The sequence below is a fragment of the Uranotaenia lowii genome, chromosome 3 (assembly GCF_029784155.1).
Source record: "Uranotaenia lowii strain MFRU-FL chromosome 3, ASM2978415v1, whole genome shotgun sequence".
Taxonomy (NCBI): Eukaryota; Metazoa; Arthropoda; class Insecta; order Diptera; family Culicidae; genus Uranotaenia; species Uranotaenia lowii.
In genome coordinates this window covers 50,201,543-50,345,721 of record NC_073693.1, presented here as the reverse complement: position 1 = coordinate 50,345,721, position 144,179 = coordinate 50,201,543, and the positions used below count along the sequence as shown (strand labels likewise).

At 33.3% G+C, this 144,179-nt stretch overlaps 1 protein-coding gene across 1 annotated transcript; it reads left to right on the top strand.

Moving 5' to 3' along the window:
- Positions 1–34,546: 34,546 nt before the first annotated feature.
- On the top strand, positions 34,547–141,923 carry LOC129752168 (mucin-2-like). Its single transcript, XM_055747959.1, has 2 exons — positions 34,547–35,084; positions 139,987–141,923. The coding sequence occupies exons 1-2, from the start codon at positions 34,547–34,549 to the stop codon at positions 141,921–141,923; spliced, it is 2,475 nt and encodes an 824-aa protein (XP_055603934.1).
- The last annotated feature ends 2,256 nt before the right edge of the window (positions 141,924–144,179 follow it).

Genomic DNA, 144,179 nt, shown 5'->3' with positions numbered 1-144,179 from the left:
CCACAGTGTAGACATGTTTAGCTGAAACTGAAGGTACCCCTCGCCAAGCAGCGCAAACAGTATCAACACACAAGCTAGTTTTTCGCCAGAGTGTGAAAAAGAGAAAAAGTGACGTGTCAGGTCTGGAAGTGCCGTTCCTACACAGCGGACCTAAAAGTGCACGTGTTTAGCGACGAAACATCCAGCTTTGGAAAACCGTGACGGAACCACGGCTAAAAAAGAAGGTCGCGGATACTTGGGCCCTAGACCGAATTAATACCTTCGCCCACAGCTGCTGGTGAGTAGGCATTCCAAGCGGAATGAAATTTTCATTGGCATTTTATGATCATGTCAGAAAGCTCATGTTAATCATGAAATAACCATTGGCAGGTCAATCCATCGGAGCCGGAGGCACGATTGCCGTCAATATAATCACGACGGGGTGCAAGCAAACCAGCATGTTAGCTGACTAAGCTACTCAGTTTTTACGCCACCCCCAAGATTGATCGGTAAGTTAACCTCAAAGGACCAATCGGCAAGGAGCTGACGTCTATCTCTCTCCCACAGGCTGATTTACACACGACAAACTTCCACGTGTTAAATGCCAGAAAAAGCAGCCCCTTCCTTTGGGTAAGACCGAAAAACTAAAATACCATAAATTAGATGAAACTAATTGGGCATCGCCAACAGGGCTTTTTTCTACGGCTTATCTTCTACCAGCAGTTGCAGTTCGAGGACTTGGTCGCACACGAAACACGTCACTGGCAGGGGTCCTTCCCACGAGGGAAAAGCAGTCTGTTTTCCCACGAACGAGACCATCTCAATCCGGACTTCCAGAGCCCGAACACTTGCCGGGTCTATTCCGGGTCGATACCACACATCCGCGGAAGACGGAACTCAGGTGCACGGAAACTCTTTGGACTGGATACAATTGCATGTCAGCAGCACTTTGCCGAACGTGTTGGTGAATCGCCACCGCGAGACTCTTCGTGTCAACGAAGCCTGCTGGGCTCCTGCACAGGTCACTAACGAGCACGTCACCGGCAGGATCCGGAAGTCCGGTGCCCGATCCTGTTAGGTTCGCCAAGGCAATCGGCGCACAGAAGGAGAATGTCATCGGAGGAATTGCATGCGACGAGTTGAAATCATAGGATGACACGTGAGCCAAAATTATACTAATAATGTTTGTGTTAGGAATATATGCAAGATGAAATCTATCAATATTTGTCTTTCAAGTTGATGGCGTTGTAGCTTAAGTTAAAGTGCGTTTTGGACCATTGCCTCGCACAAATCAAAGAAAAGCTATTTTACTTTTTTTTATCTATGAAACAATATTTAAAAAATACATGTGCTCAATTTACAAATGGTTAAAGAAAAATCTATAATCTTTCATGCTCTTATTTTTTCCTTTTCTTCAATCCCAGGTTTCCTTTTTGTTGCTCTTCGTTCATGTTTTCAGCCCGTTGATATCGGAATTGTAGATTCTGAAACTTTTTCTTCAGAATCAGGATAACCAGTGAACGCAAGCTTCAAATTTTTAATATCTCGAGGTGTAATCCTCTGGGATTATAAATCTTCTGTTTCGGATCTTGTCAAAATTTTTTTAAATTTGAACTTCTACTGAATTTGAAAAGGAAAACAAGAAACATCGAATAAAACAAAAAAAGTATTTTTTAATTACCAAATACAAAAACGAATAGGTTAAACTTTTTTTTTTCTCTATTCGCTTACTTTTTTCTTCAGAGATTTGAATTGATTCCAGTATTTAATTGATTGATTTGATCAAAACCTTAATAAATTCCGTTAGAAGATCATGATTTTTTTATTTCTCGATTAACGAGCTATCCATGTTGATTCGAATTTTTAAATTCATGCATACAATAATCATAAAAAACATGTTACTGATTTCATTTAAAATCTTAGCTTCTAAATCTCCACTTTTTTTTTTAACGAACGAACACACACATAGGATCTCAGTGAAACTTCATGTTTCTTTTAAGAGATCTAATTTACTTAACTCTAAGGCGTACATCTTTCCATGACATTATGGCCAGCATCTTACAAATGCTAAAACCACCAGACCACAGAAAGAGTACTATGTGTGCCGTGATCGGGATTCGATCTCATGGACTCTGGCTTAGAAGACTGGAACGCTATCCTCTAGGCCACGGCCACCGGCTTTTCAATTTCGTGTTTCAAATTTCCAACAGTCAATTCCGATTTTGGAATTGCGATTGCTTTAAAATATTACGTTTTCCAATTTGAATTTTAATTTTTCTTTCAAATTTTCCTTTTTAAAATTTTGGATTGTTAATAATTGTGTTTCATTATTTTCTGATACTTATTTCTTTTCGATTTTATTTTCAATTTCTTAACTTCCTTTTTGAAATAACTATTAGTAAATTTTGATTTATTCTATTTGGATTGAAAAAAGTTTTTCTATTTCACAAATCTTAATTCAAATTTTGGATTGACAGTTAAAATTCTATTATACATTGAAATATTTCAAATTTTTTATACTTGGTGGATAAAGTCTTTCATTGCTCGATTATAATTTTAGAATTTTGAATACTCTTTTATCATTCTCTGTATCCTATTTCAATTTCCCATTTTGTGATTTCTCGTGTAAAAGTTGTAGTATGTAATATTTATTTATTTATTAATTATTTTAATTCAATTCATCGAATATCAATATATTTCAGTTTCACTAAATAAGTTTTCTTTTTCATGATTTACAATTTGGAATTGTGTACAACCAATTGACTTTCCAGATTACATGTTTTAATAAACCTTATTTAATGATTACTACCTAAGATTCACTTTTTTATTGAAAGATATCCGTTTTACAATTTCCCGTTTCAATTTTCCAATAAAAAAAATCGGTATAATATTTCAGTTTTTCATTTTTTTATATATGAAGAATTTCTCATGTTGATTAAACATTTGATTTAAATGATAAAGAAAAATCCTTCACCGATTAACAAGCTTCTAAATTTTCAGCTCTTCCAAAACTACTAATTTCGTACTTCCGGTTGGAAAATTCGTTTAGAACATTTTAAATGAATTTTTCTTTGTCCGAACTTTTTAGAAAAAAATACCTTATGCTCAAGTGCTTTTGATTAAAAATATTTCGATTTTTTAAAAACACCAGTAATAACCGAAGCATGAGTCATTACAATGCAGCTTTTCAAAAAGTTAATAATAAATAATAATAATAATAATAATAATAATATTTTCTTTAATAATTTCTTGGTTTCAAAGAATTTCAAATTTTTTTTTCAATTTTTGAATTCTCGTTTAGCATTTAAACGTTTCAAATTTGTAATTACAATGTTTTCCCTTCACAATTCCAAATTGAAATTTCGCGTTTTCGATACCAAGCCATTTTTCTTTTCAAATTTTCTATAACTAATTCCGATTCCACATTTCAAAGTTCAATTTTTTTTTTAATATAGGAAGTTTGAACAAAGCTTCAATTTATAATTCTGTGTTTTCATTTATGAAAATTCATCATTTTCTGTTTATTTCAGAACCATTAATGGTTAATTTCCATTGACCGTTTCCAATTGTTTTCACTTTACCAGTTTACTAAAAACCTTATTTTATGGTTTCATGTTTCTCATTTTTCTAAGTCCAACTTATTTTTTATTGAAAGATATCCGATTTGCAATTCCCTGCATCAATTGCCATATAACAAATTTCAATTTAATATTTCAGCTATCCACTTTTCTCATGAAGAAGTTCTCACGTTTATAAAACATCCTATTTAAATGTTGAAGAAAGATCTTTTCCCGATTAACGGACTTCCAAATTTTCCAAGTATAAATTTCTTATTTCCGAATAAAAATTTCATTCTTAACATTTCATCTTAATTTTTCTTAGACGGAACTTTTCAGAACAAATAATGTTTATGTGCTTCCGATTTAAAATATTTCGATTTTTCTAAACTTCAATAATAATCAAGGCATGGATCATTATAATACAGTTGTTCAAAACTAATTATTTTATATCTTTAGTAAATTTCAATTTTTAGGTTTTTCTGATTCAAAATAGAGATGACTTTTCTTTGTTTCAAGTTGTTAATTATATTTACACTTTTTTTTAATTTCAAAATTTTTCAATTTCTGAATTCTCATTTTGCAATTCAACGTTTCAAATTTATGTTTACATATTTCTTGCTTCGATTTTACATTTGATGTTTTCTTTTTTTTATATTGTTCGAAAAAAAATTCCCTCACGAATCAAAATTCAAATTGTACATTTTCGATTCAAACATATCCGATTTGCCATTTTTCTATTCAAACTTTCCATAACAAATTCCAGTTCCCCATTTAAAGTTTTTCATTTTTTTAAATAAAGTTGAACAAAGTTTTCCATTTGACAATTTCAATATACAATTTTGTATTTCTATTTATAAAAAAATCAACATTTTCAGTTTATTACTCAAATTTCAAATATTCCGTTCCAAAATTCTCGATTCCAGATTTTAGTAACTAATCCCGACTCTGCTTTTTAAAGTTTTTGATTTAACGATTTTCGAATTGCAATTTTGTTTGCAATTTTAAAATTCTTCCATTTCTCAATATTTTTTAGTTTCAAATTTCACAGTTAAAATTTTTCCCTTTTTTATTTAGCAATAGCTAATTCAGATTTCGTATTTCAAATTCAAAGGAATATATTATAAATTTCCAGTTTTTTTTAATTTGTCTGCAATCAGATTTATGATTTCCAATTTACAACTTTGTGTCTTTAATTTTCACATTCTACTTTTGATGCTCTAAAAAAAACTTGTTTTTACCAATTAAAAAGTTTCATCATGTTCCCACTTCAAATTTCACTTATTAGGTTTTATACATTCTTTCTAAACTTTGCTTTAAAATCACTTTTCAGAAAAATAATATTCATAAACTCTCTAAAAATTCTATCTTTTTCAAATAGCTATAATCACCAATTATCACAATGGTTGTTTCAAAAAGTTCTTTGTTCTTGGAAACAAATAATGTTTTCTACTATTTTCTTTTTTTTATATTTTTTTTTCAATTTTTTCGTACAGCTTAACATATTTGTTCAAATTCTTATTGGGTTTTCAACCTTAATTTCAAAAATTCAAATTTTATATCTTTTATCTCTCTTTAAAATTTCTCGGTTTTCTAAAATCGTCGTTAATACAGTTTTATTTTCTTTTGTGTTTTTTTCTTCAGTAAATAAAATCGAGCTTATTTGAATAAAAACTCCTGTTTAAAATCTCAACATCAATTGAAATTGAATTTAAAATTGTTTATCTAAGTCTGGTCAATTCCGTTTTCCTTTGACAATTTTTCGCTTTCTACAAACAATTTAAAGTGCATTTTTCGTTTGTAAATTTTGTAGCGCAATTATACAAATCAAAATCTAATATTGAATTTCGTTTGAATTCTCGTTGAATTCCCAATATCTGTAGTAAAATCTCAAAATACGCTCATCGCTTCTCTTGTGGTAATTTTTCGGTTTAAAAAGATCATGAAATTTTTTTTTTATAAAATCTCGCTTCAGTTTTTCAACATAATTCAATACAAGCTTAAATTTCGTTTGAATTCTCGATGAATTTCCAATTCCTTTTAAAATCTCAAATCTTTTTTGGTAATTTCTCGTTTTCAAATGAAAAATTTTCTTCTTTCGCTTTAAAATTGTGTACTGCAAAATAATCTTACATCTCTCAATGTTTTCCTTGATAATTTCTCGGTTTCAATCAAAAATCCTTTCCAAAAATTAATATTTTCCGATTTCTAATTGCGTACTACAATCATATTAATAATAATCTAAGATTAAAATTTCCTGCATCAATTGCAAAAAAAAATTCAAATTCAGTCATTCCTGTTTGGATGCCGCCATCTTTCACTTATCTTTCCAAAGCCTATCTAAAACAAATTTCCGTTTTTTTTTATAATTTCAGCACTTTCAACACAAACCACATTTTGTCACGAAAACTGAACCATTTCCAGAAAAACTCACAATTCGGAAGCGTACGATGCGCCAATGTAGTGGCCGAAACTTTCTTCGTCAGAAGACGCCATGTTTTCAGGCCCGCTTCCTTCCGTTTTCGGAGCTACGAAAATCGTCAACTGCTCTCGTCAAATCTGTTTCCTTAACTGAAGTTCTTCCTGCTCGGCATAACGCATGGCACGAGATTATGTCAAAGTGTAACGACGCATAACGCTTACGCTTATTCTTTTTAGGACATTTTTCAATTGTGTTCAACCTACATCAACTATGGGCTCATATTATTTTTCGATTCATAATCTGTCCTGATCCCTACAACTTCCTTTAAATAGTAAGCACTTGTCTTTCAAAAATCTTCGAAGTAAATAGAAATCAAATTAAACATACTTTCAAACACAATACAAATTCATACACCTATCAAAAATCATTCAAAAGATGATGCACCACCTTCTAGATATATTCAAGGAATCATTTCCGGTGTCATAAAGAAATGTTCAGGTTTATGAACAACGAGAAAAAAAATTGATAAACGAAACACTTGACGCAGGGCACTTGTTTCAAAACTATTGCACTATTTCACAGTGCAGGGCAACAGCTAACAGCAGCAGCAGCAACATCAATAACATCAACAGGAGCTATGTTTTACCTCAACCGGTGCCAAGGTGAGGCACGGAAAGCTTGAAGAAACAGTGATAAAAGCTTGAAGTACTTCAAAATCAAATATCTAGAAATCTGTTCAAAGTCAACAAAACCCAAACTACTAAAAATAGTTGCATTCAACATATTTCCAGAACAACTCAAGCACATTTGTAAATGAATACCTATTTTTTTATTAAATGCTAAATATATTGAGAGAATTCACTCCTGATCAAAAGTAAGGGATCACCCTTTTGAAACCATGAAAATATTGTAAGGCACTATCTCAGCCAACTTGTCAAAAATGTGAAAAATGTAAAAAGCGTCAAAAATGTCTAAAAATGTCAAAAATGTCAAAAATGTCAAAAATGTCAAAAATGATAAAAAAGACAAAAATGACAAAAATGCCAAAAATGCCAAAAATGACAAAAATGACAAAAATGACAAAAATGACAAAAATGACAAAAATAACAAAAATGACAAAAATGACAAAAATGACAAAAATGACAAAAATGACAAAAATGACAAAAATGACAAAAATGACAAAAATGACAAAAATGACAAAAATGACAAAAATGACAAAAATGACAAAAATGACAAAAATGACAAAAATGACAAAAATGACAAAAATGACAAAAATGACAAAAATGACAAAAATGACAAAAATGACAAAAATTACAAAAATGACAAAAATAACAAAAATGACAAAAATGACAAAAATGACAAAAATAACAAAAATGACAAAAATGACAAAAATGACAAAAATGACAAAAATGACAAAAATGACAAAAATGACAAAAATGACAAAAATGACAAAAATGACAAAAATGACAAAAATGACAAAAATGACAAAAATGACAAAAATGACAAAAATGACAAAAATGACAAAAATGACAAAAATGACAAAAATGACAAAAATGACAAAAATGACAAAAATGACAAAAATGACAAAAATGACAAAAATGACAAAAATGACAAAAATGACAAAAATGACAAAAATGACAAAAATGACAAAAATGACAAAAATGACAAAAATGACAAAAATGACAAAAATGACAAAAATGACAAAAATGACAAAAATGACAAAAATGACAAAAATGACAAAAATGACAAAAATGACAAAAATGACAAAAATGACAAAAATGACAAAAATGACAAAAATGACAAAAATGACAAAAATGACAAAAATGACAAAAATGACAAAAATGACAAAAATGACAAAAATGACAAAAATGACAAAAATGACAAAAATGACAAAAATGACAAAAATGACAAAAATGACAAAAATGACAAAAATGACAAAAATGACAAAAATGACAAAAATGACAAAAATGACAAAAATGACAAAAATGACAAAAATGACAAAAATGACAAAAATGACAAAAATGACAAAAATGACAAAAATGACAAAAATGACAAAAATGACAAAAATGACAAAAATGACAAAAATGACAAAAATGACAAAAATGACAAAAATGACAAAAATGACAAAAATGACAAAAATGACAAAAATGACAAAAATGACAAAAATGACAAAAATGACAAAAATGACAAAAATGACAAAAATGACAAAAATGACAAAAATGACAAAAATGACAAAAATGACAAAAATGACAAAAATGACAAAAATGACAAAAATGACAAAAATGACAAAAATGACAAAAATGACAAAAATGACAAAAATGACAAAAATGACAAAAATGACAAAAATGACAAAAATGACAAAAATGACAAAAATGACAAAAATGACAAAAATGACAAAAATGACAAAAATGACAAAAATGACAAAAATGACAAAAATGACAAAAATGACAAAAATGACAAAAATGACAAAAATGACAAAAATGACAAAAATGACAAAAATGACAAAAATGACAAAAATGACAAAAATGACAAAAATGACAAAAATGACAAAAATGACAAAAATGACAAAAATGACAAAAATGTCAAAAATGTCAAAAATGTCAAAAATGTCAAAAATGTCAAAAATGTCAAAAATGTCAAAAATGTCAAAAATGTCAAAAATGTCAAAAATGTCAAAAATGTCAAAAATGTCAAAAATGTCAAAAATGTCAAAAATGTCAAAAATGTCAAAAATGTCAAAAATGTCAAAAATGTCAAAAATGTCAAAAATGTCAAAAATGTCAAAAATGTCAAAAATGTCAAAAATGTCAAAAATGTCAAAAATGTCAAAAATGTCAAAAATGTCAAAAATGTCAAAAATGTCAAAAATGTCAAAAATGTCAAAAATGTCAAAAACGTCAAAAATGTCAAAAATGTCAAAATTGTCAAAAATGTCAAAAATGTCAAAAATGTCAAAAATGTCAAAAATGTCAAAAATGTCAAAAATGTCAAAAATGTCAAAAATGTCAAAAATGTCAAAAATGTCAAAAATGTCAAAAATGTCAAAAATGTCAAAAATGTCAAAAATGTCAAAAATGTCAAAAATGTCAAAAATGTCAGAAATGTCAAAAATGTCAAAAATGTCAAAAATGTCAAAAATGTCAAAAATGTCAAGAATGTCAAAAATGACAAAATTGTCAAAAATGTCAAAAATGTCAAAAATGTCAAAAATGTCAAAAATGTCAAAAATGTCAAAAATGTCAAAAATGTCAAAAATGTCAAAAATGTCAAAAATGTCAAAAATTTCAAAAATTTCAAAAATTTTAAAAATTTCAAAAATTTCAAAAATTTTAAAAATTTTAAAAATTTCAAAAATTTCAATAAATTTAAAAATTTCAAAAATTTCAGAAATTTCAAAAATGTCAAAAATTTAATAAATTTAAAAAATTTCAAAAATTTCAAAAATTTCAAAAATTTCAAAAATTTCAAAAATTTCAAAAAATTTTAAAATTTCAAAAATTTCTAAAATGTTAAAAATATCAAAAGTGCACCAATGTCATAAAATTCAAAAATGTCAAAAATGTCAAAAATGCCAAAAATGTCAAAAATATCCAAAATGTCAAAAATGTCAAAAATTAAAATTTTAAATTGTCCCGAGCTTCAAACTTCCAGTGTTTATACTAACAACAAGCTCGCACATTTTACGAACAGTTCCGTTTCCCAGCAGCGCTCCAGGAGGAAGGACGATTCGATGTTGTTGCTGCTACAGCTAGCTTTCACCTTCAAGGCTGTCTCGCAAACCAAGGAAGAAACAGCAGTGTGAAAAAATACCTAAATATATTATGCTTCAAGCACGTTGCAACATATGAAAAAGACTGCTGCTTCCACTGTAAGAACCTGGGACTGAAAAAAAAACTTCCAAGTGCAAAGAAACTGCTTCCCGGGTCCAAAAATGGGGGGAAAGGGGAGCCTGCTGAAATGGATCCCAGCGAATGTGTGGAGTCGTAAAGAACGTACTTTTCAACAGCAGCAGCATTCGTACGACACACTAAGTAAGAGAGAAGCAGCAAGTGGCGTTTCACTTGGCCGACTAAAGAGGCCATCCCGGACTTTGCCGGTACGATATATTTTGAGTTGAGTGTCTGACGGGGTTTGGGGTACCTACTGCTTATTTGTGAGACAGTGATTCCAAGTCAAAAATCCAACTGAGGATGGGTTATAAGATTTTGAATTATGTACTGGCGCCATTTTGGGAAACACTGACCCGAGATAGAACCACAAAAAAGGTGAGGAACCATTCCCAGGGCATTATCCTGAAGTGTGGAGCTTTAAATGCACACGGAAATTAAAATTTATGTAGCTAGTTAAGATATGTAGGCTGGCTCTCTTCTTTTCATTTTTCCATGCAACTGGAACTGGTTGCTGCCGGTTTTGTAGTTGAACCCGAAAGAAAGTGTCCCCCGTACTGCTCCAATATGAAAAAGCTCCCCCGGATTAAGGAAGCATAACGATGGAACATTTGAAGCACTGCATGTTGCATTGAGTTTTTTCTTTTTCTCTACATGATGTCATTTAAGAACCATGCCCACTAAAATAATACAGAAATATTCATAAAAAAAACACCAACGTGTTCTATTCTGAACTGGTTGGCTTCGGAAAAAGGGAAACGAAAACCAGTGCAAGGAATGAAGTTATTTCTTTTAAATACTGCCACAAATCCTGAAGGGGGAACCTTTTTCTGAGCTGGTAGCTGCTCTGTGGGAGTTCTTTCGGTTCAGTTCAGAGTCTTCCAGTTCGATGCATTTCCACTAGGTTCTCAGGGGGAGGCCGTACAGCTTTGGGTGGATTTTTGGGGGAAAACCAGGCGGATGTCAACAGTAGTTTATATCTATTATGATAAATTATGGTACCCTTGTCTTGGACAAAGGATTGTTAGTTACCTACCAAAAATACATTCGGTGTAGAAGGAATGAATACTGATGCGACAAAATGTTAGGCGACAAACATAAGAAATGGCCGAGACACGTCAACACTTGTGATAAGATGTTAGTTTAAAATCAGAGGTTTAAGGATATTTTATACCCAAAAAAATACTTCAAGGAGTGGAGAGTAGTAAGCGTTGTCTTGCATAGACGTCAATATTTTCGCATCGGTGAATAAGAATTTTGCAAATGTAAGAAAAAAGTAGGAATAGATTAATCGAATATCGAATCTAACGATTAGTTGTAGCTAAAGGGGACATCCTTTGAATATTTCATACTCCGCAAATATGTGGGTGGTTACTAATGCAATATGTTCCAGCCCTTCTCTGGCCAATTGAAATCACACGGTGTCGAATCTGTGAAAAATGTATCTCTCCGATTACAACTGGTGAGATCCAACCTTTGAACAGTTGAAGGCTTTAACATTGCATTATTTTTATAACAACTTATATGAAGCGTTTGGTAGGGAACTCCACGCTTTATTCTTTCCCTTATTTCAGTATCTCTTGCAGAATTCACCACATGGTTGGCCATGCCGTAGTAAGTTCTGCAATGTATGTTTAGAGCAAGTTCACTGGTGTTCACTGGGAAAAAGTGGTAGAAATTTGACATTCTGAAAATTTTACCATACAAAAATGTTTTCAAGATCTTTGGGCGTTGTATTTTTTTGCAGCACTGTTTCTATTACAGCCGTATGTGATAGAATTATTGCTATTGTTATTAAAAAACTTGAATGCCACAGATCTTGAAAATGTTTTTGCATGGCAAAATATTCAAAATGTGCTTAAAATGACAAAATTTCTATCACTTTTTCCCAACACCAGTGAACTTGCTCTTACATGCAACAGAGATTACGTTGAAAAGAATAATGAAGGGGCCAAAATAAGCCAACGGAATCAAGCATTCGACGGCATTTTTTCTAAATTATTTTTATATTAGAAGTTAAGAAGTTCTACCAATCATTGAATGTTGCTTTTTACAGCCTGATATGAGCACTAGGGTGGCAATGGAGGTAAGGGGAAAAAACATTATTTAATTTTGAAATCCAACTATATGCATTCTGTAGATTGGCCTAAAAACTAACCTATGCAAAAATTCGGCTCAATCAGACCTAATTAGGGGTGCCTTAAATCGCTCCAGAAAGTCGATTTATTGTTTGAGTTAACACCAAATCTAGAAGTTTCATGCATTTTGAAGTTATGTGGCATAAAAATTAAAATTGAGTTTTTCGGGATTTCCTTTGGTCCCGACGTACTCGAATTTTAAAATTCTCGAGTCGATTTTTGACAAAAAAATTCGAAATATTTGAAACCAGATTTAGACGTTTTATGCATTTTGAAGTCATTAGGCAACCAAATAAAAAAAAAGATTAAAGTCATTTGGCATCAAATTAAAAACTTTGATTTTTCCGAATTCCGTTAGTTCCCATTTGGTAATTTTTTAGGGTAAAAAAACGACACTTTGAGCACTTTGAGGCACCTCTAAATTAAGTCCGATCGAGATGAAATTTTGCCCAGATCAGTTATTTGGGCCCATCTTCAAAGAGTATATGGTTGGTTTGCAAAATTCGACATAACCCAATTGGCGGCCACCAAACCACACCGCTGCAAAAAATACTGTTCACTTCCATATGTTTTGCCTTTCTTACAGAAAGGTATAGTTATCGGTCGATTTGGGAGATCATTAATTATGGGTCTTAGATATACCTTTATAGGTACCTATTTAATCAGCTCGACGAGTTCTGATGATGTCTGTGTATTTGTGTGAATTTTTGTAAACTTTGTTCTCGACGTTTTTGTGAAACTGAGCAGTACAATAAAAATGATTTTTATCTTGAAAAATTTGTTTTTTTTTCTTCTTCAACCTATAAAAGAAAGAAAAAAATACAAAATAGTTTGAAAAAATTTTTTTCATAGTAAATATCAAAAATCATTGCTCCAAAAAACGTGTCAATTTGGCTTGCTAGCCACAACCAGCAATCACTAAAATCAAGATTATCGTATATATGACGTCAAATTATATGTGACGTCATAGATACGCGCTTGCTATCTAAAAGTATGGATCTGTCGATGTGTGGAAGGGAGAACAGACAGGCTTCACTCCCACTCAGATTCGATGTCATCATGACAGAAACCGTGTGAGAGGAAGACGACAACCTAAATTTTCCCGGCCAATCGTTAAATTTTTTCATTTTAATGGTTCAGTTTGCAACCGAATCATTCCAAAAATTTCGGAACCGGAGTTCCGAAGTATTATAGGTAAAAATGGTTTTCACCAAGGGGTACGACCCCGAAAATAATAAAGTCGTTGATGAGTACGTCATGCCCACACTGCATGGTACGAAAGCGATAGTAACTTCGCCCAACATTACATTCAGGCACAGATTGCTCTGAGAAGGGGAAAACAACACGGGTACGCGGACGATGTATGCACATCCTCTCATCTTCTCACGTGCCGTTCGTGCTTACGAAGCTTTTTCTTAAGCAGCAACGACAGGAGAGTATTTCGCCCGTGGAAGCAAATTGAATCCAATAAGACAAATGCTACTGAATCCTCTCGAGCTTTAAGCTTCGGGCTTGTTTTTTTGTTCCCTTTTCTCTTCCTCTCTTCAGATCTAACGTTGCGTTGTTGTTGTTGGGGTTGGTGTCTTGCAAAAACGATGACTGCTTGGAGCAGTGATTGAATTTTGCTGAGCATGAATTGATCAACCTTCTCTCGCTCACTGCTTTACTCGGAAGCAAAGGTTGCTTTGAGGCAGCGAAAACGACAAAACCGATGATGCATACGCTCTCAATATGGCCCGCCTTCAAGAAGCAGTATACATTCGAGGCAGCGAATCCAAAAAACCAAACGAATGGCTCTCTCTCATCTCCTGTTACAAGCTTGAGGGAAGCAAATTCAAAAGGCAGAGCGAACCCGAGTCTCTTCGTTTGTGCCTGGATCGAATGCGTGAGGTTTTTCTGCTATTGCTATTATTGCACAGCAACCGCACGCAGGCAGCTAGTTTTTTCGTTTCTTTTTCCTCCCCCCTCTTTGCACTATACGTTGCGGGCCAAGCAGCGCAATAAGTTCGGTTGTTTTTGTTGTTGCCTCAACCATTGCGGCGAGATTGAAGATGTTCTCCTCAACGACAGCTATCGGCTGGAGTTATTCAAATTCAAGAACGTAAATGAGTATGTGTGCCTCGTCTTCTTCATGCATCATGTAGCAACCGAACGTTGAGAGAGTTCGTTCGGGGCAGCAAACGAATAGTGTCTCTCAGAGCAGATCCTCCTCATGGGGGGAGGTTTGAATGAATGTATATGTATCGTCTCCTGTATAGCTATGCGAGGCCTCAAAGTGTGTATTTTGAATGCCTCTGATGAGAAAATCGGTGAGGATTTCAATCACTGGCTTGGAGGTCGATCTGAACTTTCACTTGCTGAAGCCAATGGAAGATGACAACCAAACAGTAGCGCCACCAAGCCCTCCATAGTAGAGTTTGAAGCATTTGGGATTTTTTTTGGAACATGCATATAAAGCTAAAAAGCTAATAATCATTATTGATAAAGTTGAAGAAACAGAAAAAAACATTTTCGCCAGGTTGACCAAATACAAAAATGACAAAATCGACAAAATTGACAAAACTGAAAAAAAATTGACTAAATAGACCAATTTCACTAAATTGACGAAATTGACAAACTTGACATAATTCATTGATTTGACAAAATTCACTTAGTAGCTGAATATCAGCTTAGTAGTTGAAAAAATCATAAAATTGATAAAATTTATAAAATTGACAATATCGAGAAAATTGGCAGAATTGACGATGACAAAATGGACAAAATTCACTGAATTGACAAAATTGACAAGATTGATAAAACTGACAAAATTAACAAAATTGACAAAATTGACAAAAATAACAAAATTGACAAAAGAGATGACAAAACCGACAACATTGACAAGATTGATAAAACTGACAAAATCGACTAAATTGAAAAAATGGCTAAATTAACGATGACAAAATCGACAAAATTCACTAAATTGACAAAATTGACAAGATTGATAAAACTGACAAAAATCGACAAAATTGACAAAATTGGCTTAATTCATTGATTTGACAAAATTCACTTAGCTGAAAAGCATAAAAATTGATAATATTTATAACTATGACAAAATCGACGAAATTCACTGAATTGACAAAATTGACAAGATTTATGAAACTGACAAAATTGAAAAAAAAATACTAAATTAACGATGACAAAATCGACAAAATTCACTAAATTGACAAAATTGACAAGATTTATAAAACTAACAAAAATCGACAAAATTAACCAAATTGACCAAAATGACCAAATTGTCAAAATTCACAAAATTGACAAAGACAAAATCGACAAAATTCACTATATTTACAAAATAGACAAAATTGAAAAGATTTACAAAATTGACTGGCGAAAGTTACAAAATTGACCCAATTGACTAAATTTACCAAATTTACAAGATTGACAAATTGACAAAATTGACAAACCAGACAGAATCGAGGAAAATTGACAAAATTGAGAAAATTGGCCAAATTGACAATGACAAAATCGACGAAATGCACTTAATTGACAAAATTGGCAAAGCTGTCAAAACTGACAACATTGACATAATTGACAAAATTGACTTATTTGATAAAACTGACAAAATTGACAAAATTAACAAAACTGACCAAATTGACAAATTTGACAAAATTGACAAATTTGACAAAATTGACAGAATTTTCAAATTTGAAAAAGTTGACAAAATCATGAAAATTGTTAAAATCGACAAATTAACAAAATCTAGAAAATTGGTTAAATTGACAAAATTTACTGAACTAACAATGCTGACAAAATCATGAACATTGATAAAATTGACATTATTGACAAAATTTAAAAATGACCAAATTAACAAAATGAACGAAATAGACAAAATCAACAAAACAGAATAAAAATCTCAAAATAACAAAATTAAAAATACTACGCTTTCAAAATATTCAATATTTTTAATTTTCAAAATCTATTGTACCGATTTTATACATTTTGGTATCGTATTTTACTCTAGCATTTGAAATTTTATCCAATAATTTTATCTATGTATTTGTTTCCTCTACTTGAGAAGTTGAATTATTTGAAATACATGGTCAGGCATCTTTTTTCAAATTGTATTCTTAATTTTTATACCCCTTCCATTTTGAAGATATCATATGCTGTAACTCCAAAAGGAGTAAATTGAGTGAGATAATAATATCATAGAAACGGAATCATACATGATATTCCAGAATCTAGTCATTCAAAAAGGTTAATTTATATGAAAATTATGATTAAAAAAAATCCTTTTATCCTAATAAAAACTTTGAATCTTTATTTCCTAAATTCATTTTGGATTTATTGCGTATGAAATTCATTAATCATAATTCATAGTTCATTTTGTTTTATATGTACCCAAATATAATTTACAGGCTGTAAGAAAGGCTACAATCCACTGTAAAGTGTATTAAATCGGGTTTTTTTTGTTTGTATCGATTATAGTCGTTTTACCATCTTTATGACATTCGCGACTTTATCAACGTTACAGTTGGCGGATCGTTATTGAAAAACTTATCCGGTACAACTGTGTTCGATGTTTACTCTTGGGCTTGAACTCGCGGACATCTGCTCATGAGACAACAGACTTGCCAACTGAGCTATATCACAAGCCCCTTCCATATGTTTATTGATTTGTCTTTGGATGAATTACAAATGTTTATCCGATGTCTTTTAGGTCACCAAACATCAGTGTGAAATTTGAGATGGTTTGGATGATTCCTGAATAAGCGCAACGCGTTTTAATTTTGGAAGGAAATTTTAATGGAAGAAAAAATTTTTGCGTATTTAATCACCTAGATAATTCATATAAGCTTGAAATGAAGGTTGTTTTTAAATATTGGTTCTCCCTTTTCATAAGCTTCTGTTTTTGCTAATATAAGAAGAAGCTTAGTGTTACATGAAAAAAGTTATACCCGGTTCAAAATTTAAAAACAAACTAAATGCAATGAAAATTATTTAAACATGGCAGGTTTCCACAAATTCAAAGAAATGTTTTTTTTTTTTTTTTTTTTTTTTTTTTTTGTAGCGGCCCACCACACTCCCCCACACCAAAAAGCTCATTAGAGCCCCCTGGTAATGGACGCTACTGTTCTCAGCATGTCTGGCAGCAACAAAAAATAATAAAAAACGCGGGCAAAATTTTACTCATGCTGAGAACTGAAATGTTTAAATTTAGTGCGAGGAAATGTAATGATAATACTAAATTAAAATACTACATGGATCTCAATGGAAAACAGATTTCCTTTAAAGAGATCCACTATTTGATATTAATACTACTAAGCAAACATTTAATCAAATTAGACATTATAATTTAAATAATTAATAAAAAAAAAAAAAAAGAAGAACACACAAAGAAACTAAATTGCTACAAAAATTCACAAAAAAATTAATTATAAAAGAAGAAAACTGGTCACTGATCGAACGGTTTTTAACGACTCAATTTTTCTTTTAATAGCTGTATTACTTTGATTTTGAACGTGGAACGGTTGTTGATGGTTTTTATTTCATTAGGCAAGGCATTGTACTTAGTTGGACCAATAAATGATATTCTTTTTTGACCTAAGGATGTCACGGATCGGCTTCGTTGTAAAAAATCTGACTGGCGAGTGTTATGAGTACGCAATCCCGTTGTAAAATGGATGTTTTGATTACTGAAACTTGTGTGTAAATTGTCGTAGACATATATTACAGTTTGTAAATCGCAAAGATCTTTTAATGGAAGAATGTTATGGGCTCTTAAGGTGTAGAGCTGTTGGGTAGGAAAGAGCAACGGTAGTCTATAAATATTTTTTAAGCATCTATTCTGGAGAGTTTGAAGTTTTTGTAAATTTGACAAGGAAGCTCTTCCCCATATCATAATAAGATAGTTAATATGAGAGTGAATAAACGCAAAGTAAAATTTCAATAAAACATGTTGAGGCACAAAATTTCTAAAATTTCTCAATTTCCATAGGATACCACAAAGAGGAGAAACTTTTTTCTCTAGATATTCTGTGTGACGACTCCAACAAAGAGTTTCATCTAGGTAGATTCCTAAATATTTAAAGCATTCTACCCTCTCAATAACATTTCCATTTATCGTTGGGTCAATATTCGGAGGTAATCTTTTATGTGAAGAATGAAATAACATGTATTTGGTTTTCGTATAGTTGAGTGAGAGCAAGTTGGTATTAAAATATTTAGATAACAATTTCAAGTCATTTTCAATTTGTTGAATGATAATATCAGTAGATGATGCTGAGTAGAAGATTGCTGTATCATCAGCGAATAAGCGTGCTGTGCCTTTTAATGGTAAGTTACAGAGATCATTAACATACAACAAAAAAAGTAACGGACCTATATTGCTACCTTGTGGTACACCAATATCAATATTTCTTACCACGCTTTTGGTATTTTCAATCACTACAAATTGCTTCCGCCCCTCTAAGTAACTGCGAAGGATATTATTAGCTGTTCCTCTTATTCCATATTTGTCTAGTTTGGATAGTAATATTTCGTGATTCAATGTATCGAAAGCTTTTTTAAGGTCCAAAAACAATGCTCCCACAATATTTTTGGAATCAATTTTAGATATAATGGAGTCGACTAGTTCTGAGATGGCAATTAGTGTGCTCGAGCCGGATCTGAAACCATATTGCAGCTTATAAAGTATGTCATGCTGGTTCAGGAAATTTACAATTCTGGTCACAAGAAGTTTTTCAAACACTTTACTAAAAACACTTAAGGTAGATATTGGACGGTAGTTGTTTATATCATGGGGATCGCCAGCCTTAAAAACAGGAATAACTTTTGCGATTTTGAGGCATTCAGGATAAATTCCAGTCTCTAAAATGTAATTAAAATATTCCTTAAGTATGATAGAGAATTTGTCATGGTAATTTTTCAAGACACTTACTGGGAAATTATCAGGTCCACAGCCCTTCTTATTTTTAAGGGATAGAATGACTACCCTTACCTCATTCACAGTAGCTGGATGTAGAAATATTGTATTTTGTACATGTTCAATACGGGATAAATGGTCAGAGCCAGGGTCAATTTGAATTTCCTCAGCTAACCTTTTGCCAATTGTGGAAAAGTGCCTGTTTAATTTTTCACAAACTTCTAAATTGTTGGTAGTGCTGCCTTCTTCATCAGACAGGTTGATTGATGTGGTTGGTATGTTTTTACCCATGAGGGTGTTTATATTTCTCCAAAGCTTCGAATGTGGTGTGTTGTTCAGTAAACGTTCATAATATAACTTTTTGCATTCCTGTTTTTTTAAATACAATTTTTTATTTATATGACTCAACATTTGCTTTAGTTGGACATCATCGGGGTGCCTTTTAGAACGTTTTAAATAGTTATTTTTAATTTTTATGAGTGTCCAAAGATCTAGTGACATCCATGGACAGTAGTTGCCTTTCAATTTTACATTTTTTTTTATTGTCCTAGTAGACATTGATCGAAAATGGCTGTAAGATGTTGTGATATCTTGCAAACCAACATTCACGTTATCTGGTAGTTGAACATTATTCAAATAATTCAAAAATAAATTGTTCAGTTTACAATGATCAGTAATTTCTTTCGTTAAAGTTGCCGTTTGTTTATTACTTGATAATTTAAAGGATGTAATAACCTGTAAATGGTCGCTCACATCAGTAAAAATAGTGTCATTTTTCAGTCGGCCTAGATCAATCTGCTTAGAAATGACGTGGTCTAGAATATTATTAGTTTTTGGTCTAGTGGGGAAGGAGTTTGTGCAAACATAACCAAAGGATTCCAAAATCGACTTATATTTCGTAACTGTATTTAAATTGGTTAAATTTATAGGGACACTAGCTGACCCGTTGTGCTTTGCTACACCTTCCGGAAAAAATGTAATTTGTAAAAATTTGCAGCATTTTTTTAAATCAAACCTCAGCGTACTTCAGAACCAACAACTTTGAAATTAGAGCTGCAGCTGCAGTTCTGAATAGCAATTCAAAGATTGTTTATATTATTTACTGAAATCTGATCTCTAAACTCGTTTTTCAAGATCTGAAATTTGTACTCTGTACCCAAAAAAACCTTTTTAAATATGGTCCCTTCTTTGAAAAGCTCTTTATTTTAAATTTACATGGGAGCTCTCCCATCTTTTTCAATTTTGTCCCCCACTTCTTGAAGAAGGTAGGCAAATTTAACCGGCTCGATACCCAAACAGCACTTATCATGGTAATGAAAAATATATTAAATTAGTTATGTATTAAATACAGTGCAAATTTCTTTTTTTTTAAATAAAATTACTACGGTAAACATATAAATATTTAAAAAATATCAGTTGCATCACTAAATATGTTCTCAGCGTTTTCTTTTATTTTCTCTTTGAAAGTCAAATATTCAAAAATGTAGGAAAAAACAATTTCTAAGTTTACATTTGTACCGTATATTGGGACAAATGTCAATGCAAAGCTTATTTACAGATGCGTCAGAGTAATGGCTTTAAAATGGATTTAATACGAATTCCTGTTTTTTGTTCTATCAAGTTTCACTGATATATCTGCAGTATTCCTGCAATATAAATTTATGTTTGTTACTCTACTTTTAACGAATGCTGTTCAAAGGGAATGACCTTCGTTTACAAAGACATCTAAGAATTTTCAATATCCGCTGCAGTTTCAACATTCGGAATACCCCTTCTGGTCTTTCCAACATATTGAATCATTTTGAAGATGAATTTCTTAAAAAATCGACGTTTGCCCTCGCCCCACCGTGTAAGTTGACAGAAGGGAATATTGTATTTAACACTTTAAGGGTAAACTAAAAATTTCTCTTAAAAATTTTGCGTCCAGTTGAATATCAGTTCTAAAGTCTCGCTTTTCAAAAACGAAGCGGATCAAAAGTCTCTTTTATGCAGCCATGTAACACAAAAACACTTTTCATGTTAAGTACGTACTTGAATTGGTATGTAAGCAAAAAGTACGATGGTTTTTTCAGAGTTTTTTAAAATAAAAAGCTCCCATTTTCATTTCTAAATTCGTTTCAGTTGTGTATTTGGGCCGAAGTAACAATTTCTAGAAGAAAACATAATTTTTATTTTTTTTAACAAAAAAAGTTGAACGTTTGAACATGTTCTAATGTTCCTTGAATGAAAAGTCGAATGCTACCTACATTAACACGAACTAAATATGGAAGTATTTTTGCAAATCTTTCAATTGGTTTTGATTCGATTGATAAAATACAAATCCGTGTCACATCTAGGCGTCATTTATTACCACGTGCTGTGTACAAATCAAATAAGCAAGAAAAAAAAACACATCTAGGTTGCATATCGCCCCACGTGTTTGAGAAACAGGCGCCTTATTGATAAATTTTCCAGCAATCAATGAACAGTGTGCTTTGGTTACTATCCTTTTGCGACGACGTTTGATCGCCCATGGAGACGAAAAACAAACCCCAGGTTGAGAAATACGCGCCAAAATATTCCTACTGATCAGTATGCTATGTCTGGGTTACTTTCCTTTTGCGTCGTTGGCTGGCGACGCCTCGACCATAGAGACGAAAAACAAACCGCCCAAAGGAAAAAAAAATCTCAATAAAATGGATGTCATGACTTTAATTTGTTTCGAAAAATCACAAATTTTGTATGGAAGCCTCTCCTTCCTTAAGTCGGATGGAGTTTTGACTATTACAGAAACCATCCCCGGCCTTAAAAACCCTCAGATGCCAGTTTTGACGGTGATCGGTTCAGTAGTTTCCGAGTCTATAGGGAACAGACAGACAGACAAACATTCATTTTTATATATATAGATTAAAATCACCTACAATAAGACAAGAATGGTTATCGGCAACAGACGCTAACAAGGATTCAATTTGATCGCAAAATGAGTTAAATGGAAATGCGGGTGGTCTATAGATGCCATGAACACTAAAAACTTGACCACTCAAAGATATTTGAATGCTTATCCTATGGAAACCTTCAATGACCTTATTTTCAGTAATTTTGAACTTTAAATTTGTTTTAATATACATAGCTAGACCTCCATATGACTGGTCACGGCAAGAAAAGATCGAGGTGTATCCTGGAATGTTATAAATATTACAATTATGCTTCGCAACCCAAGTTTCACAAATAACAATTACATCAATACAGACATTTAAATGTTCAATAGTCTGCAACACACAGTCAAACTTATTTAAACTATTCATACTACATATATTCCATTGCAAAACTCTTAAATTTCCTAAATTGTTATCACAAGTTCTTAAATTAAAATCATCGACATTGTCATGGTATACATTAATTAGATTATCCATTAAATTATTTATATAAAAAGTAATCACAAGACCTTTTACAAATAAGATTTATTTTAATTCTGAATCATTATTCCTTTTGCGTTTAGGAGATGGGGTTTCCTTGGGAATTGATGAAACGCTTTTTCCTTGAGTGATGTGCTTGCTCATAAAATGGTTCATTTCAAGTTTTGTTTTAATAACATCTGGTTTAGAAGTATCTGTTTGTTTTACAAGGATAGCACCGCCTCTACCAGGCCAGACATATTTTACTCCTAGTAAGTCCTGATATTCACGTAACTCGTTCAGAATTTCCATTGATAAAGGTGTAAGCTCGTCCCTAATTGTGATGTTGAATGGTTTTCCGTTTAACACAAATGTCGGGTCAACTAAAGAGGAAGCGAGTTTCCCAAAGCTTCGTTTTTTATTGAATATCTCTTCTTTAACAAAAGTGTCTTTAAGAAATACTTTAATTGGTGGTAGCTTTTCGTTGGGTTTATTCGAAGAAAGTAGTCTTACTGCATTTTCTATGTATTCAAGTTTTAAATCGTAACTAAAAGTCCCACATATTTTACGAACTAGTTCTAGAGTATTCTCGCCATTTTGAAACGGCACTCCAAAAATCATTAAATTTTTAGAAATAGCCTCTCTATTGAATCTATCAAGGTTCGTTTCTAGCTTTTGTACTTGATTTGAAAGTTTGGAATGTTTGGATTTGAGACCAGATACTTCTTCTTCAAGAGCATCATTCCGGGATTTTAAATCTTTGAAATCCGTCTGAATTTCTTCAAATTTCGAAGATAAAAATTCCTGTGACGCCTCTATCGCAGAAGTAACTGATCTCATATCCGTTTTTACCGAAGTCAACTCTTTAGAAACAACGTTATAAACTGTTTCCTCAATTCTCATGTTGATATTTTCTATAATTGTCTCATGATCTTTACGTAGAGTTATAATTTTAGAATAAATAGATGCACAATTTGGGTCACAAAAATATTGCTGTGCTTTCATTTTGCGTGCAGCACTGCCAATTAGATTTTTACAACGTAGATGGACACTTTTAAAACAATACGCACAAGTAATAACTTTCTCAAGGTTGTTTTCCACGTTTTTACATTCAGTACACATTACTTCATTATCACATTCCATGTTCAGATCAAAATAAGATACAACTAAAAAGATTAAAAAAGAATCAAACTTGTTAAAAATACTCACAATAAAAATTAAACAAAAGGGGACTAAATGAGATATGAGGTAAATGTAAATTATGATGAGTACGGAGATGAAACTATGAGCTAAGACTGTGATGATATTAATAAGCAGCGTAATAATAATAATAATGAAAAAGGAAAAATGTTCAAGTCTACAATAAGCAAGGACAACACGTAAAAACTTATGTTCAAAAAGAAAAAAAATTGATTAAAATTTTAAAGTTAACTAATAATATCAAGGTAACAAAGTAGTAAATTAAAAACTAACTAAATATTACTTATAATTACAAACTAATAAAGCAATTGCCAAGAATATTGCAAAAATTTAACTCTGGAAATGAGAAAAAAAAATCTGTTGAGAATAATCGCTTTTCAGAACAAACAACTTTCAACTTTATGTTGCACTGTGTACGGCTTCCAAAAAAAATACTTATACTAGTGACAAGTCACCAGCGAATCAGCACAAGCTAGTTATAACGATGTGTGCTACTGACGGAAGCAACAATACTTTCGTTCTACTCATGTGTGCTGGCTGCCTTCGCTTAATCTTCACCGCTAGCAATCGAGATTCACTAACAAGCTAGCAAGTGCAAGAAACACAACCCTTTGAAGTGCGCTAACAACAGAGACACACACTTTCGCACTACACGCAAGTGCTCCGAGGTTCGCCAAATACTACACCGCTCAGCGACGAGATTGACTAACAGCTGAGCAAGTGATAGAACCACAATCGTTTGCCCACGGGGCCGTTTTTTTTTTCTTTCTTTGGTTGACCGACAAGCGATGATCGTAGTAGATGCGGTCGGAGTATCAACTTCGTCAACGACTTGTTTCAGTTGCAAATTAATATCGAAAGAGTTAGTTGTGAAGAAAAATGGAGAAATCTCACTTAGGGGAAAGGTTTCCTAAATGGGCCTATCGGGTTAAATGACCCTACGGCTGTTTGATGAAATGGCTGACTAGACAGCTTACCTGACCACTGCATTTTGAGGGTGATACGCTTAGAACATAAGGCAAGAAAGAATTATATGAATTCACATACTCAAAAAAATTAAAAAAAATCATACAAGGTTTTGATAAATTTTGATGTAATATTTCGACTTTTAAAAATTATACGTAAAGAAGCTTAAAACAAAAACTAGGATGGTTTTTGTTTCTTACTCAAATGAACTTAAGAAATAAAACATATTTCAGCTTTTGTGGAGGTTTAATAATGATTTATAGTGATATAATAGAGTGTTTTTGTATGCCCCCATCATGTTTGTAAAATGCCTCCATTCTTAAATAACAGGTTAAATAGAATAAATAAATGATTTTTATCATTGAACCTTCAAATCTAAGCTCTGAATAACATCTTTAGAGAGAATTGAAGATCTCAAAACAGATTTGATAAAGTTTTTCTCATGGATGAACTGCCTCCATAGTATGGCAACCCTAACTTTTGTTTTCTTCCATAAAATTATAATATACATAGATTTTTATAAAACTTCAGCTTTGTCGTACGGAAATTATTACTTTCTAGCAGTTTCAATGAAATTATACGGAAATATTGCTCGAAAAACAGAAATTTTGTTCAAAACATAAATAGGCGCATTTAGCCCGCACGGTTTTAGGTTCGGCATTTTAGACAACACTTATAATAAAATCGTTTTCTCGGAAACAGAAGAAAATTTTAACATAAAAATTACTCCATTGTATAGAAAACAGATGCCTGCACACGTGTATCTAGTTTTTGTACACATATTTGATGTGGTATTTGATTAAATCAGTGTTTTGCTTAATAGGCGCATATAGCCCGCTCCTCCCCTACTCACCAACCGAAGGAAGTGACACTCGATCAACAGCTCACCTTACAATGAATGATGGGTTGTTTTTTGGCACAAAAGAAAACTCTATTCAAACACATAAATACGGTCAAAAACACATAAATTTAGTACGGCCGAGCAAATTGAACACTTAGTAACGCCACTTTGGTTGATCACAGAATTTAGAGTAAATATTTCCGAAAGAAAATCAAAACTTAATTGCGAGCTTCACCACAAGACGATCGATCAAGAAACCAGCGCTGCCAGAAAAAAAAAATATCAAGGCTAAATAAATAAACTATGCAAACCAGTTTTTTTACGATTTTTTATTTCCAACCTACTGTTAAACAGCTTTAAAATGAACAGCCAAAAACAATAAAATTAAAGAAATATATTTTGATATTTTTTTTGCATAACATTGAATATCATTTCTGGGGTTAAAATACGATTTATGGTTTGTTAACATGAAATTTTCTGCCAGAATTAAGGAATTTTTAAAATTCAACAATAGGTATATTTTAAGAACTTCTCTGGGGGTTTATTGAATGAAAATTTTTGCTGTCCCATACAAATTTCGAAACAAAATTAAAACTCGTTGCGCTAATTTAAGACTCAATGAATCGCTTCCTAAATTTTCATTGCTATTTGTGGTAATATAAATCAGTAAAAAAAGGTATGGAAGGTTTAAAAAATTTATGAATTTTTGATGCCTATGTTTCAACAACTGATTTTGGACAATTTTGGCGTCTTGAATTTAAAGCATTTGTCTTATATTGTCTATCAGTTCTGGTGATAAGGAAAGCGGAAATTTTAGTAAAATAGATCTTTGATAAGCTATAAAATAATGATGAAACATGCATATCAAAAGCTATTCCTCATTCTACCAAAGATTCAAACGTTGCCTGGATATTCTTGTCTCTGAGATACAACGCTTTTAAAAAAGAAATTTACAATTAAAAAAGTTACATTTTCGTATGTGATGGAAAGAATTAGAGAAACATGAGGTATCAAAGAACGAAACAACATAATTTACGGCTTATCATGAAATTTTCGAAAAAAATACAACGGCTCACCAGCAGGACTGCAATCTCCGCTGGTTCAAGTCCTGCCGGTGAGCCGTTGTATCTTTTTCGAAAAATTCATGATATTTACGGCTTATGTTCTTTCGTTCTTTGATAGCTCATGTTTCTCTTATTCTTTCCATCACCTACGAAAATGTGATTATTTTCAGGTACAAAGATGTGCCAAGCGATTTCATAACATCAGTATTGAAAAAAAAAATGACTTTTTTTCTGATATCATCACAGAAAGTCAGTGAGTATATGAATAAAAAGATTTTAACTCATTAAACAACTTTGTTGAAGACTGCGAATCGATTTGACTTGTAGCTTGAAGAACATCAAATGTTCAATTTAGTTTTAATTTTCATTGGAATTTCATCAAATTCCCTTTATTGTAGATTAAGAAAAAGACAGCTAAAGAAAATCTCCAATAACTTTTTTCTTCGAAGTCAATATTACTCGCGGTTTTGGGGAAAGCTGGTTATTGAGTTAAAACAAATATTTTCGAAATGTTTATTACGTTCTACAGCTTTTTGGAAAAAGTGCACAAAATTGTTAAGTGAATTTCTACCTATTTCCAAAATTTATCATGAAAAACTAGAGCTGGTAGGAATAATTCAAAAGCATCTCTTATTTTCTCAAATCGTTAAGTACATTTTTGTGGAAAAGCTTCTTTACCATTATTAGTTATATTGTATAAAAAATATAAAAAAATTGGAAGAATTTTTTCTGCAAACTGATTAAATATTCATTTGTCATAACCTAGGTTTTAATAAAAACCGTTTTTAAAAGAAACCGGCCAAAGGAGACCAAATTTATTAATTAAAAACTGATCCCTCATGTTTCTCTCGAACAAAATGTCTCAAAATCCCATAAAAACATCAGGCTCGTCGAGTAACGCCTTCCCGTGATGCCTTCTGGGCCAAATTTGGCATGAGTTCTTGTACTAGTTCTGGGATCAATCTGAGCCTGCATCCTAAAAACCGTCAAGGTAAATATTCGGCTCACACAGTATTCGACAGAATAGGTCGAATAGACCGATTATTATTATAAAAAATTATCCAATATTAGATTGTTTATTCTCGAATTTTTCAAGACTTGCCCATAAATACAATTAAAAATTTGAAATAAGTTCAGGATGATTAAAACTTCCCGAATATTGCCTGGGTTTATTCACATAATTTAATTTACTTTTTCCGAAGTGCAAAGAATTGAGGAGAATTGATTTGAATCAATTTGGTTCCTCCTCCAATCCAAAAATACAATTAGTTTTTTTATTCTACCAACTTTTGGTTTTTTTTAATTAACTCTTGAAAAAACGTAAAAAGCATTCAATAAATTTCGGCCCTTTTTGACAAAACTGCGGAACATAAGAAAAATTTTGGAAGAAAGTTTTAAAACAAAGATCAACTTTTCTGAAGATCGCGAATAATTTTGACTTTGCAAAAAAAGCTATAGAATTTTTTTATTCACATTTCCACATCCTGTCAAATACGGGAGCTTAACGAATTTTCAAAGAAGTCAAAAACCTAATTAAATTGAAGACAAATAAAAAACAAAACTTGCCTGAATAATTTTTAAACTTATAATCGCCATATCACAAAACTAGAGGTGAAAGACAAATTCTAACAAAAAAACAAAAAAAAACATTGGCACCACAGATGCTGGTCTCTTGAGTTATCAATAAAATTTAATAAAAAGGTTTTTCAAATGGTAAGGCATTTTTATTCTTGAAAAAATCGTATTTTTTAATTTTTTATTAATTAGTTTGTCTTTATTTTCCAATTTTTAATTTATGTGTTATGAAAACATAAATCTAAATTTTTAATGAGAAAAACATTGATGGTACCTTTTACCCTTTCCAGGTTCCGATATTTCAATGTATGGTGTCAAAATATTCAGAAGTAATTTTAAACTATAAAACCTGTGCTTGAAAAATTTTATACGCTCCACATATTAAATTATTTTAAATCATGGTTTTTGAATCAATCATAATTTTCAATGAATTAAAATTCAAAAAATAATTTTATTAAATGTTCGAAAAATGATTCGAGTAAGTAATTTTAGTAAGTAAGTAATAAAGTAAATCTGAATTTTAATGAGCAATGTAGATTAATTTTATATTTTCTATATGCTTTCAATATTTTCAACAAAATCTTTAAATTCCTATTTTTATTTTTATCAAAGTTGAATTGAACATGTTGTTGTATAAATCTAAACAGTTTTTTTTTTATTGTGGACATAATAAATATTTTTTAAGCATTTTATGTTGATAACTAAAAGGATTTGAATATGATTTTATACCTCAGACTTTGATCACTGGCTGTCTTAAAAATAAAATGAAATATTCTCCTCTGTTTATCAAATTAAATTCCATCGCCCACTACTGTGTTTTGATTTGATTAAATTCTCTATTTTTGTTAATTTTCAAATTAAAGATAATAACTCAAAAAAACAATATTCAAAAAAAACTTTATGAGTTAAATGCCGTAATAAAACTACCTGTAAATAAAAAAAAATACCTCTAAAATTTTCGATCAACAAAAAAAAGAAAAGAAATGGTTATAATAACAATTTATAATTGACAATTATTATAATTTTCCAAAAAAAAATTAATCATGGTTAACTTCTGACCAGATTTAAAAATTACTGAATTAAGATTTCATTTGTTTTAAATTTGGTGTTTTACTTTATGTAAATACAGACCTCGTTTGATTTAAGCAACATGCCTAAACATTTTGTGTTGCTAAAAACGAATGTTGCCAAACTCGAACAGTTTTTTCTTAACCTTTTTCAGATATTACAAAAAAAACTAATATGATTGTTATTAACGTAACTTTTAGTTAACTGTACACACTTTTTTGGCAATTTTCAAATTTTTTATCTTGCTTTTGATGCATTTAGCACTTTTCTTGTTTTGTTTATAATGCCAGTTTTTATTTGTCATCTTTGCTATTTTTATCATTCAGTTTTAAGTCTCAACTTTTGACCAAAATTATGTTTCTACCAAGGCACTCTCGGAAACACTATTTTACAAAATTAAAAAAAAAATCGTGAACTTGAATGACAGACCCCAATTTTTAATGTTAAATCGGGAGCAGAGTACACTTTGTGCATTGCGACAATTTGGTTGAAAATATTTCTGAATTTGGGCTTAAAAAACTATTCATAAGAACAATCAGCTAGTGAACGAAAATATTATTACTAATGAATAACCAGCATTTTCTGCTTCTCCATAGTAAAATATCTTAAAATTCCAGGTCTCAGGTCTCAGGCCTCAGGTCTCATGTCTCATGTCTGATGTCTCATGTCTCAGGTCTTAGGTCTCAGGTCTCAGGTCTCTGGCCTCAGGTCGCAGGTCTCATGTCTCTTGTCTGTTGTCTCAGGTATAAGGTCTATGGCTAGAGATTGCAGTGGAGAGGGATTTTTTTGTATTTGGAATGGTAATAATCAAAATTCCACAACTGCTTAACAAATTGCAACAATTTTCAACAATTACCACATTTTCACTCTCTCTGAGCACCGGTTTCTCTAATTTTAACTTAAACCTTCTAATTCTCTCTAACAAATTGCAACAAATTACATACCACAAATTCAATCATTTGCTGCAAAATGTGTTTGATCATTGACGATGATTCTCCGTTTATCTCAGTTCCCTGGTCTGTGGTCTCAGGTTTTATGTCTCTTGTCTCATGTCTCATGTCTCAAGTCCCACGTCGCAGGTTTCAAGTATCAGATCTCAGGTCTCAATTGCCAGGTCTCAAGTCTCAGGTACGAGTTCGCAGGTCACAGATCTCAGGTCCCATGTCTTAAGTCTGAAGTCTCAAGTCTCAGGTCTCAGTTCGCAGGTCGCAGGTTCAAGTTACATGTCTTATTATTTCAAGTTTCAGAGCTGCAGAATTTGAATGGTCTTTTTTACACGACTTTTGGGAATTTGATCACGGTTGTTTTACACGGTTTTCGGGAAAATCAGTGTAAAAAAACCTTGTTGTACTGTATTTCTTGTTGTTTGATGTGGTAACCATACTGTAAACCAATGTAGAACATATAGTGGTGATGTGGGAGGTCCCACGCAAACGTAGTGATGATGTTTTCCTGTTAACATAGTTACCATGACAATGGTTACTATGCGACCATTGATGAACTCTTGCACGATACACACACAAATAAAATCTAAAATAAACTCTATAGTTAAACTTCTTTTAATTGTAAAGCTGTGCAGTTCTCGCTGTTAATTTATGATGGAAAATGCTAATTGTCTTTTACTATCCAAAACAAAAATAGACCCAGCCCAACGAGTGCGCCCATTCCGGCTCCTAAATAAATTCCTTCTCGAAAATATTAGGCAGCTTAACAATCGCCTAATGAGATGAATGCGCTTTCCACAGTAGCCTAGATGGGCTGGAGAAGGGGGTGAGTGTTCACATTAGAAACACAACAAAACAGTCTGCCCCAGTGTCGTTGTCGAAGGGGTGGGTTGGTGGTGGGTTACTCACAACGATGACGCTTTTCTTCGTGGTTCTAATCTAAAACCTCTAAAACTTACCCCCCTAGCTAGCAGGAAGAGAAACAGAATAACCAAACGAAGTAAAAAAAAGAGTGCCAATCGGAAGGGTGGTGGTTTCGGTATGGGTGGAAGGCTCATGCGCCCTTCGCTTGCCAGTAGAAAGTTTTTCGAGTTACCCCTCACTCGGGTGCCGCTGCTCGAGTTTGTTTGAGGGTTGCTGCTGTAGTTTAGATCGCAACCTGTTTGTTCGAATCCAACGAAAGCAAGCAGCAGCAGCTGCTGCTGGGTGACCACTTGTTTGAGTTCTCTCTCGCCCTACTTGGTTGGTTTTCTTCTGTAGTTTCGAAGGACTTTCCACGTTGGGCTCTCGTTAGTCGGTTAGGGAGTGGTAACTGCTCGAATCTCGGGAAGTTCGGGTGAGCTACCGATTCCTGTTTGCTGACAGAGAGTTGTCCCTTTTTGGCGGCTGGAAAAAGGATTTGTGTGGAAGAACTCTTGCATCACTGTTGCGCCGAGAGCAACTCGTTTTCCCGGAGTCGAGTGGACTCGAGCGTTCTTCTGCTGCTGGTGTGTTCTGTGATGTTTCTTTCCTCTGTGTGAGCGCTGTGTGCTTCCTTTGCTCCTCTACGTGTTCTCGGTTCCCGGACCGTTTTTTACGTTCTTTCCTACCGTGGTGTTGTCGGGGCCTACTTTGATCGTTTCCGGAACGCGTGCGGTCGACGATCGATTGACAAGTTGTTGTAAATTTGCTTCCATCATCGATTAGCTCCGGGAGAAAAAGTGATTTTTGTCAATTTCGGGAATTCGGGCTCCTCGGTTCGGGTTCGAGGAAAAATCGAGCTGCTGGAAAAATGGAACAACAGTGGTGTGTGTGCAAGTTGTGCTGGTGTGTCGTTGGATAGAGTTTGTGTTATTGTGGAAACCTGTTCGAGTGGCAGCAACTTGTTAGACGAAGGCTGACAACCAGAGAAAGGGAGAGAGCGTGTTACTCTTTGTGTTTTGAGTATCTCGGGTTCAGATTCGAGCAGTTTTTTTTCGCTTCCGGGTATGTATTGGTGAGTGCTACTGCGGGAAAACCAGGGTTGCCAGGTGTTTTTTAGTGAAGTCTGGAAGTTGGCATCAAAAAAGTCTTGATTTGTCTGAATAGTTAAAAATAAAAATAAATTTAATTCTTTTTACATGACGGTTGACAACTAGCAATATGGTTACATTGTAATTACTTCCGATTATACACTGCGACATTGTACCAGTGATTGTACTTAGATTTAATAGTAGCAGAAATATTCACCAGTCCATTATCCTTAGAGTTAAGCTCAACATAGTTTTTAGTAGCCAATATTCCATGCATGGTCGAAACGTTCAATCTATTCCTTGATTTGGTTTTATTTATATTATACTCAGAAAACAAGCGCTCGACAGAAGCTAATAAGTGAGGTTAAGCTAGAAGGCTTGAAATAAACTTCCTCAGATACGGGAAAGCCATCTAGTACATCCAGTCGTGGTCAAGATCTTGTTCCAAAATAGAACCACACTGGTTCTTTCGTCTGAAGAGTAATCTGAAAAGTCGATGTTCCGCAGCTTTCTAAATTCCTGATCAATTTCTTGAACGATGTCACGACTGATAAGGTTTGGGAAACATTCGGTGAGTGGCAGAATCGATAGGTGTTTCCTGTTAATAACATTTACTGGGTCCAAGATAGTCAAATTTTTCATGACAGAGGCATTGAAGTTGGTGCTTCATCTTCATTCATCTAGCTATTGGATTTCAATAGCATTTTTTTTTTATCAAAACGTTGAGCTTATAGAAATTTCTGGACAAATCTGGATAATTTATGAAAAGTCTGGACCAGACAACATGAGGTCTGTATTTCTGGATGACATATAAAAATCTGGAAGATTCCAGAAAAATCTGGGAGGTTGGCAACGCTGGGGAAAACTTTGAAGCCAGGCGCAGCTTGGGGTGGTGTGAGTGTGTCTGCTGCTAAGGGTTGTGAAAAGTTCTGTCGATTGTTCCGAGTTTCCAAGCATGGCCGCCGGGCCCGGTTCAGTGTTCGGGTGATTTTGGTGAAAAATTCCGTAAAAACTTGGTGCAACCGGGTCGATTGGACCGGTTAATTGATTGATTGGATGCAGGAAGACCTCGTCTCTTGGAGTAAAGTGAAGGTTGTCGGAATGCGCCCAGAATCGTCCGATTGTGATTAATTCTGTCAGTGAGTACTTTCTAGTCCGAAGAGGGGTAGCAGCAGTGTTGTGTAATTTGTTGTACTTTCTTGAAGCCGTGCCGATTATGAGATGGGTCTTTTGGCACACCTGCTAGATCCGCACCTGTTGGATTGAGCCCGAACTTGGATGGAATACTCGGACAAAGGCCACACAGTTAATTAAAAAAAAACGCACAGTGCTTTAAATTTTAGGCTCTTGTTGCATCGAAGTAAAATTATACATCGTTATTAAGAAAAATCTATAACATCAAATCTTTATCGAACACTAATTGTGCAACATAAGCAATTCTCTAAAACAACGAAAGCAATACTCATCCTGTGAGGAACAAATTTCCCAACAAAGTTTGTGAATAAATTAAGCAACTATTTCCGGAATATGATTCCAGCTCTAGTCCACGTTAAGAGGCAAGAAACTAAGAGTATTTATTGTGTTTTCTACTGAGTAACTTTCGAGAACGATAACCGATAAAAATAAATCAATACCGGTGTGCAACCAAATCGAGTGAAAAGCAATTTAGTTATTCGAAGAAAAAAAACACAAAATCAAGAACCGAGAAACATCATCGAAAGAAGTTGAATCTACTCCCTCATAGAACAAACACCCAGCAGCGGCTGCCAAACGGAAGTAAGGAACTCGAACGACGTCGAAAACTACCCATAACAACAAGTGTTTTACGATTGTTTTCCCTAACGTCATAAATACACACATTGATTTCGAGAGCGCCAGAACCCAAATTGTGAACTCGCCCGCCACCCTCCGAGAATCGAAAAGAAAAAAAAACCCACAACCAAAGAACAAACAATCCTGGCGCTGCTATACTTATATTAATTTCGAGCAGCCTTACACACGCACACACAGATTCCCCCAAATAACCAACAAGCAAACCCAACGGATATACATCGGAGAATACAAACATTAAAGCAGCAGAAAATCAACAAGGAGCGAAGAAAAAAAAAGTTGTAAAACCCAAAAAGGGAAAACAACCGGCCAGCAACCTGTCAAAAGGAGTCGGAAAAGCGGAACGGTGGATCAGGCGGGCAGACAGGAAGGTCATCCGGTCTCGCTCTGGTGCACATGTGACTCACCAACACACACTCGGCCATTGCGCCCGATCAACGAAATCTACAACCCCCAAAAAGGGCGACCCCGAAACGCTCGCTCGCTCCAGAGGAACGAAAGAGAACGAGCCATTAAACATATTTCATAAATCCAACAAGTGTGTTGTTTTCCAACGACGAAAACGGGAAAACGCGTGCTAAACAGCACGACGATTCTTTCCTCCCTCTAAGGTCCACCCCGGCTCCAGTCGCGCGAACGGGGCATCTTTTATTCCTATCGATTTATTAGCCCTATCCTTCCAAGAATAACAATTCACTCGCACCCTTACCCCCCGAAAAGAAACCCGAGGGAGGAAAAGAAGGAAAATAAATAGCATTATTAGCTACAATAACAACAACGTCAGCCATCCAATCACCCAAGGAATCATGCCTCGTTGCTACATCGTCAAGAAGCATACCCTACCGCAGCACCATCATCCTCATCTTCATCAGCAGCAACAACAAACAACAGCGGTGCCCAATGGAGCGGCAGCAACGTTAATTCCCTACGGGCGTTTTACCCCCGCAACGGTGGGCACCCCAGCCGCCGTTACAATCATTGGTGGCGGGGGTGGTGGAAACGGAATTAGCCGTCCCGCTATCGGTACTATTGGGACCTCGGTGATCTGTGCAAATCCGGCATCGAATATCATTGGAATTGGAGGGAACGGTGGAGGCGCCACTACTCCTACCGTTGGTGGTAATGTGATTATACTAAATAGTGTCAGTGTGATTAGTAATGGTGCCGTCGGTGGCACCGGTCCTGGGGGAGTTCTTGGAGGAGTGATACAGCGGCTACCGGAGGATGCTACTGGCACAAGTACCGTTGGTACGTTGGGGGTTGCGACTGTTGCTGGACCAACCAGCCCAACGGAGGCTTGCGTTGCGCCGATCTACTACACCAGCCTGGCCGATAATCAAAATGGTAAGTTATGATTAAGATAAACAACATTCAGATTTATTTATACCAATCCTTATTAAAAAAAAGTTTTAAAAAACGAAAGCTTCCATCAAAACTGTTTTAAAAGGAACTTTACAGCTAATCGATAATTATGAAGGATGTGTCACATTAAATTGTATCATGGAAAAAACGAAGAAATTTAATTTTTAGGAATTATATCTTCAACTTTTGCTTATATCTGATAAGAGTGTAAAGATCACGTTGGCCATGCTTCACTGTAAATTTTTCGCAAATTTGGAAAAATGTCATGAAGTCACTCATTTCGAGAATCTGGAGTTGTCACATCGGGATATCGGTAAGATGCTGAGAATCGTCCAATCCACGGTCAACAGAGTACTAAAACGATACTTCGAGAACCTAACCATCAACCGGAAGATGAAGAACGGCAAAAACGGATGCTACGTCAGTGAAAAAGATTACAAGCGCGTAGTTGAGCAGTTTAGACGTGATCCGAGAAGTTCGGTTCGGGATGTCGCCAAAAAGCTGAATATGTCAGGTTAATTTGTCCAGCGGACCAAGTAGCGGGAGGGCCTGTGTACATACAAGTTTCAGAAGGCTCCTAGTCGCGACGAAAGGCAAAACATGGTGGGGAAGACGGAAGCTGTACACCGAAATGCTGACGAAGCCGCATTGCCTGGTAATGGACGACGAAACCTACGTCAAAGCGGACTTTCGTCAGCTGCCGGGCTTGTTGTTCTTTACCGCAGAGGACAAATTCAGCGTTCCGGAGGAGATTTGCAAGCAGAAACTATCCAAGTTTGCCAAAAAGTACATGGTGTGGCAAGTAATCTGCTCTTGCGGGAAGCGAAGCGTCCCCTTCGTGACGACCGGCACGGTAAACGGGCAGGTTTACCTTAAGGAGTGCCTACAGAAGCGCTTACTACCACTATTGAAGCAGCACGAGGGCTCGATCATCTTCTGGCTGGATCTCGCTTCGTGTCACTATTCAAAGGACGTGTTGCAAGGTACGAAGGTGATCCCGTTGGCTTCGTACCTTGCAACCCACCCGACAAGCCGGAGCTTCGCCCAGTAGAGAAATATTGGGCAATTATAAAGCAGGTCCTCCAGAAGAACCCAAAAGTTGGCGGACTTCAAGAGAAAAAGGATTTCTGTTAAAAAAAAAACTACAACCTGACGTTGTACAGAACCTTATTGACGGAGTAAAGAGGAAGGTGCGAGCATACGGGCTTGGGCTCGAAGTATGAATAAGAAGAAAATGTCCAAAGTTGTTTAATAGTTTTTATTATACTGTCTAAAATTTTCAAAAGGATCGGTCTACTGGGCGAATTTCTACAGCGTTTTTCCGTGATGTAATTTGATGTGACACATCCTTTATATAACGATAAAAGAGACATTTCCCATGTACGGAGACACGCTAGAGTAGGGATACCATACGTACTCTTTTAAGAGTAGCTACATGAACTCTTTTTCGATCGAAAAAACGGTGTACTCTTCTTTTTGTGAAATTTTACCAAATGTACTATTTCTTTGTTGAAAGACATTTGATCAGAAAAACCAACGTATTTCTTCCTTTTTATGAAGTTGTTGCACATCTTATGCAGAAACTACGAAAGGAATTCAGCTTGCAACAAATTACTTTAAAATTTAGTTTTAATAAACATGCATTTTAAATCGTCATAAACAGTGAGCGTGATAAGTGCTTTGAGTATGCAAACAATAATCAATATGCACACAATTTAGGTTAGTACATTAGTATTCAAAAGTAAATTTATTATTCTCATGTAAGTCACATTATCTTCAAGACTTTAACAGTATCTGATTAAATTAAAATATCTCGGTGCCACCTCAGATAGCACAAAATATGCACAGTACAGAAAAATCTATAATTTTTCAAAGTTTTGGGCAAATATTCATCACATAATCTGTGTCACAGAACACAGAATTTCCGAAGTATTTAAAGATTTCACAGAATTTTAAAATAACATATGTTTTTCCCAAATTGATTTTCTTACGTCAATATAAATTTTGGATTTTTAATATGAACATGATAAGATTAGTAAGGTTGATTGATTTTTCTGAAGTAAAATGTAAAAAAGACGCCATTTTACATTACTTTTTAATAAAATTGTTGAAAAACCATTACAGAATTTTTGAGTAAAATCACAGAAAGTCAACTTGTTTTCGTCAAAACACAGAAATTTTTTCGGCAACTCTGTCTCCGCGTTATCCGAGCCACCATTTTTATCCAAAATCCTTGGAAAAATGTGTTCTATCAACGCGGTATAGTTAAGCTATTAAATCAACATCTCTGGCTAGTTAAAAATCTAAACTAACTAGAAACGTCGATAAAATAGAAAAATAAGAACCGAGCTATGCGCCTGGATGATATGCAATATCAGAGCTTAAGGGTTAGTAAATGTTTTTCGTTTAATAGGAGGTTCCACTTACCCAGTGGTTTTTTTAGTTCATTTCCCGCTTTGCTACTAAATAAATCCGAGGCGCAACTGCCCAGCCAGAAAAAAAATCATTTCCGTTCATTATTCCGCCTCCAAATGAATAAATGGGTGATTTTTCGAAGAAAGAAAGATTGAGTTTGAGTTTCCGAACTTAGAGTATTTTCGGCCCATTTTGTGTTGAGATGACACTCTTTTGTTCGATTTCGAATTAATATACCTTTTTTAATCAATAACTTTTTTCTTCCAATAATCCCTACTGCAAATATCAACACTGCCTTGAGCTAAACTCGGACTAGTGTTTTCGTTTCATTTATTTGCGCCTTGGGTTAACCCTAACTGCAAATAATAGCACTGCCTTGGGCCCAACCCGTACTGTTGTTTTCATTTGTTTCTTTCATAACACTGCAACACATGTGAATTACCGCACATTGCATGCCACATTTTGAGCACCTTGTGCACAGATCTCTCACTGTTTATACCGAGCGCCTCTAACATCGCAACCTCTATCATATTGCAGCACCCCTCTCACTCTTTGCAGCTTCGGCAGCTGTCTTTCGTAGCTCTTGCTGCGCTTCTCACAGCGCCTCTCGAACTTCTCGCAGCGCCTCTCGAGTCTCTCCAACTACCGGCTTTAAACACTATCCCTTACCTACAGCAAATCAAGTCAAAACTCTTTTTTCTTCGAGGGGGTATTATCCCCTGCGTCCGTTTTTTATTAGTTGATCGCCCAGATGGTAAATCCTTTTCGCCAATTTATTTCTGAATCACCTCCAGCATTTATACCCTGCCTCTTATTACGATTCGAGACTAATGACCTCTCCTCTAACGACTTGAATCTTAACTCGTAACTCGAGGGTCGCCTGTCTACTACACCTATCGTGTGTTCCGCCTCTATTCTTTCCGTATGCCGAATCGAGAGAAGTTTATCCTAGACTCACGCTTGTCACAAAACTCACAACACGCGTCCGGGATTTTACGGCACTACTCGGATGACTCCCGGCGAAGATGTCATCCTACACCGACTCGGAAGACTCATCCGCTGTCAACATGAAGTCACTCTACTCGAGAGTATTCCGCGGCGTGAATGCTATTCTCCCTACGAGTTCGACTGCGAAGAAGGTATTGTCTGTCGCGTTCTACTCGGATACTCCACGGTAGTAGAGGTATCCTACACAGTGTCCGTGACGTACCTAGCACCTCGACAAACGTCGAATAAAGAGTCTTACCCAAGTAACACTGTTTGACGTATAAGACTCTTGAGGCCTCTTATAAAACTTAATCTTGATCTCGTAGTCGGTTATAAATCCTGAAATGTTGCTTGGGTTAGCTTTGTATACAGTTGCGTTCAAAAAAGAATGAAATCGCGTGAAGCTGCGCATCCACTCCCAACTTTGACAAGCTGCCATTTCTCTCTCGGTTTATATTTTTTCGTGAAAATTTCACACAATTTAGTTCAACATTTCAACTAACATTCCACAAAATTTGAAGTCTTTACAATGACGGGAAACAAAGATACACCTATTCCCGTAAAAAAAGGGAAATTTGGAACTGCTTCGCAAAATTTGCTGTATCTTTGACCATTTTCATTGAAAAATCTTGAAATTTGGTCCAAAGATGTAAAAATGTTTGATCTAATATCAGGCCAAGTTTCGTCAAAATCGATGAACGTGATCAAAAATGGTGTCGGATTGAAAATGAGGTTCATTATCGCCCAGCAGTTGATTTCATTCTATTTTGGACGGATGTTTGTATGGAAAACATCGTAATCTATGTATTCTTGGTTTTTCTTTCACAAAACCAACATTTATTACAAATTTTGTGGAATGTTAGTTGGATAGTTGAACTAGATTGTGTGAAATTTTCATGAAAAAATATAAACCGAGAGAGAAATGGCAGCTTGTCAAAGTTGGAAGTGGGTGCGCAGCTTCACGCGATTTCATTCTTTTTTGAACGCAACTGTATTAGAAGGTTGGACGCATTTGATTCGAAAGCCCCAAAAAGGCATTCTACTCCGACCGTGTTGTTGAGTCTTCCTCCTTCCTTTAGCTGGCAACTTTTGTGCTGGCAACCCTAAGCATTTTGCCCAGCGTTTGTGAATCGGGAGCAGCTTGTCCTAAGCTCACGCTTTCACAGTTCACGTACGGAACCTAGCAGAAATATGACCTTCGATTCCTATTGGTAAATCGTAACTGCATTGGATTCTTCCTTTAAAGAGGTTTATTTAGAGTTTAGAGGTTTAGAAAGGCCGCAAATGACTTTTTTGACATTCATGCTCGAAGCTGTCTTTCTCAACACATTTGAACGACCTGTGCCACTACTCTATGTGCCCGTAGCTCCTAACTAAGTGCAGGTGCTATCCATCACTTTCTCAATTAAAATTCGATCCACGGACACCTTTTAGCGCTTACGCCAAATGGTAACTGCATAAACGCTGTGTCTTTAAGCCTATTAAAGGCTTTATGAGCGGGGATTGACTGACACTATGCGCTTTGTTGAAATTCGTTTTCTTGCGATTAGGAGCCAAGTCTAAAATCCTGGTTATAAGAAGTCGGACCTCGAGTCTCCAGAAGTGCGTTCAACCCGAGCCTTTATGATCAGAAGTCGGATCTCGAGACACAAGCGGAGAGATCAGGTCTCGAGTCAACAAGAGCAGAAGTATGTGTGTCATCCTCGAGTCGTTAAGACGAGAGGTAAAATTTCGAATCATGAAGAGGTGAGATACGTGTACTTTAACCTTCAGTCTTTACAAGGAAGAGTCGGATATCGAGTCATTATAGGAAAGATCAGGCCTCGAGTCGCCAAGGCGGGAGGTTGAAGCCTCGAGTAATTATTAGGAGATGTCGGTTCTCGTGTCGTTAGATGATTATTCTGAAAGGTATTGAGAAAGGTATTGCTGAAAGCGAATTTGTCAATGAGAATGCCGTAGAGTACACTAGCCCAAGTATGAGCTCGGAGTATAGTATGACCCATACAAAATGTGAAAAACTCAAACAGTCTGTTTTGTACGTTTTTGATGATTTTGAGGCTTTGTTTTGTGTGTGTATAAGTTCTTACCTTCATCTATCATTTGATGTGAATAATTCAGTAGTACTTACTTACTTAACTTAATGTTCCAGCGCCAATTCTCAGGCGCATGGGGCCGTGGTAAAAGACCTCCATTATTGATGATCCAGTCAGGACTCTCGTCGACAGTTCGTATTTCGGCGGCTAGGCTTCGCCGTCAAGAGTTTCTGGATCTGCCTCTCCTTCGATGTCCTTCTAGATTTCATTCAAACGCCTCTCTGCAAATATCGATTTCATCTCTTCACAGCGTGTGCCCAATCCATCTAGCGCCCTTTGATGGTACCGACGATGCAGTTCCTAATTTGAGATCCAATTTCCAGGCCACCAAGCGCGGATGATATTCCGCAGGCAGCCGTATACAAATACTTGTAGTTTTCACGTCGTCACCGCATATGTGCACCTAGTTTCACACCCGTACAGTGATACGGATTTGACGTTTGAGTTAAAGATTCGAATCTTCGTTCGTAGAGAGATCTGACGTGAGCGCCAGATGTTCCGGAGACTCGCAAATGCAAATCGGGCTTTTCTGATCGGGGTTTCGTTGTCTTTCTTGGTACCACCATTGGGCGTTATCTGCCTACCAAGATACTGGAAGCACTCCACTTTCTTGACTTGTTGCCCAGCTACCTTGAAACTGACATTGACATTGACTTTGAGACCTGCTGCTTTGGGGCTTTCGGTGAGGTCGTCGAGTTTGGTCTGCATGTCTTGTTGTCTTTTGGCAAGCAAAACAATATCGTCTGCCAGGTCAAAGTCGTTTAGCTGCTCCATTGTCGAAGGATTCCACGGCAATCATCGGTTTGGTCTACAGTCAATCCACTGACCATAGTCATCCGATCCAGTCATGATCTCATTCACACATCCATCCACGTTGTCCACACATGATCGTCCGGATCGGAATCCAGCTTGTTGCCGTCGGAGGGTAGCGTCGATTTTCTCCTGGAACCTGTTCAGAATCACTTTGCAGAGTACTTTGAGGGTTGTATAGATCAACGATATCGCTCGCCAGTTACCACACACTGTCTGGTCTCCTTTCTTTGGGACCTTTGTGAGAATACCTTGCATCCAGTCGGCCGGGAATGTTGCAGTATCCCAAATGTCAGCGAAAAGACGGAGTAACATTTGTGCTGACAAGGCAGAGTCGGCTTTCAACATTTCAGCAGGGATGCAATTGATCCCAGGCGCTTTGTTCGATTTCATGGCTTTTATTGCCGCTTCTATTTCAGCCAGCGAGGGCGCTTCCGAGTTGACGCCATTAATGCGACTTACTGTACTGTACTATAAGGTTGGTCGATAACTGACCTGCTCGGTTTTTAGTGGCATTCTTTCATTAGTCCTTGCACCACTGAGCCGGCTCGAGAAATGTCATGAAGTAATCGGATATCTGAAAAAGGCATTCTTGATTCTACACAATTGTTCTTCGACTGTTCCGTCTGTCGGCAATTCCGAGGCACGGGATTCTAGCTGTTCAACATATGCCATTTCACCTCTGAATTCTCCAATCGGCAGACGTCGTATCGACACCCGACTTTCTCATCTCGCCGCTGGACACGCGCGACTCTCAGTAGTATCTCACCAAGGAAGAGGTGATGGTCAGATGCAATGTCTGCGCTTTGTTTGATGAGGACATTAAGAAGGCTCCTCCTTCATTTTCGGCTGATGCAGATGTGGTCAATTTGATTTTCTGATTGTTGTTGTTGCCACAAAATTCTACAAACAGCTCTCCGTTTTCGCTCATCTGTTCTAGGCCATGGCGCCCCATGCGCTCAAGGTCCTGATTATCGGAGCCAATCTTTGCGTTGAAGTCGGATTTGAATGTCGCCATTTGAAATTTTCTCTACCTTTTCAGTTGACTATAAAACTGATCTATCCCCTGCAAGTCGGCAACGGTAGTTGGTGCATAACACTGGACCATTGTAAGGTTTCTAACCCGTATTCTAAATCTGGCTACGATTATTCTTTCGTTTATCGGTTCCCATCTAATGAGGGCCGCGTAGGCCTGCGGACTTAACAGGAAACCAACTCCTCGTTCCCGAGTAGCATGTTCTCTTCTTATGCCAGAGTAAAGCAGGACTTGCCCGGACTGTGTCTTGTGTTCTCCAGTATTAGGCCAACGGACTTCGCTTAGTCCCAGAATTTCAAGCTTGAGGCGGCTAGCCTCTCTAGCAAGTTGTTCCAGTTTGCCTTGTTGGGCAAGGGTTAAAACGTTCCAAGTTCCAATCCGTGTCCGAATTTTCATGCTAAAAGTCGTCGCCAAAGTTCCAGGTCGGTAATTTCTTTCGGATTCCGTAACAATTTTATAAATCGAAAGCAGTAGGTTGTTAGCCTAAAGTCCCTATCCCGCGATGGGGCTGCCATCTTGGACTTAGCTGGCGGCATCCGCGTTTCATAAATTCAGCCGCTCGCTGCGAGACAGACGCTGTTTGAGCCACCTTCTCAGACTGCATGCGACCAAAGCATCCACCGGGGCTGGGTACCCGATCTCCGCTTAGGTTATTCACATCCCAGCCGGTACAAAATAAATGCAGGAAAATACAAATCAAAAACAACTGTAAAATATAGTTGAACGCTTTAAATCAATCATGGAAGTATAATTGATTCAACAATATTTTCAGTTAAATCAACCATAGCTGTATAGCTGAATCAACAGTATATTTAGTTGCATTCCCAACATCAATCAGTATATACAGTTGAATTTATTATATTTTTGGTTGAATCAATCATACAATTATAGTTCAAGCTATCATATTTATAGATAAGTTTATAAAAACAACCATACAAATTTAGTTGAATATTTAATAAATATATTATCAGGAGTAAAAGTTAAAACTGAAATCTGTATGGACATTTTGGAAAATCAGGTGCTTCCATGGATTCGGACAAACCCGAGAATGCTGTTTCTCAACAAGATCGAATCCCACACCATAACTCGAAACGGACCCTAAGGCCTGTGGGTTCTCTCATCCAAGTGTGGATTCTTTGAAGACTTCCCTCTCGGAGGTGTGGTGTTCAATGTCAAAGGCCTCTATTGCGAAAGTATGCTCCCGTTTCAGATCTCGCCTGAAGAAAGTTATTCAGAACGGAGATGGATACATCGAGTGACTGTTTCTTAATATGTTTATCTCATGCTTGAATGAATAAAATGGTTTTTAAATCATGTAAAAATCTAGGTACGCGTTTTTGAATCTTGAAGACAGTTTTTCGCATTTTTTATGGGTCATACTGTTAATATGGCAGCTTCCTTTAATCAATCAGTACAACAAGGATATTTTGGGACCAAAAATTATTGTTGCATCTACTGGTTTTTTAATCGTATATCATATTATAGATGATAATTGAATTTCAAACTTCAAATCGAGTATGTTTGTCAATTATCATAAAATACATGTTTAAATAGTTGAAAATAGGGCCATTAAAATATTTAAAAATCATTCGTTTAGTAGCACTCGTGCAACACAGTCGTGTTTTCAAGCGCTCCGTAAAAAAGTTGCAACGTTTGTTATCTTCGGTCATTATTTTCGGTTTTTGAGTTCCGTTGGGCCGATTGCCCGTGTGATTCCGGATAGTTTGTGCCGTATACGGGTAGTAAGAATTGTTTTAAAATCGCGCTTGCACTCTCGGTGAAGAAAAACGTGTTCAATCTGAGCTCATCGAAGGTCTATTGTTCTCGGTTGTCGATGACCTTGAGTCGATAATAAAGGAGGCCGCTGTATTCCAGAAGTTGAATCGCAGAGAAAGTTAAGTTCAACATTGAATAAAAGTTTTCGAATAAAGATTTATTGTCCTAAAGATGAGTCACGAAAGTGGGGGATCCCCACTTTCTGATTTCATAGATACCCAGAATAAAGCAATGGCTGAAAGTTCTCCTAACACTCGTGATAACATTGATCTAACCTCTACTCCACGATCACGTGTTAAGTTCAATAGTTGTATACCTTCATCATTATCTAATGTACTTCTGCCACGTGCTCTGCCACCGATCACCAATCCCATTCCTCCTCCTAATCAAGACGTTCAATATTCTCAAGCATTGCCTACGGAAAGTTTATCACTTGCAGCGTCTGCTGAGCAACCTGGTACCTCAGATGTTATTATGCAATCACATATTCAATCAGAAACTACAAAGCCTGAAATTAATGATCGTATAAAACAATATTCCGAAAATAGCCCTGGCCCTTATCAAGTTTATTTCAGACCAAAGGTTAAGCCGTTAAACATTATAACAATCTCGAAAGAGTTGCATAAAAAATATTCGTCCGTCGTGGAAATCAAGAAAACTGCGCACAATCGGCTCCGCGTTATTGTTGAAAAAAGAAAACATGCAAATGCGATAGTTTGTGATCCTCTCTTTACTCTTGAATACTCAGTATACGTGCCGAGTTTGATGGTTGAAATTGAAGGTGTTATCTCAGATAAATATATAAATATATCGGATGTTCTATACGGAGGTTGTGGCCGTTGGAGAAACGGTGCAATTTCTCCTGTTCGAATTTTAGATTGTCGTCGGTTGCACGATGTTTCTTACGTGGATAATAAAAAAGTTTACTCTGACTCAGCGCAAGTTAAAGTTATATTTGAAGGTACAGTGTTGCCAGATTATGTTGAAATAGAGAAGGTTTTGTTTCCTGTTAGAGCGTACATTCCAAAACTTATGTATTGCGAAAAGTGTAGGCAGCTCAATCATGCGGAGAAATATTGTTCTAATAAGACCAAATGTGGGAAATGTGGGAAAAATCACGTTACATCAGAGTGTTCAATTGTGGATGCTTTATGTTTTCATTGCAATGCATCACATCAGAATATTGTAGACTGTCCCATGTATCGCAAAGCAAAAGGTGAATGGAAAAAAACCATTAAAGAGTCAAATAAACTTACGTATGCTGAAATGTTGAAACGATCGACTGCATCTGAGGGTTTTGTTTCAAGTAATCGTTTTGATGTTCTTTCTGAAAATTCAGATTTAGAAAACAATTTGGATGCTCAAGTTGATGAGGGAAATAATTCCAGGAAACGAAAACAACTCTCACGCCCGAAGATTTTGAAAAAAGAACCAAAAAGAATCTCCCCAGTTGATCCAATTCCCAGTTGCTCTTACCCTATTTTGAAACCTCAAAAACCCCATCAGGATCCACCAGGGTTTATTAACTCAAATAGTAAACAAAGTTCAGATTCATCATCAGAAAATCCAAAAGTTGATAGTGTATCGAAAGAAAATGTCGAATTGTTTTCAATTGACGGTTTATTTAAAATGTTGTTTGATGCTTTAGATGCTCCTGAATCTCTTAGATCAATAGTTTTCTTATGTATGCCCCTCATTAAAAAAGTTCTCAAAGCATTTAGTGTTAAATGGCCCCTCTTGTCTACATTATTTGATCATGATGTCTAAAAACCTTGAATTATTACAATGGAATGCAAGAAGTATTGTACCCAAAAAGGAATCATTCATGATTCTGTTGAATGATTATGATATTGATATTTTCTGTGTTTGTGGTTAGTTTTCGGAGTGGGCCTGCAAATTCCTGGATACACGATTTTAAGAGAAGATCGTGATACGCCTTATGGAGGTGTTCTTTTAGGAATTAAAAGAGGTATAGAATTCGAAAAATTAAATATTCCGAAATTTGATAAAATAGAAGAAGTGTCAGTATCCTGCAAAATAGGTAATTTTCGTTTTTCAGTTTCTTCGTTATACATTCCACCAACTCCGTTTAATTTGAATAGGTTGCAAATAAAAACACTTGTGAATTCCATTCCTGAACCAAAGATGTTGTTGGGTGATTTTAATTCTCATGGTTGTGGTTGGGGAGAAAATTTCGATGATTCCAGAGCTTTAACACTGTATGAACTTTGTGATGAAGAAAATCTTAGCATACTAAATGATGGACGGGCCACAAGAATAGGAGCGCCTAGTTCAAGAGATTCAGCAATTGATTTAACACTTAGCTCAAATTCTTTAGCTCTTGTTAGTTCCTGGAATGTGTTAGATGATTTGAATGGTAGTGATCATCTTCCGATAGTTGTTGAGATGAATATTAAAAGTAATTGGGATGAAATTACTTTCATTTACGACTTAACGAAAAATATAGATTGGACAGTTTACCAAAATTCATTATCAGAAAAAGTCTATGAATATGAAATGTATCATCATTCGTCCAATTTATTAGAAGAATACAATTTTTTGAGTAAAGCAATTATGGATTGTGCCAAAGAAGCACAAAATAAGCCTTTTAAGTCAAGTTTAGGTTCTAGAAGAAAAGGCCAGCCGTGGTGGGATCAAGAATGCTCTCAAAAATACTTAGAAAAGAAAAATGCTTTTAGAAAATTTAGAAAATTAGGAAAAATAAATGATTTTAAAACTTATCAACAGTTAGAGTATGAATGTAGAAAACTTTTTCAAAGCAAGAAAAAGTATTACTGGAAAACCCGTATTGCTTCATTTACAAGAACAACAGCATTATCCACTTTGTGGAAAACTGCCAGAAATTTGAGAAATGTTGAAACTGTTTGTTCAGAAAAATATTCAGAAGATTGGGTTGAAGAATTTGCACAAAAAATTTGTCCTGATTTCGTCAATAAGTTTTTTGATGATTTTAGAACTTACAATTGTAATGAAGATTTGGCATCTTTGATAAGTATGACAGAATTTTCTACAGCTCTTCTATCAAGTTCAAACACTGCTGCAGGATTAGACGGAATAAAGTTCAAACTTTTACAGAACATGCCTGTATGTTCTAAACAAATGTTGTTAAATTTATATAATAAATTTATAAATGAAAATGTTGTGCCAGACGAATGGAGGGTTGTTAAAGTGGTTCCTATATTGAAACCAGGTAAAGATTCTTGCGACCATCGATCCTATCGTCCTATAAGTTTGTTGCCTTGCCCCAGAAAAACTTTAGAGAGAGTATTATTAAATAGATTGGAAAACTGGGCTGAAAAAAATAAATGTATGTCTATAACGCAATATGGATTTAGAAAAACAAAAAGTACTTCTGATTGTTTGGCTGAATTAACCGTGGATATAGAAATAGGCTTTGCAAAAAATGAATCAATACCTGCTGTTTTATTGGATATATCTGGAGCATATGATTCAGTTAATATTGAAATACTTTGCGAAAAGTTAACCAAACATGGAATTCCATCAAAAATAACTAGGTTTCTTTACAATTTGCTTCATAAAAAAGAGATGCGTTTTTATGTGAACAATAGGTTTAAATGTCAGAGAACTAGTTATATAGGACTTCCTCAAGGATCAACGTTGAGTCCATATCTTTATAATTTTTATGTTAAAGATATTGATTGTTGCATAGTTGATGGAGTATCCATTTTACAATTTGCTGATGATATTGTCGTTTATAAATCGGGAAAAAATATCACAGAATCACAAGAAAAACTACAATTAACCTTAAATAATTTGAGTCAATGGGCTATAAGCTTAGGGTTAGAATTTTCGACTGAAAAATCAGAAATGATTGTTTTCACCAAAAAAACCAAGCCTGTGATGATTACATTATCAATGAAAGGAAATCAACTTAAAAGGTCACTGTCGGTCAAATATCTAGGCGTTTGGTTTGATACTAAGCTTTTGTGGCGCACACATATTGAATTTTTAGTAAAAAAGTGTACCAAACGAATCAATTTTTTAAAAACTATAACAGGATCTTGGTGGGGTGCGCATCCACAGGATTTAATAATTTTGTACAGAACGACGATTCTTTCGGTTCTTCAATATGGGTGTTTTTGTTTTCATAATGTTGCAAACTGTCATTTCATTAAATTAGCGCGAATTCAATTTCGTTGCTTGAGAATAGCATTAGGAAGTTTTATTTCTACTCACACTATGTCAATGGAAGTAATTGCGGGGGTGATGCCTCTTGAGTTGAATTTCTTTGAATTGATACTTAGACAGCTATTCAGATTTCAGGCTAGACATAGTTCAATAATTGAAAAACTAGATAGCTTATTTGAATTAAAACCAAATCTTAGGTTTTTGAGTGTATATAGGAGCTTTTTATCCATTGAAACTTACGCTAATCCATCTGAGAGTATGTTTGACTTTAAGATTGATGAGATTCAGTATAGACCTATTGTAAATTTTCAATTTAAGAGAGAAGTTAACAAGATACCGATCAACTTTAGAAGACAGATGATAAATAGTGTTTTCAGAAATACTTTTCATGAATTTGATTCTAAAAACTTTATTTTTACAGATGGTTCATTAATCAATTCTGAAGCTGGTTTTGGTGTTTATCATTCAGGGTCAGCTTATTTTCACAAATTGATGAGTCCATGTTCAATTTTCGTGGCTGAATTAGTGGCAATTTTTTTCTCGTGCGAACTTATTAAAAGTTTACCAGTTGCAAGGTACTTCATATTTTCAGATAGTATGAGTTCTTTGAAAGCATTAACATCAAGTGAATTATCTTCAAATATAAACATATTTGTTTTGAAGATCAAACAGGTTTTGATGGATCTAGAAAAATTAGGATATACTGTAACATTGTATTGGATTCCTTCGCATAGCGGAATTGTTGGTAACGAAAAGGCAGACCAGCTTGCCAAACAGGGTGCTGCAAGTGATAATATCTATTTTAGAGGATACCAACCCCAAGAATTATATCCTAAAGCTTAGTTCTTTTAGAAATGGGACACTTTCATTTGCTAATAGCTCGTTAACTAGTTATTGGATTTTAAAAATTTTAACAACATTTTGTTGCCTGTAAAAAGTACTATTTGACCAATTTTTTCCAAAATTTAAAATTTATGCGTTTTTGAGATATGTACGATGCAAGAGAAAAAGAAAAAAATAATTTTGCACAGTTTCCTTTAAAATTCGTCATTATCAAATTGATAGCTGACAAAACCGTTGATTATTCAAAGAATTACTGAGTTTTTGTGGTGGATAAGTATGCAAACACTGTCAATAATGTCCACAAAGTTCAAATCAAGCAATGGAGTGAAGCAGATGATCGGCAACAACGGTTAAGGATCATCAAGGAATGCAAGTCTCATACCAGCATTTTTAATTTTCAATAAACGAAAAACCAAGGGTAGATCGCTGATATGTCCAAAACAATTTTCTCCGATAAGCTGAAAGTGTTGCCTAGTGATGACTCATTAAAATCCAACCTCAAACAACCATTTTTTGATAGTTCCAAAGCTCTTAAGCTGTAAAACCGGTACCGAAAAAAAAACGTTCAAAAATGTGGTCAAAAATAATCAAATTTGTTCATTTCGAAACAACTGTATCCACTAAAATGCTTCCAGTTTCCAGTTTCCAGAGAAGTATTGGACCAAAAAGTATCAGAAATTGAAGAAGGAAGGTGAAGCCACCTAAAATATAGATTTTACGAAGTGTAAGTTGGAGAAACTGATCAATACCATGACTAAACAAAGTGTGCGCCGGCCAATGAGAGATACCAAGAATAAAGTAGAAATTTCTTTAACAAAAAACGGTAAATATTTTTTTCCAAATTTTTTCATGAAAGATCATAACATTGCCTTCTTTTTCTTCATAGAAAGTATTTCGTTCAAACGAATGGTTTTTGAGATACAGGCATTCGTAACTGTCCCATTTCTAAAAGAACTAAGCTTTATTGCACATACAATTTCCATGTCTATGTGGCAGAGCAAGTGGTTTAATAGTGAATTTGGTAGGTTTTGTTTTTCCGTTTTGCCTGAAGTAAATAAAAAACCGTGGTTTTATAACAAACTCCTAGGGCGAAATTTTATTAAAACTTTCTCCAGATTAATTTCTAATCATTACAACCTTGCAAGTCATTTGTTTAGAGTAAATCTATCAAATACAAATATTTGTGACTGTGAGAATGGATATGAAGATATTGATCATGTGATATGGTACTGTACAAAGTATTCTGTTGAACGAGATGTTTTGAGAAGCTCTCAATCGTTTGGGACACCATTGCGTGATATTCTGGGTCAGAAGGACATGGTATCAATGAAACTCATATTCGAATTCATAAAAAATGTTGGCTTACTACTCTGAATATCCAGAGGAGAATTCATACCCCAGAGGATAAAACGACACCGATTGGATTGGAGGAAATGCAAGAAAAAGTGATCTATAAATTTAAGACATTGCTGAACCAATCGAAAACAAATACAGAAGAAAATAATTTTAGTTTTATATCATGTATAAATACTATTAATTATGAATCAAAAAAGCGGTCGGCTCAAAATGATATAATATCAAGAGCCTTAGTTTAAGTATTTTAGTATTAATAAAGGAAAAAAAAAAAAAAATATTTAAAAATTTGATAAAATGTTGAACAATTTTCAAAGTTGGTAAGTCTCGTAACGAAAACACTACTCGAGTACAATGTGGATCACATCATTGGTAGATATTTTCGAAAATTCATCAATCCAATTTCTCGGTCCCGATTCTCGAACGCGCCTCCACCGATTAGCTAGACAAATGTTTGTCCGATTATCTGACAGGACCGGTTCCGGGAAATCAAAATTCGCCGAAACGTTTAACTGTCACTCCACTGTAATAAGAAATTTTCGGGATACCCACCCAACTATAGCATTCAGCCTTTCTACAACATTGACACGGGTATACGTACATATTTCGGGGCTTGCATATTAATGGCATATTTACGGTTGCTGCTGGACTGGACCAGAGAGAGAGCGTAACGCCGCGACATGCCGGCCAGACTGGAAATAATCTAAAATTCATACACACAGTTTGTTCGACTTCAGGCTGCTGCTCGGTCGTACATCGAAAGGATTCAGGTTCCAAACTCCGGAACATCGGGAACGGGACGCATCGAGGGAACGAAAACTCATGCATAGATGCAACCGTACTGAGTGTGGATCTACTTATTTGGGCATGAGAAGAGGCTGGACTGTTTTCGTTTGGCCCATTTGAGGCCTGCCTTTGCCTGCCGGGTGTTGGCCAAAATTGGCATTATGCTCTGAGGTCGTTTTGGGGTGGCGCACGATGTTTTTCCCTCCCTGAGCTGCAAAATGGTAGAAGGTTTCCTTTGACTCAACCAATCTATAGCCACATTTCAATGTGTGGGAAGGCAGCTTTCGGGAGGGCTTTGCACGTTTCGTACAGCTGTCGGAATTTGCGGTGAGTCGGTTAAAGGTGGCCATAATTTCAAGGATCAGACAGCATGTGCTTAACTTTGGGAGTGATAGAGTCGGGTGCGAGTGCTGGAAAAATTAATCCTTGAGATTTCCGAGATTGCTTTGAATATTGCCACGATTTTTTTTTTCAAACCATTTAAATACTGTTTGAACAAAAAAAGGAGATAAACTTAAAATAATTTGAATGGTTTGAATACGAAAACAAGCAATCGAGAAAAAAAATCACAGAAATGATTCGAGTGAAAACTAAAAATGATTAAAAATACATAATTTACGAAAAAAAATCTTCTGAAATTTTGTCTCATTTGCAATAAAGCGAATTATTTTTGTGTTACTTGTAATTTTCATCATTTTTGTCATTTTTGTCATTTTTGTCATTTTTGTCATTTTTGTCATTTTTGTCATTTTTGTCATTTTTGTCATTTTTGTCATTTTTGTCATTTTTGTCATTTTTGTCATTTTTGTCATTTTTGTCATTTTTGTCATTTTTGTCATTTTTGTCATTTTTGTCATTTTTGTCATTTTTGTCATTTTTGTCATTTTTGTCATTTTTGTCATTTTTGTCATTTTTGTCATTTTTGTCATTTTTGTCATTTTTGTCATTTTTGTCATTTTTGTCATTTTTGTCATTTTTGTCATTTTTGTCATTTTTGTCATTTTTGTCATTTTTGTCATTTTTGTCATTTTTGTCATTTTTGTCATTTTTGTCATTTTTGTCATTTTTGTCATTTTTGTCATTTTTGTCATTTTTGTCATTTTTGTCATTTTTGTCATTTTTGTCATTTTTGTCATTTTTGTCATTTTTTGTCATTCTTGTCATTCTTGTCATTTTTGTCATTTTTGTCATTTTTTGTCATTTTTTGTCATTTTTGTCATTTTTGTCATTTTTGTCATTTTTGTCATTTTTGTCATTTTTGTCATTTTTGTCATTTTTGTCATTTTTGTCATTTTTGTCATTTTTGTCATTTTTGTCATTTTTGTCATTTTTGTCATTTTTGTCATTTTTGTCATTTTTGTCATTTTTGTCATTTTTGTCATTTTTGTCATTTTTGTCATTTTTGTCATTTTTGTCATTTTTGTCATTTTTGTCATTTTTGTCATTTTTGTCATTTTTATCATTTTTGTCATTTTTGTCATTTTTGTCATTTTTGTCATTTTTGTCATTTTTGTCATTTTTGTCATTTTTGTCATTTTTGTCATTTTTGTCATTTTTGTCATTTTTGTCATTTTTGTCATTTTTGTCATTTTTGTCATTTTTGTCATTTTTGTCATTTTTGTCATTTTTGTCATTTTTGTCATTTTTGTCATTTTTGTCATTTTTGTCATTTTTGTCATTTTTGTCATTTTTGTCATTTTTGTCATTTTTGTCATTTTTGTCATTTTTGTCATTTTTGTCATTTTTGTCATTTTTGTCATTTTTGTCATTTTTGTCATTTTTGTCATTTTTGTCATTTTTGTCATTTTTGTCATTTTTGTCATTTTTGTCATTTTTGTCATTTTTGTCATTTTTGTCATTTTTGTCATTTTTGTCATTTTTGTCATTTTTGTCATTTTTGTCATTTTTGTCATTTTTGTCATTTTTGTCATTTTTGTCATTTTTGTCATTTTTGTCATTTTTGTCATTTTTGTCATTTTTGTCATTTTTGTCATTTTTGTCATTTTTGTCATTTTTGTCATTTTTGTCATTTTTGTCATTTTTGTCATTTTTGTCATTTTTGTCATTTTTGTCATTTTTGTCATTTTTGTCATTTTTGTCATTTTTGTCATTTTTGTCATTTTTGTCATTTTTGTCATTTTTGTCATTTTTGTCATTTTTGTCATTTTTGTCATTTTTGTCATTTTTGTCATTTTTGTCATTTTTGTCATTTTTGTCATTTTTGTCATTTTTGTCATTTTTGTCATTTTTGTCATTTTTGTCATTTTTGTCATTTTTGTCATTTTTGTCATTTTTGTCATTTTTGTCATTTTTGTCATTTTTGTCATTTTTGTCATTTTTGTCATTTTTGTCATTTTTGTCATTTTTGTCATTTTTGTCATTTTTGTCATTTTTGTCATTTTTGTCATTTTTGTCATTTTTGTCATTTTTGTCATTTTTGTCATTTTTGTCATTTTTGTCATTTTTGTCATTTTTGTCATTTTTGTCATTTTTGTCATTTTTGTCATTTTTGTCATTTTTGTCATTTTTGTCATTTTTGTCATTTTTGTCATTTTTGTCATTTTTGTCATTTTTGTCATTTTTGTCATTTTTGTCATTTTTGTCATTTTTGTCATTTTTGTCATTTTTGTCATTTTTGTCATTTTTGTCATTTTTGTCATTTTTGTCATTTTTGTCATTTTTGTCATTTTTGTCATTTTTGTCATTTTTGTCATTTTTGTCATTTTTGTCATTTTTGTCATTTTTGTCATTTTTGTCATTTTTGTCATTTTTGTCATTTTTGTCATTTTTGTCATTTTTGTCATTTTTGTCATTTTTGTCATTTTTGTCATTTTTGTCATTTTTGTCATTTTTGTCATTTTTGTCATTTTTGTCATTTTTGTCATTTTTGTCATTTTTGTCATTTTTGTCATTTTTGTCATTTTTGTCATTTTTGTCATTTTTGTCATTTTTGTCATTTTTGTCATTTTTGTCATTTTTGTCATTTTTGTCATTTTTGTCATTTTTGTCATTTTTGTCATTTTTGTCATTTTTGTCATTTTTGTCATTTTTGTCATTTTTGTCATTTTTGTCATTTTTGTCATTTTTGTCATTTTTGTCATTTTTGTCATTTTTGTCATTTTTGTCATTTTTGTCATTTTTGTCATTTTTGTCATTTTTGTCATTTTTGTCATTTTTGTCATTTTTGTCATTTTTGTCATTTTTGTCATTTTTGTCATTTTTGTCATTTTTGTCATTTTTGTCATTTTTGTCATTTTTGTCATTTTTGTCATTTTTGTCATTTTTGTCATTTTTGTCATTTTTGTCATTTTTGTCATTTTTGTCATTTTTGTCATTTTTGTCATTTTTGTCATTTTTGTCATTTTTGTCATTTTTGTCATTTTTGTCATTTTTGTCATTTTTGTCATTTTTGTCATTTTTGTCATTTTTGTCATTTTTGTCATTTTTGTCATTTTTGTCATTTTTGTCATTTTTGTCATTTTTGTCATTTTTGTCATTTTTGTCATTTTTGTCATTTTTGTCATTTTTGTCATTTTTGTCATTTTTGTCATTTTTGTCATTTTTGTCATTTTTGTCATTTTTGTCATTTTTGTCATTTTTGTCATTTTTGTCATTTTTGTCATTTTTGTCATTTTTGTCATTTTTGTCATTTTTGTCATTTTTGTCATTTTTGTCATTTTTGTCATTTTTGTCATTTTTGTCATTTTTGTCATTTTTGTCATTTTTGTCATTTTTGTCATTTTTGTCATTTTTGTCATTTTTGTCATTTTTGTCATTTTTGTCATTTTTGTCATTTTTGTCATTTTTGTCATTTTTGTCATTTTTGTCATTTTTGTCATTTTTGTCATTTTTGTCATTTTTGTCATTTTTGTCATTTTTGTCATTTTTGTCATTTTTGTCATTTTTGTCATTTTTGTCATTTTTGTCATTTTTGTCATTTTTGTCATTTTTGTCATTTTTGTCATTTTTGTCATTTTTGTCATTTTTGTCATTTTTGTCATTTTTGTCATTTTTGTCATTTTTGTCATTTTTGTCATTTTTGTCATTTTTGTCATTTTTGTCATTTTTGTCATTTTTGTCATTTTTGTCATTTTTGTCATTTTTGTCATTTTTGTCATTTTTGTCATTTTTGTCATTTTTGTCATTTTTGTCATTTTTGTCATTTTTGTCATTTTTGTCATTTTTGTCATTTTTGTCATTTTTGTCATTTTTGTCATTTTTGTCATTTTTGTCATTTTTGTCATTTTTGTCATTTTTGTCATTTTTGTCATTTTTGTCATTTTTGTCATTTTTGTCATTTTTGTCATTTTTGTCATTTTTGTCATTTTTGTCATTTTTGTCATTTTTGTCATTTTTGTCATTTTTGTCATTTTTGTCATTTTTGTCATTTTTGTCATTTTTGTCATTTTTGTCATTTTTGTCATTTTTGTCATTTTTGTCATTTTTGTCATTTTTGTCATTTTTGTCATTTTTGTCATTTTTGTCATTTTTGTCATTTTTGTCATTTTTGTCATTTTTGTCATTTTTGTCATTTTTGTCATTTTTGTCATTTTTGTCATTTTTGTCATTTTTGTCATTTTTGTCATTTTTGTCATTTTTGTCATTTTTGTCATTTTTGTCATTTTTGTCATTTTTGTCATTTTTGTCATTTTTGTCATTTTTGTCATTTTTGTCATTTTTGTCATTTTTGTCATTTTTGTCATTTTTGTCATTTTTGTCATTTTTGTCATTTTTGTCATTTTTGTCATTTTTGTCATTTTTGTCATTTTTGTCATTTTTGTCATTTTTGTCATTTTTGTCATTTTTGTCATTTTTGTCATTTTTGTCATTTTTGTCATTTTTGTCATTTTTGTCATTTTTGTCATTTTTGTCATTTTTGTCATTTTTGTCATTTTTGTCATTTTTGTCATTTTTGTCATTTTTGTCATTTTTGTCATTTTTGTCATTTTTGTCATTTTTGTCATTTTTGTCATTTTTGTCATTTTTGTCATTTTTGTCATTTTTGTCATTTTTGTCATTTTTGTCATTTTTGTCATTTTTGTCATTTTTGTCATTTTTGTCATTTTTGTCATTTTTGTCATTTTTGTCATTTTTGTCATTTTTGTCATTTTTGTCATTTTTGTCATTTTTGTCATTTTTGTCATTTTTGTCATTTTTGTCATTTTTGTCATTTTTGTCATTTTTGTCATTTTTGTCATTTTTGTCATTTTTGTCATTTTTGTCATTTTTGTCATTTTTGTCATTTTTGTCATTTTTGTCATTTTTGTCATTTTTGTCATTTTTGTCATTTTTGTCATTTTTGTCATTTTTGTCATTTTTGTCATTTTTGTCATTTTTGTCATTTTTGTCATTTTTGTCATTTTTGTCATTTTTGTCATTTTTGTCATTTTTGTCATTTTTGTCATTTTTGTCATTTTTGTCATTTTTGTCATTTTTGTCATTTTTGTCATTTTTGTCATTTTTGTCATTTTTGTCATTTTTGTCATTTTTGTCATTTTTGTCATTTTTGTCATTTTTGTCATTTTTGTCATTTTTGTTATTTTTGTTATTTTTGTCATTTTTGTCATTTTTGTCATTTTTGTCATTTTTGTCATTTTTGTCATTTTTGTCATTTTTGTCATTTTTGTCATTTTTGTCATTTTTGTCATTTTTGTCATTTTTGTCATTTTTGTCATTTTTGTCATTTTTGTCATTTTTGTCATTTTTGTCATTTTTGTCATTTTTGTCATTTTTGTCATTTTTGTCATTTTTGTCATTTTTGTCATTTTTGTCATTTTTGTCATTTTTGTCATTTTTGTCATTTTTGGCATTTTTGGCATTTCTGGCATTTCTGGCTTTCATGGCATTTTTGTTATGTTTTTCATCGCTCAAAAAATCGCTTAAAAAAATCGCAAAATCAGCCGGAACCCAAAAACGATGCACAGTCATTTCACACTGTTCATGAACTCGTCTTGTTGAAAATTTTAATAAAAAAAAAGATACTTCATAATCTTCTTACTTTTTATCCTTTCATCTGTTGTGCCTGAGCGAAAAAAATCTAAATCCGCAGAATCAAAACCTCATTTGAACCTTTTTTTTCTTCCTTAATTCGTCCGCCGTCGTCCTCAGGACCATTCTGACTCTCGATTAAAGATTAGGACGCGGAAAGATTGTGGGTGTCTGTGGTACCGGAACGGATGCAGTTGGCGGTGGTTTAAGCTTCCACCGAAAAATCTTCATTATCGAGGCGGAAATGATTTTGACCGGAGGGCAGACAGTATGGGAGTTGTATAATCAAAAAAATCCGGAGCTCTGCTGCTCAGTTTTGGGCGAAATGTTTCATGGATGTTGACTTTTTACACCGTTTGTGTCCTTTTTCTGTTGCCCAAATAAGGGGGCCATTTTTTCCGAGAGCCCGATGGCAGTCTTTTTGCAATGAGAAAAAAATCAGTAATACAGATGTTAAACTGAAGTTATTTTGGGTGAGTGTCGTTATACTTTTTTTTTTGACGTCAAAGCCATGTCGTCCTTCAATCAATTGACAGAAGTTCAAAATTCATTCAAATTTTACAATAAACCATGAGTAAAGTTTATTTAGTGATAACTTAAAAATAAAACAAAAACAATATTTTCACATCCATTCTTTAGCCTCCAAAACGCAAAAAAAATGTCGAAAAAATTCCAAACTTCGATATTCTTGTAGGGTATTCCAGTAAACCAGTAAAGATTTTTATTATTTAAGTCATGTAACTAGCCCAAGTATGCCTGCCTGCTAACCTTAATAAACCGGTAACCACTAATCGGGCACCTAGATCATTACAACTATCTAACTTTCCCCACCCTCGCCCCCTAAGGAGTGGGTGGCCAAGATAAGTGACAATAATGACCCCAACTACACCGATAAGGGCCAGTAGAATGTTTTAATTCAATCAGCATAACTTGTGGCATTCTCTGGTGTGCGTCCACCCCCACTTCAGTCCTGCCCTCCTCCTAATAGTAACGTTAGTTAGTTATCGTCCGGACCGTTATCAAATTAATCTACGTTCATGAAACTTCTTCCCAACGCTTGACTAAGCTCCCTCACTTGGTCCTGACAACCACAGCAGAACTCTGGCTCGGTCAAAAATGATTGAGGACAAAAGTGGAAGTGGTAGAAGGAAGGAAGTCAACAAAGAAAAAAAATGTCTCCATTTTATTATCGTCTTTGGGGGCGAAAGGTCGGTTTGCTGCTGGTCACCCACGCCGGTATTCCGATAGGATCCACCGCCATTGAGGAGTCGTAAAAGTTCAACTAGTAGTGCCGGGTTTGGGGGAGTAAACCTGTACTTATGAAGGTGTCCACCCCATTCCATATCGAAACGGCGCACCGGCAAACGTATAAAGGCAACAGGACAAACCTGCGGTCAAAACCAGCAGAAGTAGCCGGCCGATAGTGAAAGTTTTGTAGCTTTTCTGACCTCCTCCCAATTTCGTATTCTTTCGACCGCTTTCTCTTGTCCTTTTTCTCGACGTTGCATTGGTTGAGTTGCCTTATGTTTGGCTTTTACCAATCGGCTTCACAACACGCACATTGATATCGGCCGAGAAAATTGTTGCTCTCGGTTTGAGGGGTCGGAGTTTGTGGAAGGAAAAAAAATAAAGAAATTTAAAAAAGGAAAAAAAATCGTAGTAAAATAATTTATTAAAACAGCCGATACGTCTAACAAAATTAGATTTCAAATGTTCGAAATAAATGTTCTATGTGAAGTAAAATTTTAATTTCACACTTGTATACTTTCTTGTCCGCTCTATGCTATGCTATGGCTGAATGGGAGGTGCTCATCCATCCTCACTCAAGATCGTAAGTAGATTGACGAGACGACGTCTTACGACACGACACGACAGCTTAGCCGTCGTTTATGTGTACGTGTCTAGAGTACGATGAAGGGAGATAACCGACTCGGAAAGGCCCATCAACCGCGAACGTATCGCTCTCGCAACTATCGGATACACATCTCCCCTCCACACAAAAAATAATGAAAACTAACTTAAACTAACATGAAACTTGCTGTAAAGCATTTAAAAATAAAAGAATCATAGCAGTCAATTTTCAATTTTCCTTTCAAACCAATTAAACAAATCTCATCGCAATCAAACTTAAGTCGGAACTCCCATCGCCACTGGCAGTCTTTTGAATCGAGTTCCCATGGCAATCAAATTTTAGTCGGAACTCCCATCACGACTGACAATCTCAAGTTTTGATTGGAATTCCTTTCGCAATCAAACTCAGTCGGAACTCCCATCGTGACTGGCAAGCTCAAACTTTCGATTGGAACTTCCATCGCAATCAAACTTCAATAGGAACTTCCATCGCGGCTGTCAAGCTCAAGCTTTTGATTTGAATTCCCATCGCAATCAAACTTAAGTCGGTACTCCCATAGCAACTGTAAAACTTAAGTTTTGATTGAAATTCCCATCGCAATCAAGCTTCAGTTGGAACTCCCATCGTGACTGGTAAACTCAAGCTTTTGATTGGAACGCCTATCGCAATCAAACTTCAGTCGGAACTCCCATCGCGACTGGCAATCTTAAGTTTTGATTGGTTCTTCCATCGCAATCAAACTTAAGTCGGAACTCCCATCACGATCTCCCATCGCGACTGGCAAGCTCAAACTTTCGATTGGAACTCCAATCGCAATCAAACTTCAGGCGGAACTCCCATCGTGACTGGCAATCTAAAGTTTTGATTGGGACTTCCATCGCAATCAAACTTCAGTCGGAGCTCTCATCACGACTGGCAATCTTAATTTTTGATTGAAACTCCCACAGCAATCAAACTTCAGACGGAACTCCCATCGCAACTGGCAATCTTAAGTTTTCGATTAGAACTCCAATCGCAATCTAACTTCAGTAGGAACTCCCATCGCAACTAGCAAGCTCAAGTTTTTATTGGAACTCCAATCGCAATCAAACTTAAGTCGGAACTCCCATCACGATCTCAAATTGCGACTGGCAAGCTCAAGCTTTTATTGGAACGCCTATCGTAATCAAACTTCAGTCGGAACTCCCATCGCGACTGGCAATCTTAAGTTTTGATTGAGACTTCCATCGCAATCAAACTTAAGTCGGAACTCTCATCACGATCTCACATCGCGACTGGCAAGCTCAAACTTTCGATTGGAACTCCAATCGCAATCAAACTTTAGGCGGAACTCCCATCGGGACTAGCAAGCTCAAGCTTTTTATTGGAACCCCAATCGCAATCAAACTTAAGTCGGAACTCCCGTCACAATCTCAAATTGCGACTGGCAAGCTTTTTATTGGAACTCAAATCGCAATCAAACTTCAGGCGGAACTCCCATCTCGGCTGGCAATCTTAAGTTTTGATTGGGACTTCCATCGCAATCAAACTTCAGTCGGAGCTCTCATCACGACTGGCATTCTTAAGTTTTGACTGGAACTCCCACAGCAATCAAACTTCAGACGGAACTCCCATCGCGACTGGCAATCTTAAGTTTTCGATTAGAACTCCAATCGCAATCAAACTTCAGTAGGAACTCCCATCGCAACTAGCAAGCTCAAGCTTTTTATAGGAACTCCAATCGCAATCAAACTTCAGACGGAACTCCCATCGCGACTGGTAAACTCAAGTTTTTGGTTGGATCTCCCATCGCAATCAAATTTCAGTTGGAACTCCCATCGTGAATTGCAAACTCAAGTTTTTTATTGGAACGCCAATCGCAATCAAACTTAAGTCGAAACTCCTATCGCGACTGGAAATCTTATGTTTTGATTGGAGCTCCAATCGCAATCCAACTTGAATCGGAGCTCCCATCGCGGCTGGCAAGCTCAAGCTTTCGATGGGAACTCCTATCGCTATCAAACTTTAATCGGAACTCCCAACGCTGGCAAGTTCAAGCTTTTTAGACATTAAATCTCAACCGAACTTCGGCTCGATATTCCGATAGACCACTAATCCTTGAAACACCATTTCGAAAAGAATATTTTTCATATTTATTTAAGACATTTACGGTTTTTATGTTTGATAATTTTATTATTTGTATGAACATTGTATAATAATTTGTATCTGGTAACACTTATAAGCTAAGGCAAATCTGTCCCACCTGAAAATTCATGTTTTTTCATAAATAATCAGTCAATCGTTTGTTTTGGTAATTTTCTGGCCTTATGTTTGATACCGGCTCACAAAGGCAAAGTTGGAACGAAACTTCAAAAATTTTGTTTTAACTCAAAAAATAATTCGAACTATCGTGTAGCTCTTAACAATATCTAATTTTCTTTTTCGATTATTACTCATTTCAAAACAACATTCTTATCGAAAATTTTAAAAACGCTTCTCGTATGAGAGTTTGAGTGTTTTTCTACTCGATGCGATATAATTAAACCAGGGGGAAGGAAGCAAGAGCACGAAATTTCTATACAACAGTCTATCGCAAGAATGATCTCTCAAAATACCTCACAATAAACCAAACTATGCTAACTGAAAGAGCCGTGGACTGTAATTTTGCTCGAATTTGGGGACCGTTCGAAAAGTCCGAAGACACAATTTACCGGATGTTGAATGGAGAAATTTTCACTAGTAAAAAGGCACTTATTGTTCTCTATTTACATATATTTACACTATGTACATTTACTTAACTTATTAGGAGGAAACATGACTTAATGGAGGAAGGAAAACTTAACTCGAAGGAACAACTTAACTCATAGGAAGGAATCTTAATGGATGGAGGAAACAACTTCTAGATTGGAGGAACACTTGACTTGACTTAAATTCGACGTCTTCACTTGTCGACGGATGGAATGGATCTCAATGGATTGGCGAACACAACGGTTGCTTGAATGATTGCTTCATTCACACGCACACAAACATCTGTGTGCGCAATGGAACTTTCCACTGCTCGCTGACTGAAGTAACAGCATGCAATTGTTGTTGTACGCCGGCCGGCGTTTACCGGCGTTTCCTATGTACACATATGAATGCATGTCCTTGAATGGACAAACAACACACAAAAGTAGCAGGCGGTGATCGGTGATGACTTTTTTCGTTGGTGGCGCAATTGCGACGTTGCCAATTCTTCGAGTTTGGCTCGAACACTAACAATGTTGTTAACCGGGCCGACAATTTTTGTTGTTTCACTCATTTCACTCAAAAAGCACTCATTGTCGCTTGCTAAATGTGATATCAGTTTTCAACCGTTTTTAGAAACTTCCATACTTTTTAAAAAAGTGCCTTTTTGTTATTTTCATTGTATAATTCCATCATGCATAAAAAAGATAAGTTTGGCCGATAAAGCATCTATCGAAATGACAAAGTTACGTTCCTAAGGAGTGTATTCGTAAAAAATGCAATACTCTGTATCGTGAATAACTTTTGGATGCTTGAATGAAAATTGTTGAGTTTTCAAGTGAAGCTACCTGGAAATGTAATGTGTACGAGAACGAAATATGGTGACAATCTGTCAAGGGATTTTTGAGATAGCGTCCATGGGCAGAATCGAGAAAAATCCCAAAAACAGCTAGAAATCAACTATTTGTCCAAATGGTAAATTATTCAAGAAGTCTTAGAGGATCCAACAGTCGGCTTAGTTTAAATAAAAGTGAAAATGATTGATTCCATGAAGTGAGGGGAATGTAAGAGGTTTTTTCAATCGCAAATCTGAAAATTTGAATAGAAGAAATGATGAAAGAAGGCCTATTTTACTAACTGGTTTGTCTATCTAACTTATAAATAGGCTTGACTTCATTTCTACAAGGTAGAAAATCTACCCACCGATAAAATAAACAAAAAACGGTGGTCAAATCGTGCGGAAAATATTTAGACTTCTTGTGGGGAGATATTTTGAAAAATTTTGTAATGAACACAAACACGAACTCTTAAGCGGTCACCTGGCAAGTTTCCAATCAGAAACTTTTCGTTGACAAGTCTCGCCTGTATTTTCCGGAGATAAACAAGAATAGAAAATTGTAAAATATAATTTCTAGTACTTGAGGTGGCCAACGATCTGCGGAAACAGCAAATTACTCATTCTTTCACAACGATTGGCAGGATGAATGGCTAAAAATAAAAAGAAGCCTTTGCCTCCAAATGCGCCCGTTTTTCTGTATATTTAGCTCTTCAATAGGTCGAACAAAGTTTATACTCTGTTAAATAAAAAAAACTCTGTTAAATTTGTTGGGGCTTGTGAAATAGCTCAGTTGGCAAGTCTGCTGTCTCCTGAGCCGATGTCAGCGAGTTCGAGTTGTACCGGATAAGTTTTTAAATAACGTGGCTTTATCAACTGCAACGTTGAAAAAGTCGCGAATGCCATTAAGATGGAAAAAACGACTATAATCGAAGCAAATTTTTAATACTCTGTTAAAGTTGAATCTGGAATCGTGCCATAAGCAAAAAAAAAGCGGTGGAGTGATAAAAAGTCAAATATGTTGTTTTTATGCCCAAGGAAGACAATCGGCTAAATTTGTCATAACTTCGACCAAATTCAAAATTTTTAGTTATTTTGAAGTCCAAGGTTTCGGAAACACCACACGTAATCAAAATTTGCATAGATTAAAAAAAGTGTTCATAATTGGCGCACGTGTTGCCCGAAAATTATGGTCAAAAATTTTTTTCATCGGACGATTCTCAAAAACCACTTGACAGAATATTACAAAAAAAATGCATATTTGAACACTATATTACCAGGTAACATTGCTGAAAATTTCATGAAATTCCATCTATGTCCATTCAAAAGCTATTTTCAAAACAAAGTGTAGCATTTCTTTCGAATACACTCCTTATTTCTATCATTTATTAAAAAGAGAAAATTTGGCCGATAAAGTAAATATCGAACTGACAAAGTTACGTTCCAAGTCAGTTCTAAGTTCTATGCTTTTCAATCAAAACATTCAGTCTTTTTAAAACAGCTGGCAACTGTTACCGAAAGTCACTCAAAAACCATACCATTTTGTACAATTTGTACAAAGCAGATCCATTTTGTTCTAAGCTTGCCACGGAATTCTCCCTTGTTCTCCCTTACTTTCTTTTCTTCAACTATTATTTAATGTTAAACCTCTAAGCCTCAATTTTTATCGTTAAAAAAGTCAAAGAAGTTAAGTCTTATGATTAAATACCACGTTAGTTCTACGATTAATGTTATCGTTTAGGGAACAATTGTTACTTTTTTTTTTCTTGAAAAATTGCATAGCCACATGGGCTATATAACTTAATTTCAATACCTACTTTTTAGGTTGAAACCATTTAACATATTCCAGTTTTCTCATGTAAAATTTTCTTAGATGTAGTTTTTGACAACTGCTTGTCAAACAGTTGCCATTAGTATGGATTTTGAGATTTACATATTTTAAATCATTCAAATCAATTAAAAATATATAGGCTTGACTTCAATGTCAATTGTAGTAAACTCCGTCAAGCGGGTTGTAGACGGTTTATAATCTTTTTTTAATAAAGTAAAAATTTGAAAATGGACATGTACAACATAGAAAGGCAACATGGCAACGTTTCCTATATAACATGATTTAAAATTTAAAAACTTTGAAATAAAGGTTATCGATTGGTTTTTTTTGTCATTACCTCTAAAAAAATTTCAATTCTAATAACTTTGATGCTTTTTTAATTGCAAGTTCTCATTTTGACAGAAAGCATAAAAAAGACAATTAAAGTAGCTAAATAATTTCAATTAAGAAAATGCATTTAAATTTCGGAATCACACAAAAGTTTTAAAGTTGTTCACAACACAAAAGTCTTAGCTCACATTTTGCACTAACTCTTCGATTTCTTTCGACCTTACGTTTTCATCTCAGTCTAAGACCCATTCCACGGTAATGTCACCCATTTTTTGAGTGTTTTTTTTTCCAGAAAACGTATAAAAAAGTTATTCGGAATATCGTATCAAACCAAATGGTACATCAATTGAATCAGAATTTAAAGAATTACATTTTGACATCAAAAGTTTATTTCTCGATAAAATAGTTGATGAAGTCGTGACGTCACAACACACCCACTTTTTAATTTTTTGTTTTAAAAATTTCCATTTTATGATTAAAAGAGAACATCGAGAAATTACTTTTAAAATAGTTTAATTTTTTTTTAAATGCAGAAACGTCGAGTGATCGCCTGGAATGAGTCCTAACTACGATTGTTCGATCTTTAGGAAAAGATCGGTCTTCAGGATTGACTCAGCATAATGGTTGAAGGATCAATCCAATTTAAAATCAAAACTTGAGGATCGATCTCTGATAGATCGATATTACCCATTTCTAACAAGAAAAAGATAATTTTGTCATAAACAGGACAAAAAAGAACACGAATTTTCATAGATGCGTCAAACTTCTATCTTTGGTTGAAAAAAACTGCATATAAACGCTTTAATTGAGGTACTTAACATATTGAAAAGAATCAGAAATTATTTCCAAAAGAGCCAATCCAATTATTAGATAACTATCCAAAAAAGAAATCGAGTAAATGCCCAAAAAATGGCACTCTTTGACATTGAAATGGTTATTAAAATTTTGAACTTAATAAATCGGCTCAGCGAGAAAAAGAATCCAAAAGATTAATTTTTTTCCTGCCTAAGTATCGATCCCAAAAATCGAAAATCTGAGTTGAAGAGTTTCATCGATCGATCCTAAATTAACCTTACAATTTTAGTTTGAATTTCATAATTTTCTGAAATGCCAAAAATTAAATAAGAAAATATGAAAGAAATAACCATCTTTACAAAAATTCACTCGAATGAATTAAAAATAATCTTAAATCGACAACTGATAAAAGATAAATCGGTGAACGTTCAATGTTTTTTGGATAAAATGTTTATTTTGTATATATGGAATGATTGAGGATAACAGCTTCGTTTGCCCCTGCAGGCAATTGCTCTGATGTACCTTACATATATTTTGAACTAACCAAATCAAACAACTAAAAAAATTATCAATTTTGTTAATTTTTATCGTAAGTTGCCTTTCAGGTTTAATGTTGTTCTAAATATTTTCAAGATCGAAGGAAACTCATGAACCCAAAATAAAAATCAAAATATTGTAACAAAGCTTTGATTTCAATGTAACAGTGAGTATATGAATTTGAAAAAACAATAGGATTCTGATTTCAGTATCATAACTCAGATTTTGAATTCATCATCAGCCATAATTGAAAAATGAGTTATTAAGCTTAAAAATGAGTAATGCCATGAAATTTATATGTGTGTTTTCATTTTAAATTCAAATATTATAATGTAATTTGATATGATTTAACAACCATATTTATAATTTTGCTTCCAAACTCGGCTGAGTTTCAAGATCCACAACAATCATATCGTAAATATGGTTTACAGATTATTCACACAATGATAATTTAAATAAAAAATTATAATCCACTTTCAGATTTGACAAAAAAGTTGAAAATTTCAATTGTGATTGATTAAGACTCTACATTAAAGGAAATTATGAACTACATACGCAAGGGAACAGCTATTTCGGTTAATATGTTTAATAACTGATTCGAAATATTTTGGCGAATATTGTGTCAAATTTAGTCAATCATCTCTAGCTTTGGTTTTATGGTTCGTAGAATTCCAAAATAAAGCAACTTTCACTGAATTGCAGCAGAATGAAATTATTAACCTTCACATAAACTAAAAACTGATATTAAACATATATCCTTTATTTACTGAAGGATCAAGATTTTCGAATTTTAGAGATACATTGCTTGGGTTGGATAAAAATGAAATTTTTCAATTTTTACGAAATTCAATTAATAATGATAAAACTACCGTAAAATGGGGTAACTTTGATCACCGGGTTAACTTTGACCATCAATAAATTTTTCCGCATTATCATCAATAGCTTAGTTTATAGTTTGAATTTTTGAAAACTTTTTCTGCGTTTGAAAGCCTATTAATTGAGTATCAAATAGACAAAATTTGGTTTGTATTTGAAATTGTTTTCTGTTAGTAAAAGTGCAATTTCAAAATCTTAAAATATCTATTTTTTCCAAAGCTTACCAACAAACAGCTCTCCTGATAATATCATAAAGTATTTAGAAGCAAACGGGTGGTTGAATGTGAAAGAACAACTTTTATTCTATGTACACTGCCGGCCAAAAGTTTGGGATCACCCACTTAAAAACATGCAAATTTTGATCGTTCATATCACAGCCGTCTTAGGACATATTGCAAATCTTCTGATTTCATTTGAAAGATAATGAGCAATAGCTGTTTCGGAGGTATTTTGTTCATAAATAATTTTTTAGTTTTGCACCTAAAACTTAACCTAAAGTTAGAACATTTTCAAAAAATCGCACTCAATATTCAAAGCTGATCATCTCGCGATAGGGTGAACCAAATTTCAAAATTTGAGTTGCATTAGAATCCTTATTCTATACTTCTCAAAATACAATCAAAAAATTGTGTGCAAAAATTTAAGAATGTACTTTTAATTAATAAAATAGACACTTAAGTTATCGTCCAAAAGTTTGGAATCACCCCTCAGTATGGTGTATCGGCCAAAAACATGCAAATTTATCTCATTCATATCTTTCTCATCTAACATCGTATTGCAGATCTGAAGGGTGCATTTGAAAGCTTAGGAATTGTTGTTTTTCCATAAATTCATACAAAAATTATATTTTAAAGTGATAACCATAAACAATTTACTTGAAATTAATTTTGTTTTGATCATTCACACTTATGATTGTGAATTTTTTATGGTTATAGATTTAAAATATAATTTTTTAATGAATTTATGAAAAAACAACAATTCCTAAGCTTTCAAATGCACCCTTAATATCTGCAATACGATGTTAGATGAGAAAGATATGAATGAGATAAATTTGCATGTTTTTGAAAAAATGATCCCAAACTTTTGGTCGATACACCATACTAGGGGTGATCCCAAACTTTTGGACGATAACTTAAGTGTCTATTTTATTAATCAGTAGTACATTCTTAAATTTTTGCACAAAATTTTTTGATTGTGTTTTGAGAAGTATAGAATAAGGATTCTAATGCAACTCAAATTTGGAAATTTGGTCCACCCTATCGCGAGATGATCGGCTTTGAATATTGAGTGCGTTTTTTTGAAAATGCTCTAACTTTAGGTTAAGTTTTAGGTGCAAAACTAAAACATTATTTCTGGGCAAAATACCTCCGAAATAGCTATTGCTCATTATCTTTCAAATGAAATCAGAAGATTTGCAATATGTCCCAAGACGGCTGAGATATGAACGATCAAAATTTGCATGTTTTTTAGCGGGTGATCCCAAACTTTTGGCCGGCAGTGTATATGCTATTTTTATAGTCATTTAATGATAAATCCTACCAAATGATTAACTTTGAAGAAAAAATTATAATATAAATAGTGGGAGGGCATAAGGAAATTTGTGAAGATAAAATTTCATTTGTATTTTGAAGCTAAAACTATTTTACAATTATAATAATTTTTGCCCCTTGATGTATGCAGCATCATTGTTTTTATTTCTATTATAAATGTTTTTAGAGGAAAACGTTTAAAAGCAAGGTAAAATTGATAAATTAGAATTTGTGAACAATTATGGAAGTGTTTTGTATCCTTTATGATCAAGAAAACTTGTTAAAACCGTAAAAATGGAGACTGATCAATGTTACCCCAAAGTATCAATTCCTAAACAGCGAAGAAATCGATTTTTAAATCAAATTCAAAGTAGTCCAATAAATTTCTGCAACCATATTTTACGTTCATAGGAGTCCAGTACTGGTTTTAAAAATATGAAACATGCCATATTCCCCTTAATAGGAAAAATAATCGAAAAATATTGAAAAAAGTTATCAATATTACCCCTGATTACAATACTTTTATTCTGCCACAAAAGTTCATTTAAATTTTTTAATATTAATGATTTAAATTTATTTAACATCCATGTAGAAGACTGCAAAACGTTTTGTTTTCAAAAATATCTGAGATTTATTTTGGTTTAAAATTTCTATGAAATTTGGTCATATTCCTGTATTACCGTGGAACTATGAAGAAATCAAAGAGAAAACTTTTGTAACTTTTTCTCAGAAGTCAAAATTACTCGCAGTTTTATAAAATTAATTTGCGGCTTTATCGGTGAGGGTTAAAGAGTTGAAATGAAAGTCGGATAGAAGATCAGAAGAAAAATCGAAAAACGTATTGCCTCCTCTGTTGGGTACTACTTCTTCAATACAGTTAATTGGTGCAGGACAAAGAATTTAGTATGTGGTCAAGCTTAAGCAAAATTTTTCAGCGGATCGTTAACTGTTGAATATAGATTTTTTTAAATTTTTTCAATACTTAAATTAAGATTAAAGTTTCTATTCCAGATCTCATAACAATATGCGTTATCACAAAAAAAGTTATAGCGGTTCCTAGTATTGACTGATTTTCTTAATCATTGAGTTTTTTTTATTTTTATATAAAATACCTACAATCTGAAAATCTAAAGATGGATTTGTATTCATATATGGATTCAAATTATTCCAGATGATTCTAATAATTTCAGATAATTTTACCCTCTCAGACTGCTGACAAGATTCGCCACAGCTGATTTTTAAATTTTTGGATTGAAAGATATCTTTTATGCAATTTCTTGATTTAAATTGATCTGCTAATAGCTAGTTTGAAATAATTTTGAAAATGTTTTCAAAATTTTTGATGAGATTGTTGAGCTTCCAGTTCAATTTAAAAATATTGGAAGCAAAAACTTAAAGAATTAGCTCCTCTGAAATTCTAAAATACTTGAAATATTTATTTTTATGAAGATTTGAAATAGAAAATCTGAAAAAAAATTGGTTGAAGCGCCACCGACTAAATATTTCAATTTTTGGTAGTAATGAACCGGGAAAAACTCTCTTTCTGTCCATGCAAAATTTAGCATTACTGTTTTTTTTTTTCATTGAATCCCTCTACAAAACCCATCGTGAAATTTTTATGCAAAAATACCGGAGTTTTGTAATCATTTGAATATATTATGTATGGGAAAGTGGGGAACCATGGACCACTTTTTTTCGTTGTTCCATAACTTCTTCATTATAAAAGATAAAATGAAAATAAAAAATGGTATGGTTTTCTACATTTTCAAGGTATCAAAAGTTTTTTTTTAATTTTTAATAAGTTATTTTCCCCAAAATCTGACTGTTTGAAAAAAAAGCAATATTTTTTGGATTTTGAAAAATGGTGGGGAATCGTGGGCCACCAAATCCAAATTGACCAAAAAACATGCAAAGTTTATGAGTTGACCCAAAACTGTGATTTCTCAATTCATTTCGTTATTTTAAAGCAATTTCAGACGATGAAATAAAAAAGAAAGCTGTGTACGATCGCATAGATTCCTAAATCTAGCTCGCGAACGTTTTGGGAAAATTTCTTATATAGGATGGACAAAATATTTTTCATATCTCTTCATTTGGCATAGTAAAACTTTACAGATAGGGAAAACGTATTTTAAGTTCTGAATGTGCAAAAAAACACCAAAATATAGGTGGTTCAAGATGTGTGGCCCACGGTTCCCCACAAGCTATGATTTGCAAATTGGTTGCGTTTGTGTGACTCATTGATGTTTCATCAAAAATTCCTTTTCCACTTGAAAGATCATGACAAAACTAAGATCATAAGCGTATGAGCATATTTTTGTTATGCACTTTAGGTTCCTCATCGATGAAATTAGCGAGTGTTTATTGAATTATATAAGTAAATTTTTCTAATTTTTTTGGCTTGATAAATAAAAGAAGCGTTTGATGCGTATTTCAGTCAACAACATATAGAAATATATGCTCACGCAAAGCGACGACGATGACAGTTGGTTTGAGAATTTTATCTCAACATACATCTGAGATATTAAAAGTGGCCCACGTTTCCCCATGGCCCACGATACCTCACCCTCCTCTATATATTAGAAAACATGGAAGCTGTAAATATTATAGGAATAAAAGAAAAAGTGCCTTTAGCAAGGTGGAATAACAAATTCACCCTTCATATTGTTGGACTATGGAGTGGATTTCTGTTTGGTTTAATATCTGAAAATATCTTGGAACACTCTATTCATGAAATAATGTTTAACTAGAGTAAAAAACTTTATTTTCATTTATTCGAAAAGTCTTGTGAAAGTTCAAAACTTCCAAAGTTTAGGATTTTCTTTTTCTTTATAGTCAAGGAATATGACATCAGACTGAGTCGATTTAGGGTCATTTTTGAATTTTCCAAACCCTGGGGTCTAAAAAGCTTCGTTTTGGTTCAAAACTCATCCATGATTTATTCAGAATATTTGAGTAACGTTTACATGAGAAAATTTGAAATTTTAGGTTTGTATGGGAAAATTGAATATTTTTTACTGGAAAATCAACATTATTTTTGTTTCTCCTGTGGAACCGAACTTGCTTATAGCTTTTGCTTCAAACTATAAATTACCCAAAGGAAATTTTCCGTTGAACAACTTTGTCGAAGACCGTTACTTCGTTTCTTATCAGGCAAAAAAGTTCATTTGGCATTTGATTGAATCAATTCAGTTGACAGCACTGCTAGTGCCTTGCGTAGTATTGCTTGAAAAGTAGTCATGCAATACCTCGCTAGGCACAAGCAGTGATGTCAGTTGAATTGATTGTTTTTCAATGCCAAAAGACATACCCCTATTCAACAGCTAACAACTTTCTTGCCTGATGAGATTCGAAGTTACGGTCTTCGACAAAGATTTTCAGCAGATAATTTCCTTTGAAACTGTTTTTAAATTGGCACAAAAACCATTGGCATGCTCCATACAAGAAACAAAACTTATGTTGATTTTACTGATAAAAAAATTAAATTTTTCCATACAAATCTAAAAGTTCAAATTTACTAATGCAAATGTTACTTAAAATTCTACGAAAAATCATCGATTAATGTTGAACTCAAAAGAAGGTTTAAAGGCTCCAGTGTTTGAGAAAATTAAAAATGACCCCAAATCGATTAAGTCTAGTGGAACACCCTTTATATGTATTGTTGGAATTTTAAGTGGCTTTCTGTATTGGTTTCATATCTGAAAATATTTCTGAAAATTTTATTCCTGAAATAATTTTCACTTAAGAAAAAAGTTCATTTTCTCCTACTCAAAAAGTCTTGCGAAAGTTTTAAATTTTCGAAGTTTTAGACTTTTCTTTTTTTATAGCAAAGAAATAGGACACCCTGTTCAATATCGAAATCATAGCTTAGCTACAATTCAACCTCTCTAAAAAAATTCCATACAACTTTATCGACAAAATTAACATTTGAGCCTACAAGTAGGCACATAATTCCCATTCGTTGCAGCCCCCATTAATTAGTGCTCGTGTCACATTCAATTAACCGAATTTAGAATTGAACATGACGTTTTTATTAATTTCTTCCCTCGCTTTGGGAGGTAGGCTCTGCACCGGATTTTAGAAAAAGTAAAAAAAAACTCCTGTTGCCGGAAGCCCTAAGAGCATCCGGTGGTTGAAGTACGGTGCCACGTTGTGGTCAAGGAACGTCGACGACGACGACGGGAGAAAGGACCATTTTACACGCAACATAAAGTGGCCGGCCGGACTGCTTTATCAGGATCATGGCCAAAGGTTCAATGAAGGTACCCGTCGTCGCTGCAAGTTCCGTTCGTTGACCACTTGTCGAGGGCTTTCTCCCACCTTTTTTTCCACTAACTTAGCAGCGGGTATGAATGTACTTTTGATCTAGAGGGGGTACACGACATTTACATTATCTCTAATCACGTCATCCAGCCGCCTGGCCCCTGAAGTTAGGCTGCAGTTTGGAAGATGGAGGAAGGCCGTTACCAGTTTTTTTTTCAACTTTCCAGGACATGCATAACCTGCTCTCAAAAGTATGACGTCGAAACCGGACCCCACCGGAAGAGGCGTTGCGTGAAAGAGTTGATGAAGGTGTATTTCATGTGATGATGACAAATGGGTGCTTGAATTATGTATTTCGGTGTAACAACATTACTTGGCATGGTGTAGTTGCTGGCTTGGCTGTCGAGGCTTATTATCGTTCGGGTTCAACCGGTACCGAGACAATTTATGTTTTGTAACCAAATTACGAAAAACACGATAAGGGTTGAAACTGGTCGTGCATGCTCGTGACATTTTATCACGAGAATCACACTCGGAGAAGTCAGTTTTAATATTAAGTCATATTTTCATGATTTTATATTTTTCCAAATATTTTTTTCAATACTTGGAAAAAATAAAAATTACTATCATCCTTGAGTACCGACCATGTACAAGTGTTTGAAATCAATTATCAGGATGAGAAGTCTAATTTCAGTATCAAAACCAAGATCCAAGACTCAGGATCTAAGTGTAGAATCCAAGATCAGAATCGAGATCATGATCCAGGATGATAAAATATTTATGTAAAATCAGGATTAGAATCCAGAATCATAATATGAGACCAGGATTCTAGATCCAGAATCAGAGTCAGGATTAAGATCAGGTTCCAATTCAAGATATGTATCTTGTTTCGGATCAATATCGATCTAGATTAAATTCAGACGTATAGAACACAACTCCAGTGTAAAGTGTTTTGATAATAGATTCAAAGCTAAAAATATATAGATTTGAGGAGAAAAATCCGGCAAGACTGTCTAAATTCACCGACACTGTTCTTAATAATACAAACGACTTAATTTACCAACGACCGATTCGAAAGTAATTTGCCCTTGCCGGTAGTTTATCGGCACCTTTCTCAACCTCACGCTCCAATAAAAGAAACTGATCCGGAACACCGAAAACACAGGAAAATCCCCCAAGTAACAGGTGTCGCTGGCACATTTTGCTCCCAAAGTTTGCGTTTTCGCAATAATCTTTATCGCAGATTCGTGTTGCCAATCATCGCGCGGTGCTACCAGGCTCTAGGGTAAAGAAAAAAAGTTTTTTCCCTTTGGGGGACAGAGTTACTCCATATTTTTTCTCTTGCCTTTTTCTCACTTTGGATGGACTTTCCCTTTCCCGGGGAGCAAAAGAACCGCACGAACTCAAAAAGCCGGAAACGAATCTTTGTTAATTACACCTGAATGGCCGCAATTAGGATGTTGATAAAGTTGATGAAGGTTTCCACCGGTCGGATTCCCACTTTCGGCAAAAAGTAAACCTGCTCTGACACCACAAACCGTGCATTGCTATCGGCACCTACACGAGTTTTTCACAAGTTAGCAGAAGCTGTGTTTAGAAGGTTGGGGAAAATGCGTGATTTCGGACTTACACATGGAACTTTTTCGGCAAGGGTAAAATTACTTACGCTCATATGAGAACATGCTTAGGACAACGAAATCGATTCTGATGAATTGATTTACAAATATTTAGACTTTTTTTTTTATTAATTTTAACACAATTTTTAATATAATCATAAACCTTATTCAACTCGGAAGCAAAAGTTATGATTTTATTAAGATTCAAGGAGATCCAAACAGCTACCATTTTATAGTCAACGCCAATGATGAACAAGACTCAATGTGTAAACCCAATCTGGTCGTTGTTCTAACAGAAAAAAAAACGAACACAAACACATAGATACAGGATTCCAATGAAACATGATGTTTTCTCGAAGAGATTCCTTTTTTTCTTAACTCTAATCGTACATATTTCGATGATATGATGGCTAGCATCTTCCAAATGCTAAAAACACCAACCCACCGAAAGTGTACTATGTATGCCGTGCCCGGGATTCGATCTCATACCCCCTGGCTTAGAAGACTTGAAGGCTATCCTCTACGCCACGGGTGGTGGCATAACCGCAAATTTTATTATTATTGAACCTTTTTCAGGGTGGCTATTGGATTCTTTTGGAAAAGTCCATTTGACAACGTTTCAACTCGTTAGACCAATTTTTGACGGTCGCCATGGAAAGAACAGAGTAACCGTTAACAGCATCTAAGCGTACTGATATTTTGCATTGCAATTGCATCCGCCGGAGAGTCGACGCGGGATCATCAAGTAGGTCCAGTAGATCATCTAGTAGACCTCCTCTTAAACTCAATGGATATAACTTAATGAACATTGTTGAAAAACATGGAAAAACTGACTTTTCATTCGAATCACACGTACATTAAATATAGCTATGTAAAGCTGAGGTTCTAATTTAAGTGATCATGATCATTTCATATATGTTAATCAAGTTATCGATCAACGAATGTCGAAAATTAGCACCGTAAGCTCGCCTTAACATCCACACTGAATTGTAACACGAAGAAAAAAAATGTTGTAAACTCTTCTTTTATAGCGTCAATTTTATTTAAAAAAAAACGAGGATTCAAGGGTTCTGAAGATCCAGAAGATGGAAAATAATCTTGTGCCTTGATCGCCTTAATGCACTCAATATTTGATAGAGGAGCTATTGAGGATGATCAAATTATGTTTGGACCTGGAGAAAGGCATCCTGCTTCATTGAAAGACGAGTTTTCTAGTGAAATCATTAAAATAGAGCCAATCCAAAAAAATAAGCGATGACAAAGAAACTAACTAGGTGAAACATGAAATGACTTAACGAAATAAATATTCGTTATTATGGTGAAAAAATCCAAACTTTTGTGCAACAGATACATTAAAAACCCATTTAAACCGGATAACCGGATTCAACGAACGAGTTTAGTGAATTCTACAATTCCAATAAAATAAAATCATAAAATAGAATTTAAAGTTTTGTAAGTTTTATTTTAAAGCATTTCCATATTTTTGTATCCATATAACGAACTAACTCAAGTCCAATTTTGAAAAAGGTAAATTAAATCATGGCTTTTTAAAACGACTTGTTATAGAAATGACTTTGGATGATTTGCCAATTGTTGCACAGCGTAAAGAAAATGATTTTAGTTTTTATGCTGTTTTTAAGTTATTTCAACCGAATCCACTAGATTTTTTTTGTCGAAGAAATGTGTTCGAAAAAAGTGACATAAAAATTAAGAAAATCATTTAAACAGATTATCTGTGCCCTATAGTTGCACAGGCAAATTTGATGTCGTGCATAACATTGTCCGATTTATTCCAATGGTTGCACATTTAAAAAGCCATTAACAAGCTCAGCCACTATGTTACCTAAAGAACTGATATTTGGTACAGAAGCTTATTAAGGAATTTTTTCGTTCAAATGCAATCAAATTTGGAGACGGCCCCTTTTGAAGAGAGTCGTCCATACAAACCGATCAATGCACAATTACCCAGTAATGAACTTTTTGCTTCATATGTCCTATCAACATGTAACTTTATGTCAGTGAAATTCCATAAATCAATCTGAACGAATTTATAACCCAAACAAATTTTTAAGAGGGACTTTTACAGATGAAAAGATAAAAGGACACGATATGTTTCGCCACCCTATACTCTCGAGAGGAAGATGAAATTTAAAAAAATAGTTTTTAAGCCTTACTTGGAAATTGAACGAATTTCACGTAATGAGCTTAGAAATGCACTCAACAACGTCCTAAGTTTCAGATCTTTCGATTGATTTATGTTCATGATGTACAGTTTTATATAAGAAATTATCCCATTAAAGAGTGTATTCATTAAAATACCTTTTTCATTGAAGTGGGATTGTTTATGATGAATGTAACTCCTGTAGCATTTCATCAATCTTCAAGAAACATTCACATCACATTGAAATGTTTCCCAAACAACTTTCGACTAAAAAACTTTTTTGATCATATTCAGTTTTACGAAGTTACAAATTTTTTTTCTGGGTGATAAGGACCAAGTGACGCTTACCTAGATATCTCTGGTTTAAATAACTCGACGGGGGATTTGAATTTCTAAGAAAATTTTAGTAGGATAAGTAGTATTTCAGGTCTTGAAACCTGCGGCTTGGTTTTTTTTTTCATTTTGAGTTCAAATTTTCAGCCTGTAAAAATATTTCAATCAAATCAAGGGATTCGTTGTTTACATTAACTGCAATTCTTCAGGATTCGTTGTGTCGATGCAACAGATCATTTTGAAATTTGAAATACAGTTGTTTTGCAGAACAATCTTTAGATGTTAGAGTTAATGGTCGGGATGGTGGATTTAGAAATCATTCAGCTAAAAAAGAGGTTCCTCATAGCCAAAATAGTTTCAGTAACTTTGACACTATAAACTAAGAACTTCAATTTTATAATATGACGGTAGATTTTTTTTAATATGAAATATTCCCCCTAATTAACATTTCGAGTTTACATTAAAAGAAAGGCACTAAGAGCATCAAATATCACAGATTTAAATTTTTAACAGTCCATTTGCACGATCCTTTTTATTGTTACGTATGGATCATGGAAAAATCATGCTGTTAAAATTGTCCATGGTTCATGAAGAAAACTGTTACAAAAAATAATTTATTCTTTACGATAAACCTTATTTGCCGTTGACAGAATCTTAAGGTTTTGGTTAGTACTAATTAGCTTGAAAACCGCACTTAAAAAAACAAGAAAAAGTAAAACTGTCTTAAAACGCATATTTTGCAGCAAAAATAACGTGAAAGCCTCATTTCATCAGTAAACAATATAATTTGTTTGATTTGGTATAATTTAAGCAAAAAAATTGAGAGAAGGTTGGGATTTGACAATTTTAGTCATGTTGTGCAACAATGGTTTAGAGAATTGTTGGCCAAACTATGGCCCGAAGCTGTCTTTTTCAGACCCGCGAAGCTTCTTCCAGAATGACCACATATAAATCTTAGTTCTATTAAAGCGTTGAGGTTTTTTCTTGGTTTCTCTTCCATTTAGAAAAGAAGTTTATAATAATAATTATAATTTATAACCCCCCCCCCCCCCCCCCCCCATGAAAATTCAAAAATGCCGAGAGAATTTTTTTTGGTAGAACATAAAATTAGAAATTTCTTATCATATTTTGATGAACAACTCAAATGATTCTTGAGTAACACTATTGTAATAATCTCGACTTCAAAACCACAAAATCTCATTCCAGGACCACAATTCAACATCATATTTTCAAAAAATTTCTCACTTGTTGATAGTAATTCAGTCCCAAATATTGAATCCCAATGAAGTTAGATTAAGCATACCAAACTGTCCGGATTTTGACCAGAATTTCTCACTCAATTTGTAGAATCAAACGAAAATTTCAATAAAGTCATTAGAATTATGTATCTTGCGTCCAAATAATTTTTTTTTTCAAACAAATTTTGCCAAAATAATCATTAATGATTTTTTGGAATCCTTAAATATGATTCTGAATCGACTGATGTGTTTCAATTAAATAAGTTTTCAACGTGTTTTTTTTTATTTCAAATTTCAAAATTCGCCTGCATATTGGCAAGATTTTGGGGAAAATTATGAAACAGTATGTTCTCATTTCGCAAGGTTTGAAATAAAATTGCTTGGATTTTCCCATACATACATGCATGCGGAAAAATATTTAGTAAGTATCCAGTTTATTGTTCACGATTTTCAGTTTGCATCATCTTCGGTAAAGAATCCTGCTCCGAACCTTGGTGATGCATTTCAATTTAAAATATGATGAATTTTTGAGATTCGAAACCCATAATTTCAGAATATGAAAAGAAAATATAAACATTTCAAACCAAGATTTGGTTATGACATTTTTTTCTTAATTTTTATGCGAAGTTGAAACATAAGATATGTAGTTCAGATTTGTAAAATGTGAAACAATTTCATCATTCAAAATGTTGTTTAAATTTACAAGTTCAATAACAAATAAATAATTGAGAAAAAATCATATTGAAAACCATAAATTCAGAATTAAATAAAAGATTTCTAGTTAAGAGTTCTGATACAAATTTCGCTTTTGGTTTTAAATTTATAGAATTTATATTATCTGGATTTAGATGATTTTGGGATCAAAATGCAGAATTCAGACTGGGAAATAAAATCCCAGGTTTGTATCCAGATTTAACACAAATTTAAGTTTTTAATCAATATCAAAATATCAATGTTTAAATTTCATTGAGTATTCAAATTGGAGGAGATCGCAGTTTCATGATTTTGATTCTTGATTAAAAAATAAAATAAAATTCTCTCAAAGTCAGTTAGGAATCACAAACCTGATGAAAATCACTCATAAAAAATAAGATCTAGATTCATTTCAAAGAATTTGTATTTTTAAAAATCTAAATTTAAATTTTCATAGGATCACAGGATTATAATTATAAAATATAAAAAAATTAATGATAATTGTTGAATATTTTAAACATTTTCAGCCATGCTTAAAATTGTTATGCTTGTGGTTCAAAAGAATTAGCTAGTAAAAAAGTTTTTTTTATTCTAAACTAGCTGACCCGGTGTGCTTTGCTACACTTTTTAGAATCAAATGATATTTTCAGAAATCATTCAAATTTTTATTGTTTTTGGTATTATTTTAAATCAAATTATGCCAAAATTAATAAGCAACCACTATAAAATGAGAGCTTCAGCTGGAGTTTCAAATTGCAACACAAACTATAACTTATATTCTGAATCTTGATTTATAAATTTGTTTAAAAGATCTGATAATTTTCATCTGTTTCCTTAAGTTTCGCCCTGAAAAGAAGGGTCCCAAATTGATCGTTCGCAAATAATCTAACTTATAAAGTATGGTTGTTTTTGCTTGATATGTTCTGGATTTATGCTACACAACTGATTAGAGAGCCCCCCCTGTCCTTCCCTTCACCCCCTGCTGAATGGAGATTGTAATCTTTAATAAACATTTTTTTCGTTCCCAAAAATCCTCTTATATGAAATATAGTTCCATTGGTTGATAAGTATTTAAGCTTTACAACAAAAATTGTATGGAGCCCCTTTCTTTCTTTCCCTCTCTACACTGTAAAGCATAAGAGTCTATAACAATCGTAGAAACATATCTCGTAACCAAGTACCTTTCCATGCCATATTTGTTTCCATTTCGTAAGCATAAATTGAGAACATATGCTAACAAAATTGTTTTGGGCTCACCTCCCTCCTCCCATGTACCTTCTCACTGAAAGGAGGATGATGTGTCAAATAATCATAGAGTCATGCCAAAATGATTTTCCATGTTAAGTATTGTCCATTTCTCGGATTTTGTAAAATAAAAGTTAAATGTAAGCTTCCCTCTTCCCTTCCTATATTCCATGCCATGCCAAATTTGGTTTTATTTAAGTAGTAAATTTTTGAGTTATGTAAAAACTTGAAAGGGAGTACCATCCCCCTTTCCGTTCTCTTCTCTCAATAGAGGGGTGATAACTTAATATTCATAAAAGTATTTTTCGTACTCAAATACTTTTTGATGATTATGATGAAATTTGGTTTCATTTGCTCGATTAATTCTCGAGTTATGCAAAAAAAAATGGAAACCCCTCCTTCTTCCTTTATATCTTACCGCTTAAAAGGTACGGCTTCAATTTATAATAGAAACATTTCTCGTATCCAAATACACTCACATGTCAAATATGGTTCAATTTGCTTGATCAGCTCTCCAGTTATACTGAAAATTGTAAGGGAGACCTCTCCTCCCCCTTTTCATCCACCTCTTCGAAAGAGTGAGGGATACCAAATATTCATAGAAGCATTTCTCGTACCCAAATATCGTTCCATACCAAATTTGGTTCCATTTGCTGTTGTAGTTCTTGAGTTATGCAGTAAAAATTGTGTGAAACTCCCCTCCCTCTTTCCTTCCTCCCCATTGTAAGAAGGAAGGGGTCTCAAACAATCATTAGAACATGTCACGTTCCCAAATATCGCCCATGCCAAGTTTGGTTCCATTTGCTTAATTACTTTCTTAGTTATGTTGAAAACTATAAAAGAGGCCCCTCCCCCCTTTATATCTCCCTACTGGAAAGAGGGAGGGGTCTCAAATAATCATAGAAATATTTTTCGTATCCAAATACCCTCCCAAGCCAAATTTGGTTCCATTTGCTTTATTAGTTTTTGAACTATATAAAAAAATATGAAATAGGCCCCTCCCCCTTTCAACTGGATAGAGGAAGGGGTCTCAAATAATCATTGAAATATTTTTTGTATCCAAATACCTTCCTATGCCAAATTTGGATCCAATATCTTGATTAGTTCTCGAGTTATATGAAAAATTGTAAGGTAGCCCCCCTCCCCCCTTCCTATCACGCCACTGAAAGGAGGGAGGGGTACCAAATATTCATAGAAATATTCCTCGTTCCCAAATACCACCCCATGCCAAATATGATACCATTTGCTTGATGGGTTCTCGAGTTATGCAAAAAATTGTCTTTTGTTTGGTAGGCCCCTCCCCCCCTTCATGAGAAAGGGAGGGGTCTCAAACCACAATAGGAACCTTCCCCTGCCTCCAATACCCCCACCTGCCAAGTTTCACGCAAATCGGTTCAGTATTTTCCGAGTCTATAGGGAAGAGACAGACAGACAGACAGAAATTCATTTTTATATATTCTAAATAAAGCGTTCAAAATCCTTTTTTTTTTGTTTCGATTATGATAGTAGTTCCTACATCATTGTGCCATTCGCGATTTTTCTCAACAATGCAGTTGGCACAGCAATCACTTTTCTGGAACAACTGTGTTCGATGTTTACTCTTGGGCTCAAACTTACGGACATCAGCTCAGAAGGCAACTGATTTACCAACAAGTACCTATATTTTTCAAAGCTTCATGAAAAAATGGCATCTCCTAGGACTTATTTTCAAAATTAAATAACTGTTCAAGCAAAATAACTTTAACTTGGACCATTTGTACTTAGTACATATACATTTTTTGACGTGTGTATGCATTGTTCAAGCAAAAATGTTATAGGAAAAAAATTATGAACAACCCACACCACCCCCCCCCCCCCCCCCCTCCATGAGCCGGTTCTTCCTACGGCCCTGGTATCAACCATTCAAGAAGTCAACCCAAAGTCGGAGAAAAACCTGTATATTTTTAAATTTTCCAATGAACATGAACATGGAACACAAGAACTGTACTTTAGATGATATTTTTTTAAATTTACCATCATGCTTAAAGTAATGAGAGCTCTCACATGAGTGCATGTCACTAAATAGCTTTAATTTCGATTGGTTTTCAAAGGCTTTATGAAGAGAGTAGAATAGTATTTTCCAAACAAAAAACTTCTGTAAAACTTATTACGAAGTTGTACCGAAATAATTAATTTGTCAATGTTCAGTATTTTAGGCATTTTAGAGCGAAAAATTTACTTCATTTGTCAGCATCCATTGAAAACAAAGAAATATTTACTGTAAATATCATGGGAAAATAGAATATCACAACTTGTGCAGGGTGTCTTCAGATTTTCACTAAATATTAAAATTTGCTTATTTTTACAAGTGGTACTTTTTACCAGTTTTTGCAGCTTATTTCACCAATAAATTTTTTCAAATATTTGTTTTGCAAAGCTTTTTAAATTCATTGCGTTTTGATGAGTCATGTTGTATATCCGCTGTAAAATTACAAAGTTATGTAGATTTCAAAGAAAGTGTTTTGTTGACAAAAAAAATTTGAATCAAATACCTCAGAAAATATAAATGTTGAAATCTGCAAAAAATCATGTGTTTTAGAGTCACAAGAATAAGCAAATTTTATAATTTTATGGAAAACTTATGGAAACTTGTCACAAAACCGTCAGATAAAAAAATATTCTCCATATCGATGATACATTCGTGAAAGTTCGAAACCTTTGAAAATCTATGTTATTTTTTAACTGTTAAAAACAATAATACTTTTTTTAAGAATACATGATAAAAATACGCCGACATAATCAAAATCAGATTTTTGATTGCTTTATTTTGTGTTTAAACCATTGTTTTAAATTAGTGAAAATTAAAAAAAAATTAAAACTGCTCTCTCAAAATAAAAAAAAAATTTTCCAATATGATGAAAAGTTTTAAGAAACATGAGAATCAATATAAAAAAGAACATATGCCGTGAATATCACTTTTTTTTTTAGGAAAAACGACTCATCGACAGGACAACCGTGGTACCTTTCTCGAAAAATTCAGGATATTTACACGGCTTATGATTTTTATTTCATTGATTTTCATGTTTCTCTTGAACTTGTCATCATCTTCAAAAGTTGAAGTTTCAGGAACTAAAAGAACCAAAGATGTTATCATAGCATTTTGAATAAAAAAAGAAATTTCTGAAAATATCAAAATAATTATAAACAAAAAAAATGTAAAATTGCTTAAACTTACAATATCTGTGATATCCATTATAAAAGAAAGAGAAAACTAGACTAAATGTATTTACAAATGTTTATTCTAACCCGCTTACGCTGAGGTGAAGGTGTTTAGTTTCGAACGGAGAGGTTCAAATATTGGAAAATATATTTTCTAGTTTAGAATTATATTTAAAAAAAAAATATAAAGCCATTTTTTGCCAGGCAAGATATATCTCATGTCGAGCTAATCTTGAGAGTTTCGGAGTTCAGTGAGAAGTACCAATGAACCAAGTAACCAATGTACCAATAGCAGTGGATTCGAGTTTTCTAAAAGGACGCTTTTAGAAAAATAATTTCTCCTTGGTTAACGGTTTCTCTGCAGATCACGTTAATTGGTCCAAGAGGATTCATTTTATTTTTGTTAGAAAATTATCTACAAACTAATTCAATCTGGTTTTCATGCATCGGAACTTTACCGGAAAAAAAGATTGCATTTTTTTGTTATAGTACAGGCACTGTACTTAAGGCACTGTGCTTTGCAAAAGAATAACTTTCATTTTTAATGCAGTGCTGCCGATTAAATTACGTCATCCTGAAATGGGCATTTGTGAAACAGTACGCACATTTTATAAATGGACTGACCTTTCTTTCAGGACACTCGCAGTCGATACATATTATTATCGATCATAATTTGCAAATCATCTTAAGGCTATGCTGCCGTTCTAAACAAGAATGTCCCATGTGACTTTTGGGTCATTTTCACTTTTTTGCTGGACATGGTCTCTTTTAGTGTTAACTTTCGAATAAAAACAGAAACAAGTATACTTTGTTCTGAAGTTATACGAAATTTTCATCAAGGTGGTTGTCTCTATGTTGATATTTCTACACAAGAATGTCACATTAGAGAAAATTGTATGAAAAATGCAAATTTTATCAAAAAACTGTCTTAAGATGAGTTCAAACTGTTGAATTTAATATTATTCACTGAAAAGAACACTAAAATAGAGGGCAGAGGAGGGGCGAGAAGCCTTGAGTGTTTTATTCAGAGAAATTTTCACTAAACACTTTTCGGTAAGCACAACTTACAGGATCCATACTCAACTATACATTTTTATAAGCAAAGAGGAACGTATTTCTCAAATTACGGTTCAGCATGAGTTTTTGGGAAAAAAATAAACTACGCAAGCTTTCAAAATGATAGAAAAATTGTAGCTGTGTGACAGTTTTTCGTAGAACTAGCATCGGCATGCGTTCTGGTTCTACTCAAAAGTGTCACACGGAGCATTTTTGGCTCTAATTTGCTGTTTTTTTTTTGTAGGAAATGTAATTTTTTTGGCAGAAAACATTGTAAAATGATTAACTTGAACTGTTCACTACGAGAAAACTGTCGGTGAATTTTAAGTTTGAGAGAAAAATTGGAAATATAGCTGATATTTAAGAATTGAAAGAATATAGACGGATAGAAGATTAGAATAAGGTGAAAGATGTTGATAATGAGCGGAAAGGTAATTTTAATTTGAAAAATTTTAATTTTTTGTTCGTTCGTACTGAAAGTTTCCCCTTGTGGGACGAACCACGCTAGGCCTACTATAGTGTGGTGGTAGCTATAAATCTTTCCCGTATCTACCACTACAAGGTAGTAGGCCCGTGAGGAACAAAACGATGAAATGTGAGGAAAGTTTTTCAAATTAAAATTACCCTTCCGCTCATTTTCAAAATCTTTCACCTTATTCTAATCTTCTATCCGTCTATATTCTTTCAATTCTTAAATATTTTTTCTCAGAGAATATAAAATTTCGCCGATATAGCCGATAAAATAATTTCATAAAATAAATTTACGGTGATTAACTCTTCATTTCAAAAATTTTTAAACATTTTAATTTTTTCCATAATTAGAGCAGAACAAAATTTCTAGAATCATTTTCAAATGAAGTGAGTTATGGTAATAACGTGTGTGCGCAGAGTATCTTTCAGTAATTCGAAAAGTCTTGATTTTTCCGTTTAATTTAATAATATGATTACCAGACATTTTCGTTGAAAAAACACCGTCAACGGACATAACATTATTGACCCCTCACAAAGCAATTTATGCAAGAAACAATTTTTATCCCAATATTTTTTTTTGTTTCGATTATAGTTGTTTTACCATCTTTATGGCATTCGCAACTTTATCAACGGTGCAGTTGGCGGATCGTTATTGAAAAACTAATCCGGTACAACTGTGTTCGATGTTTGCTCTTGGGCTCGAACTCGCGGACATCGGCTCAGGAGACAACAGACTTGCCAACTGAACTATATCACAAGCCCTCAATAGTTTATATTGTTGAAATGTGTATGAAATAATTTTTTTTATTTTTTTAGCTTTTATTATTGCTTGTTGAATTTTCGATGCATCAAAATTGTTTAGACTTTTTTTTTAATACTGAATTATGCTAAAAAACCTTTCAAAAACATCTATGACGTAAACGGGCTGGAATGCAGTAGAAGGTTGAAAAACTGATATATTCTTCACATTTTTGACTTGTTAGTTTCACATTACATATACAGCATTTATCCCAATAAGCTTATAAAGAATAATTTCCAGGCATCTTTGAAACGACTTATCATCAAAGCTAATAATATGTTTTTCTTTCTTTTTCCAGGTGAGCTCTCCCATCAAATGGTTAAGATTTCGAATTGACGGTAAGCTGAACGATGGCAGTTGACCTCCCACATATTTGTTAATGATGTTTCATGGCTTTTCGCTTGTTCCTCCACTTGGAAACGAATATGCAAAGAGCGGCCAGAACGTCGTTTGAACTATTTTTCCTCATTTCCGTGTTCCGTGAGTCAAAAATATTAACCAATTGGCTCGATGTACGAGTTGCATATCCCTCATGAGAAACCACGTATGCATGCACCCTTAGGCTGATTTTTTTTTCGGCAAGGACCACAATTGATTACACATATAAGGTATTGCCGCGGCTCCCAAAAGCGTGTTTGATCGATAAATTTATAACGAATTTATATTTGTACCAATACAATCATCATCATCAACATCATCAGTATGATCCTCAGCCGACCATATTTGCCGCTTTTCTGTTCGGGTTCAAAACTTCCCAAGCCAATTTACCTGGTCCTCTCGTTAAGACCGAAGAGTGAATGGGCCGCCGCCATCAATAAAAAACAACAACAAACGGCAAACCTCAGGGGGGTTGTTTGAATATGTTCCGTTCCGTTTTTTCGCGGTCGAAAACCCTTTTTCTCCCGTCGTCGGCCATATGAGTTGGGGTGAGTAGGTGGTTGGTACATATGATGGATAAATACACTTAGTCTTTTTTTTAATGTTGTTGTTGCTTGCTCGCCAGTTATTTTGGCAACGCCACTCCAATGCCAATGAACGGTTGTTGTGTTTGTGCTCGAGCGGCGTTGAAGAAGCAACAGCATTGCCTCCGGCCTTTTAAGGACCGCTTCTCGTTCATGGCGTAGTCGTTTATGTTTCGCGCTGAACCGCTGAAGCTACTGGATACTACACATTTAGTAGAAGGGATGTGCTTCGATTGCCAAACGAGCTAGCTGGCTGGCCGTTGAGTTGAGCCCAACTGAGCCAAAGGCGGCGCGTTGCAATAAACAGGCACTTGGCCTCGACCATCCGATAATATTGAGCCAACACATTTGTACATACATTTGAACATATGAGGGTGGTTTTAGAGCCACTTCCGGTTTCTGCAAACAGTTGCTTGAGGCGGATCGACTTGTGCGAAACTACCACCAACAGTTGGGCCCATTTAGTCTGGGAACATTGGGTTCGATTCAAGTTTTGGCAACTTTTATTTGAAATAGCTCATTTTGAATTAAAAATTATTTCTCAAGAGTTTAAATTAAAATTGCAGGATTTCCCGTTTTTTTGGGTTTGACCGAATATTTAAAAAAAAATTTGGGAAAATTCCGGTTGCTCGTATTTCATTGGAAAAAAATCCGGATTTTGCCCGGGTTAATTCACCTTATTTGCTAAACCTATAAAATATAACAAATTGTGATGAATTTTTTTTAATTTATGCATCCCATACGAAAGCAATTTTTGTAAAAAAATATTGTGAAAGGCTTTATAAAGGCTAAAAATATTATTTAAAGTCTGCGGATGAGTTTTGAAGAAAATTTAATTCTGTTTCAACTTATTTTTATGGATTTTAGTTGAATAATTCTCTGGTTTTGATCAAATTTCTTTGAATATTTCCTGAATTTTTGGTCTATAGTTTTGAAATCAAACGCTCGGGTTGTGTCAAGTAAATATATATTCAGATAAAAAAAGACCGGATACGTGCTGAAAAAATGCTGTCAACCTTAGTTTAAATAATAGAAACAGGAAGTAATTAATCTGTAATAAGTGGGAACTTTCAAACTATTTTATTGAAATTTAGTAAATCATGTTTTTTCAATTTATTTTATTATTTTTTTTTATTATCTACCCGTCGATGTAAGCTTCAATGGCGTCAAGGCCTCCAATCAAGCCGAATCGGTCAATTTTTTCGCGGAATTTTTCCAAAATGTTTATTGTTCTGTCGGTATTGATGCAAACTGCAACTATCTTGCATCGTTGGAATCTAACATTGTAAATTTGCCTTCACCGCGCTTCACCGAACAGGATATTTATGAAAAGTTGTCCACAGTCGATCCTTCAAAAGGCGCTGGTCCAGATAGAATACCTCCCGCTCTTCTGAAACATTGTGCTGCATTTTTATGCGCCCCGATCTGCAGTATCCTCAATCGATCAGTAACCGAAAGATTGTTTCCTAATGCATGGAAAATTGCGGCTATTTCACCGATACACAAATCCGGAAATGCTCACAGCGTGGAAAACTACCGACCAATATCGATTTTGAGCTCAATTTCAAAGATCTTCGAGATTCTGATGCACGAGAGAATGTATGCCGCTGTTAAACCTTTGATCTCAGAATTTCAACATGGTTTCGCCAAGAAAAGGTCAACAGTTACCAATTTGATGTGCTATGTAAGTTCACTGAATAAAAGCATGGAGAAAGGTTGCCAGGTGGATTCAATATATATTGTCTTTGCCAAAGCTTTCGACCGTGTGCCGCACAAAATACTGGTCGCAAAGTTGAATCGACTAGGTTTCCCGGCTTGGGCACTCGAGTGGATTGCGTCATATCTAACCGACCGTCAGGCTTTCATCAGAATACGAAACACGCGCTCACGAATGTTCGGCACACCGTCTGGAGTTCCTCAGGGGAGCCACCTAGGACCTCTGCTGTTTATAGTCTTCGTGAATGACCTGTGCTCAACACTTCAGTCCGATACACTCCTCTATGCCGATGATCTGAAGATTTTCCGGAAGATCCATAACACTATTGACTGTTTGGCCCTTCAAGCTGACATCGCTAGACTAGATGAGTGGTGCCGCTTAAACGGTATGCTAGCAAACGTGAAGAAGTGCAAGGTTATAAACTTTTCTCGTGTAAGAAGAACGATCCATTTTGACTATCAACTAACCGGAGTAAGGCTGGAGAACGTGAAGTCTATTCTCGACCTCGGAGTGAAGATCGACAACAGGCTCACATTTGCTGAACATGTCGCGCTTACTTCTGCAAAAGGATTCGCTGCTCTCGGATTCCTGCGTCGCAACACCAAGGATTTCGATGACGTTTACGCATTGAAAGCCATATACTGTGCATCAGTACGTAGCATCATGGAGTACGCCGTCCAGGTGTGGGCTCCAGCTCAGAGGACACAATGCCACCGTCTTGAACGAGTTCAACGCTGTTTCTTAAGATACGTTCTACGGCGTCTTCCCTGGAACGACCCGATCCAACTACCGTCGTATGAGGAAAGGTGTGCACTGATATGCCTAACCTCACTCGAAAAGCTTCGCATCGAGCTGCAGCAAGGTTTTATATTCGACTCATTGACCAACCGTATTGACTGTGCTTACTTTCTACAACGTGTTAATATTTATGTACCAACGAGAACACTCCGACAACGTCAGTTTCTTTCAATACCTCACCACCGTACTGCTTATAGTCAAAACCACCCTATAGAAAAGTGTTGTGAACTTTTTAATCTAGTGTATCATTTTTTTTTAATTTTAATATGTGTAAACGTCGTTTTTAATTAGGTTTAAGCAGAATTACATAGTTTTAAGTCATCAGTCTGTACGGTAATTTAAACCAAAGACGAATTATAAATAAAAAAAAATTAAATCCTTTTCCATAAATATTCTTCAAGAATCGAAATTTTTATTATTTTTTTAGATTTTTTTTTACTTTTTAGAAGCACAGGGGAGATAAGGGCATAACGAGCGCCCAGGGCATACTAAGCAACCCTTTTTCCTACAATAGTACGTATTTTCTTATACAAATTTTCATGAGGATTTGTTTCGGACTACCTATAGTATTAATTTTTCACCAAAAAAGAAATATCCTTTTCATCTTTACAAAAATATTAAATAATAACTAGCTAGGTTCTCAAGTGACGAAAATATTATAATTTTTGAGCACCTTCAAATAAGCTTTTATGACCTCTAAATCATCTTGATCTGAAATGTACGCACTGCAACAAGATTTACACATTGTTTCTCAATTTTCACCATCGTTAAATTTTTGATTTTTACTTAAATCACCTGGGGCAAACAGAGCACTTTTAATCAAGGCATGATGAGCGTTTTCTGCCGTATAATCTAGCAGCGAATTCAATTCGATGAAGTCAACTGAATAATAGAGCTACAGCTTGACTTGTTTCATCTGTCGATTTGGCCTATTGGTAAGGTGTCGGAGAGGTGGTCAGTAGACTCGAGTTCAATTCCTGTTCGAGGGGATTTTTTTTACATACTATTTATGATTGATTTTTTTTATTTTATTTTTATTTATTTTGTTATTGCTTTGTTTGATGAATCTACGCCTCACCGTTTATTGTAAAATGCATCGATCATGAATGATACATGAAAAAAAAACCTTGATCAGGAATCGAACTCAAGTCTACTGATTACCTCTCCGACGCCTTACCAATAGGCCAAATCGGCAGATGAAACAAGTCAAGCTGTAGCTCTATTATTCAGTTAACTTCATCGAGTCGAATTTGCTGCTAGATTACCCGGCAGAAAACGCTCATAGTGCCCCGATTAATGGTGCTTATACTGCCCCAGGGAGATTTCATTATGCCCCTACAGTGACTGGTTTTCAGCTTTTGGCAAAAAAATTTAAAATGCATTTTTAAACATTTTTATCTACTTTTTCAAGTTTCATCCAATTAGGCAATAGACTATTTGAGTGTCTGAACACGATACAAAGATGTAATTCACATATTATAGCTGTTTTCTATGGTTAAATAAGCGATTTCCTTAAGGTTGCCATTATGCCCTTATCTCCCCTACATGCCTGCATGTATTGTTTAAGTTTAAAGATAAACTGTTAGGATTCGATGTTATAATTTTATAAAAAATGGTCCGAACCCACCACAGAGAATGGATAAAATGCTCTTAGCTTAGCTTAGCTTAGCTTAGCTTAGTTGACTACTCATATCCACCTTAAATCATTGAACTTGAAGTGCTTAGATATGACCATTCATTTAAAGCTTCAGATAACATATTTGATGAGACTTTGTTCAACTTACGCACTTCAAATTCCATGATCGCTGGCGTGGCTAAGCAGAACAAGTTCTACCTCGCCAATGGTTGCTACTCCGTGATTGATCGAGGCCATCAGTTTTGTGCAAGGGCCAAAAGAATGGTGCTTGGGACTAGCAGTTCATTCACAATGCACAAAACTCATGCTCTCCCTTTGAAAATGATCAATAACGGCGCCGGCCACGTCCTAGCAGTCAATGAGGAATGAAGGAAGGAATGTTAGTAGGATACTTCATAGGATAAATTAACAACCTTTTGTCCCATTATATTCCAAAGATTAGTTTTGAAAAATTCAGAAACAAAGTTTCGTCAATATCTCCAACTATAGAAACCGTCTATACGTCTGCGAATCTATATTTCAATATCCAAGGAAAGGGTTGTGTTAGTAGGGGAAAGGTTATAGATCAGGATCCATTTTGGTGAATGGTGCGATCGAGTTTTCCTACACCTCCTATGCTCCTAGATTTTTCTTAAGGAAACTCCTATCTCCTAACTCAATCTTTGATGCAGTGATAAAAATTTTAAAAGTAATTCAAAAATGTGTTTCAATTTTCTTTTAACTAACTTGTTTTCCTCAATCTTTTTCCTGATAAGCTAATGTGCTTCAAAAACGATCCTTAAGATTGAAAATACTTCTATCAAACATCGAAAAATATTAACAATAAAAAAAAATCATTTCAATCAATTTTACCCGGAAAAGTTAAGGTATTATAGGATTAAATCCTTTCTAATCAGTTTCTATCATATGTCAATAAAGCTACTCAATTATTACTATTGATATTTGACCTAATCATATTTTGCGTGATTATAAATATGATAAAATGTAAATAAATCTGAAAACAGTCTCAAAGGGATATGCTCTAGAATCCGTTTAATTTAGCATAAATTTTATAACGCTACTGATAATGAGCTTATTGATTTAGTTGTTACCTGATCTAAAGTTAACCGTTTACCTTCTCATGGTTACTTGATACAGATACTTGAATATTCGAAAAGTTTCCGGAATGAATGATAATATTGTTTTTTTTTATACTTTTGTTCTTGTTTACAGAAATTTACAGAAAACGTTTTAAAATAACGTTATTGTTTTTTAAATGAAAAAAAAACGTAATACTATTAGGTTGATTTTTTCTTCGAATTTTTTTTCTGGGAATCTTTTCTTCGAAGCTAAGCGACAACTTTAAAGAATAACATTCCTGGAACTATCTGGAGGGCGTAACTCATGAAAACATTCTATTATTTATCCAACAAAACTATTAAATACATATGATATGATTTGTATGCAATAAAAACTGTAATTTTGTGCAGTTTCTACTATAAATAAACCCCTGAACGTATCCAAAATTTGATCCGTTAAAATGGGATAGATTCAACCAACTTATACACAAGTTTTCTTAAAATATCCTAATAATGGATTGAAGGAACTTTTCGCTTGAGATTTTTCTTGTAACTCGAATTTGTACACAAGCTTTCATACAAATACATTTTTGACAAAAAAAAACTAGAGAAATATTTTCTCAGCTGTTTTGCCGCTTAAGATACCTGTCCGAATCTATGTATATCATCTATTCTAATTTTATGATTAAATAAGTCGGTCAAATAACTTGCGAGTATCCTCAGTCAGAATAAATAAAAATCAACTTATCTTAGTGTTAGATCCGGTTCCCTCTTCCTTTATCGTTCGCTCTGCAGTCACAGAACTGGAATGATCCGGAGGGCATAGCGCAAGCCCCTTCAATTCATTCACTTGGAACAGATTTTTTTATCTATTCTTTCACTAACATATAACTTTTTTCAACTTCACCTCAAGTGTTACATCGATTATCACTTCACCGGTTTATAATAATAACCATTCTACACCCCTTTTCGGATTTTTATTCCACAGAGAATGGATAAAATGCTCTCATGAGTTACTCCAACTATTGCTTGATCAGCTTCTTCGTAACTATTATTCAAATAGGCAGTTAGTGTTCCCTTGATAGCAATAAAGAGCAGAAGCTATACCCCGTTTTTCAACCTCCCTAAAAACGTTGATTTTTTCTTTGTAACAAAGTAGCCTTAAGGGGGGGGGGTAGGGTCTAACGGGTATAAAAAAACACCATTTTCACGATTTTTTTCTAGAGCTATCGTTCAAACAAATGTATTCAAATTTTTTGCATTATACAAAGCATTGTTAAAAGAACATTTAGTAATTTTTTCGTAGAAAAATATTGAAAAATGAGCCGGTGACGGAGCACTTTCGAGGATGCCTTTTAGAAAACAGGATTTGCGGTGGACACTGATTCTCAGCACAGAATCATCTGAAGTCAAAAAATCAGAGCAAAATATTTTTAATAGATGTTTTTCTGGACCCCAACGTTTTTATTTAACTTAAAAAAAAATTTATGAAATTTTTGTGGCTGTTTGAAGTAAAAACTACGATTTTTCACGAAAAAATCCGCCATTTTTGACCTGTAAAATCTCCCCGAAGTAAAAAAATCAAAAAAGAAAAACGTTGGGGTCTGGTATTTTATATGTAGAAAATAGATTTATCCATCAAGTTGAAATTGAAAAATCCTGTATTGTTGCAATAACCAAGAGGATAGCCTTAAAACTTTTTGGAAAAAGGCAACAGTAGAAAATGGAAAATTGGCCACAAAAGTAGCTTTAAAAAGTAGATAAGATTTACATTTGATTTCAAAATTGTCAACCGATAATCCGGGCAATATCCATTCAAAGTTGGTCAAAACACAGTAATAACTCAACAAAAATTAAAAAATAAATCTTGAAATAAAATGTTTCATCAAAACTTATCAGACACATTATCATTGTAGAAGTCAACCATTTACGTGGATTTACGCTTGAATTGAACATTTTTGACTTCAGTATATATCACTTCGATTTCCTGTTCTCTCTGTAGAAATAGGATATTGATGTCTTCAAATGAGTTGTTGAAAAAAACAATTACCCACAATTTGATGGTCATAGCATCTCGATTGAACAACAACGAAAGAAGTAAATTCTCTTTAAAGTTGTGACGTGAACTCACTCAGTTAAAAAAGAACAGGATACTACTGAATTCACGTCAGGAAATTTCAAATTATTCTGAACAATTCTTTAAAGCCTTCAAATTTTATTAACACTTTTAAAAGTGATATTTTGTTATTCCGACTTGTAAAATCATAAATTTTCAATATCTTTTCCTAATTTTTCCGTTATTTTGACGGACACTTGAATAGAAATATATTGAGGAGTCAATCGTTAAAATTACTACTGTTTCTCACTTTTAATTTAAAGATTGACCAAAAAAAAATGTTTTAATGTTTTTTTTTCAATTTTTTATTTTTTTTATTTTAAAGAAATGATCAAACTTAAAATTCAACTAAATTATGTTCGATTTGTAAAAATCCGAAAATCTGGAGCTTTCAGACCATATTTCCCTTATAAATCTTACAAAAAATCAAAATTTGTGACGTGAATTCTCTCATTCACGCTCTTGTAACTAAGTGTGAATGCAATCGATTTTTTTTAAATTCAGTGTTTCAGCATCGTTCCATCATTTTCAAGGTAGATCTCTTTTTTTGTTATACAACGATAAAGTTCTCTTCTGAAATTAAAAAGTTTTTTTTTTTGAGACGTGAATTCATTCATTTGCGACTGTTTTTGTACGCTTTTGAAAACAACCACATTGGATTTTTTTTTAAATCTGTTGGCTTTAAAACATTTTTTAAAAAAATCAATCTATATATTTTAAATTAATTATTTTGTAAAAGTGAAGTTGCAATGATTGTAAAACAATCAAACTCGTATTCATCTTGTTCATGGGAGACTTTCTCAATACACTTGTCAAATCGAGGTACTGGAAAATTTTGAAAGAGTTTCCACTGAAATTTTAATTTTGTGGGTATGCATTTGCGAAATTATTCTTTTAAATAGATAAAAGCTATGTTATTCTACCTATCATTTTTTTGACCTTTCCGGAATGAATTTAAAAGGAGGTTTTAAATCTAACGAAAAGATTAAAGTATGGGAGAGTGGGGAATCATGGGCCACTTTTTTTCGTTGTTCCATAATTACTTCTTTACTATAAAAGATAAAATGAAAATAAAAAATGGTATAGTTTTCTACATTTTCAAGGTATCATAAGTTATTTTTTTTATATTTTTAATTAGTTATTTTCCTTAAATTCTGCCTGTTTGAAAAAAGCAATATTTTTTGGATTTTGAAAAATGGTGGGGAATCGTGGGCCACCAAATCCAAATTTACCAAATAACTTGCAAAGTTTATGAGTTGACCCAAAACTATAAAAACATAAAAATATAGCTGGTTCAAGATATGTGGCCCACGATTCCCCACAAGCTATGATTTGCAAATTGGTTGCATTTGTGTGACTTATTGATGTTTCATCAAAAATTCCTTTTCCACGTGAAAGATCATGACAAAACTAAGATCCTAAGCGTATGAGCATATTTTTGTTATGCACTTTAGGTTCCCCATCGATGAAATTAGCGGGTGTTTTTTTCAATTATGTAAGTAAATTTTTATAATTTTTTTTAGCTTGATAAATAAAAGAAGCATATGATGCGTATTTCAGTCAACAACATATAGAAATATATGCTCATACAAAGCGACGACGATGACAGTTGGTTTGAGATTTTTATCTCAACACACATCTGAGATATTAAAAGTGGCCCACGATACCCCACACTCCTCTACTGTCAGGCCGAATATTCGGCTTTTTAAAATTTATACAATTACATAATTGACAAATCCTCAAAAATGATTTTGGATAATTTATGAAATATTTATAAAATGCTACACAATCATCAAAAACTCATGAATTCAGTAAAGCATCTTAAGTGTATCTTCACTATAGATAAAAGTAGATAGATCTTCTTGATATTTTCAGGCTTGCCCATAAATTCATTCTAAATTCGAGATGCCAAATATTATTTCAAACTTCCGGATTTCCCGGATTTATTTAGATTGTATGATAAATCAAATAAAGCACTTAAAGATTATCTTTGAAAATTTTTAGATTCTGTGTTCGTTTTTTTTCCTGTTAATAAATTGTTGTTAAATTTTCAGATACGATTTCAACACTGCTGCTGTGATTCAATAAAATTTTAAATTTCAAGTATTTTTTTTTCTCTTTTGTACGTTTTAGAACGATGCCTAAATTTTGTTCAGTTTTGCCAAATTTTTAGAAAAATCCTCCTGAATGACCGTGTTGATACGAATAGTAGAAAGTATGGTATGCTTCAGGTTAAAGATCATCCTTCTTTTTAACAATCATTTCGAAGATTTCTGGATTAACTTTGAACTTCACCTAATTTGATATCAAATGAGCAATTTCAAATTGCTTGGGGCATGTTTTGTCCCAGATTTCACAGGAACCAAATTTCTTTGGTGATAAACGCCCTTAAAGCGAGAAGTCATCTGATGTCCTTTCAGTTATTGGTGACATTTTGAAAATCAGATAGAATCCTACTTGAAAAAGATCTTGTGATACATCATCTGGTAATATCATCTGAAAACATCATCTGATAATATCATCTGGTTGAAAAAAATCGATTCAAAAACATGAAGGGCGTTAAGATGGAAAAAATAGCAGGAAATTGAAATTATAATAAATTTGATGTAAAAACAAGGTTGCCCAAAAAATTCTGTGCTTTTGACAAAAAATAGTCTTGAATTCTGTCATTTGAACCTGAAATTCTTTGACGGCTTTCTGAAGCGCTATTTCAATTCGTTTAAAAATCATATGAAACATCAACTAATTGGAAACTTCTTATAGTTTAAATAGAAAAAATCAATTTACATTACCTTGTTTTGATATTTTCATGGATTAGAGTCAGAAGAAAAAAAGGCGAAAGTGACCAAAAAATTATAAAATTTGGAAATATACAAAAAAAAATTTAGAAATTTTTTTTTCACCAAATCTCCAAGCGCACGCTTAACATAAAAAGGGGTGATTCATTTCGTATTGCGTCATATTTCTACTATTTTTCAAATTATTCACTATCATAGGGAGCAACTGCAGCATACTTAAAAAAAAAGTCAAGTTATGAAAATGACTTATTTATAAAGATGAATCTATACTTGATGTGACCTAAGTAAAAGTACATTTTTTTTTTCTAGCGTACTCAAAATCTATATTTTTTGTTTTCTTTGATTATTTCAGAACAATATGATTTTGGCGGAGAACAAAAAATGAAATGTTTTTGGCCTGACAGCAAATTTCATTCTGATATTTGGCCCGCCTTTTGAGAATGTTGGCCACACATGATCTAGATGATTAAATTATAAATTTCATCCTATTGACCAGAAATGTAATCAATTCATACTCTCGAAATTTTAAAATTAAATTTGCCATTGCAAGGCATCTTAAAAAAACTCGTTTCTCTATAACCCGGGAAAAGATGTTCCGAAATCCACTCATCGGACAAAATATACCATTAGCAGAAAATTTATGTGCACGGGAAATGAATTTATTGATTTCAACATACACCCGCTTATAAGCACACGTCTGCGGTGGCTGATGAGCGTGGATGCACGGACGGCGGAAAAAAATGGCCCCGTAACAAGTTTCCATGCGTTTTCCACCTCATATACATCGAAAATAAACATATGCGGCTTGTTTTTGGGCTTCGGGCTGGTTGTTCCCAGCCAAAGGGCATCATCATCAGCCTAGATTCGTCCGCCGGAAGCGGAGCCCAACAAATGGTCCCATCAGCAGCGTATCGAACATTACCGGGACCTCCGGCGTTTCCGGCCGAAAGGATGTTATTATTTGTGCAAATTATGAGCCATATAGTTATAAAATGAATGAATTTCAATAATAAATCTGATTGAATAATCAGAATTTATGCCGAAAATATTCAAATCACATTCGCCCGGCTTCCTGCTGGCTATTGGATTGGAGGGAGGGTGTGGGTGGATTGCATACCTACTCCCTAGGATTCGTTTTCCAAAAACCTCTGTCGAAGGAAGAAAATATCGCAATCAGCAGCGGCGAAACGAACGCGTGTTTGGCGGCAATTTATGGCCGACACATGAGAGGTCTATGGCGGTTGCTCCAGAACGATGCGATATGTTTTATGGAGGTCGTTGTCGTCGTTTTCGTCGTTTTCGTCGTTTCGTCTAAGAAACAGTAAACCGGCCAGTTAGCAGCATACAGCACTGCTTTTGCTAAAAATCCTATCATAAATCTAAAAACAGACGATTCACTATGTTTCACAATATTTTTCAAACTTTTCCTTGGTTTGATCAACAAAAAAGGCGCTAAATCTTTCAGGGAAAAAATACCAGAAAATTTGGCAACACTGCCAGTGCAAAAGAAAAAAACAAACACTTGCTGCACCAAACTACGCCAATATAGTGGTGATAAATGGCAGCAAATGAACCGATGAAGGCTTACAACTGCTTCAAGGGTTTCCCAAACCCGAACCAAGTCTTAACTTAACAGTTTTCCACTTACTGATGCAGGTGGAGGTGTAGATTTAACGGCTTTCCCTAACTCGTTCCGGTCTCGCCGAAGAAAGTGCTCGGAAGCGAGAGATTTTGGTGTCATCATATTTCTTCGGCTAAAATACGCTGCCGCCCGGTGTGAAGCGCAAAAGGAAATCGAAGCCGGAAATCGCTTAGGAATCGAGGCGATTTTTTTTTCGGAACTACCTTCGGTTTGATTTATTGTACTAATTGAACCGGTTTGTTAATGGCTTTATTTATTTCACGACTAACTAGTAATGTTACTGAGAGATTGTTTCCCGAAAGCTCGAAAATATTTACCAAGAATGATTTTACCCCAGAATGGAAACTATCCGGAATCAAACCTCAGAATGAACCATTCCCAGAATTTTTTTTCACAGAATGCACCTTTTGTTACCAGAATTTTTCTCCCTTGAATGGACCATTTCCCAGATTTTTCGAGATACTTGATAAAAGTGTGATAACAAAAAAAGTATAAAACAAAAGTTGGAAACAGTATTAGAACAAAAGTACTAAATTAAACTCAAAACCCCAATTAAACCAGCATCAAAGAATCATTCAAACCATCTTGTTGACGTGAACATAACCACAAAACGGTTGACATCTCAGAAACGCCGAAATCAAATTACCTTCTCGAAATCGAAGAACCGATTACCTATGTGTAAATCGTTCTCTCAATTATCCCCCCTCCAAAACCACTTGCGCTGACGGAAGGGAAACGCGAAACGCATCAACAATTGTTAAACAAAAACCGATCTCCCCACTACTGAAAGCTTGTTCCTGTTCTTCTAAATACCACTTTTCATCACCCATTAATGTCAGATTGAATTTCAACTCTCGTCCCACCCTCAAGGCATCTTCCTGGGCTTCCTCTCTGTCCGGAGCAGCTCGATTACATCCGGGGGATTGTCATCAAACGGAGAGAAAAACAAAATCTTTTTCTATCCATCCAGTAGGGATCAAGATTTGAGGCTTAGGAAGATTAATTTGTTTGTAAATTTGTACATTCTGGATCGTTTCTGTAGATTTGATAAATTTAATGGAAGGTTTTTGAAGATTTTATTAGATGTTTGTAGTCTTATTTACTCTGAACAGTTTTTTGATAATTTGAGTAGCTGTTTAAGAATTTTTATTATTTTTTTAAGACTTGTGTAGATTTCAGCACACCTTTTAAAATTTTTGTAGATTTTTGTACACTTATGAAGAGATTTGTAGGTTTTTGAAAATTTTTGTAGACTTTTGAAGATGTAAAGAAATTTTTAACAGTTTTTTTTAGATTTTTTGTCCATTATTGCAGATTTTTGTAGACAATTGTAGATTTTTGAGAATTTCTGTGGATTTTTGATGATTTCGTAGATTTTTAATAATTCATAAGATTTTTGCAATTTCGAAATTTTTGGAGGTTTTTGTGAATTTTGATGGATTTTTGTAGATTTTTAAAGATTTTTGTAGATTTTTGTAAATATTTGAAGTTTTTTTTCTTTTGCAGATTTAAGAGAATATTTGGAAGATATTCATGAGCTTTTGTAGATTCAAAGATTTTTGTAGATTCTTGTAGACTAGTTTAATTGTGAGTTCTTTTAGATTTTTGTAGATTTTTGTAGAATTTGTAGGTTTTTGTAGATTTTTGTAGATTTTTGTAGATTTTTGTTGATTTTATAAGATTTTTTTAGATTTCAGTAGATTTTTGTAGATTTTTGTGGATTTCTATAGATCATTGTAGGTATTTGTAGATTTTTGTAGATTTTTGTAGATTTTTGTAGATATTTGTTGATTTTTGTAGATTTTTGTAGAATTTTGTAGATTTTTGTAGATTTTTGTAGATTTTTGTAGATTTTTGTAGACTTTTGTAGATTTTTGTTGATTTTTGTAAATATTTGTGGATTTTCGTAGGTTTTTGTAGATTATTGTAGATTCTTGTAGATTTTGTAGATTTTTGTAGATTTTTGTAGATTTTTGTAGATTTTTGTAGATTTTTATTGATTTTTGAAGATTTTTGTAGATTTTTGTAGATTTTTGTAGATTTTTGTAGATTTTTGTAGATTTTTGTAGATTTTTGTTGATTTTTGTAAATATTTTTGGATTTTCGTAGGATTTTGTAGATTATTGTAGATTCATGAATTGTCATTGTCAATATTGTTAACGTTTGCAGATTTTTGAGGATTTTCGAAGATTCTTGCTGAACTTGTAAATTTTTTAAGTTGAATGTACATTTTTGTTGATTTTTGTACGTATTTGTAGATTTTATTTATGTACACTGTTATAGATACTCGTGAACATTTGTAGATTTTTGTCAATTTCTGTAGATTTCTGAAAATTTTTATATTTTGTGATTTTGTTTTCTACTTTGTTAGATTATTGAAGATTTCTATAAAGTTTTGTAAATTTTATTAGGTTTCTGTAGATTTTTGTACATTTTGTGGATTTTCGTAAACTATTGTAGATTTTCTTAAACTTTGGTAGATTTTGAAGATGTCTTAAGATTTTTATAAATTTTGTAGATTGATTTTTGATGATTTTTTTAGATTTTTGTATATTTTTATGGATTTTGTAGATTTTTTTAGACTATTGTAAATTTTGGTTAACTCTTGTAGATTTTTGATGATTTCTATAGATTTTTCAGAGCTTTGTAAATTTTCAGTATTTTAGAGATTTTCGCAGATTTTTGAAGATTTTTGTAAATTTTTGTAGAATTATGTTGAGTTTTGTAGACTTTTTATATTTTCAATTTAAATTGATTTTGGGAAATTTTTGAAGAATTTTGCAGATTTTTGTAAATTTTATTAGATTTCTGTGGATTTTCGTAGATTTTTGTAGATATTTGAAGATTTTTATAGATTTTTGTAGATTTTTGAATTTTTTGAGATTTTAATAAATTTTTGTAATTTTTTGAAAATTTTTGTAGATTGATGTTTGTAGTTTTTGGTTGTTATTTGAAAATTGTTGTAGATATTTGCAGATTTTCATACACATTTGTAAATTTTGAGATTTTTGTTGATGTTTGAATATTTTGTTGATTTTGTAGTATTGTGTAGATTTTTGTAGGTATTTGCAGATTTCAAAAGATTTCTGTGGATATTTGTAGATTAAGATTGATTTTTGTATATTTTTGCAATTTTTTACAATTTTTTTTTTTATTGATTTTTAGAGATTTTTGTAATATTTTGAAGATTTTTGTTAATTTCTCTAGATTTTTGTTGGTTTTTTTTTGTAGTTTTTAATACAATTTTTGTAAATTTTTGAAATTTTTGAAGATTTTTGAAATCTTTTAAAGTTTTTGGCAGAGTTTAGTAAGTTTTTGTAGATATTTGTAGATATTTATAGATTTATGTAAACTTTTGTAGATTTTGAAGATTTCTCTAGATGTTTGTAGGTTTTGCAATATTTTGTGGATTTTTGTAGATTTTTTGTAGATTTGTGAAGTTTTGTAGATTTTTGAAGATTGTTGTAGATTTTGATAGATTTTTAATGTTTCTGTAGATATTTGTAGATTTATGAAGATATTGAAGATTTTTGTAGAATTTGTTGATTTTTATCGATATTTGTAGATTTTTGTGTATTTTTGGGAATATTTGTAATATTTTTGGATTTTTCTAAACTATTGTAGATTTTCGTAAACTTTTGTAGATTTTTAAGTTTCTGTAGGTTTTGGTTGATTTCGTAGATTTTATTTTAGATTTTTGGAGATTTATGCCGAGTTTTGAAAATTTTTGTAGATTTTGTGAATTTTCGTAGTTATTTGTTGTGTTTTTTCTTGAATTGTTGATGAGTTTTTAAGATTTCTAAAAATTTTGTAGATTTTTTAAATCTTTGTAAAGCTTGAAATTTTTTGTAAATTTTTGTAGATTTCTGTAGATTTTTGTTAATTTTTGGAGATTTATGATGATTTTTGTAGATTTTTGATGACAACCGTAGATTAACGTAGATTTTTGTATATTTTGAAGATTTCTGTAGATGTGTATTTTTGTAGATTTTCGTCGATTTTTGTTGATTTTGTAGTATTTAGTTGACTTCGTTTGAGTTTTGTAGATTTTTTATAATTTTTGCTTGATTTTATATATATTTGTGGATTTTTTTAGATTTTTTAAGACTTTTGTAGATTTTTGGAGATGTTCATAGATATTTATAGATTTTTGTGGATTTTTGTAGATTTATGTGGACTTTTGTAGATTTTTGTTGATTTTTTAGAGTTTTGTATATTTTTAAAGTTTTTGGTAGATATTTGTAAGTTTTTGTAGATATTGGAAGATTTGCGTAATTTTTTGTACATTTTGAAAATTTCTGTAGATATATGTAGGTTTTGTAGTATAGTGTGAATTTTTGTAGATTTGTGTTGATTTTTGTTGTTTTTGTAGATTTTGGTAGATATTTGTCAGTTTTGTAGATATTTTAAGATTTTTTTAAACATTTGTAGATTTCTGAAGATTTCTGTGGATTTTTGTATAATTTGTAGATTTTGTTTATTTTGATGATTTTTTTTATATTTTTGTAAATGTTTGTAGTTATTTGTAGATTTTTGTAGATTTTTGCAGAGATTTGATGATGTTTGTAGATATTTGTAGATATTTGAAAATTTTTGTAGATTTTTGTTGACTTTTTGTATATTTTTATTGAGTTTTGTAGACTTTTGTGGATTTTTTTCTAGAGTTTAGTAAATTTTTGTAGGTTTTTTAGATTTTTATAGATTTTTGTAGATTTTTGTGAATTTTTGTAGATTTATGAAGTTCCAAAGAATCTACAAAAATTCAAGAATCTACAAAAGTCAACAAAAATCTACAAAAATCTACAAAAATCTACAAAAATCTACAAAAATCTACAAAAATCTACGAAAATCTACTAAAAACCTACAAACATCTACAAAAATCTAGAAAAATCTTAAAATATCTACAAAAGTAAAAAAAATTAACAAAAATCTACAGAAATCTACAAAAATCTACGAAAATCTAAAAAAAATCTTTAAAAAATCTTCAAAAATATACAAAAATCCACTAAAATCTACAAAAATTCACAAAAATCTACAAAAATCCACAAAAATCTACAAAAATCTATAATACTCAATTAAAATATTCCAAAATCTACAGAAATCTTCAAAAATCTCCAAAAATATACAAATATCTACTAAAATCTAACAAAATCTTCGAATTCTACAAAAATTGATTCTCTTTGTTTGAAGAACTTTGTAAATATAAGTAATTTTTTGAATATATCAGTTGGTTTTTTGTAGATTTTGGTGGATCTTTGAATAACTTCTTGGGTTTTATTCAGTCTTTGTAGATTTTTTAGGTTTTCGTCAAATTTGTATAGTTGTATGGTATTTGCATAATTGCAAATATTGTTTTTTTTTTAATTTTTGTTCAAATTTTTCTAAGTTTTCGTAGATTTGCTGGTTTGTTTATTGGGAGGTGTGACTTTGAAATTTGTGATATATGTTAAAATCGAAATGTTTTTCCAATAAGTCACCGTAACAAGTGCTTTAAATTATTGTTTTTGAACAGATTACTGTATCATTCAAACCCGACAAGGATTAGAAAGTTCGTCAGCAAAACTCGTTTCGAAACAACAATTTAGCCACAAATCAACGACACCATCAAAGAACGGTGAAATTCGACACTGATTTGCTGTCTGCTTGCCGCCGCCATCATCCCCCCTTACCGGAGTTCGTCTCCCCACCGCAGTTTTGAGCGCTTCTCAGGAGCATTTTGTCAACGAACTTGAGGGCGATTCGGTAGCTGCTGCTTAAAGATGTCGAACGTCGACTGTCAAGAAGTCCTTCCCAAGGAAGGTCGGAAAATTTCCCAACTCCCAAGAAGGGTGGAAGAATGTTGGCAAAAGTCGCAGGAACAAAGACGTCGGAAAATCTTGTCTTCCGATTCCTCCATCGAAGGCGTCACATCGCTGCGATTGATGGTGGTGCGACATGGTGCGGATTTCAAACCGTTACACTTAAACAAGTGGATCATAAGACACAAATCTCGGGGAAAAGTTTAGCGACCAAGGCTTTTTCCTCAGGGGCTGCCTTCCCATCGAATGGGCTGCCTGAAGTGAGGGTTGAAGAAAACAATATTCTCGCCCCCCTGCCAGACTTTCTCTCCAGGAGTAGAAGCATCTTGAAGTGACAAGTCTCTTCTTCTCGTCGTTTGTCGATGTGCTTTTTGACTGTTGCTTTCCGATAAAGCCGCCAGCCACCAAAAAGTGGGCCCAAATGACGGTTTGAAGTAGTTACGTCAACGTCCTTTAGAACTACTAGGCGCCATCGCCTCCGCCTGGATTCATTTGCTGGAGTTAGGTTGTGTATGCGGACCACCACCCTTTGCCAATTCCAGCTGAGAAGGCAAATTTGAAATGGAGCCCGGACTTGGAGAGAAATCTAAGGCGACTTAAAGAGGAAGGACTCCTCTTTAAACGGTCATTAATCTTACTTATAAACAACACGTTCAATCCTTTCCAAACATGTTTGGGTGCAAATATTGACACGAGTTGATTTACTTTGCAGAGGATGGTTTTGGTTGGTCCTCCGTGAATGATGTCTGGAAGATATGAAGTCTGGAGATATTGATTATTATTTCCTGAAAAAAGGTTATGCATTCTAAGAGATATTCTTTTCGGTACACGTGAACTGTAAATTCATTTATCAGAAAATTAAAAATTATTCCTGTATTTATTTCTATTATCTTATCCGGTTCGAAAAAAATGGGAACGACAGACGATTTGAAATTAACTTAGACAACGAAGGACAAAAATATTATGACGGTCGCCATAGAAGGCTGATGATTCAATATAAAATCACAAAAGTTTATATCTTTTTATTATCAGCAAAAATTTGGTGAACATATTTCAGAAAACCATCGCTGTTGTTGACAATTTTGACAAATACGACAATTTTGACAATTTTGACAATTTTGACAATTTTGACAATTTTGACAATTTTGACAATTTTGACAATTTTGACAATTTTGACAATTTTGACAATTTTGACAATTTTGACAATTTTGACAATTTTGACAATTTTGACAATTTTGACAATTTTGACAATTTTGACAATTTTGACAATTTTGACAATTTTGACAATTTTGACAATTTTGACAATTTTGACAATTTTGACAATTTTGACAATTTTGACAATTTTGACAATTTTGACAATTTTGACAATTTTGACAATTTTGACAATTTTGACAATTTTGACAATTTTGACAATTTTGACAATTTTGACAATTTTGACAATTTTGACAATTTTGACAAATTTGACAATTTTGACAATTTTGACAATTTTGACAATTTTGACAATTTTGACAATTTTGACAATTTTGACAATTTTGACAATTTTGACAATTTTGACAATTTTGACAATTTTGACAATTTTGACAATTTTGACAATTTTGACAATTTTGACAATTTTGACAATTTTGACAATTTTGACAATTTTGACAATTTTGACAATTTTGACAATTTTGACAATTTTGACAATTTTGACAATTTTGACAATTTTGACAATTTTGACAATTTTGACAATTTTGACAATTTTGACAATTTTGACAATTTTGACAATTTTGACAATTTTGACAATTTTGACAATTTTGACAATTTTGACAATTTTGACAATTTTGACAATTTTGACAATTTTGACAATTTTGACAATTTTGACAATTTTGACAATTTTAACAATTTTGACAATTTTGACAATTTTGACAATTTTGACAATTTTGACAATTTTGACAATTTTGACAATTTTGACAATTTTGACAATTTTGACAATTTTGACAATTTTGACAATTTTGACAATTTTGACAATTTTGACAATTTTGACAATTTTGACAATTTTGACAATTTTGACAATTTTGACAATTTTGCCAATTTTGACAATTTTGACAATTTTGACAATTTTGTAAATTTTGACAATTTTGACAATTTTGACAATTTTGACAATTTTGACAATTTTGACAATTTTGACAATTTTGACAATTTTGACAATTTTGACAATTTTGACAATTTTGACAATTTTGACAATTTTGACAATTTTGACAATTTTGACAATTTTGACAATTTTGACAATTTTGACAATTTTGACAATTTTGACAATTTTGACAATTTTGACAATTTTGACAATTTTGACAATTTTGACAATTTTGACAATTTTGACAATTTTGACAATTTTGACAATTTTGACAATTTTGACAATTTTGACAATTTTGACAATTTTGACAATTTTGACAATTTTGACAATTTTGACAATTTTGACAATTTTGACAATTTTGACAATTTTGCCAATTTTGTAAATTTTGACAATTTTGACAATTTTGACAATTTTGACAATTTTGACAATTTTGACAATTTTGACAATTTTGACAATTTTGACAATTTTGACAATTTTGACAATTTTGACAATTTTGACAATTTTGACAATTTTGACAATTTTGACAATTTTGACAATTTTGACAATTTTGACAATTTTGACAATTTTGACAATTTTGACAATTTTGACAATTTTGACAATTTTGACAATTTTGACAATTTTGACAATTTTGACAATTTTGACAATTTTGACAATTTTGACAATTTTGACAATTTTGACAATTTTGACAATTTTGACAATTTTGACAATTTTGACAATTTTGACAATTTTGACAATTTTGACAATTTTGACAATTTTGACAATTTTGACAATTTTGACAATTTTGACAATTTTGACAATTTTGACAATTTTGACAATTTTAACAATTTTGAAAATTTCGAAAATTTTGACAATTTTGACAATTTTGACAATTTTGACAATTTTGACAATTTTGACAATTTTGACAATTTTGACAATTTTGACAATTTTGACAATTTTGACAATTTTGACAATTTTGACAATTTTGACAATTTTGACAATTTTGACAATTTTGACAATTTTGACAATTTTGACAATTTTGACAATTTTGACAATTTTGACAATTTTGACAATTTTGACAATTTTGACAATTTTGACAATTTTGACAATTTTGACAGTTTTGACAGTTTTGACAATTTTGACAATTTTGACAATTTTGACAATTTTGACAATTTTGACAATTTTGACAATTTTGACAATTTTGACAATTTTGACAATTTTGACAATTTTGACAATTTTGACAATTTTGACAATTTTGACAATTTTGACAATTTTGACAATTTTGACAATTTTGACAATTTTGACAATTTTATCAATTTTGAAAAAAAACGGATATTTTAAAAAGATAAAGTTGTGACACTCTGAACTTGCTTTCATCAATTTGTTATCGGAATATACTCTCTGGAGCCATCATCAAGCTAGCATTAATAAAGGTAGAAGATGTAGGTAAATAGGAATAGAAAATTCGTTTACTAACTGTTGCGTTCTTTTCTGCATAATAGCCAAAGGCAAGACTGAAAAATGTAAAAATTATTTTTAAATTTTGCTTATCAGTTTTAATTTTGAACAGGGGATTATCCAATCGCTCATGTTGCAATCAGCAAGTACTTTGTTTTTTAAATGTTCCACAAGTTCAGTGCACCAACTATTGCAATTGTTTTTAATTGATTAAATCATAAGTTGATCCACTGTGTTTAAAATCATTTATACATTGATATTTAATATTTGTTTTTTTTTACGATGCTACACACCTTTTGGGCCATTTAAGATTTTTTTTTATGAGCAGCACGTAAAAGAAATCTTGAAAGTTACATTTCAGATTTGTTTAGTTTATCTTATGTAGTTTAAGTTAAGTTCATCAATGCATAGGTAAAAATCAGATTTCAGAATACTAAATAAGATAATCTGCATAAATGGAACTCATTTTTTATTCATATAACCCTGATGATATGTAAATCAGGCCGCTCGGCCATTGTTCCTTCTTGAGACAATGCACTGCATTTTCATCGATCCATCCATAGAGTTCAAGCTTTCATTCATAACGAACAAGTCCCGAACAGAGGATTGCGTTCGGTCAATTAAACTATAAATTGCCTATTCGATGCCCGGGTATCGATGCCTTAATCATCATTGTCCGTCGCTCGTCCACCTCATCGTGATATAATAATGGGATCTTAAAACTGCTCAATTAAGACTCTCAGTCCCTGGTCGCTCTCCGGGTTCAGTTGGTGGGTGAAGTTGAAGTTGGTAGCTAGTATTAAAGTGTGCTTCTATTAGTTGGTGAAAATCTTGACAAGTTACAGACACAATTTTCTTGAACCTCTGTTTTGTAGAAGATTGTTGAGACTTCACTTCTCCACGGAACAGTAAAACTCAATTAGTTGGGAAATAAAACCTTAGAAAAAATTTAAAATAAATTTTAAAATCCTACTTCTTAGGAAAATATAATTTTATCGCATTTTTACTGGAACAAATTAACTTCAAAAAATAGTTCTTTAAAGGACAACAGATTTTAAGAAAGTCACCCACTACTGTAACAATTTTTGCCCGCACTCGGTTTAGGGTAACAATTAATCCTATCCTGTTTGTACGATGGTCATTCGGGAAGAGTTTGTACGGTACAAGTTAAAGTATCTATCTAGCAGAAACTCGAGCGAACGTCCTGAAGCAGCTAGCACCAGGCTAGTGGCTAATGGTGGTGCATCCTTTTCCCAGCGGATTACAGCCGGCACCTTAATCGTAACCATAAAGTGGATTTTGGTGCTAGTACATAGATGTATGCTCAACTGCGTGTAGACGAGCAAGTATGAAGAAGTGGCCACTGTCTGAGCTTTAACAGCAATACTTATAGGGACAAAAATTTCAAAATGGTGGATATCAGAAAAGTTGAAAATAATTCTATCATGATTTTTTTTATGAATTTTTAAAGATTTGTTTGGTGATTCTGTTTAAAAATACAAAGAATAAAATTAAAATTGAAATAATCACACAACAATGGTTTGAAAAAGTAGCCAAGACATATCTACTCCTTGCTTGGGGAAGACGGTCTGCCATTTTTGTCCGGTTTGAGCTTAAATTTGCAACGTGTGGGAGAAACATTGCAGACAAGCTTGTTGCTAACAACAGCATGTTGCATTCATGATTACTAGTAAACTAATCAACTCCTTTGTCTTTTATTTGACTCTCAATTTATGCTCTGGTATTTTTTGAACGAAGTTTTAAACACACGTTTTCTGATATATTCAATTTTGAGCTTTTCATCTTCAAAAATATGCCATTTTACAAACAAAACTTTTTAATATCTAAACAAAACAAAATTCTTTTAAGAAATTTTTCTACTCGGGACGACACAATACGCAAGAATGCGAAATGCTCTCATAGGCTCGTTCGACACTATTCAAGCAATCATTTTTTCACTCTGGATCATAACAAAAACTGTTTTTGAATTTTTGTTTCTAAGAAAAAAACAAGAAAAGTAGTTCAAATCAACTTCTTACAACACATTTTTTTTATTACATCAACTGGATTAGAACTTAAATTTGGTAAACCGAAAGGTTAAAATTTCGCTACAAATAATTGATAAACTTCATCTTTCCTGTGCGAATAGCCTGAGACCAGTATTGCTTAAAAGAATCGATATGGATGTTTTTTTTAAACAACTTAATACTGTTCATTGTTCGTTACTGGTTTGTTTTTCGCAGTCACAACTACTTAATTTATAATTAATATTACTAAAAAGATGTCTTATTTTGAAAATTGTATTTTAAATCAGTATTGATATCTGTATGAACTTTTTAAACTTCTTTAATACTCGAAAGCGTATGGTTATTAGGATGCTCTTTATGCCTTATGGGGGTGCAAAAGAAACTTAATTTCGTTTTTTTTTTTTAATCACGAATTCAAAATGGGCTTGTGATATAGCTCAGTTGGCAAGTCTGTTGCCTCCTGAGCCGATATCCGCGAGTTCGAGCCCAAGAGTAAACATCGAATACAGTTGTATCGGATAAGTTTTTCAATAACGATCCGCCAACTGGTAACGTTGATAAAGTCGCGAATGCCATAAAGATGATAAAACGACTACAATCGAAACAAAAAAAAACGAATTCAAAATGCAGTTTTCAAGACTATTATCTTCTTTTTTATTTCCAGTCAGGCAAAAAATGGCCTTGTTGAGTTTTTCGATAAGATTTCAGGGTTTCATGGTTGGAGCCCAAGTTTAATTTTGTGCTGGAAAATTCACAAAAGCTTAGCTTGCTAATTAGAAACAACTTTTGTTTGCCAACTTTAAAAAAATTGCTTATCCACAGGGACTAAGGAATTATTTTGGTTTGTGTTTTTCACTCACTTGCACTTGCACTTTTCACACATTTTTGTTAACTTTGAATTTTCAACAAATTTTTCAAATTGTTGTCGGTGTTGCCCAACCCCGCCTTATGACGAGGTTAAATTTAAACTCACCTGCCAATCTTAAGGTTTTTTTTTCAAATAATCAATCCCAGATGATCGATACTCTTAGACCTAACTGTCAATCATTTTTTTAGAACGAAAACCCCATGAAAAAAGAATTTTTGAGGCTACAAAACTGACTCTTTTAAGATTCGCTACGCTGTAGCCTTTGACAACTACTTGCCAAAGAAATCTGTACGGTGAATTAAAAAATGTTTCATTCACCATTTACTTAAGTCTAAAACGCAGAAATCAAACTCCAGATAGACAGGAAACTCAATGTTCTTCAATGGCTCCAGAGAGTATAATTTATCACAACCTCCAGTTCTCTGCTATATGTGTAAGTAGTAAGAGTTTTACTAAATATGAAATTGATGAATAAAATTCAATTTCACACCATGCATTATAGCTTAGCTTAGCTTAGCTTAGTTGACTACTCATATCCACCTTAAATCATTGAACTTGAAGAGCTTAGATATGATCATTCATTTAACACTTCAGATATAATATTTTATTTCAATTTCACACCATGCATTATACAGATAATAAACTCAAAATAACAAAACAAACATAGATTTCCCGTGTAAACATCCAAATGTAGTGGCTCCAGAGAGTCCATTTATAGTATCCCTTTTTTTATTACTGTCGTTAATATGCAGAGAGACTCGTTAAATATTAGGACCGCTTACAACCCTTTTATCGCAAAATTGACACAGACACTGACAAACAATTATAAACGCAAAACAAAACAAACTGTCCAAAATAAAAATAGCTTAGACGATGACCAGTCAATTGTAAGTTGAAATTAAAAATTTTGATTTAAAGTTTAATGTTAAAAAGTAAAATATAATTTTAGTGTCCACTGAGGAGAAGCGAATGCCAAAGTAGCTCGAAACGTTTGGACAACTGGTAACTCTGTTTTATTATTATTAAAACTCACCGAAAAACGTCGATAATTTCGAAGAACAAACAATCGCGGTGATAAATCCAAAACTCATTTATAGTATCCTGAATACACAAAATCCAGTTAAATTTTTTACAGTAGATATAAGCATTGAACTCCCTGATGATCTTTATCCGTAATTTCCGACCATGTACTTCACTCTTACACTTGGTTTGAGCTTTGCGGACAATCTTGACAGTGTTTTCATACTTTTTCACCACTCAAGCATAGTAATTTTCGATAAACAAAACCAGTTTGTCAGCTCTCAGTTCATAATGATGGATTTTGTAGAAAACTTTGCACAGTTCTTATTGTCTTCTACTCTTGCATCTTATATATCTTAAAAATGCCTTGATTTTAAATTTTGAATAAAAATAGGCATGATAGAACTTTTAAACAGGCAACGCAACGCTGTCCAAATTTTGCATGTCCGATCACTGGGGACTTACCCAAGCAACCAAAAGTCTCATATCTACTTAAACTCGTGCCTCCAAAGTTCGAATTTCGCTGAACAAAGGTTCCAAAGGAATTAGTACCGAATTTTCTCGAATGTGAGCATGAAAGTTACAAAAAGTTCCTCAAATAGTCTTCTATGGACTTGAAGTTCCATAAAGTTCCTCAAATATCTTTTTTGTGACATGTAAATCGCATCCACACAGTATAAAAGTTACAAATTAGGTCCCAAATAGCCTTCTGTGATCTTCAAGTTCAAAGAAGTTCCTCAAATAGCCTTATTTGAACTTCAAGTTCCAAAAAGTTCCTCAAATAGCCTTTTTTGAGACATGTCCGCCATTTCATGAATATGAAATGTGAACGAACATCACAAAAGGGCATATAATAAATAAATCATTTTTTGGAGCTTAGATATTGTTGAAATGTACAATTTATTTTGAAACCTCAACTCAGAACAACTTTTAGCTAACTCGCAAATTATCGTTTTGAAAAGAGTAAATATTTTGACTTTATAAAATATCGTCTAATTGTATTTACATACCTCGAATTTATCACACATAGAAAGTCAGTTGAAGAAATTCATTGATTTTAATATCAAGATAAATTCAAAAATTTGTATAATTTTATGCTTAACAGTAATAAACATGAAATTCCATTTTTTTAAACCGATATTATTTTAACCGATTATTGATTTATATGCCGTTTCGTAATGTTTCTTAGTAATAATCAACATGCGTCTTTGCTGCTAACCGCTGGCTGCCCTTGCAGGTATTCTAGGAAGCTAATAACCACTTCGAATTTTAGCTGCCGGCAAGGCAACATCTAAGCGTGGCGTCGTGGCAGCGTGTTTGGCTATCATCTCGGAGGATCGGGTTCAAATCTGGTACCAGGACTAATTTTTGTCATAAGTTTGTTTGATTGCTTGAGTAAGCGAATCAAATAATTGTGTAGCAGAACTGGCGTGCGTGCCGGCATGTATCGAACAAAGTTAAAAACAAAGCAATTAAGTAAGAAGAATGGGAGGAATAAAGATGGCCGGTAACATGGGAAGGTGGTGACCAAAGTAAGAGAGGAGAGGATTTTTTTTTTGTTTTTGCTGACTAAACGTTTACTTGTGGGCTGAATAGAAGGCCGTTCAAATCTGTAATGGAACATCAAAGTTCCAATAAGAACTTAAATTTTGGGCTCAATAAAACGAACTTCAGCACATTGATTATGCTGATTAAGCTGTGTTCGACCTTTTTAACGAGACTTTTGGTTGCTTGGGTAGCTGTAACTTAATGAAAAGCTCCCATTTCTCAATGAACTGAGCTTTATGCAATTATTTTTGTTCTTTCACTTCCTGGTTTTGAAATTTAAGAGTGAACTTTTGGAAAAAAAGGAAAAAAATCAACGTCAAATATTTTAACATTTTTTGGCAAAACTGTAAAATATGTTTTTAATCAATGATCCATTCTATTCTCTTGAAGAGCGCGAGTGATTTTGACTTCAGAGGAAAAAGTAACAGAAGTTTTCTCTTGGTTTCATTTTCACCAGTACAAAAATAGAATTTTTGGAATATTTCAACCAAAATGAACCTTAGCTATTGCCAAAAGCATAAATTAAAACGATTCGTAGTCTTTAGCAAAGTTGTTAAATTTATTACAATCTTTAATACCAAAAGCTCCGAAACTGTTCGGACAGTAAACATTGTGAAGGTTGACTGTATTAGGTTGGAGTTTGCGTGGGCGTCGGATGATCATTCGTCGGATGAAAAATTCTTCAGGCGGATGTGGGTCGGATTGATTTTGATTTCCATCTAACAGGAAGGACGGTTCCACTGACGACTAAATAAAATTAGTAATCTTACTCCAACAACTATCAACCTTTATTTACTAAGAGAAATACGAGATATACAGAGGTGTGAATCGTATGCAAATTTTCTCCTAAATGACCGTTATTTTTCGCTAGTGTTGCCAAAAATGTTCAACGGTCTTTTTTGTTGACTTCTTCCGTGCTGGCAGATTGTCAGTAACGTAATAGAAACATTTTCCAGGGATGTCTGTAGTAGTTGTATTTTAAGTTATGAAATTTCTTAAAGTTGTGTAATTTTACTTTTCTTAAGCATTGTATCTCCGAAACTAAAATAGATTGGAAGAATGTGATTCTTCGATTGAAGGGAGAAAAGAAAATAAATTCAAAATCATTTTTTGTTATTAACGAAGGTTTGACAGTTTCTCAATTAACAACAGATTGTTTTACTCAAAACTGATTATTTTAAAATTTTCCCTTAGCAATATTGCCAAAACTAGAGGTGAAGACAAAACCTGATAAAAAATTCAAATACAAAACTACAAAATCTTCCAAAAGTTTTTGATACAATGGCACCAAAAATGCTGTGCCATTGTATTATTGATAATTTTGTGCATTTTAAAATAACGTAACTTTAATAGTTCAAGGTCTTCTATTAAGTCTGTTTTCTACTTAGCATAAAAAGGAAGCTCTTCAACCATTTTCCCTTTTCGAATTTGTCAACGTCTTATATAACTTTTGTTGGAATTGAAAACACTTAAGTTAAAGTGGATTTTAGGGATTTTTTTATCACTGTCGTTTTACAAAATTGTGATGAAGCATAAAACTAATCGTTAAAATGTTTCGAAAGTGTTTTGTAAACTGTTGTCCTGCCCCTCTACTGCATACGAGCCTATATATGTCTTCGACAATTTTTTCAACTAATTTTAATGCATAAAAATTCAAAAAGCTAATATGAAACCCAAAAAAAATTAAAAGAAAAATCTCGTTTCTAACACTATTTAAACTTTTAAAATAAACAATTTTAAATTTTAGGTATTAAGTTAGAGGCCAGTTAAGTTGTTTCCGTTGACAATTTTTTTCCTCAACGAATTCTTAGTCCATGCAGTAGAGGGTTAAAAATCTAAATCATTAATGAATGATAATTCCACATGACTGCAAAGAAAAAAGTCCAAAGTATGTGTAAATCATTGAAATTGAATTCTCTTGTTTAAATTTAACCATTCCTAAAGATTTTCAAGAAGAAAACTTTCATTCCTCGGTATTTTTTTGCTTATTATAAATTCCAAGAAGGGACTTTGTTAGGCGAAAAAAAAGAACCCATCGAATGAAATCAATTAAATTATGCAGAAGGTTATAGACGAATCTAAGGATTTTAGAAGATTGACAAATAAATTTGTTATAACTTCTTGCATGTCGAATAAAACGACTACCTTAATTATAATCATGAAGTGATCAAGTAAATTATTCGTTAAGGTTTTTAAAATACTTCATCACCCAAAAACAAAACGTAAATTCTAATTATTTCTATTTATCATAAGGAAGTTTGAAACTCAAAACTGAATTTTGATATTTTTTTATATTCAGTAGACAATATTCGTCATGCTTGAATAATTGTCCAGTCTTTTGTATCTTATTTCAAATATCTTGACTTTTCCAAGAAGTACGAGTAGTCTTTCGAGGCTTTGATTTTAAATTGATAATCAGAAGTCAAAAATTATGTGTAAATATTTTTGGAAAAAGAAAAGTAGATATCCAAATGAATTGTAGAAAATTGAATAAACAAAAAAAAAATTTGCAACAGTTTCCGACTGAGTCGATTCGGAGTCATTTGTACATTTCTCAAATCATGTGGTCTTAAGAGTTTTGTTTTCGCTCAAAACTTATCCATGATTTTTTGCAGAATTTTTGAGAAACGTTTGCATGAGAAATTTAAACTTTTATGTTTGTGTGAAGGATTTGAATTTTTTGAACCAACATAATTTTGGAACCGTCCCTGCTTATCAACTTTGTCGAAGACCGTCACATCGTATCTTATTAGGCAAAAAAGTTATTAACTCTTAAATAGGGTTATGTTTTTTGGCATTTAAAATCCATCAATAACGCTGACATCAATGCTGGTGTGAAGCGTAGTATTCTTTGAAAAATAGTCATGCAATATCTCTCTTTTTTCAGGATACTTTGTAGGTACTCTCTGGAGCCACAATATTTGGATTCAAAGCATCTACGGTCAAACAGTTTATTTTGGCCCCTGTATCCTCATTTTGAAAATATACAAATATTCCGTGGTTCATTTTGACTAAACTGGAAGTTTTTAGAGGACAGGTTTTCTGGAATTTGTATAAAAATGTAATAAATTTAACTCACCCATGTGCGCATAAGTGAAAAGTAAACTAACCTGTAATAAATAATCTAAATCCACAGAATAGATATGATGTAGATACCAGCATTTAAAATTATGATTAATCAAAAAACTCATTGTAAGCGTCTGAAATTTCCAAAAAATTTGTGCCTGAGAGGCAAGAAGTGTCAAGCAATCAATCATGTAAACTAAACCTCAAACAACAAATTTTTGCTAGTTCTAGAGCTCATAAGCTGCGTAGCCGCAGCCGAGCCATGTCGCATTGGCTTCACTTTGAAAGACGACTAAATTTGTGAAATAAACAATGTTTCTCAAGATGACAAGGTCCTTAGCATAGTAAAGCTTATATTTCCGCATTGTTTTACGAATATTATCATAATTTAACAAAATTTTGCTTCTGTACAAAAAAAAACTCGTGACGAAAACTTTGGATTTCGATGTTTTCATAAGCCTAAAAAGAGTAGCCTTGTAAACTGCGAAAACTGCGCAATTTACGATTCCAACTAATTGATTTTACTTTCAACAAAGTCTTTTAATACTTCTACTATGTTTTTGTCTGATTTTGCCAGCTGACTTTTAAGCAAAAACGTGTTTTAGTGGCACAAAAATAATGAAGTTTTGGTTAATTTGAAACAGCTGAATCCACCAAATGGTCTGCCTTTTTTGTTAAGTAAGAGGTGCTGCTCAAATCACTAGCGGAATTTGAAGAAGAAGGATGCAGTTACCCAAATCACCGGTTAAATGAAGAATTACTGGAAAAAACTGATCAATATCGTTACTGAAAAAAGTGTTCTCTGACCGATGAGAAATACCAAGAATAAAATATAACTATTTCTTACAAAATATGATAAATAAGATTTTTCATATTTTTCCATAAACAATCGTGAAATAACCTTCTATTCCTTTTCAGAATATTTCTAAATGAACATTTCTAAATGAACTAAGCTTTTTTTAATTCCGAGCCACCAAGTTTGTCTAAATCAGCTCTGAAACTCTTTTCACCTCGGAAGTTGTTGGCAATATTTTTATACGAAACTTATGTGAAGTCTCCAAATTACTAACATTTTTTCTCCAAATCGGTACTAAGTTAGGCTTCCTACTTTTTGTTTTTCTTTGTATTAAAAAAAGGTTCTACTTTTTCAATACTTATGTTATGATTCGCCTTGGTATATTTTTGTACCTGAAAAAAATCAAATTTTCGAAAGTAATGGAAAGTATTAGAGAAACATGAGCTATCAAAGAAAGAAAGAACATACGCCGTAAATATCATGAATTTTTCGAAAAAGTTACAACGGCTCACCGGCAGGCGCTTGTGTACGATCGATTTCTTCATATTCACTGTGGTGAAATTGGCTAACGCGCCGTGTTGTACTGAAGCGGAGATTGTGGGTTCAAGTCCTGTCGGTGAGCCGTTGAATTTTTTTCGAAATATTCATGATATTTACGGCTTATGTTCTTTCTTTCTTTGATAGCTCATGTTTCTCTAATACTTTTCCTGCTGTTTGTTAGTTTTCCCTTTCAAAAGTTCTAAATTTCATTTTTTTTTATTCTGGTAAACCTTGTTGTAAAACTTTCTACACATTCTTATATGTACTCTAAATTGTTTAAAACTGGATGTTTTAAAAAAATTTCTTTATTTTCAAAGGGCTTACTACAACCATGATTAGTAGTATGAGTTGCACGAACGACAAAAAAAGTATAAAATCTGATACGAACAAACACTGTAAGTAGGTATTGTTTCAAAGTAATAAAAATTAAATATATTCCTTTGATGACCTTCTTCGCTACTTTTTTCTTCCTTTAAAACAATATCATACAGTCAAAAAACTAATGGTTTCGTGTAGAAGACAAAAAAGGTAGCTTTATTTTAAAGAAGGAAGATTATTAGCAAATGGCATTCCCGCTTGGATAAAAGTATCAATGTTTTAGGTTCAATTGTAGCATTTAACTTAATAATATTGTTACTGATGTCAGTGAAAATAAGAATCTTCCAGCGATAATCCTTGACACAAAATTCCTTACTTTCAAAGAGCAATGTTTGAAAAATTAAAATTTCTAGACCCAGTTTGATGTCAGATTTGACCTTCAAGCATAAATTTTATTTACTGATAGTTCATTTGATTTTATGGAATTTCTAAGTTTAAATCTTTAATACTAAAGTCTTAGATCACTAATGACCAGAAAGTGAATGTCTGAAAAAAAAACCTGTATAAAAATCAATTAAACGGCCCTTTTTTTATTTGAAAATCATCTCTGCACAGACCCATTCCAAATGATGCAAGGCTATAGCTTTGTTGCAACCGGAAATAGGTGCCTCGAATGACTCCATTCTCCGTTCCACGCCAAGCGTCGTGAACGAAGCAGCTTCCGTGAGTTATCTGGGACAGAATATCTGCACGTTAAAAATTGTAGGACGCGCACTAATGGTGATAATTTTCTTTATGTTTTACGTTACGATCTGGCACAGTTTATTTTTTAAGGTGCGGAGGACTAAAACTTAAATTCCACGAGAGCGTAGAACAAATATTCTAGTAGAGGAGGATGGTACATACGATAGCCTTATTTGTACGTGTGCTCCCAAGCTATGAATTTAGCTCGACTTTGATTCATCCAGGGTGGAAAACGGGCTGGAAATCTACAAACACAGGAAGTTGAATTGCAGTAACTGTTGCAGCGAACGGAAACTGACAGCGTTCCGAAGCGTTTCCATTGTCGCAATTTTTCAATATTTTTTTTTTCAATGTTGAACACGTTGAAAAATCTCTTCAATAGGATATCCTAGGAAAACAACGTTGGAACGAGTTCAACGCAATGCGCATCAAACCGTGGAATTATTTAAAAACGTTTCAGAGCCATTCCGTTCAATTGTAGCTAGCAGAGATTGAGAACAAAACTTCCCTCCAACCAGAACTCCGTTTTACTCATCATTGCATCTTTTGTTACTGGCTGCGTTAACAAATAGAAAACCGAATCGAAATGGATGAAATTCACACTCCAGAGGATTTCGGGCTAAACGTTTCGCGTCGAGAAGAGAAGCCTTTTCGGGCCAGAAAACATAACTCATATCGTTTAGTTTAAAATGAATGGACGACGGCAATGGCAGCCTCACCTCATGTGTAAGCCATGAGCATGTGTTAGCTAACTAGAATGGGTGTGGTGGAGCTTAGCCCTGGGTAGAAAACCAGAAGCGGCAGCGGCAAACCAAAGTCAACAATAGTTGTACACCATCATCCGCACTTCCGGTCTTTTTGGCTCCGCTACTGTTGAATACACTATTGATTAGAACGGTTCATATCGCTTGAAAAGGGTGGAATCAATTTTCAATGGAAAAATTAGACAAATTCAGAGCAAAACCCATTTTGGGAAACGTTACCGATGGATAGATATAGAAGGATTTTAGGTTATGCAAAAAATTGATCATATGAAAACCCCTGAAGTTCATTTTATATTATTTAAAATTTTGTTTTGAACCTTCCTGTTAACCATCTCATAGAACGGCAATTGTGTGCATGTACTTTTATGGCGATTTCTTCGCTTTATGAAATCTCCGGGAAACTGCTTGCTGCATCCGGTTGAAAGGGAATGAATTCCGGTCGAGAGAAATGTTACTTACTTGTTGGTGGTTAGGAGCGAACAAGGGTCTTTACTGACGAATTATGATAAATTTTTGCTTAAATGATAACTTGAAGTTGATAATACATCAAAATTGTCGCATCGCCAAACCAGTATAGGGAAAAATTCAGTTTTGTTTTTCAATAAATCTTGTGAACCAGAGATAAGACTTTATGAATAATAAATTTTTATTCACATCTTACGTCAAGTTGCAAGTCTCGATTTAATATTGCATCACTTAGCATTATTGCTGGTTAATACAGATAAACTAAGTTATTGGCAGCTCTTATTGAGTAACGATAACGGAGGAGCTTACATTTCGATAAATATTGTTGTAATAAATTAACACGAACGACTATCAAACTATCAAACTATTTGGAAAACAACAGGCTCTTCTTGAAATGACGTTAAAATAATTTAAACTTGGCCCTTTGTACCCGCATAATTCGCGTACCATTTGGAAAAAAAAATCGTTCCACGCCTTTTTTTGATTGATTTGTTCTTGAGTTTTTTTATTTTGGCATTTGCGGAGCAGATTTTTGATTACTTGTAGGAGGCTCTGGGGTACTTATTTCTAATCCGACCTCATCACTGCGGATATCTTCATCAGCTACGGATACCTTTTGTGGGTTTAGACTAGTTTTAAACGCCGCATGAATTTACGAACGAAGATATAGTTGCGTTTTTACCCCTTAATTCCCCTATATTTAGTTAACAATAAAAAAAAATTATTTGACCTAGAACAGTTTGAAAAAAAAATAGATCTATCATGTGTGATTTTTTGTTCAAGGAGTTATGGCTGTTTTAGTCTCAATTCCCCTAGATTTCATAAAAATTTAAAAACCTGTTCCGACTAGAAAATTTGAAACCAAATTAGCCTTATTTTTTTTTTTTTGACTTCGTAAAGGAATCGAATGAAGGCTACTTGAGCAACACTACACGCTTCGGAAAATTATGCTATGGTTGATTTTACCCTTGATTTCCCTATATTTTTCAATCCATTCTTTAATTAAATTTACCTTTCTGGTAAAAAAAATATTGTGAAAATCTTGCGTTAATATACTCAAAATCGAGAGCAAAGTTGAATTTTAGTCTTAGAAAAACTGAAAAAATGCAAATTGACAAAAGGTTCGAAAACAGCTACCTTTAAATAGTCGTCAAATATTCTGTGTTTCGTGTTTGAAAAATCTAAAAATGCAAAGATATGCCAAATAACGTCAACTTTTCAAACTTTTTTTTAAATATTAATATTTGATTGAAAAGAACGGTTTTATGCCACATTTTTGCATTTTTTGTGATCATGATCTTGAAAAATATCAAAAACATTTATCCTTATGTGCAACGTATAGCTTCTGACTTCACGTTTCTTGAAAACTAAGTAAATTTTTTTTAACATTCCGTAGCTGATCTGCAGTCAATGTTCCAAAGCATGTTTTTTAAGATTTTTTCTTAGACTTTGATCATCGAAAAACTGAAGTGTTGTAGCTGAATATTGTATAAAAAACATATTTGAGTTACGTAACGAGGTTTCCGAAACAAAAAAAAATTATATATCGGTTGGGAAACTGGAGAAAGATATATTTTTTTCAGGGGTTTTCAGTCCCAAATTGCAAGATATATTGATTTTAGTCAGGAGTATAAAATTAACACTTCATGAACTGTAACGGGTAAAAAATTGAGGGACGGATAATAATAATCAGCTCAAAGTAAGGCTCTCACATTTCAATTGAATATCTTTCCCTGTCAAAATGTCTAAAATTATTTTCAAATTTTTAAGTTTTTGATTTCTTATGACAACATTCGGAACACATGAGGGACCGCAATAAAAATCTAAACCTGAAAACATCAAAATAAAGAAAACTACAAATATCGCGATTAAACCTGGACCAAATTTCATAAATTTAATATCTCTAAATAACCTAAACTAAAGTGTACAATCGTCATTTAATAAGATTTCATTTGATATGATAAGTTCTTTTTTGTACTTGTTAAAATTTTTGTCAATTTTGTCAATTTTGTCATTTTTGTCATTTTTGTCATTTTTGTCATTTTTGTCATTTTTGTCATTTTTGTCATTTTTGTCATTTTTGTCATTTTTGTCATTTTTGTCATTTTTGTCATTTTTGTCATTTTTGTCATTTTTGTCATTTTTGTCATTTTTGTCATTTTTGTCATTTTTGTCATTTTTGTCATTTTTGTCATTTTTGTCATTTTTGTCATTTTTGTCATTTTTGTCATTTTTGTCATTTTTGTCATTTTTGTCATTTTTGTCATTTTTGTCATTTTTGTCATTTTTGTCATTTTTGTCATTTTTGTCATTTTTGTCATTTTTGTCATTTTTGTCATTTTTGTCATTTTTGTCATTTTTGTCATTTTTGTCATTTTTGTCATTTTTGTCATTTTTGTCATTTTTGTCATTTTTGTCATTTTTGTCATTTTTGTCATTTTTGTCATTTTTGTCATTTTTGTCATTTTTGTCATTTTTGTCATTTTTGTCATTTTTGTCATTTTTGTCATTTTTGTCATTTTTGTCATTTTTGTCATTTTTGTCATTTTTGTCATTTTTGTCATTTTTGTCATTTTTGTCATTCTTGTCATTTTTGTCATTTTTGTCATTTTTGTCATTTTTTTTCATTATTGTCATTTCTGTCATTTTTGTCATTTTTGTCATTTTTGTCATTTTTGTCGTTTTTGTCATTTTTGTCATTTTTGTCATTTTTGTCATTTTTGTCATTTTTGTCATTTTTGTCATTTTTGTCATTTTTGTCATTTTTGTCATTTTTGTCATTTTTGTCATTTTTGTCATTTTTGTCATTTTTGTCATTTTTGTCATTTTTGTCATTTTTGTCATTTTTGTCATTTTTGTCATTTTTGTCATTTTTGTCATTTTTGTCATTTTTGTCATTTTTGTCATTTTTGTCATTTTTTGTTATTTTTGTCATTTTTGTCATTTTTGTCATTTTTGTCATTTTTGTCATTTTTGTCATTTTTGTCATTTTTGTCATTTTTGTCATTTTTGTCATTTTTGTCATTTTTGTCATTTTTGTCATTTTTGTCATTTTTGTCATTTTTGTCATTTTTGTCATTTTTGTCATTTTTGTCATTTTTGTCATTTTTGTCATTTTTGTCATTTTTGTCATTTTTGTCATTTTTGTCATTTTTGTCATTTTTGTCATTTTTGTCATTTTTGTCATTTTTGTCATTTTTGTCATTTTTGTCATTTTTGTCATTTTTGTCATTTTTGTCATTTTTGTCATTTTTGTCATTTTTGTCATTTTTGTCATTTTTGTCATTTTTGTCATTTTTGTCATTTTTGTCATTTTTGTCATTTTTGTCATTTTTGTCATTTTTGTCATTTTTGTCATTTTTGTCATTTTTGTCATTTTTGTCATTTTTGTCATTTTTGTCATTTTTGTCATTTTTGTCATTTTTGTCATTTTTGTCATTTTTGTCATTTTTGTCATTTTTGTCATTTTTGTCATTTTTGTCATTTTTGTCATTTTTGTCATTTTTGTCATTTTTGTCATTTTTGTCATTTTTGTCATTTTTGTCATTTTTGTTATTTTCGTCATTTTTGTGATTTTTGTGATTTTTGTCATTTTTGTTTTTGTTGTCATTTGTGTCATTTTTGTAATTTTTGGCATTTTTGTCAGTTTTGTCATTTTTGTCATTTTTGTCATTTTAGTAATTTTTGTCATTTTTGTCATTTTTGTCATTTTTTGTCATTTTTGTCATTTTTGTCATTTTCGTCATTTTTGTCATTTTTGTCATTTTAGTAATTTTTGTCATTTTTGTCATTTTTGTTATTTTTGTCATTTTTGTCATTTTTGTCATTTTTGTCATTTTTGTCATTTTTGTCATTTTTGTCATTTTTGTCATTTTTGTCATTTTTGTCATTTTTGTCATTTTTGTCATTTTTGTCATTTTTGTCATTTTTGTCATTTTTGTCATTTTTGTCATTTTTGTCATTTTTGTCATTTTTGTCATTTTTGTCATTTTTGTCATTTTTGTCATTTTTGTCATTTTTGTCATTTTTGTCATTTTTGTCATTTTTGTCATTTTTGTCATTTTTGTCATTTTTGTCATTTTTGTCATTTTTGTCATTTTTGTCATTTTTGTCATTTTTGTCATTTTTGTCATTTTTGTCATTTTAGTAATTTTTGTCATTTTTGTCATTTTTGTCATTTTTGTCATTTTTGTCATTGTTGTCATTTTTGTCATTTTTATCATTTTTGTCATTTTTGTCATTTTCATCATTTTTATCATTATTATCATTTTTATCATTTTTATCATTTTTATCATTTTTATCATTTTTTTCATTTTTATCATTTTTATCATTTTTATCATTTTTATCATTTTTATCATTTTTGTCATTTTTGTCATTTTTGCCATTTTTGCCATTTTTGCCATTTTCATTTAAAGTTGGAAAACAAGACATTTTTCATTGATCCTTAATGCACCTCTGTTTTAAACATTCATCTTGGCTTCACTCTGTTGCATTGCTGTAGAATTTCCCGAAAAACAAATCGCCAGATAGAAGGGCGGTCAGGACGCCATCTAACAGCATTCTTCTGAATGCAGCATTTCTCCCGTTCGTCCCAGCAAAGAATCCATTCTACATTATTCTGCCCTTGGGGAAAAACTTGAGCCATTTTCCCTTCGGAGCGAATGGAACAACGACGATCGGCCTAGATGCGCCGTGATTTTTGGCCCTCGTTGCAGAGGATTCCCATATTTGCTGCAATTTGTATTATGTTAGTGGATAGGTTTTTCAGAAATTTTCCAATTCTATTTGCGAAAACGTAGACGTATTTATACTGATATCGATGGAAAGATATGGAAGAGTAACATTCGGTAGCGTTCGCTAGAAAATACTTTTTTGTGAACACTCCCATAAGCTAAAAACTCAACTTAAATATGCAAAAAGCAAGCAATATAGACATTTTAACCCTCATTTATCCCTTTAATGTACATGATTCAGACAAAAACCCATCGTCATATTGTTAGGATTCATAAAGAGCACCATTTAGGCGTTATAAATATCCCTTCCCCTCAGACACTTCTTCTGAGGGCCCGGAATGATTCGGCTAGTCCCTGATAATGGTCTTTTAATTGCAATTAATGCTTGATAATAATACACTTGAAGTTGGTTCTGCTGCAAAGTCCGTTTGCCGGGTTTTTACCCCGGGTTGTGCCGGAATTAAAGGGATAGTCCAGTGAGCGAGAGAGACGATCATCGGTCCTCTTACGGAAATGTTCCGCATAGAAATATCCATTGAGTACATTCTAAATCTGATTGGGAGATTTGTCCGGAACATCCCATCTCCGCAATTGGGTGTCGATGAATATCTAAGTAAAATGAAATTTAATGCATCTCGCCCCATAGTTAGACGGCCTCAAGAAGCCTGGGGCTGTGGCCAACAAGTTCCGTAAAAGGGCTGGGAAAGGAAGGGGGTCATTGGCAAGCAGGTGACCACCGTCCTGGGGGTTGTTGGTTTAGAATTTGTAATTGAGGCCCCTTTGAATGGAAGAGGACAGGAGAATCCAACGGGAGGAACATGACGATATGGTTTGGATAATCCTGATTCCTCTGGAGCTGCTAGAGCATCCTCTTTTCTAGAGCCAAAGAGGAGGTGGCCAAGCACAACAATGCAATGGCCAGGAGCCAACGAACGGCCAAAAACCGCCAGCAGGGATATAAGCTAGGATTCCGGACACACGACGACGACGACGATGATGATGGTCTGGCTGGGCTGGTCATCCAGAAGGAGAAAAAGACAACTCTATATAACCCTAACGAGCTTAATCGAATTTGAATGAAAATTGCTGGCCCCATTATGCTGATGTGGCAGAATCCTCCTCATAATCCAGCGATGAATGAGTAGTGAGGAGGAGGAGGAGGACAAATTTTCTAGATAGCTTGCCCTGAAGTGGGCGGCAGGAAAATTCGGAAAATCAGGGGGAGGGGTTGTTCTGTCCTCGTGCTCATAACATCATGCTTTGGGCCCGTTATTGGATTGGATTGGATGATACCTACCCCCGGAATAATCTGGAACACATTCTCTCATTTGGAAATTGCTCTTATGCTGCCGAAAATTGTTATCGGGAACGAGTTAAATCATTTTCCGAAAGCCAAAAACAAAATGCAAGCCAGAAGAATCATATTATTTCTTTTAAAACTAACACTCTTTGTTAAAATTCTGAATATTCAGACACTGAACTTGAAACTCAAACCGTTATTTGGAATCCAAATTCTGCAATAATTCTTGAGCTCTAAAATTGGACCTTAGGCCATTGAAAACTGTTAAATAATTAATAATTTAGTAGTTGGGGAATGAATTAGGATTAAAGAAATAAATTTAAGCGTTCCCAAAAAAAAACATTGATAAGATCGATATTATTCGAAAAATTCATCGAATTCGGAGGAGAAATATGTAAGTATTGGTAAAAGTTGTCTGTGTGTTATCATGACCAACGATTAAGTACAAATGTCAAAATAAAAAAAATCACAAAATACTGAAATATAAATTTTTAGGTTTCATCAGTCCCAAACAATGAAAAATTGGATTTCGAAGTAAAATTTAAAAAAAAAAATGTGTGCAAGATTCAGACACTAGTTCAAAAACCCGATTTAATACACTTGACAGTGGATTGTAGTCTTTCTTACAGCGTGTAAATTATTACATATATATATGACGCAAAATAGTAAACAAATGCTAGAGTTCTAAATTTTACATTATTCAATTATGACGAAAGAATTTTGAAGGCAGTAGATCCAATATGAACACAAAAATATTCAAAGGATAAAATTATTTTAAAAATATTACCATTTTGGGATAATATACATTAAATTGGTGGTTTTAAAAATGACTGGATCCCGTTTCGAGGATTTATTTTTAAATAAATATAGTCTCAATGTGCTCTTTTTGGAGTCACAGCATAGCAACTTCAAAATAAATGAAAAACTAAAGTAAATAAAGATTACAATTTAAAAAAGATTATGTTTCAAATAATTCTGGGCAACTCCTAAGGAAGGAAGCGAGTATATTAGTTGTTACATGTAGAGTCCAATGTCCGATGAAATATATTTTAAAATTTGTATTTTTGGTCGTTTTTTAAACGTTTAACAGTTTTTAAATTTGGACTTTTTTTTATTTTGTCATTTAAGTATGTATGTTTTTGTAAATTTTGTGGTTTTTAATATTAATTTAATTTAATTTAATAGTAATTCTTATCATATTTGTAAATTTGAACATTTTTTATGTATTCTAGCATTATGATGAATTATCACTTTTGTCTGACAAATTTGAATATGAAAAAAATGACAAAAATGGCACAAATGACCAAATTTACAAAACAAACATACAAGACAAAACTGATTTAATTGACAAGATTGAAAATAATAATTCAAAACTGACAGTATTGACAAAATTTGAGAAATTGACAAAATTGAATAAATTGAAAAAAAATCACAATATGTCCTTTATTTGATTTTTTTTCCTTTTGTGTCTATTAAATTAATTTCGTCGATTTTTTTTATTAAGTCAATTTTGTCAACTCTGACAGTTGATAATTTGATCGAATTTTTCAAATTTGAATGTCAATTTTGTCAATTTTATCATTTTTTTTTTAAATTTTTCCATTTTGTCAGTTACATCAATTTTGTCAATTTTTTAAAATGGTGAATAATAAATTGGTGAATTTTCTGTTTTTTTGATTTTGTTTTCTTTGACAATTTTGTATTTGTTTGCAATTGTCATCATTTTTGTCAATTACATCAATTCTGCCAGTTCGTTATTTTTGTCAAAGTTGTTATTTTTATTTTCAAATTGGTCAATTTTTCGTTTTTTTTATTCTGTTTCTTTGACAATTTTGTATTTTTGGCTTTTTTCTTCGTTTTTGTTAATTTTGTCAACTTGATAATTTTGTCAAAACTGTAATTTTTTATCAAATTTGTCAGTTTTTTGGTTTTTTTTATTCTGTTTTTATTGACAATTTTGTTTTTTATCCTTTTATTTATCCTTTTAATACTTTAATTTTCATTTTTGTCGTTTCTGTCATTTATTGTCAATTTAGTCTATTTTATTACAATTTTATGATTTGTTTCAGTTTTGTCAGTTTTGGAAATTTTATCAATGTGACAACCAATCTGGCCAATTTGGTCAATTCTGTTCTTATTATCTATTTTGCGAAGTATGTAAATTGTTTTTGAAAATTTTAATAATTTTGTCACTGTCGACATTCTGTCATTTTCGCTATTTTTGTCAATTTTTTTTTCATTCCTGTCATTTTGGTCAATTATGTCAATTCGGTTCATTTAGTCATTTTTGTAATTTTTGCAATTTATGTCACTTTGCTATTCTATAAATTTTTTTTCAATTGCGTCAATTTTACCAATTTTCTCTAATTTAGTGAAATTTTTAACGTTTTTAATTTTTCAATTTTGTAAACATTATCATTCATTTTTGCCATTCTTGTAGCTTTTGCATTTTCTTTCATTGTTTTTCAGTTCAATCATTCAAATTAACAAATCGACAAAATTAACGAAATAAACAAAAAAAAATTACAAAATAACAAAACATTATCATTACTACTAAGAATAATATCCCGAAATCTTATCTACATAGAAATCAAACACCAGAATGATCTTTTGATTTTCAGACAATAAATCATAATTCAAATAAATATGAAAAAATCCCTGTGCTAGCATAAAAATTGATAACATTTTTGACGCATATAAAAATCAAATTTTTTGTAACTCAATATATACTTGTTAATTTCAAATAAAAAAAAAACAAATAAAATCAGTTGATTAGAGATTTAACTGAAGCCATATGTTGAAATTATTTTTTTTAACGAAAACAAATAACTCAGTCTTGATCAGGTTCGATTTGGTGGCTCACAATACTGCACAATTTATTAAAATAAAAGAAAAGCTTATTTAAACAGTCATCAAACAAAATAAATATTATTGTCAAATGGTACGTTAGAAACGAAGAATACCATACCGTTGGCATTTCATTTTATCTTATACTAGCTGATCCCATACGAACTCCGTTTCGCTTTCAACTTGGAATATGTCATGAACAATTGCATAAAAGTCAATTAAAAAGCATTTTGCAGATGCACTTTTGAATTCATTGTTAAGTAAAAATTGCAAAAAATATTGGACGATCACTTTGTCTGTCGTCAGCTACTAAATTTGAAACCAGGAATCAATTGACCGTGCCAAAAAACCCCCGTGTATAAATTTCGATTCGATCGTTGCATAACAACACGATTATTGCCAAAAAGTTAAACCCTTTTCGGTGGCCTCTTATACAATCTTTGATATCTGAAATCGATTGTCCTTCCCTCAAAACTCCCGTGTGCCAATTTTCAAAGCAATCCGTTGTATAATAACGTCAATATTGCTAAAATAGTGAAAAAATAATTAATATGGACGACCCCTTTCGTCGACCCCTGGCAAAATATTTGACATCTAAAATCGATGCCCGTCCCTGAAATCTACCGTGTGCAAAGTTTCATCCAAGCCGTTGCATAATTTGGACGATATAGCAAAAATATTAAAAGGTTAATGTGGACGACCCCCTTTGCCGGCCCCGTATACTGGATTTATTACCCGAAATCCATTGCCCGTCCCTCAAAACTCTCGTGTACCAATTTTCGTCTGAATCCGATGTATAATAACGACAATATCGCATCAACAGTGAATAGTTAATATGGACGACCCCTTTGGCCGACCCCTGATTTTGATATTGATAAGAGAAATCAGTTGTTCGTCCCTAATAACTCGTATGTGCAAATTTTCATCCCAATCCGATGTATATAAACGACAATATCACTAAGATACTGAAAATTTAATATGGACGACCCCTTTTGCCGGCCCCTTACGCTGAATTTGATACCTCAAATCGATTGCATGTCCCTAAAAACATCCGAGCGCAAATTTTCGTTTCAATCCGATGTACACTAACTTCAATATCACAAAATATTGAAAAGTTAATATGGACGACCCCTTTTGCCGACCCCTGACCTCAAATTCAATACCTGAAGTCGATTGCTTACCTTTCAAAACCCCTATGTGCAAATTTTCATCACGATCCGACGAAAAATGACATGAAAAACGCCCAAACAATATTTGTCTGGTATGGACGACCCCCTTCAGAAGGGGTCATCCGAAAATCTGAAAACATTTTTCATCATTCCTGGTCCTAATGAGCATCCATGCCAAATTTCAGCTCTCTAACTCTTAAGACGGCTGAGTCTATAGAGGACAAACAAACAAACAAACAAACAAACAAACCCACAGAAATTGCTTTTTATATATATAGACTAGCAGACCCGGTAAACTTCGTCTTACCATGTTAAACTTGGCATCCATTTTCCATTTTTTTTTTCGCTGCTTAATTCTAAAAATCATTAAATATTGAGTTGTTAATCATTTCGCATTTGTGAACTTGTCCTAGTCTTTTTTTACATTTCCCTCCTTTCCGTTTACCGCTTAACTCTATCGAATTGTATGTTGATAATATGTATGTTTCATTTATTGTTTACCATTTAGTTTACTTATTCCGCTATTTCATGTTCCCATTAAGGTTTAAATCGAATTCAAAAGTTCCTCATTAATTGGAATTTATTGTGAATGAAACTTTATGGAAAAAGAATTTAGAATATCGGGAGTATTTGCCCAATATTCTGCCAGACGCAGCACTTTCAGCGCCCGAGTAGCTTTGGATAGTATATTTTTTAGAACTGAAGAAATAAAAACACATTGGAGAAGATTTTTTTACTAACCATTTTCAAGCAGTTTTTTGTTCACTATCCTGACCTTTGGAAGCAGTGGTTATTAATATTCATATTTTCATCAAAATCATGTCCAAAAAAAAATCACCGTTTTTTTTATTTGTTCGAGCAAAAACTGCAAATTAAATTCTTTTGAACATTAACCCAATCAATCATGAAAACGATTGGTTTTGAAAGAGAAAAATATGTTTAGATTTTCTGTTATTCAAGCGAATTAGATACAGCTTTTTTTTTTCTTTTTTATCCTAAAGGAAATGTCTGTCAATTCAAACCATTGTTTTTAAAGATTCTAACTGAAGCATTGGGGTGTCCGGATTTAAAAATTTCCCGAACAGTGTTGGAGGTGATCTGCGATTTCATTTAAGTTTATGTGATATTTTCAAGATTCAATAACATTTAATTAATTTAAAAAATTAAATAGATCGAAAAGAACTAATCTGTTAAGGCTACGATGATTTCATGAGTTCATTCTATTTTCTGGAAATTTTAATGTAAATATACCTCGAAACCTTAAAAAACATTCAAGTGTATTTTTTTAATTATAAATTGTAATTTTCAATAAGGAAACATCGGGGCTAGTGCAAACGGATATCATCACAGTTCAACTTTCATATTGTTTCAAAAAAAAAATCTAAGTAAAAGCTCTTGTTCAGTTCATTTGTCTGTTCATTTTCAACGGATTTGGTTGATGTTCTGTAAATTTAAAGGCGCTTTATACATCTTCCGTTAAGCACATTTGCACTTGTTCGAAAAATTGTAAAAATATTATGTAAATCTTCCCACTTTCCTTTTTTCAAATGTCCGCAAAGAGTCATACCAATATTTCATATGCATCAGTACTAAATTCATATATGTATTTTTTACAACAATTCATTCTTTAATTAACACAAATTTAAAATGGTTTTTTTTTTTTGAATCGTTTAAAAGGTTTAGATTTGTTCAGCAAAATATAAATCTGGGTCACATCAAAGCGTCATTAATAACCATGTGCTGTACAAATGATCTAGGAATCAAGAAGAAAAAACACATCTAGGCTTCATATGGCCACCACATGCATTGAAATAATGCTTGGTTGAGAAATGCGCGCCCAAATATTCCAACTAAACAGTATGCTATGCCATAGTTACTAACCTCCTACGACGTTTGCTCGCGACACCTCGAACAAACCGCCCGGCGCCCAAAAGAAAGAAAATCCCGAAAAAAAATGAAGGCCATGACTTTAATTTGATTCAATTTATTACAAATTCAATGATTACGGACAATTGATGCGACTTTTTGTTGTTTTTATTCGATATAAACCGATTCACATGCCCACAGAATATTCTAAAAATAATTTCATTTGAATCGGTTGGGTCATTCCGGAGGAGTAGTACTACAAACACCGTTACAAGAGAATTTTATATAATAGATTTCATAGAAGTTCTAAAATACATTTAAAAGTGCCCCAATATAGCCTACATTCCTCTACAAGCTGACAACCACTTTTCTTAAAAACATGTTGATAAGTTCAGTGTGCACATTAACCTGTTGATCCCTGGATAAAAAGAGTATAAAAAAAACCTCTGATGTCTTTTTTCACAATGTTTGATGCGAAAAACAAATGGTCCTGTCACATTGGAAAGGGAAATTTCAAATTTGTGAAATGTTATGAGCTGCAGGCTTAAGTTGATCCTAGGTCTAGAACAAAATCTCATGTCAAATTTGGGCCAGATCCGATCATGAAAATCCAATTTTTCATCAATAACTTTGGTCCATTTCTGCCGTTTTCTTTTGAATACAACTTTTCTTAAAGCGAGAAATATTAAATGCGAGGACTTCATTTCGATTCGACTTCAGATAAAAATGATAAAAAATAAAAATTTTAAGGGTGATATTCATCACTGTTGATGCTGCGTTAAAATGTTCAATGCAGTGCCTCATTGATAGTGACGCATAAGGGGTGATACGGTCAAAATTTGATCAATATCAACTTGACGTATTTCTTTCAATTTTGCATTCAAAAAAACCTGAACACCCCTCATTTTGAAGGGCCCCTATATTGATTTTGAATTCACTCTTCAGTTGTCAAAATGCCGTCCAAGGAAGAAGAGCAGCGTATCAAAATTTTTCTCGCGCATCGCGAAAATCCGAGCTACTCGCACGCAAAGCTGGCAAAATCGCTAAAAGTTGCCAAATCAACCGTTACAAATGTAATTTAAGTGTTTGGGGAACGTTTATCGACAGCCAGGAAGTCTGGATCGGGGGGAAATCGAAAACCGGAATCCGCTGAGACGACAAAGAGAGTTGCCGGTAATTTCAAGCGAAACCCTAACCTCTCTCTCCGAGATGCCGCAAATAAGCTGGGTGTATCGTCAACAACCGTGCATCGAGCCAAAAAACGAGCCGGACTATCGACTTACAAGAAGTACTCCAAATCGCGATGATAAACAAAATACGACGGCCAAAGCGCGATCCCGGAGGCTGTACACGACGATGCTGACGAAGTTTGACTGCGTGGTAATGGAAGACGAAACCTACGTCAAAGCCGACTACAAGCAGCTTCCGGGAAAGGAGTTTTATACGGCAAAAGGAAGGGGAAAGCTAGCAGATATTTTCAAGATGAGTAACATCTTCCGAGAATATCGTTTCGAAAACAAAAAATCTCTCAGTAAAGGATTTAGGCGTTGAATTGGATGCGGAACTCAGTTTTTCAAAACATATCTGTTGAAACTAACTCGCGACGACCGAACGACCGATGTTTTCCTAGCGGCGATTATTGTGGACTGACGAATCGCGTGGCAAATGTAAACAACAACAGAGAGTCGCAAGTGAGAGAGAACGTCAATTCGCTATTGTTCTTGAATCGACAAACAGTGAATTCGTAGTGTTCCCTGGAATTGTTGCCAGTTGAACAGATAGGGAGTCATTAGGGAAGTGTTCCCAATATGACGGATGGATAATCCGTCATATCAATCACTCTTGTAACCTGACCTTTTTATAAGACTTGACATGAATAAATATGAACTTATTATCAGTAGTTTCCGATACAAAATAGTATTGCGTTTGATTTTGAAATCACAACAATCGTTGCCGAAGCAAATTCCATATACGGTATGGCAAGTAGGATTTGTCACGAGCTGGACAATCCTTATACCATACCATGATTTTGCTAAAAACCGTTGAGCCCTGTAAAAATTTGTTTCTCTATCGTTTTTAGCTAGACTAGTTGTACACGGTTTACAAGCAATCGAATTGTTGATGGTCCCCCATAAGACCTTTATCAACGATCGATGCTGTGAAATCACCCCGGATTGAAGACTACACTAACAACAACGTCTATAAAGTCCACTTTAAGCATCGGGAAACCAGCTAGTAGTACTTAGATCCAACAAATCGAAGCCTGGTTCCACCGCATCCACAACAATGTGTCATTTAAATAGGTAATGTTTGCAATTAAACTCTGCAGATTCAATATGAAATATTCATAAGTTAAGGAAATAAACCGACCCTACGGCGGCGGTGGTCCCTTTGCTATTGGCATCGGTTCCTCTAGGTGTGTCTTTAATTCCAACTGTGTGTCCAGCCAGTCCACCGGAAGAGGCTTCCTAGAAGGCCTTTTATTGCTCCAACCCGAAGCCAACAGCCAGAAGCCAGAAGAGTCGGACCAATTCGAAACCGTTGCGTAATAAATTAATTTTATCGCTGCACCGCCGCTGCTATTTTGGCAAAGTACACGCAATTTTCTGCTGCCTTGTGTATTACCTATTCTAGAATAGAAGGTTCGGGTGTCGTTTTACCTTTTGAACTGAGCAGCAATTAGTTTTGCCAGAGGTCGATTGTGTTGTGTATTATAGTGCATATATTTAAGCCAGAGACCATGCCTTTCCAAGTTTTGGACTTTGCGGCAACATCGACGTCAGGAAGGACTCTAGAAGGCCTATCGTGTTGGTACTTTGGGACATTGCCCAACCATCGAACGATCTGGCAACTGGTGGAAATATGCTGAATAATTATTGTTGATGATCAATTCGATAGGTACACAGAAAAAAATACTGAGCTTTACATTTCATGTAAAATTTGATTTCATGTAAAATTCGGTCAGATGTGCTGTACACTATAACGCAGCCCTGAAAAAACCATGCGTTTCCTCATTCGGGTCAATTTGTTGTAATTTTACATGACTTTTGCATGAAACGATGTTTGAAATCAAAAGCATTGCAGTCGCGCACAGGGTGTGTCTTATTGTTTTCCAATTTTTATAAATGAAAAGTGAAAAGAAATCTTTAAAAAAACTTTCACCAAGAAACAAATAATGTTTTACTGCTTTAATTTAAAAACCTAAAAATAGTATATTACTCTAGAGAAATTTATAGACATTATTGGATAGGAGTGATTTATTGTTCTAAGCTATACAGTTCCCTTCATGTTCATTTCTAAACATATTTTAAACATAAGAATAACTCTAACCGATAAGGTTGATTTGAAATCTAACATTTCAAAATGAATGGCACAAAAAGTAGTCAAACTTTTGGTAAGAATTTAAAAAAATTGCAGAAAAGCGTCAACAATATTCTTAATTTGTTGTTACAAAAATTTCAGCAAAATAAAGCTACTTTTCTCTTTTTTCATGGATTTAAGTATAAACGTGTTAATTAAAAAAATCGGGCTCATGGACTATTATATAAGTGAATCGTTTTGAGTTGTTTAATATTCATACAAACAAATGACTCGCTTCATTACCCCTTCCTCAAATTCCATCATTTTGCAAATACATTTCAATGTACAACGAATCATAAACAAGTATTCAAAAAAACATTCTAGGTGAACATAATGCTACCTATATTGGAAAAGAAAATGATTTGAAAAAAAAAACCATTCATCCAAAAACTATGAACGAAACATAAAAGAAAATTCAGATAGATACACCCTGTAGCAGAATCGTTTCACAAACAAACACCGAACGGCCGACCGGTAAGCAGCAAGTTCGATTTGATGCGAATCTGTTTCAAGTGTGGAGCTCGTGAATTTCGAGTAAACATAGACATTATGAACATCTTTTAAATCATTGTCATGCTCTGTGTAAGGCTGATGGCTAGAAGTTGATAAGTTATTGATTCAAAAATTAAAAAAGAATAATGAGCCGGAACGGTTTTATTGATATGGTCATGTAAATTTACAATGGCATTTTTCTCTTTTCCGGAATTTACATTACGTCATAAGTCATGTAAATTTAGTAGAAATAACTTGTTCCAATTATTTGCAGGCTAAAACATGTAAAAGCACAAGATTATTTAATACTGTGTACCGTTCAATGGAAACATTGCTTTCAATAAGATTTTATAAGGGAGTAAGAATTTTGGTTTTGATAGTTTGAAAAAGTTGTAAGCTATCCGTGATTCGATTTTAAAATAAAAAAAAAACACTTCAAAAAAGCTTATTCCGGAAAAAGGATAAATTTATTTGCTAATCTAACTCAAAAAATGAAAAAAAAAATTAAAAAAAGACAAAAGTGAAGTGACAAAAATTACAAAAAAAGACAAAAATGACAAAAATGACAAAAATTACAAAAATGACAAAAATGACAAAAATGACAAAAATGACAAAAATGACAATAATGACAATAATGACAATAATGACAAAAATGACAAAAATGACAAAAATGACAAAAATGACAAAAATGACAAAAATGACAAAAATGACAAAAATGACAAAAATGACAAAAATGACAAAAATGACAAAAATGACAAAAATGACAAAAATGACAAAAATGACAAAAATGACAAAAATGACAAAAATGACAAAAATGACAAAAATGACAAAAATGACAAAAATGACAAAAATGACAAAAATGACAAAAATGACAAAAATGACAAAAATGACAAAAATGACAAAAATGACAAAAATGACAAAAATGACAAAAATGACAAAAATGACAAAAATGACAAAAATGACAAAAATGACAAAAATGACAAAAATGACAAAAATGACAAAAATGACAAAAATGACAAAAATGACAAAAATGACAAAAATGACAAAAATGACAAAAATGACAAAAATGACAAAAATGACAAAAATGACAAAAATGACAAAAATGACAAAAATGACAAAAATGACAAAAATGACAAAAATGACAAAAATGACAAAAATGACAAAAATGACAAAAATGACAAAAATGACAAAAATGACAAAAATGACAAAAATGACAAAAATGACAAAAATGACAAAAATGACAAAAATGACAAAAATGACAAAAATGACAAAAATGACAAAAATGGCAAAAATGACAAAAATGACAAAAATGACAAAAATGACAAAAATGACAAAAATGACAAAAATGACAAAAATGACAAAAATGACAAAAATGACAAAAATGACAAAAATGACAAAAATGACAAAAATGACAAAAATGACAAAAATGACAAAAATGACAAAAATGACAAAAATGACAAAATGATAAAAATGACAAAAATGACAAAAATGACAAAAATGACAAAAATGACAAAAATGACAAAAATGACAAAAATGACAAAAATGACAAAAATGACAAAAATGACAAAAATGACAAAAATGACAAAAATGACAAAAATGACAAAAATGACAAAAATGACAAAAATGACAAAAATGACAAAAATGACAAAAATGACAAAAATGACAAAAATGACAAAAATGACAAAAATGACAAAAATGACAAAAATGACAAAAATGACAAAAATGACAAAAATGACAAAAATGACAAAAATGACAAAAATGACAAAAATGACAAAAATGACAAAAATGACAAAAATGACAAAAATGACAAAAATGACAAAAATGACAAAAATGACAAAAATGACAAAAATGACAAAAATGACAAAAATGACAAAAATGACAAAAATTACAAAAATTACAAAAATTACAAAAATTACAAAAATTACAAAAATCACAAAAATCACAAAAATCACAAAAATCACAAAAATCACAAAAATGACAAAAATGACAAAAATGACAAAAATGACAAAAATGACAAAAATGACAAAAATGACAAAAATGACAAAAATGACAAAAATGACAAAAATGACAAAAATGACAAAAATGACAAAAATGACAAAAATGACAAAAATGACAAAAATGACAAAAATGACAAAAATGACAAAAATGACAAAAATGACAAAAATGACAAAAATGACAAAAATGACAAAAATGACAAAAATGACAAAAATGACAAAAATGACAAAAATGACAAAAATGACAAAAATGACAAAAAATGACAAAAAATGACAATAATCACAAAAATCACAAAAATGACAAAAATGACAAAAATGACAAAAATGACAAAAATGACAAAAATGACAAAAATGACAAAAATGACAAAAATGACAAAAAATGACAATAATCACAAAAATCACAAAAATGACAAAAATGACAAAAATGACAAAAATGACAAAAATGACAAAAATGACAAAAATGACAAAAATGACAAAAATGACAAAAATGACAAAAATGACAAAAATGACAAAAATGACAAAAATGACAAAAATGACAAAAATGACAAAAATGACAAAAATGACAAAAATGACAAAAATGACAAAAATGACAAAAATGACAAAAATGACAAAAATGACAAAAATGACAAAAATGACAAAAATGACAAAAATGACAAAAATGACAAAAATGACAAAAATGACAAAAATGACAAAAATGACAAAAATGACAAAAATGACAAAAATGACAAAAATGACAAAAATGACAAAAATGACAAAAATGACAAAAATGACAAAAATTACAAAAATGACAAAAATGACAAAAATGACAAAAATGACAAAAATGACAAAAATGACAAAAATGACAAAAATGACAAAAATGACAAAAATGACAAAAATGACAAAAATGACAAAAATGACAAAAATGACAAAAATGACAAAAATGACAAAAATGACAAAAATGACAAAAATGACAAAAATGACAAAAATGACAAAAATGACAAAAATGACAAAAATGACAAAAATGACAAAAATGACAAAAATGACAAAAATGACAAAAATGACAAAAATGACAAAAATGACAAAAATGACAAAAATGACAAAAATGACAAAAATGACAAAAATGACAAAAATGACAAAAATGACAAAAATGACAAAAATGACAAAAATGACAAAAATGACAAAAATGACAAAAATGACAAAAATGACAAAAATGACAAATATGACAAAAATGACAAAAATGACAAAAATGACAAAAATGACAAAAATTACAAAAATCACAAAAATCGCAAAAATCACAAAAATCACAAAAATCACAAAAATCACAAAAATCACAAAAATCACAAAAATGACAAAAATGACAAAAATGACAAAAATGACAAAAATGACAAAAATGACAAAAATGACAAAAATGACAAAAATGACAAAAATGACAAAAATGACAAAAATGACAAAAATGACAAAAATGACAAAAATGACAAAAATGACAAAAATGACAAAAATGACAAAAATGACAAAAATGACAAAAATGACAAAAATGACAAAAATGACAAAAATGACAAAAATGACAAAAATGACAAAAATGACAAAAATGACAAAAATGACAAAAATGACAAAAATGACAAAAATGACAAAAATGACAAAAATGACAAAAATGACAAAAATGACAAAAATGACAAAAATGACAAAAATTACAAAAATGACAAAAAATACAAAAATGACAAAAATTTCAAAAAATGACAAAAATGACAAAAATGAAAAAAATGAATAAAATGACAAAAATGACAAATATGACAATATTGACAAAAATGATAAAAATTGAGCCTCCATAAAATGAAGGATCTTTCAATTTTGGGACTCTTTTATTTGTTTAGTTTGCACAACACAACAATTCTATTAAAATACATAACAAATCTAGAAATTGGTAAAACCAATTGATTCAAAATTATGATTTATAGTCCGAAAATAGCGTTCGATAAAATTAACGACACGTTAAAAGTGCGTAAATCATCCCGTAAACGGCTGATCAGGCCTCATCAGTTGATTCGAGTTGCCACAATCTTTCGATGCAAATCTCCGTCTATTTGTTTAGCAAATTAGAAGGCATTAAAAAGTCGCTTTCCCTCATCGATTCTCGTTAAACCAGAATTTGGTCCATTTTCTGCAAGCCTCATCCCGTGAATTTCACCTTTATATGCATAAGGATTTTATCCGAGCTATCTAATTAGATCTCAAAACCTCCAAAGTCGTGGCTTTAATTTTAATTACCTTTCTTTCGCTTGTTTTCCCTTTTCCCCTTAGGCTTTTCGATCCAGCTAAGCGATTACCGGAACATAAAGTGTGCGGCGCCAACCCCCTCGACGGCCAATGTCAGCAGCGGTAACAGCAATAACGCCAATTCCTCCTCCAGCTCCAACTCAAGATATTTAACGGTAAGTGCTTCCTCAAACCACCACCAGTCGTCGTCAACGTCGCCTCAAGCAGTAGCAACAACAACTCCAGCTCCGGTGCTGCTCAAATCCGGCGGCAACCGAAGTCATAATAATTATTCGAATAAAAGAGAACAACAACAGATGCTAATTTACACGCCGCCTCAGCCGCCTTCATCCGATAAGAAAAGAGATAAATCACCCGGCACCCGGTCGCTCCTGGTGCCTGCGGCCTCTTTGGTGGCTCCAACGATGGCCCCAACCCCAACTCCTTCATCGACACCACCAGCAACAATAACAACAGGTCGTCAGTCGTCCCCTTCGTCGACATCCTCATCCGCAGCCAGTAGCCCATCCTCGTTCCAGTATGATAGTAACTCGCCGATATTCCGCGATCGGAGCATCGAAGAAACCGAGGCGGCCCATGATTTATTGTCCTTATCGCAGAGCCTGCCCCCACTTCCGGCCCCGTGCGTGGTCACGATTCTTACTCCGACCCCGAGCTCGTCGTCGGAACCGACGGTGAATTTTATCGCGTCACAACAACAGCAGATGAGTGGCAACAACAATGGGACACGTGACCAACAGCCTACTTTGGTTCAAAATGGCAACATCATAAATATCGTGGACCGAAGCAGTGCGACGCAACAGCAGCAGTGTCCTCCCCAGAGATCCGGACCGATATCGATGATTATACCGGGCTACGAAATAACGACCACCATCACTGGTGTTCCGATGATGGAAACCATCGCTGGAGCCGCTCCACCCACGCCGCCCACCTCGGAACATTCGTCCGACACCGAAAGCGTGGAGTCCTCGTCTCCAACAAACAACTCCGGTGGCAACCACAACTTGCTACAAGTAACGTCTTCCAACCACCAAACAATCAAACGTAGCAAGAAATCTTCCAACGGAAGCTCTCCAACCAACAAACGATTGAAAGTGGACCACTCCGTTTCTTCGACAACGACACCGGCAACATCCGAGTCAGCCAAATCAAAAGCAGCCGAGCTGTACACCTACGACGATCTGATCTCAAGCGATGGACGCACCAAGAACCGCAAGAAACCATCCCCAACGGCTCGAGAACACCGAAGCGAATCCAGTGACCAGGAACCAGTCGCCGAGCAAACGAGCAAATGCTCCTCCCCAGTCACGGTCCCGAAAGGCAAATACAAATGTCCGGAATGCGGCAAACAGTACGCCACCTCCAGCAATCTCTCACGCCACAAGCAAACCCATCGTTCCCTGGACTCCCAATCGGCCAAGAAGTGCATAACCTGTGGCAAAGCTTACGTCTCAATGCCAGCCCTCGCAATGCACCTGCTAACCCACAAGCTCTCGCACAGCTGCGGCGTCTGCGGCAAGCTCTTCTCCAGACCCTGGCTGCTCCAAGGTCACCTCCGATCCCACACCGGCGAAAAACCCTACGGTTGCGGACACTGCGGTAAGGCCTTCGCCGATCGATCCAACCTGAGAGCCCACATGCAAACCCACTCAACCGACAAGAACTTCGAGTGCGAACGCTGCCATAAAACGTTCGCCCTCAAGTCCTACCTGAACAAACATCTGGAGTCGGCCTGCTACAAGGACGATGGTGACGACGGCGATGGCACGAAAGCACTCTCCCCGGATGATCATGACCTTGAACCGACCGAGGAGGCACGACGACACAAACGCCTATCGCTGCACGATGAAAACAGTAACGCGACTATCGATGTGGTGACCACTACGGTCGATGACGAGATGGGCGATGATGATGATGATGATTACGATGAAGATGAAGACATTGATATTATTACTGCTTAAACTTCGGGAGACTGTCACGAACACACTCTCTAGCTCTCTAGTCAACTCGTTTCTAGTCAATTTATTTCTAGTCAACTAAGCTTTAGAAAACTTACATTTTTAGGCTCATAATAAGTAGGCTCATAATAAGTAGCTAATGTGGTAGCATTTTTTACATCGAGTGGATGTTTATCCTACAAACTTAAGTATTTGCACGTTAGTGATGACTTTCTCTACACATCTCAACGACCCAGTACTCGACTTACAATGACAATTATTCTCTTCCTCCCTTTCTTATCGTTAAACCGTATGACCCATAAAAATCGAAAATCTCTCTTTAAGGTTAAAAAACACTTTTCTTGATATTAAAATGATTTAATTTTTTTTATTCATTTAGGTATGTAGATAAAAATGTTAAGAAACAATCACTCGATGTGTCCACTTTCGTTCTTAACCACTCTGTCCGGCGAGTTCAAAATCGGGAGCATACCTACGCAATATAAGCCTCTGACATTCAGAGAATCAATAGTTAAGTGAGAGGAACCACAGACCATGTCATCCATCAAAGTCTTTACAGTGTCATCCGGTACCAGTTTCTCAGTTTCTCAGTTTTTTTTTTTTCATTTTCTTAACATGTCCTTCTCTTCTTTGACTGTCTTCTTCCTCTTCCGAAGTTCCCGCTTCATTATTGCCCAGTACTGCTCCTCCAACTCCTTCCGAGTTGGCCTCATACCGCTCCAGGACACTTTTAGAATAATGGCATGATGCCAAATCGGGACAAAATAACGGAGTTTTGTCGTGCTGCTGCAAGAACGGAAAAAGGCGCTTCTCGAAGCACTCAGATTGCCTTTTGTCACGAAAGGCTCACTCCTCAGTCCGCAAGAGCAGATGGCCTGCCAAACGAAATATTTGGAGGCGAACTTCGACATTTTCTTCTTCTTAAATTTGTCATCCACATCGAACTTGCTCTTGCCGGTGGAAAAACTTCAACCCCGGAATTTGCTTAAAATTGGCTTTTATATACGTTTCGTCATCCATCACACAGCAGCCATATTTTGTCAGCATCCTCACGTAGAGCATCCGTGCCCGAGTTTTAGCCGTCGATTGTTGCTACTCATCGCGATTTGGTAAGTTCTCTACCTTATATGTATGTAGTCCAGCTCTCTTCTTTGGATTCTGGACGTAGCTCTGCGACATGCTGATCTTTTTAGGCAAATCACGGCTTGAGACGTTGAGATTTGCTTTAATCATTCGCTTCACCTTTCCCTCCGTCTTTTTGTTCTCGTCCCGGTTTCCTTCCAGCTCCTTTGCCGTGGTTCAACGTCAACTGCTCCTGGAACCGCTTCCACCGCTTCAACACTCTGGAGACGGTTGAATGGTGAATGTTCAATATTTTTCCCAACTGCCAGGACGACAGGTCAGACAATTCCAGGTGTTTGGAAAGAATTTGTTTTCTCGACTTACGTTAGTTCACCTCCATTTTTGTTGAATCGAAAACTCGACTTCGAGTTTGACAGCATGTAAACAATACATATCAATGAGAAAGTGTGCAAAATTTGGTTGATTTTTAACCCAATGGGCAAAAAGTTATGCCCTGTAGAATGTTTCGCAATAATTTCCTGTTCACTTTTTACGCCCATATCAAAGAGTCAATGGGGTTCAAATCCGGGCTGCTCGGAGGCCTAAGATCCTTCGGTCAAAACTTCATGTTCTCCTCCAGCCAAGTTTCGGTCCGTTTCGAGATATGGCATGGACTCCATCTTGTTGAAAAACAACATTCTCGGGAGTTTGCCCAAATCCACGGAAGAACCTGATTCTTCAAAATGTCCATGTATAGACTTCAATATTAACTTTTACTCCAGCTTTTATAAAAACAAGAGGAAACAACCGCTCCAAAAACAATGACTTAAATTCCACATTCTCTGCAACATCCTTAGCCTTCAGGGGTGAAATGTACCGATCCGTACGTGAATTGGACACCGGATAAATTGAAAAAAGTTTCTTGTCTGAGAACACGATGTGCCTCTTCTTAAACTTAGACAGCGCTCGAGCGCTCAAGAGTTAACACATCCACAAAAAAATTTCCTCAAAAATAGTCAAAAACAACCCAAACCGGACTTCTAAAAATTTTCGCATTTTAATGGGCACATATTTTCCCCTAAGCTTGCTTTTATTTTTGAGGGATTTAAACTGCTCAGGAAGCTTCGACCAAGCTTGACCTTGTTATTTTAAAATCTTTTTCTGAATTTTTGTTGGGCCTGGATCAAACGACGCCGA

What these genes read in the sequence shown, in the direction of transcription:
- LOC129752168 (XM_055747959.1), top strand. Translation starts at nt 34,547, where the DNA reads ATGCCTCGTTGCTACATCGTCAAGAAGCATACCCTACCGCAGCACCAT. An exon ending in CCTGGCCGATAATCAAAATG is followed by an intron (nt 35,085 to 139,986) that starts GTAAGTTATGAT and finishes TTTTCCCCTTAG; the next exon opens with GCTTTTCGATCCAGCTAAGC.